Genomic DNA, 142,923 nt, shown 5'->3' with positions numbered 1-142,923 from the left:
GAGCCCAGACTGCAGTGAGCTGTCATCGCACCACTGCACTCCAACCTGGGCAACAGAGAAAGACTCTGAAAAGACTCAAGAAAAAATTAAAAATCACCTGGGAATCTTGATAAAATTAAAATTGATTCAGGCAGGGCATAATGGCTCACATCTGTAATCCCAACACTTTGGGATGCCAAGGCAGGTGGATCATCTGAGGTCAGGAATTCAATACCAGTCCAGTCAACATGGTAAAACCCCATCTCTACTAAAAACACAAAAATTAGCCAGCTGTGGTGGCATGCACCTGTAGTCCCAGCTACTCACGGGGCTGAGGCACTAGAGTCGCTTGAACCCAGGAGGCAGAGGTTGCGATGAGCCACAATCGCACCACTGCACTCCAGCCTGGGCGACAGTGAGACTGTCTCAAAATCTAACAAGCTCTCAGGTGCTGCAGATTCTGCTGTTCCTTGGACCGCCACCGAATGCAGTTATTCTATTCTGTTTCTGATCACTACAACTCCCCCTCCTTCTGTATTACCATCTCCATCCTTGATCTCAGTGATTAGCTAATGAAAAACACCTACTCCCAAAAGACTGCGGAACCTCCTTATTAGTCCTTTGTTTCTCTGCCACTTTCACTATTCTCTCCTCTCCCCTCCTTGGCCCCCTTAGCTGAGACCTCACCCTCCTTTCTAAGGCAGGCCACACAAAGCTACCTAACAGGAAGCTAGCAGGGCATTCAAAATGAATGGCTGTGGTATCTAAGGAAAACTAAGGAAACTATGTTAACCTTGGATGATATGTGGTAAAAAGGTCCAGTTCAAAATCCACATCACCATTGTGACTGTGAATGGCAAAAATGCTTCTGGAATAAACTGGAAACTAAGGATTATTTACTCCCATAATTTCTCCAAAGATAATGAGTGTGCCCTCTCCCCACCCCCACTCTCAGTTTAGGTCTCTAAGCAACACAGGTAATTATGATCTACTCACTTACTAAAACCACTCATTTCAACTGGGTTTAGTCCTGTCCTCCTCTACCTGCCCCACATTTTAGACAGTTTTTGTTTCTGCTCTTAGTGCTTAAGAGTACTACTGGCCGGGCACGGTGGCTCAAGCCGGTAATCCCAGCACTTTGGGAGGCCAAGGCGGGTGGATCATGAGGTCAGGAGTTCCAGACCAGCCTCACCAAGATGGTGAAACCCCATCTCTACTAAAAATACAAAAAATTAGCCGGGCGTGGTGGTGGGCGCCTGTAATCCCAGCTACTCCGGAGGCTGAGGCAGAGAACTGCTTGAACCTGGGAGGCAGGGGTTGCAGTGAGCTGAGATCACCACTGCACTCCAGCCTGGGCGATAGAGCAAGACTCAATCTCAAAAAAAAAAAAAAAAAAGTACTACCAAACAGAAGTGGCTGCACTGCCCAAGTATGTTACATAATCACCTTCCTATAGTTGTTCTGGATCCCTGGTTAAAAAGAAAGTCTGATTAGCTGGCCTTGGTGGCGGGCGCCTGTAATCCCAGCTACTCAGGAGCCTGAGGCAGGAGAATCACTTGAACCCAGGAGACAGAGGATGCAGTGAGCCAAGATCGCACCACTCAAAAAAAAAGAAAGTCTGAAATTTGAATTATATGTAACTGAGTGGGAATATGTGCAACACAGGATTATTTTTTTTACTCAAGAGCCCTACAGACACAACCCCCCTGCTCCATGGGTTGTCTTAAGGTAAACAATTTCTGTCACTCTACTGTAATAGTTGAAATCAGAACATTTTCAAGAATAGTCTGACCTAGGAATCTTAAAGCAACCCAGACAAAAAAATCCAAAACTTTCCAGTGCCTTAAAGTAAAAGAGGGTCAAATTAAGTTAATCAGGCCTGTGTTCGAAACCCAGTTCAGTCACTTACCGAAACTGTGTGATGTAGGTTCCTTAAGCCTCAGTTCCCTCACTTGTAAAATCTAGTAAGGTTACTGGACTATATCATAGGATGTCATTTATGATGATTAAATAAGACTGGCTGGGTGCGGTGGCGCATGCCTATAATCCCACCACTTTGGGAGGCTGACACAGGTGGACCACCTGAGGTCAGGAGTTCAAGATTAGCCTGGCCATAATAGCGAAACCCTGTCTCTATTAAAACTACAAAGAGTTAGCTGGGAGTAGTGGTACACACCTGTAGTCCCAGCTATTTGGGAGGCTGAGGCATAAGAATCGCTTAAACCCAGGAGGCAGAGGTTACAGTGAGCCAAGATCGTGCCACTGCACTCCAGACAGAGCAAGACTCTGTCTCAAAAAATAAATAAGACAAAATACTCCCCCAGCATATAGTATTATGTATGTATTAGCTCAATATGTATTAGCTTCTTCCCTTTTGCTTCCCCACCCCTTTTCATAGAGATCACAGTTAAGTCTATAATACACATTAGTACCAAATCATAGAAAGGAATTGTGATTAACCACTTACCTGGTAATGAGATATGGCTTTAGCCTGAGCAAGTTATTCTTCCTTTCCATGCCTATTTTCCTTAGGGGGAACAAGAGTGAACTAACTTAACATTTCCAATTCATTCATTCGATATTTACTGAAGCAGCTACTTTATACCAGACACTCTTCGAGGTGATAGGGGAATGAGTTAATACACAAATAAAAACCTCTACTCTTAAGAAGTTTGCATTCTAGTGCTCACTTTGGCAGCAAATATACTAAAATCGGAACAAGAGAGATTAGCGTGGCCCCTGCGCAAGGAGATGACACACAAATTCGTGATGTGTTTCACATTTTTAAAAAATAAGACTTGCTGTTTGATAGCACAAAAGGATAACTATAGTCAATAATAACTTTATTGTACATTTTAAAATAGAGTGTAATTAGATTGTTTGCAACACAAAGGATAAATGCTGGAGGAGATAGAGACCCCAATCTCCATGATGTGCTTATTTCACATTGCATGCCTGTATCAAAACATCTCATGTACCTCATAAATACATACACCTATTGTGTACCCACAAAAAAAATTTTTAATTGTCTTTAAGAAGTGTGCATTGTACGGCCAGGCACGGTGGCTCACGCCTGTAATCCAGGGAGGCCGAGGGGACAGATCACCTGAGGTCGGGAGTTTGAGACCAGGCTGACCAACAGGAAGAAACTCCATCTCAACTAAAAATACAAAATCAGCCAGGCATGGCAGTGCCTGCCTGTAATCCCAGCTACTTAGGAGGCGGAGGCAGGAGAATTACTTGAACCCAGGAGACAAAAGTTGTTGAGCCAAGCTGGCGCCATTGCACTCCAGCCTGGGCAACAAGAGCAAAACTCTGTCTCAAAAAAAAGGGGGGGGGGGGCTTTATTACATTCTGCACATTACAATTCTCCATCTCATAGCAACACTTTGGTCTTAAACTCTGAGAAGGACAGATTATATATTTAGTATACACAAAGCATTCAGTATCTTAGACTGTATCCTAGATAGTTGAAAAACTAGCCATATATTCAGATTAAAGTCAGAGATCTAAAAGGGACCCCAGAAGAACATCTGGTTCAGTTTCCTGGTTTTAGCAAATGAAGAATTAAGCCATCCATGAGAGTGTTCTATAATCTTCTTGAAATTCTTCAAGAACAAAAATGGCATATCATCCTAACAATCTAACGTTATTACCCTTAGGCTCACTGGAATTTCTCCTATAATTACCTAATACTATATTCTCTTTAGACACATGCAGTAAACATGTATAACAAATCTGTGTGCACAGCATTTATTCATCAAACATTTCTCCAGCACCTGTACACGCCAGGCACTATTCTCTGTGATGTGCATATCAGAAAAATATACAACCTGCAGAGGTAGCAGGGAGGAAAGAGGATTAACCACGTGAGAAGAGAAGGTCAGGAAATGCTTCCTAACAGTAACATTGAACTGTGCTTAACAAAGATAAACTGGAATATGTTGGCAGGTGAGGCTAAAAGAGAACTTCTAAGCAGAAGGAAAAGCGTGAGCAAAGAAAACCATAAAGATGTTCTCTAGCCTGACACGCTAAGGAAGCTGAGCACAGCTTTGTCCTGAAAAAGAGAAAAATGCAAGGAAACTAACAGTAGTAGGCATGGATTAGACCACCACAGACTTTTTGTTGTATGCTTGGACTTTATAGTACAGGCAACAGGAATCACTGAGGAGTCTTTTTTTTTTTTTTTTTTTTTTTTTTTAAAATAAAGATGGGGTTTCACCATGTTGGTCAGGCTGGTCTTGAAACCCCGACCCCAGGTAATCCGCCCGCCTCGGCCTGCAAAGTGCTTGGATTACAGGTGTGAGCCACCACACCGGGCCCATAACTGAGGAGTTTTAAGCAGGGAACAGATAAGATTTGTTTTGTACTTTTGAAGGTTTTTTTCTGGTAAGAATGTAAAACATTGATGGAGAAGAAAGAATGAAGTCAGACCAGGTGAAATCAATCACAGCAGTCCAAGTAAGAGAAAATAAGAGCTTGGACTCATGTATTAGCAGTAGAGCAGAATGGAGAGATGACAGATGGAGAGAGATACAGGAGATGGAATTAACAGGACTTGGTGAAAGACTGGCTGCCCAGGCAGGATGAGGGAAAGGGAGGATACACACATGAAGCCCAGGTTTCTGGCTTGGGCCACTGGATGGATGGGAAAAGCATTCACTAAAATTGGGAACATATGAGAAGAGGCAGGTCCAGGAGGAGGGAGGGGGACAACAGTGCCCCTTTTGGACATATCAAGTATTCGACATCTGTGGGACAACCACATGGAAAAAAACATTGTGAAAGGTGCTGGAAATTGCTGAAAACACTAATAAACACAACAATCAGCATCATTTGCAAAGTGGCTCAATTCATGAAGTATATCATATGCAACTCATCTGACACAATCTAAACCTTCAAAGAGATCACAATACTGCTGGGAAGCTCAGACAAACACACGAAAAGTAACAACAAACTAAGACATGTTATAAGGCAGTTTTTGGCTTAAGGAATTACAAAAATTACAATTATAACACTTGTTATATTTAAAGACCATAATGAAATCACCACTTACGTTTTCCAATCTCTAGAACTTTTATTTAATTTCCCATATCATCACAAGCCTATTTATTGAATATATATATTATACATCTTTTCAAGTCAGAAAAGAATCAAAAACAGAGGAGGAGAAAAAAGGATGCTGGAGTTTCGGCTCTGCTATCAGACAACATATACAGGCAAAAGCAAAGGGAAGCAACTAATGACAGCAACAAACACTATTTTCTGTGTTTATTAGCCCCTTATTAACACAGCACCTGTGCCACAGCTACACAAGATACTGTGTCTTATCCCTTCACAACCGCATATTCATGCCAAGACCTGGACTATTCTCTCCACTGCCTCACTGCTTTCCAGGTACTTCCCACAGGATAATCAGAGAGGAGACCTGAGAGATGGGAACCTAATGCTCCATCTATCTTTCTCTCCCACCCAGGGCAGGTAAAGAAAAATTCCAGCCCTTGGCTGTTCCTCATTCTTCCTAATAAAGGCAGTGTTATATGAATACTGTTATTACACTTAATAACAATAAGAACAAGAATGAAAACAATGAACCAGTCCTCTGAAAGGTATGAGGACCTCAAAATACCCCACCTACACTGGTCCCTGTTTTCCATTCAGGAAATCAACAAAGGCTGGGACAGGTCCTACATTCTTCCCCTCTAGAGGTGACTCAGGCCAGGCCAGTTAGCTTCTTTCCAACCCTACACTGACCCATGCTCAGGCTGCAGTTCGCTTTGGCTGCTGCTCTGTCTGTGATGTTTGTGAGCACACAAGTGTTTGCAGTAGGTCTGGAATAAATTTCAAGTTACAGAAATAATTGTACCAGAAGAGCCAAGCCTTCCAAGTACTCTCCCTGCTGGAAACTGGACCTCCCACCTTCAGTGACAGGTCACCACTGGAGAGCAAGGATCCTGTAAGGATTCTGCCCCAGATGTAGAGATAATATGGCAAAAAGGTCCTGCATGACTGGAAAGGATATCAGAGATAAATTATCCGGCACCAAAGGGCCACATGTGGCAGCTGTCTGCCGTCTTAGTTGGAGGTGAAAATGATGTTGTCTGTTAATCCTCTTCCTCACTGTCTACATGTCCTTTTAGGATATCTTCTACTGTGAAAATGATAGCTAAATGAGTAATCATCCATTATTTGTTCAACTGCTTACACATTCTTTATTGTCTTTTGTCATTTGTAATGTGTATCATATACTGTAAACCCCTAGAGGACAGAGGGTTTATGAACTCTCAGTGTTATATACCACACTACATTCAAAGAGGCTCTTAACAGAGACATTTTTGCTGATGATGATAACAATAGTAGAGGGAGTCTATAAACACAAAGCAGCATCCCCTAAAGTCAACCATTCATGGCAGTACATGAAGCCACGGCAAGGGACACACAAGTGCACACACACACACCTCTTGCAGGTTGAGAGAGAAATTGTACTGGACAAGCCAAACCAGGGAGTGAAACATGATCAAAGATTCTCCAAATTAGTGGAGATGTATCTTCCACTCCCCGTTGTGACTCATGCAAGTTTATCTGATATAGAGTCCAACTTCACAAAACAAGGAGCAGAAAACAAGACCCACTGTAGGGAACATGACAACAAACAACCAAAGACATAGAATGTGCCAATGGGGGAAGAACGATGTCAATTCTGAGCTGGCCCTAACACATTAGGAAATACCTTGTACACTGGAATAAAAGTGAAAAAAAAAACACAAGCCAAGTAGAGGACAAAGGCTAACTAATACTCCTTTTAGATATAAAGGTCAGATCAACTCTGAAGGACACTGTCACATCTGAAAGTTGGTGATTATATCGAACTTGTTAAAGTGAGGCAGGTAGGGCTCTGAGTCATAAGAACAAATCTATAATCTTCATTGCCTGCCTGACAAAATAAACAAGGAGGAGGCTACATTTTCCACCACAGCCCCTCTGTCCAGTCATGTAAAAACCCAGGTCTTCACAAGCCTAGTCCAAATAGAATTGGGTATACTAACTATGTAACCTTCACGGAAAGCAAAGCTCAAAAATGTTTCTAAGCTAAACTACCCTGGGGAGAGTATTAAAGCTAACTGTTAAGATTAATGCAGAAAACTAAGCCTAGAGTTCATTCTCAAACCAATGAATCCTCCACTGTCCATGTCAGATAATGAGATGGGGATTAAAGACCACAAATGAGAAAAGTCTCTCTCTCTGTCAAGAGTCAAGATGTCCTGTCCGAAAGTCAAATTATCTCAACAAGAACATAAGAATTAATTTCTGTGCTCGCTGTGGCAGTACATATACTAAAATTGGAACGATACAGAGATTAGCATGGCCCCTGCGCAAGGATGACACACAAATTCGTGAAGTGTTCCATTTTTTAATATCTATTTTTATAAATAAAGAAAATAAAAAATTTTTTTTTAATAATTAAAAAAAAAGAATTAATTTCTGCATAGCACTTTGCTAACTGATAGGCAGGAATGCAAAAGTTATATATATTCTTCTTCCCAGAGGAGTAGAAAGTTTCACTACGGGCCAAAACACAAGCCAGCCAGAGAAACACAAACAATTGATAATCAAATTGATGCTACATTTTTAGACAAACTACAAGGACTCCTTATTCTTCTGTCAAAACTATGCTGGAAAATTCTGATCCTGGATCAATCTACCTGTCTGGCTTAGAATCTATTACACCTAGGTTGTTGAGTGCTTCTAGGGTTACAGGGAAAACACACACACACACACACACACACACACACACACACCCACCCACACCCCTTCTCTCCTTCCTCCTGACTCTCAGGAAATAACTTCACCTCCTTCATAGACAGAATAAGAGCATCAGGAGAAATTACCTCAATTTCCTACACCTCTAACCAACAAACTAAAAGACACACCTTTTGACTCTAGATCCCATACTCCATCAATTTTTCTTTACCTTCTTTGAATTTTATTGTATCTTCCTTCTCTACTGGTTCTTTTCAAACAGCACTTAAAATAAACATGCTCAGGTGTCTCCTATGTTACAATAAACAAACAAAAGTCTACCCACCCTACATCTATCTTCCTTCTCTCTCTTCTTTCAAAGTCCAAGTTCCAAAAGTCACTGGCTCCTCTTCTGCACTTTCTATTCACCTCGCACAACTACACTGAAAATGTTCCAGTAGCAGTGATCTTTATATCGGACATCTATAGTCTTTGTCTTATTTGACCTCTGCATGATCTGCACTGTGTAACACACTCCTTCTTGAAACTCACTTCTCTCCTGTTCCTCCTACCTTTCTGGCCACTCTTTTTCTGTGGACAATTTCCTTCAGGAGATCTCTTTCTCTACTTCCGACAGCACTCTCCCATTGGAGTTCCCCAGAGTTTTTGCCTCAATATACACACACTCCTAAAGCCAGCTCCTTCTCCCCTCCTATGGCTGTGGTTTGATAAATTGGTGACTCTCTTACCCTCTCACCTATCACTCTCCTAAGTTCCATGTGCATTACAACCAACTACCTCCTGGACATCTCTACCCAGCATCCCTCAGAAGCCTTGACCGCAATGTCACCTAAATTAAACTCAGTATCTTCTCCTGTACCATCACTGCCACCACTTCACTGAAAACAACTTTATTCCTCTTATATTCTCTATTTTAGTTCATGACACGACTCACCCACACAAAAACCCAAGCCAGAAACCTGCAAGTCATCCTAGGTTCTTCCCTCTCCCCCTCACACACCACATTCAATTAGTCATCAAAACACATGGATGTTACCCCTTCATATTTCTTGATTTGCCTGCTTTGTTACATTACTACTTTCATAACCTTAGTTTCACTCCCTGCCCAAATTCTTGTGAATGCCTCCTAACTTGTCTGCCACTAGTCTTTACTCCCCACCCCCACCTTCCTTGGGACTGCTGCCAGAGGAAAAGTACTCCCTAAAATGTAAATCTAATCATAGTCTTCCTTGCCTACATTTCTTCAATGGCTCCCAAAAGCCTTTAGGATAAAAGTCCAAGCTCTCTACAATATGACATACAAAGCCAGTCAACGTTTTAGTCCTGCCCACTCTCCCTACCTCATCTCATCTCTCCTTCCTTCACATACTATGCGCCAACCTTACTAATGTCCAATATTACCCCTCTCAAGCTTGCTCATCCCCTTACTTCTGTTCATGCTGCCCAGAATGCTCTTTCCCCAAATTTTTTGCGCAGGGTCCCGCATCCTTTCGGTAATAGCTCAGGTTTCACTTTCATGCTCTGGCTATACTGGGTACCCCTCTTCACTACCACAGCACCAGCATTTATCTATATAATGGCACTTGCTACAATAGACAGTAACTGTTCAGTTTACCAATAGGTTTCCTCCATTAAATCATAAGATCAGAGAGATATAAGGACAATATCTTTGTCTTCTCAGCACATCACCTACTCCCTGGTTCATAGTAGACATGCAATAAATATTTATTAATTAAATGAATAAATGGATCCTCCAAACAAGCCTGCTGACACCCTGGGAGATTAGCAAATCAAGATATAACTGGCCTGCACATGGTGGCTCACGCCTGTAATCCTAGCACTTTGGAAGGCCAAGGCAAACAAATCATTTGAGCTCAGGAGTTCAAGACCAGCCTGGGCAATATGGCAAAACCCCATCTCTACAAAAAATACAAAAATTAGCCAGGTGTGGTGTTATGTGCCTATAGTCCCAGCTACCTGAAGGAGCAGGTTAGGAGAATCACTTGAGCCTGGGAGGTTGAAGGTGCAGTGAGCTGTGATCATGCCACTGCATTCTAACCTGGGTAATAAAGTGAGACCCTGTCTCAAAAATATACATAGATAGATAGATAGATAGATAGATAGATAGACAGATCTCTAAAGACTGCAGAAAGGATTTTTTTCTTATACAGGGATCTCACTATGTTGCCCAGGTTGGCCTCAAATTCCTAGGCTCAAGTGATCCTCCTGTCCCAGCCTCCTGAGTAGGAGTAGCTGGGATTACAGGCCTGAGCTACTTATACTCAGCTCTCAGAGGGGATTTAAGGGGATTTCTTATACAATTCTTGCCAGGTATTTATTCCTGGAAACATACAATTAAAGCTATCCAGAAAATGGGTAGAATAGGTGGCTGGGGGATTCAGCATTGCTAATTTAAATGAGAAGTAAAGGCTAAGAAACACAGCCCTATTTAAGAAGTTCAGAAAAAGTTAAAATCTTTTTTTTTTTTTTGAGACAGAGTCTCATAGTGTTGCCCAGGCTGGAGTGCAGTGGCCTGATCTCGGTTCACTGCAACTTCCGCCTCCCGGGTTCAAGCAATTCTCCTGACTCAGGCTCCCAAGTAGCTGGAACTATAGGTGTGCACCACCACACCCAGCTAATTTTTGTATTTTTTAGTAGAGACGTGGTTTCACAATATTGGCTAGGCTAGTCTTGAACTCCTGACCTTGTGATTCATGAGCCAGCATACTCAGCCAGAGTAAAGTCTTTAAAAGATTTTTGGGGCCGGGCACGGTGGCTCACACCTGTAATCCCAGCACTTTGGGAGGCAGAGGCAGGTGGATCACGAAGTCAAGAGATCGAGACCATCCTGGTCAACATGGTGAAACCCCGTCTCTACTAAAAATACAAAAAATTAGCTGGGCATGGTGGTGCGTGCCTGTAATCCCAGCTACTCGGGAGGCTGAGGCAGGAGAATTGCCTGAACCCAGGAGGCGGAGGTTGCGGTGAGCCGAGATTGCGCCATTGCACTCCAGCCTGAGTAACAAGAGCGAAACTCCATCTCAAAAAAAAAAAAAGATTTTTATTCAAGAAGTAAGAGGTAATTCCAGCATTTTGGGAAGCGAAGGCAGGCAGATCACTTGAGGCCAGGAGTTCAAGAGCTGTCAACATGGTAAACTCCTGTCTCTATTAAAAATACAAAAATTAGTCAGGCATGGTGGTACAAGCCGGTAGTCCCAGCTAATTGGATGGCTGAGGCACAAGAATTACTTGAACCAGGGAGACAGAGGAGACTGCAGTAAGCCAAGATTGCACCATTACACTCCAGCCTAGACCAAAGAGCAAGACTTTTTCGCAAAAAAAAAAAAAAGAGGACTTTGTTCTAGAAAAGTCCTGGGATAAGGAGTAATTCTTTTTCAAGGCAAATCTTCTAGAAAAGAATTAGCAATGTTAATATCTAAACTTAAGTCCCTGTACTTGCCCAAAATGTTCTCTCTTCTTTAACAGTCATCCCTAGAGCTGTGTGTAGTCCCAGTTTCTAAGAAGGCTGAAGGAGGAGGATCACTTGAGTCTAGGAGTTTGAGGCTACAATGAGCTATGATTACCCAACTATACTCCAGTCTGGGCAACAGAGCAAGACCCTATTTCAAAAAAAAAAAAAACAAAAGTCATCCTTTAATCTAACCTCATGACTCAATTACAATGCGGCTTCCCAGAAAATAGATTTCCACTGTCATCCATCATTTACATCACCTCTTCATTAATCCTGCCTATCATATAAAACTCATGTTCTTCCTACTGGCCTTCCAGGCCCTCATCTCCCTACCTCTAATCTCAATATCATTATTTCAGTGCTGCTAAGTGGCTCACCCATCTCCCCAGTACCACTTTCCCATCATAGTATCTGCTTATAGGTACAAGCAGAATATAGTGCACACAGTGAGCCTATTCATGGTTGTTGACTGACTAAAAAGCACAGAAAAAAAAATCACTTCCTACATGTCTCAATCCAACATGCTCCTGCATGTTGAAAACTATAAACTCCGGGGGCCGGGTGCGGTGGCTCAAGCCTGTAATCCTAGCACTTTGGGAGGCTGAGGCGGGTGGATCACGAGGTCAAGAGATCGAGACCATCCTGGTCAACAAGGTGAAACCCCATCTCTACTAAAAATATAAAAAAATTAGCTGGGCATGGTGGCGCGTGCCTGTAATCCCAGCTACTCAGGAGGCTGAGGCAGGAGAATTGCCTGAACCCAGGAGGCGGAGGTTGCAGTGAGCCAAGATAGCGCCATTGCACTCCAGATTGGGTAATAAGAGCGAAACTCCGTCTCAAAAAAAAGAACTATAAACTCCAAAAGACACTTCAAGCAAGCCCTTTCATCAACACAAAGAAATTGTGTTTATCATTTTGAATGAAAATCACTACAGAAATTTGCCATGTTAAGAGGGAATCTAACAGTACATCTGGCAAAGCTCCTGTCCAGAAGAAAGATGCTGATTGACCAATTAATTTGTCTTAGATGACTACTCAAATTATCTCTGACAACTGGAATATTCCTGATGGTTGACACATGGTCATACAGAAGAAAGCAATTTTGAACAGAGAAAAATAAAAGCTTGTGCCCAAAGCAAGCAAATTTATACTGTAACACAATTTTAAGTAGCCAAAGCAAGTGGAGGTTATCAGATCCCAGGCAAGCAAAAAAGGTCCCATCCTTCCTCACGCCATTCTCTCCCGGGCATCTACCTATTGGTCAGCTTGTCTTTCCAACCCCTGCCCCTCCACACCCCCCACCCAACAACCACGGAAAGCATATTATCTAAATTTCTGTATGTTTTCCTGTTATTTATTTATTTAGAGATGGAGTCTTGCTCTGTCACCCAGGCTGGAGTACAGCGGCACCATCTCAGCTCACTGCAACCTCTACCTCCCACATTCAAGTGATTCTCCTGCCTCCGCCTCCTGAGTAGCTGGGATTACAGGCATGTGCCACTACGCCCAGCTAATTCTTGTATTTTTAGTAGAGATGGGGTTTCACCATGTTGGTCAGATTGGCCTCGAACTCCTGATCCGCCCACCTTGGCCTCCCAAAGTGCTAGGATTACAGGCATGAGCTAACACACCCGGCCACTTTCCCGTATTTTTTACACTTTTCCACATTAATATGTGTTCATAATATGAAAAGAAAATTATTTAAAACTATAACTTGAAGTCCATGTCTCTAAAAACATATGTACTGATATGATCACCCCTTCAACCCTTCTCTCAAGAGGAATTCCCTGCCAGTTAGCCACTTACATAAGAAGTGTAAAAAGTCGCAACACTAAAAAAGCATAAAACTTCATTACAGAAACACAGTAGTCCCAGCTATTTGGAAGGCTGAGACAGGAGGATCACAAGTTCAGGTATTTGAGGCTACAGTGAGCTATGATCACGACATTGCACTCTAGCCTGGATGACAGACGGAAGATTAATATTAAAGTAATCAGAGAAAGCCACATGAAGCACACAGGTTTCATGTTTGGCTTTAATAAATATGAGATAAGCTGAGCACAGTGGCTCACACTTGTAATCCCATCACTTTGAAAGGATGAGGCAGGAGGATCACTTGAACCCAGGAATTGGAGACTACCCTGGGCAATATAGTGAGATCTCATCTCTGCAAAAAAAAAAATATTTCAACTTGAGCCCAGGAAGTCGAGGAAGCAGTGAACCATGATCACACCATTGTACTCCAGCCTGGGCAACAGGGCAACCCTGTCTCAAAAGAAATAAATAGAGAAATAAGAAATAAGATTTGAATGCCGGGCACGGTGGCTCACCTCTGTAATCCCAGCACTTTGGGAGGCCAAGGCAAGCAGATCATGAAGTCAGGAGTTTGATACTAGCCTGACCAGTATTATGAAACCCCATCTCTACTAAAAATACAAAAATTAGCCAGGCGTGGTGGCACGTGCCTGTAATCCCAGCTACCTGGGAGGCTGAGATAGGAGAATCACTTGAACCAGGAGGTGGAAGTTGTAGTGAGCTGAGACCGTGCCACTGCACTCCAACTTGAGCAACAGAGCAAGACTCCATCTCAAAAATAAATAAATACAAAAATTAGCTGGGCATGGTGGCACGTGCCTATAATTCCAGCTACTCAGGAGGCTGAGGCAGTAGAATTGCTTGAACCCAGAAGGTAGAGGTTGCAGTGAGCTGAGATCATCCCACTGCATTCCAGCCTGGGTGACAGAGCAAGACTCATCTCAAAAAGAAAAAAAGATTTGAATAATCAGGAAGGGAGAGGACATTCCAGGAAAACAGAATGTAAACAAAAGCACAGGACCCTGGGGGAAGGGTTGCTAAGACCAGCCCAGATGGAGAAGAGCGTTGTGTTAGGAAGTAACAGTTGGTACAATTGGGCATGAGGAGTAAGGGAAATCATGAAAGGCCCTTAGGCTGGGTGCGGTGGCTCACACCTGTAATCCCAGCACTTTGGGAGGCCGAGGTGGTCTGATCACCTGAGGTCAGAAGTTTGAGACCAGCCTGACGAACATGGAGAAACCCCATCTCTACTAAAAATACAAAATTAGCTAGGCGTGGTGGTGCACACCTGTAATCCCAGCTAACTGGGAGGCTGAGGCAGGAGATCACTTGAACCTGGGAGGCAGAGGTTGTGGTGAGCCAAGACAGTGACATTGTACTCTAGCCTGGGCAACAACAGCAAAACTCCATCTCAAACAAACAAACAAACAAACAAAGGCCCTGAAAGCTAGAGACAAAGAATCAGAGATTCATTCTAATTTACTTCAGGAGCTTCGAAGCTCTGGAAGAAAAAAAAAATTCATTAGATGTAACAAACTGGTTACTTTCAGAAAATACACACCTGAAATCCCAGAGTTTTGGGAGGCCAAGGCAAGAGGATGGCTTAAAGCCAAGAGTTCAAGACTAGTCTGGACAATGCAAGACCCTATCTCTATTAAAATATAAAATAATTATTTGGGCATGGTGGCATGCACCTTTAATCCTAGATACTCAGGAGGCTAGGGAGGATCACCAAAAGTTTAAGGTTACAGTGAGCTACACTCACTGTACACTATGTTACCAACTGTACTCTAGCATGGGTGACCCCATCTCAAAAAAACTGAAATAAACATTCTTAGGTACCACCACAAGGCATTCACCAGGCCAGAAAATTAGTAAATGCCACCAGTAGAAGCCAGACAAAGGAGGCTTCAACTCCAGTCAAAACCATGAGAGTAAAAGCAGCTTTAGCATTCTCAACCTAGTCACAACATGGCTCAATATATAATTATCAGAAGCTGAAAGGAGTAACCTTACTTAGAAAAAGGAGGAAAGACGTGTTTTCAAGAACACTGAGAAAATAAAACAGACTTCTTACAATCTATAATTGATCATTTGTGACTTTTGATCTTGGGATATTTTTGTTCTCAGATGTGCACTCTGAAGTATTCTTTCCACCACAATCTCTTAAACCTGGAATTGGCAATGAAAAAAATACCAGGAAAATAGGCTTCAGCTGGTGCATTTCCCTGGTTTGTATTACATTACTTGCCATCAAGCCGAAGACAAGGCAGTAGCTCCCATAAGCACTGTTAGCACATGGATACATTTTATTATTTCAACAGCATGAATGTGGCCAAAACTTGTGATTTCCCAGCAGACGGACTTGACTCACTTTCTGAATTAACACGGACTTGACTCACTTTCTGAATTAACAGTGTTCATGTCCAGAAGTAGCAATTACTCTTTTGTTCTGGCTAAAAGCTATCTACTCCAACTCTAGGACTCTGTTCTAAAAAGGAACTTAAAAACTGAGTGTAGGCCAGGCACGGTGGCTCAAGCCTGTAATCTCAGCACTTTGGGAAGCCAAGGAGGGATGATCACTTGAGGCCAGAAGTTTGAGACCAGCCTGGGCAACATAGTGACACCTTGTCTCTTCAAAATATTTTAAAATTACCCAGACATGGTGGCATGTGCCTGCAGTCCCAGCTACTTGGGAGGCACGAAGATCACTTCAGCCTGGGAGGTGGAGGCTGCAGTGAACCCTGATGTCACCACACTGCACTCTACCATGGGCAACAAAGCAAGACCCTGTCTCAAACAAAAAAAAAAGAAAAGAAAAGAAAGAAAGAAGAAAAAGAACAATATTCATTTTAAAAAAATTAAATAAACTGAGTCTACATGTTACCAAGAGGTTGCTTCAGTGTCACTTAAGTAAACAATTCCAAATCCTCTGCCCATATTTTCCAATCATTGTACTAACAAAAATTTCATCATTTTGTACTACATTATTTTTGTATGAAAATTTCAAAGTGGCTGATATACCATAAAACTTCTCCCATAATAAGGGGAAAAGAAATTCTCCATAGTTCAGAGATATGAAAACATATGTCACTTAAAGTGTGTCACTATACTTCAGAAACTAAAACCAACAACAATAATGATACTAACAATCAAAGGATTTTCATAATTATCTCACTTAACCCAAGTCATCTGCTGTGATTTTAAAACTTTCTTCCGGCCGGGCGTGGTGGCTCATGCCTGTAATCCCAGCACTTTGGGAGGCCGAGGCGGGTGGATCACGAGGTCGAGACCATCCTGGTCAACATGGTGAAACCCCGCCTCTACTAAAAATACAAATTAGCTGGGCATGGTGGCGTGTGCCTGTAATCCCAGCTACTCAGGAGGCTGAGGCAGGAGAATTGCTTGAACCCAGGAGGCGGAGGTTGCGGTGAGCACGCCATTGCACTCCAGCCTGGGTAACAACAGCGAAACTCCATCTCAAAAAAAAACAAAACTTTCTTCTGCGATACAATGTAAAACTTCACCCAGAAATCTGGAGCCTGGCTCTTAGACAGTAATTTTAAATCTTTATGCCTAAATTTACTCATCTGTGTAATACTATCCTTCAGGGTATTTTGTTTTGTTTAGTTTTGAGACAGTCTCACTTTGTCACCAGGCACCAGGCTGGAGTGCAGTGGCACAATCTCGGCTCACTACAACCTTCGCCTCCCGGGTTCAAGCAATTCTCCTGCCTCAGTCTCCCGAGCAGCTGGGACTACAGGCGCACACCACCACGCCAAGCTAATTTTTGTATTTTTAGTAGAGACGGGGTTTCACCATGTTGGCCAGGATGGTCTCGATCTCTTGACCTCGTGATCCACCCGCCTCGGCCTCCCAAAGTGCTGGGATTACAGGCTTGAGCCATCATGCCCGGCCTATCCTTCAGGATATTATAAAGCTTAAATAAGATATACATCAACGTTTTTCTAAATATTAAAGAATCCTTTAAATAGCCCAGACATGGAGGCTCACACCTGTAATCCCAGCATTTTGGGAGGTCAAGGCAGGCAGATCACAATGTCAGGAGTCTGAGACCAGCCTGGCCAACATGAAATCCCCATCTCTACTTAAAAAAATAAAAACTAAATTCAGCCGGGCATGATGGTGTGTGCCCATGATCCTAGCTACTCGGGAGGCTGAGGCAGGAGAATTGCTTAAACCCAGAAGGTAGAGGTTGCAGTGAGCCAAGATCGTGTCACTGCACTCCAGCCTGGATGAAAGAGCAAGACTCCATCTCAAAAAAAAAAAATAAATTTAAACAAACATTAAAAGACTAATATATGCCCAGAGCTCATTTATATTCTCATGAATTCCAAGAAGGTAGTATTATCATCCCTATTTTAACCGATGAGAAACCCAAAAGATCAGAGAAACCTTTTCCAAGGTCATACAGTAGAAGCTAACTGGCAAAAACTAGGACTGGAGCCCAAAACTAAAGAAATCCAAAGCATAGGCTTTCTACTATATCAATTAAGTAATACACAGACTCTTCACTCCTAACCCTTTGTGCTATAAGTTTTGTAAGTTATTTTCTGCACTAGAATAAATGAAAATTGGTCCCAACTAGCTTCATATAACCCACACCTAGTGAGAATTCTGAATGTGTAAGTACCAGATAGATGTTATGAATGTTGAAATGTGAATGTTCTCTTTTATTCCTAGTCCAGTCCAGCAACTAAATACCATTTAGTCCTTAAAAGCTTTGTGAAAACCAAAGTCTAATTTCATCTGAAGCAATCACCATCAACTGAATGTGCTCGTTTTTAACCCTCCTCTTTAAAAAACCTAAAACAATGCTCATATATGACCTGCTTCTTCAGTAGAGTTGGTCTCTATCCTAGGAGAGGAATAAAATCCTGGTTCTCCCACCTCCATGACTATTCCTTAATTTCCTCTGGTGTTCATAAGGACCCCAATCCACAGAGAAGAAAACTTTGTGACTTGCCAGTACCATCTGGAAGAAATATTCCTTGAACTGATTCACTTCTCTTTTGTTTCCTTAACAAAGTAACCCATCTGAGTAGCAACTCAACTTCATAAGCACTTCGATACTAGAAGAGGGTGCCACGGAGACCAATATAAATATTCCAGTCACTGGACAGGTGTTCTCTTATTATGAATTAATAAAATTGGCATACTAATTGTGGTTTCTTTATTTATTTGTTTGTTTGTTTGTTTGTTTGTTTGTTTTGAGACTGAGTTTTGCTCTTCTCACCCAGGCTGGAGTGCAATGGTGCCATCTTGGCTCACTGCAACCTCCACCTCCTGAGTTCAAGTGATTCTCCCACCTCAGCCTCCTGAGTAACTGGAATTACAAGCGTGTGCCACCATGCCCAGCCAATTTTTGTATTTTTAGTAGAGATGGGGTTTCACCATGTTGGCCAGGCTGGTCTCAGGTGATTCGCCCACCTCAGCCTCCCTAAGTGCTAGGATTACAGGAGTGAGCCACTGCACCCAACTGTTGTTCCACTTTTAAAATCTACATGACTCCCTCACTGCCCGTGGATTAAAGCCAAAAAAGAATCTTTACAAGCTAGACCCTGGATTATTTCCAATATCATGTGTTCCCACCAAAACTCCAGCCCTTTAGTGGCACCCAACTACCCTCATTCCTTAAAACCCTTCCATTCACTATCACACCTGCATACCTTTGCATATGCTAGGTAAACTTCCTCTGTCTTCTCTCCACTCCACCCTCTCTTCTATCTAGCTAAATCCTATTCATCCTTAAAAGCCTTCTCAAGTGTCACCTCCTTTGTCAAATCTCCCAGGTAAACCCAAACAGGGTTCACCCTTCCTCTTGCTTCCATAGTATGTCTGTTCTAGCACCTATCACAGTATCATAACTACTTGTTTGCATGTTTCTTTCCCTTACTAGATGTGAATAACCAAGGGCAGGAACCACATCTCATTCAGAATTCTGGCATCACCGGCATCTAACATAGTGTCACTTCCAAGAGAGATTTTAATGAGGGTCAGAGAATTGGGGGAATGAAGGATATACCCTGGTTCTCTTGGTTGCTGCCCACTCTGAAATGTTAGAATCCAGTTATTATCTAATGCCTCCTGTTTACTAGCCAGCTATCTGAAAGAACCTTTGGGACATTTAGGAAATAAGGGAGAGCATTTATTTCCATGCTGAATCATCTAATCCTGCCAAGACCATGCTCACTGCCACCACACAGAAAAAAAATGGTTGCCAAGCACAGTTCTGGAAAACCCATACTTGACTACCATTCCTAATACAACTGCACTACACACAGCTCTGCTTCCCTCACACTGCAAATGAATCACTGCCCTTCTCACCTTTGCCCTAGGGGCAGCTAGCTTATGCAGCTGAAAATTTTAGCTCTCCTTTTGCATATAAAAATCCTGCTTCGGGCCTGCCTGGTGACTCAGGCCTATAAACCCAGCACTTTCAGAGTTTGAGACCAGCCTGACCAACTTGGTGAAACTCCGTCTCTACAAAAAATACAAAATTTAGCCAGGCGTGGTGGCGAACACCTGTGATCCCAGCTACTCAGGAGGCTGAGGCAGGAGAATTGCTTGAACCCGGGAGGCAGAAGTTCCAGTGAGCCAAGATTTTGCCTCTGCACTCCAGCCTGGGCAACAGTGAGGAAAAAAAATCCTGCTTGTCTGTAGACTGAGATGACTACAAATTAACAGCAACAGAAAGAGATCCAAGTAATGTGGTGACAAGCCAATAAGGATCTACAACACCCCACCCATCATCAATATCTATTTTCCTATCTCTTTCCAAAACCAATACTTGGCATGATCCTCACAAACTACTTCCCCTGGTTACTCTATAGGTTCCAGCTCACTCCTTTGCTTAGACAAAACTATTCTCCTATTAAGGTAGTAAAGGGGTTTCTAAGTCTGGAAAATGCAGGAATTCCATACAGCAAAGGAACAAAGGCCCGGATGCTAAGCCACTCTAATTTCCCAGTGGGAATGGTGCAGCAGTGGTGGAGGGGGCAAGGGGAAAAGAGAGATTGTTCTGCACCAATCTCAAGAGCAGACTGCAAGACCACCTTTTCCAACTCAAGTTAATTTACTTTGGGCAACCATTTCTGACTCATTCCTCCCCTCAAGAAAGAGACCTGTGTCTGGGAAGGATTAAGTTCCTACACACCTGATCAAAGTCCTTCAGAGGAAAGCCAAACTGAGTGAGACAGTTAAAAAAAAAAACTGAACAACAAATAAAAGAAACCTGAACAAAAAGTCTCTCCTGGAACAAGCCCTACTGCCCCCCTTCTTTCCCAGTTTCATTTGCTAGGAGTCCAACTTCCTTTCTGCTGGAGGTCACCAGCACTATCATCCAGTGAGGTACTGAGATTTCTTCACCTGTTTTTGGACCTTAATTCTGCTGGTTTGAAGCTGTCACAGCTCAAGACGGTCCCAATGTATCTCCTCCCTCAGAAGAGAGCAGTGCTGCCCAAAAGCCTGCAAAGGAAACTTAATGGAACCATTCACTGAGCAGCATTTTTTCAATGAAGTTCAGCTGCACAATCTAACCTCTTTGTGCTCTGAAATGAACCACATTTCTTAAAAGAAAGACCACAGGGGGTTGACAGAAAACTTGCTGTAAGCAGGAAAAGCTGGACAGTTTACAGGAACTGATGCAGAGGGAACAAGTAGAAACCCTAGTAGGTTCTTTTTCGCATTTCAAGTCTATTTTTCTTCCTGCTGCATTCCCAGAGTTCTAACGCCACAAGAAAAAAAAAGGGGGGGTAGGGGGGCGTTTTACAGCTTCTTCATTAGTTTCCCTTCACTGGGTAGGTGTCGTAAACAAGCATGCTGGACTCAGTCATAGGGGCTGAAGTTTCCTCTCCTTCAGATGAAAAGCAACGAAGGGCCTAGCCACAAGGGCCAGAGCTAAATAAAACGGGGAAAAGTGCTGCCTGTGTCGTTTCTGGGAAAATCTCCCTGTCTGTGGAAAGCATAACTGCCACCCAAAGCAAAATCCCAGAACCGAATGTTAAAGATCGAAACAAGGGCTTCCCAAAGCCACGCATCCCTGGCTTCCACTCAGGGGCACCTACAGCAGTTAGGGAAATGCAGTCCACGGGCCCTCTGTCTGTCAAAACTTTCTCCCATTCACCCAAGGTGCAGATTAGCCATTAACTTGCAAAAGTGTCTCGCAAGAGAGCCTTCAGGGCTGAAATCCGAGCTCCAAGGCAAACCTTAAGTTGGAGGAAAAAAAAAAAAAAAGACCCCAGCCTCCAGCAGGCCCAGACCCCCGGGGAGATGGGGGTCGGGGAAGGCCTCGCCACCAAAAACTGCACACTCACCCACACCGCTGCCCACCCCACCGCGAAAACACCAAGGTGCTTCCCAACCTCGGCTTCCACGAGCCTCATCCGAGACTCAGGGAGACAAAAGGGGACGAGGGAGGGACTCTCCGCCGGTACGCAGAGGTCCGAGCCCCTCAGGGAGGAAACTCGCACCCAGAACAGAATGGGTGGCTTCTCCCGCGCCCAACTCCTCCTCCTCCCCAGCAACTCCCCACCGCGGCCGGTCTCCCGGCCAGCGCCTGGGCTCGCCTCCTTCCAGCTGGGGCCGGATAATTGGGTAAATCACGTAACTGGCGCTCCGAGCGCGCCGACTGCCTGGGGAGCGGGTTCCGAAGGCTTAGCTCAACTCTAAATAAACTGGCCCCGAGAAGCAGCAGCTCAGGGCCAAGCCCCGCGCAGTGGGTGCGACCCCGCCCGGCCGCCCCACCTGCAGCGGCCCACCCGACCTGCTCCGAAGGCCACGCCGCGCCGGCCCGCGGGCCTCAGCGCCGGCCAGTCCCCCGGCCCTACCTTTGTAGCGCTCCAGGACATCCTCGTACGCCTGCACGAACTCCTTCTCCTGGCTGCGGTTGGCCGGCTGCTGACCCGGCACGTAGCCGGCCATGGCCGCCCGCACCGCGCTCTCCTCGAGCCCCGGGGGCTGCCGGTTCCAGGCCCACGCGCTGAGGCGACGGCGGCGGCGGCGGCGGCCCCAGCCTTGGCCCTTTGTGCGTCTCGGAGGCGGCGACGGCGCCCTCGCTCTCCACCGTCAGCTGTCCGCCCGGCTCGCCCGGCCCGGCAGTCGCGCTCCGCTCCTCAGCCCGCACGCACCCGGTCAGCTCGCGCTCCGCCGATCCCGGCTCGCGTTTCCGCCTCCCCACCCCTCCGCTCCGCTCCTCCCTCAGCCCGCCCCGGCGCGGCCGCGGCGGCGGGCGACGGCGGGCGGCGGCTCCTCCTGTCAGGAGCGCCAGGCCCGGCCCGCTCCCCGCCCCCTCTCCCCGCCGACTCCGCGGCCCGGCGAGTCCTCGGCCCCGGGCTGCGGCCGGCTGGGCCCGGGCTGCCCACACGGGTCCCCCAGGGTCTGCCAACCCCCGCCCGGCCCGGACTGAGGCCCGAGCCGAGGGGCGCGAGAGGCCGGCCCACGAGGGAGTCCCGCTGGGTGGGAGGCTCCGCGCGTCAGGATGAAAGGCTGGGCCGGCCGAACGGCTGGGAGACCCGAGCCGGCTCCACAGAGCGGGCGGGAGCCCCAGTCAGGGCTGACCTACGCCGGGAGCGGGACAAAGGAGGGAGCCCCCTGGCTGGAGGGAAACCGAGCGGGGCCTGTGCGGCTGCTGGAGAAAGACCTGGAGAAACAGAAGGGAAGGCAGAGGGCGAAAGACCACACGATGCCTCAGATCCCGGGGCTAGACGCGGTCAGAACGAGGACAAGGGCAAGATCCAGACAGGGCTGCAGTGTGGGGCCGGAGGACACTGAGCCCACAAAGAATCCCGGGAACAAAGGGTTTTCCAGAAACAGAAGAAGCTGAACGAGAAGTGACCGGGCAGATCCAGCACTGTGAAGTAAACCAGGCCAAGGAGCCAGAGCCTGAGAAATGACAACCCAGGGAGGCCAGAAAACGGGATTCTGACTGCACCATGGGGGTGAATAAGAGGAGAGACGGGGGGACATAGATCTGTAAGGGATAAACCCTCCAGGATTATTAAACCGCGACAGCCATCTGAACAGAAAGACAGAGCTCAGAAGGGAGAAATGTGGGAACCTGAGACGGAACCAGGACTCTTAGGGAACAAAGGATGGACTCTGGAGCATAGCTGGTCAGGGAAGAAAAGGGGAAGCCAATTCTTTGTCATCAGGGGGAAAAAAAGAGTAAAGAAAGGAAACTAGAAAATATGGGTAGGGATTTATTGGGGGCCATTTTGAGGACAGAGCTCCCAACATCATCTGATCCAACATTCAGTTGTGTATCATTCAATCCCAATATTCATGGAGTGCACTGGAGCCACGAGCAGTGAATGAAAAACTGGTCAACGTAGGGGACACGTTTTGCCCACCACCCCCCCATTCAGCCATTATCCTCCCCTGTTAACTTGATTTTTCAGGAGGTCTGGAGAGGTGGTTGTGGGTAAGAAGTTACATTGGCTCATCTCACGATAAGGGCACATTAGCAAGTAAAAAAAGAATTCATGCAACACGGAGCAGCCAAAATTGGGATTTGAGCTTCTATTCCAGTTCCCATTCTCAAGAATTTGAAGGCGAGACTTCTTAACCCCAGGCTAGGAAAGGTGTCTTAGTACATTGTGAGTAGTGCCAAATATTTTGGTCAATGCTCAGCACATTCGTAACAAGAAAAAAAAATGATGCTTCTCAGTAATAGGTGCACACTGCTAGTTTCCACATCACACCCTGATCAGAAATCAGGTGAGCAAGTCATTAATCATATCTTTTCCCATCAAATTTTGCTGGCCTACCTAAGTTGTAGGCATGGAGATCATGCAGGGAAGGGCTTAAAGGAGGACAGGGAGGATCCTCAGACAAATGCTCATTTCCTTCCAGTTTAATCCTCTGTGCAAAACAAAACAAAACAAAAACAACTAGTTCTCACTTAGGTGTCAGCTACTAATGAGCTCAGTTTGCAAAAAGAAGGGGAATAAGTTTGAACTATATTTATTTTTCAGTAAAAGGCTTTTAGTGGGAAATGCAGGATGAGTTGCTGATTGATGGCACAAGCACATTTTTCGTAAACAGCAGAGAAGATAGAAATGCTAACTCTGAGGATCTTGACTGTGTCAGTGCTGAGTCATCTACATTTCCCATGTTATTTTATACCAGCAGGGCTAAGAGGGCCCAGACAAAAATCTCAAATAAAAACACCTCCACACAGACATCTCGCCCCCACACAAACATCTGCCTCCTCAGGTCCATTACAGTACATAGAAAAGTCCCTCCATTCCCTCCTGGGGCTGCTACACGCGCCACTTTGTGAGCAGGTTCCTCAAGATGAGTGGCTGATGCTTGCCAAAGGTGAAGAAAGAACAGGGACAAAAAGGGGAAGAGTCTGCTGTGAGAATCAGAGAAGACCTGGGGAGGGGGGAGTTGCGGGGAGAAGGCAAGAGTTGAGATTCCTATTAAGAAACACAGAAATCAAAGAAAAAAACCTGCTTTGGGTTGTGGCTAAAGGGGTTCTCTGAAACTCAAATTGCTTTCTTGACCAAATTTGCATTTAAATGCTCCCAGGAGATTTTGAAATAATGCATTCTTCTAATGAATGGAAAGTGGGGAAGTCCACATGTTTGGCTGATGTTCCTGTTTTATTACAGAGAAAATTTTACAAGGCTAGAGGAACAAAGCGGCTGCCGGGGGATGGGAAGAAGGAAGTTTATGAAGGGGAGGTTTTTCGCTTCTTTCAAGCAACAGTCTAAATTTATAGCCAGACCACACAGTCGCAAAAGCTCTGAGCCTTTCTCCTTTTGGTCTTTGATTTTCTTTTGCTCCTGATGGGTGAGACTGCTGCTGCATTTCTAAGAAGGCTGCAATGGGGGAAGCAGAAGAATGTACTCGGAAGGGCATCTAGTGGAGGAGAAGGGTAATACAAGGAAATTAAAGCCCTTTATCTTTGGTGTCCTCCCAACTAAAGCCTCATCAAATGCCCCCCTCCCTAAAGTCCTGCCAATTTCTATTTCTTTCAGCTCCTCAAATGTGTTATCTCGCCTCAGGGCCGTCCCACTTGCTTTCTTCCCAGACTATAACCTTCATAGGTCGTCTCCTTTGGCCTGGCTCACTCCTACCCATGCTCCTGCTGAAACTCCCCAGGGGGAAACCTTCCTTGACCCCCCCTCCTCCAATTAATAGGTCCTCCTCTACCCTTTGGTAACACTCATCGCACTTGAAGTTATGGTACAAGGTATTTTAGCCAAACTAAATCGTAAGCCCCGTGAGGGCTGGGGCTGTTTGTCATCTTACTGACCACAGGATCCTTAGCACCTAGCAAATGATCTGGCACATACAAGGGACTCATTAACTATTCTTTAATGCTGTTCTTGGTGGTTCTTCTTCACCTTTGACCTTTGGTTCATTCACCTGTAATCCCAACACTTTGGGAGGCCAAGGCAGGAGGATCGATTGGGCCCAGGAGTTCAAGACCAGCCTGGGCAACATGGCAAAATTTGGTCTCTAAAAATATACACATACATACACACACACACACACACACACATTTGTATAGTTGTTTAAATTTTTTTTTTTTAGACGGAGTCTTGCTGTGTTGCCCAGGCTGGAGAGCGATAGTGTGATCCCAGCTCACTGCAACCTCCCTCTCCCAGATTCAAGGAATTCTCCCTGCCTCAGCCTCTTGAGTAGCTGGGATTACAGGTGCCTGCCACCACACCCGGTTAATTTTTGTATTTTTAGCAGCGATGGGGTTTCACCATGTTGGCCAGGCTGGTCTTGAACTTCTGACCTCAGGTAATCTGCCCATCTCAGCCTCCCAAAGTGCTGGGATTACAGGCATGAGCCACTGCACCTGGCCTAAATTTTTTATTAAATGCATGAATGAGTGAACCAGATGATCCTAAAATATTGGCTGGCTGTGACTACTGACTAGCTGGAAGGCTAGAGTATTTAAGGAGAGAGAATGTTTGTCTCACAGCCTCCCTTATCTAAGGCTGGCATTACAAGTTTTCCATATTTAGATATCTATCTTCCTTTTCAGGCTGATCTATGACACCCTCCTGTGTACCTTCTTTCCCTATAATCAAATTCTGAGCCTTTTCCTAGAATGTCCCATCCCCCAACTCCACCTATTGAAATCTACCTTGAAAGTTCACCCCAAATGACATGAATTTTTTTTCTATTTATTTATTTAGAGACAGTGTCTCATTCTATCACCCAGGCTGGAGTGCAGTGGTGCAATCTCGGCTCACTGACACCTCTGCTTCTTAGGCTCAAGCAATCCTCCTGCTTCAGCACCCCCACCAGCCAACCCATCAGCAGTTGAGACTACAGGCACATGTCACCATGCCCAGCTAATTGTTGTACTGTTGGTAGAGATAGGATTTCCTCATGTTGCCCAAGCTGGTCTCAAACTCTTGGACTAAAGTAGTCTGCCTGCCTCAGCCTCCCAAAGTGCTGGGATTACAGTTGTGAGCCTCTGCACCAGGCTTTTAAAAAAATATTTTTTTGAGACAAGGTCTCATTATGTTGGTCTTGAACTATAGGTACATGTACTGTGGATGTCTGTATCACTGCCTCCTTAATCTCTTACTTCATAGGTTCTTGAGGGCAAAGACATCTATTTCATTTTTCTTTATCACTGGGCCTAACAGAATACTTTGCACATAGTAGATGTTCAATAAATATTTGCTGAAGGAATGGATGCCTCACTGAACTCATATGGGGGTCGGGGAGGGAGCCAGATCTGTGATTCAAGACAATTGAGAATCCAATTCAATGTCCACTCAGTGGTCAAGGGTTGAGGGCACTTCATGTGTAGGGAGGAAAGAGGGAAGTAAAAAATTATTTCTCTTTCTGCTCGTGCTCCTTCCTCGACCTCTAGAAAGTTTATTCCCAGCTCTTCTTCACTTTGGTTCATGCTGCATTATTTTTTGTGTTAATTGATGCTTTATAAAGAAATTATTAGGCCAGGTGTGGTGGCTCACACCTGTAATCCCAGCACCTTGAGAAGCTGAAGCAGGCCAATCATCTGAGGTCAGGAGTTCAAGACCAGCCTGGCCAATATGGTGAAACCCTGTCTCTACCAAAAATACAAAAAATTAGCCAGGGGTGGTGGTGGGTCCCTGTAATCCCAGCTACTTGGGAAGCTGAGGCAGGAGAATCGCTTGAACCCAGAAGGCGGAGGTTTCAGTGAGCCAAAATCCATTGCATTCCAGCCTGGGCAGCAAGAACAAAACTCCATCTCAAAAAAAAAAAAGAAAGAAAGAAAGAAAGAAAGAAAGAAAGAAATTCTTTGCTGGTAGTGAGTGTTTGCACACACACAAGTGCACATATTCTCTCTTGCAAGGGTAGCTGTCTGCTGTGTGTTTTATATTCCCCAATAGTAGCTGATGCCAGGCACTGAAGGGGCAGCCCCAAGTGTTATCCTTTGGCTAGTTCTTGGAAGAAAATTACCTAGTTCTAGTCTCAGAAGTGCAGCTCCACCAGCCTCTTGGGTACAGGCTTTAGCCAATCCCAGCCAAAATTCCCTTTCTGCCCAGCTCCTAGAAACAGTTTTTTTTTGAGACAGAGTTTCGCTGTTGTTACCCAGACTGGGGTGCAATGGCAGGATCTCGGCTCACCACAACCTCCGCCTCCTGGGTTCAAGCAATTCTCCTGCCTCAGCCTCCTGAGTAGCTGGGAATACAGGCGTGCACCACCATGCCCAGCTAATTTTTGTATTTTTAGTAGAGACGGGGTTTCACCTTGTTGACCAGGATGGTCTCGATCTCTTGACCTCGTGATCCACCCCCCCCTCGGCCTCCCAAAGTGCTGGGATTATAGGCGTGAGCCACCGTGCCCAGCCTAGAAACACTTTATAAGCTTTGCCTCAAGTTCCCAAATCTGCTCTGGGGTAAGAAGCCTTTGCCTGCTCTCATGCTGCCCTCTTCTGTTCAGAAAGTGCAACATCTAAATTTAAGTGGCCTGGAGGCCAGCCACCCAGGAAGACAGGATCCCTGCCACCAGCAGCCCATCACCATAGCAACCCTCAAAATGGTTACTCAGCCATCTGGGTTACCATAGCAACTGGCCAAGCCGCTCCACCTCAGCCTCTCCCTGGCTTGTCAGAGCCAATTCCAAAGAATCTCCAGTGCTTACTGGGGGTAATGAACGGAGGCTGGACCCCTGACAGGCAGCTATCCCAAAGGGGCGTGGAAGGCCTCACCACATAGGGTTCCCGAGGCACAGTGGAGATAATGGGTGTTAAGGCACTCTGTGAACCTTGAAGTGCGACACAGATGTAAGCTATTATTAAACTACCATTCCTTGTAATGGGAGAGGCAGCGGGTTGCCCTAGGCAGAGTTAGCACCATTCCAAGCTTGGCCCCTTACTGGCTGGGAGACCTTGAGCAAGTTACCAAACTCTCTGGGTTTCTACTTCCTTTGCTGTAGCACATCTGCCTCCTAAAGTTGTTTTGAGGATTAGGTCAAATACAACATGTAAGATGTTGAGCCCCAAGGCTGGCATTCAGAACCTAACAATAATTATAAAAGGTACTGGCCCCTCTGCTATCTCCCAGCTTCACTCTTGAAGGAATCAGGCTAATGTGAGCCCTGCTCAACCATACCCAATCTCCCTTCCTGCTCTGAGGCAGGACAGGGTCTTGCCCTGTGTGGGTTCTCTGAGGGACTACAGGCCGTCTATACTCTTTGGGGAACTGAGAGGTTCCCCAAACTGGGAGATGTGGCTTTTTTACCTATGAAACTTCCCTTCACTTGAAGCCGTAGCTCCCCATCCAACACCACCTCAGGGTAGAAACCTCTGAAGGGCACAGTGGTCCATGCCTGTAATCCCAACACTTTGAGAAGCCAAGGTGTGCAGATCATGAGGTCAGGAGATCGAGACCATCCTGGCCAACATGGTGAAACCCTGTCTCTAGTAAAATACAAAAAATTAGCCGGGCGTGGTGGTGCGCACCTGTAGTCCCAGCTACCTGGGAGGCTGAGGCAAGGGAATTGCTTGAACCCAGGAGCCAAGATCGTGCCACTGCACTCCAGCCAGGTGACAGAACAAGACTCTGTCTCAAAAAAAAAGAATCCCTCATGAAGACTCTGGGCAGTGGGTCAGGTGGCAGTGGTTCCAGTCTTCAGACATGGACTCTGAAACAGGTAAACTAATATATTTACTACTAGAGCAAAGGCAGTATAATATAATGATTAAAAAGTGAGGGGGTAAAGGAGCTTGAAGTTGCAGTGAGCTATAAGTGTTCCACTGCACTGCAGCCTGGGCAACAGAGCAAGACTGTCTCAAAAACAAAAAGTGGGGAAGGTAAAAGTATGTGATTACCAGAACTTTCTTATATATAACTGGGGAGGGAGACGTGGGGTTGCTATATATGGTTTTTTGTTTGTTTGTTTTTTGTCCACAGTTCCTGGCTCATAACTCCTGTAGTCCTTGTCATAGTTTTCTGCTATAATGTTGAGGCACTGTAAGCCTCAGAAGCAAAGCAAGTCTTAGAAAACAGAATCTTTCTGACCTTCTGCCCTCCTTTCACCTGTTTCTTTTTTCTCCCAAAGTAGGACTCAATCTTCCCTGCATTTTTTTTTCCCCGAGAGAGGGTCTCTCTGTGTCACCCAGGCTGGATGATGGTGATCACAACTGCAGTGGTGTAAACATGGCTCACTGTAGCCTCAATCTCCCTGGCTGAAATCATCCTCCTACCTCAGCCTTCTGAGTGGCTGGGACCACAGATATATGCCACTACACCTGGCTTATTTTTTATTTTCTGTAGGGACAAGGTCTCACTATGTTGCCCAGGCTGGTCTTGAAATCCCAGATTCAAGTGATCCTCCTGCCTTGGCCTCCCGCCTTGGCCTCCCAAAGTGTTGGGATTATAGGCATAAGCCATGGTAGCCAGGCTTTTTTTTTTTTTTTTTTTTTGAGACAGTGTCTCATTCTCTGCCTAGGCTGGAGTGTAGTGGTACAATCATAGCTCACTGCAGCCATGACCTCCTGGGCTCAAGGGATCCTCCCATCTCAGCCTCCCAACTATAGCTGGGACTATAGGCATGCACCATGACACCTGACTGAATTTTTTTTTTTTTTTTGTAGAGATGATGGTCTCACTATGTTGCCCAGGCTGGTCTTGAACTTCGGGCATCAGGCGAACCTCCTTCCTCGGCCTCCCAAAGTGGTAGGATTATACATGTGAGCCACCACTCTCAGTCTTCCCCCACATTTCTGATTGTAGTCATGAGACCCTATTTAAGGAGTCTTGCCCCATACCCTGAGGGAAAGAATGCTGCACAGAAAATCTAAGAAGAATTTGAACAGCCAGGCTTTGCTGGGTCTCCACACTGTGTTAGACCATACACTTTTTGCCCAATCACATTTCTACATGGTTGTCAATCATGCCTACCCAAGGAAGTCTCCATGAAAGGCCTAAGAGGACTGGGTTCAGGGAGCTTCCAGGATAACTGAACACGTGAAGATTCCTGAAGAGTGGCATACAAGGGAGGGCATGGAAGCTCCACATTCCTTCTTCCATGCCTCGCCCCTCACCCTCTGCATCTCTTTACCTGTATCCTTTGTGTGTTTTGTGGTTTTTGTTTTGTTTGTTTTTAGATCCGGTATCACTGTGTCACTGGACTACAGTGCACAGTGTTGGCTCACTGCAGCGTCAACCTCCCAGGCTCAAGCAATCCTCCCACCTCTGCGTCCTGAGTAGCTGTTACTACAGGGGTACATCACCACGCCTGGCTAATTTCATTTTATTTTTTGTGGAGACAGAGTCTCACTATATTGCCCAGGCTGGTCTCAAACTCCTGGTTTCAAGAGATCTTCCCACCTTGGCCTCTCAAAATGCTGGGATTACAGGTATGAGCCAACGCACCCAGCCAGGACCCCATTTATAGCCAGTCAGGCAGAAGCACAGGTAAAACAACCTGTGATTGGCATTGGAAATGGAGCTGGGGGGGAGGTGGGTGCGGTGGCTAAAGCCTGTAATCCCAACACTTTGGGAGGCCAAGGCGGGTGGACCACCTGAGATCAGGAGTTCGAGACCAGCCTGGCCAACATGGCAACATCCGTCTTTACTAAAAATACAAAAAATTGGCCGGGTGTGGTGGCTCACGCCTGTAATCCTAGCATTTTGAGAGGCCAAGGCAGGCAGATTGCCTGAGCTTAGAAGTTCAAGACCAGCCTCACCAACATGGAGAAACCCTGTCTCTACTAAAAATACAAAATTAGCTGGGGTGTGGTGGCACATGCCTGTAATCCCAGCTACTCGGGAGGCTGAGGCAGGAGAATTGCTTGAACCCAGGAGGCGGAGGTTGTCATGAGCTGAGATCGTGCTATTGCACTCCAGCTTGGGAAACAGGAGAGAAACTCCATCTGAAAAAAAGAAAAAGGCAGAGTAGGGGAATGTCTTGGGGACTGAACCCTCAAACTGTGGGATCTGATGCTATTTCTAGGTAATTAAACTGGAGGACACCCCACTGGTGTCCACTGAAGAACTGCTGCTTAACTTGCTGGCAGGGAGAAGTCCCCATGTATCTTGGGGTCACAGAAGTCTTCTGTGTTGATTGTTCAGTAAAAGAATAGAAAAAACAGGAACTGTGTTTGTTCCACTGACAAGAGTGTATGAATGAAATAAAGTTGGCCATGAATTGATCATTCTTGTTTCTGGATGACAGGGGTTCACTGTACTATTCTCGTTACTTTAATATGTTTGAAATATCCTGAAAAGTGCCTGGGCTTTGGAGTTAGGCAGACCCAAAACTCAGCACTTGAATAACTCCAACAGGTATATTATATATGTTGGGTGCCAGGGGACGCCATGAACATTAAGTAATGCTGAATCCCAGCTCCATTATATGCTCAATGTATAATCTCAAACACATTCCTTAATATTTCTGTTAAGAATAGCAACTAGTTTCCAGGGGTCTCTAAGGATTAAATGATGTATGTAAAATGCCTGGTACACATCTAGGACTCTACACAGCGGCTTTACTAGTTATTATTCACTGGAGGATCCCAGCTGGCACCAGCTCTCAGACACTCCTAAACTGAATCCAGAGTTCACTCCGCAAGCCACCCTCTAGATTCTTTAGTTCCTAATTCTCACCAGCTGTTCTCTCTTCATTTTCCTTCTTTCCTTCTTACTAAAGCCAAAGAAACAAGAATAGATGCAAACAACAGACATGTGCCCTGTCTCTTCAGGTTGTCCTGGCTAATTCCTATTTATTTCCCCAGTCCCAGAAGAAATGCTATCATTGCTCTGAGCCGGGGAGGCGCAGGAGTAGAAGTTCCTTCCCTTCCAGAATTTCCTCAAAACTCTTTGGACTTGCAATGTAGCTCAGCTCATGCTGCATTCTAACTGTCTTCATCGGCAGGAGCTAAGCTCTGAAGTGCAGTCTGAGCCTAGAACAAAGTAGCCCTGGGGATATCGGTTAAATTAGCAAGTGTGTAATCAGTGAATAAGCAAGGGGATAAATCAGCACATTCATGAATCTCTGAACAAGTGTATAAGTGAATGAATGATATACAACAAGTGTATGAGTGAGTGAATGATACACATTAGTATCATTCACTCACTCATACACTTGTTCATAGCTAATATGTATCAAGGACTGACTAAATAGCAGGTACCGGGCCAAACATCCTACTCCCACTACCTCATTTAATCTACCATGCAAGTCTCCGAGGTAGTGCTCTTGCTCCGCCATTTTAACTGTAAGAAACTGAGGCTCAATGAGGTTACTAACATCCCAGAGTCACCCAATTAGCAAGTAAGCAATGAAACTAGGACTCCAGCTGACTCCCAAAACCAGTCCTTTGCATGAATGAATGGAAGAGTGAGCACATGAGGAAATGTGTGAATGAGGGGGGAGACACCACTGAGGCCCCAGGTAGAATCCTCCCCTGACCACAAGGCAAAAGCCTGGTATCTTCTGGGTTAGGGCTGAAGCACAGTTCAGGACAGAAGCTTCAACCTGTAATCATCACCCTTCAAGTTATAGGGGCTTCAGTCCTTCCCTGTAGCAGCATCACAGGTCCAGGCAGAGATTCCAACAAGGAGCACCCATTCTGTTGCCACAAGAAAGCCAAGACAGAGAAAGAAGCTGGCAGGCTTCTAACTGACAGGTGGCAACAGGCAGTGGCAGGGCCAAATCATGGCAGGTCCGAGCCACAGCAACCAGAAAGAGGAGGCCAGCCAGGCTCCATATAACATTTTAGTGATGATGTATCTGTTCATAGACCTTTCCTCAAGGCGAGGACTGCGGAAATAAAGAACAAATGCAGCCCTAGTTCCTGCTGCAGTGTCAGCTACTCTGGTGGCATCTAACCCCTGAGCCCATGAGACTGAGAAATGATGGCCTTCCACGGTCCCCACAGTAACCAGAGTCTTTCCTCTGTATTCCTCCCTTCAGCCTAGGCTTCTCCCATAACAAACAGAAAGGCATGAGCCAAACTGCCATTCCATACCTTTCTCTATGACACCTAGGAAGTCATTAAAAAAGCATGATGGCATTAAGATGGGAATATACCTTGCAATTCAGCAGCCACCTTCCCTCACCAACTAGGGTCCCACAGGGGCCCTGCACCTCAGAGAAAGGACAGGTTGGCTGTCTTTTCTGCTGCCCACACAGCATTCTGCCCACGTGGTCATGTTCCAGCCCACAGCTAATGTGACCCAGATTTACTTTCAAAGAGCTGCAGCTGAGCTGGTGGTGTGTAGCTACAATTCATTCTGCCCCACTTTCAGGGCACCCTCCTCTGTTCATCTCTCCTACTACTGAAACCAAGCTCTAGGACAGGGCCAGAGACTCTGTGGATGCTGCCAGAAAGAAGTAGAGAAGCTGGGAAGGAGGAGGAGCCTCAGGGCAAGGAAGGTTGGTGGCTCAGGAGTAAGGATTCCCAGTGAGATTGTCTTTAAGTTTCCATTTCCCATCCCTGCATCCCCTTCTTTCCACTCACGGCTTGGCCAGAATAAGCCACATCTATCTGCTCCCTGACAAAGGCCTAAAGAACAAAAGAAAGGGACAGAAATAAGAGGCGTGGGCCCCTTCTTTGCTGGCCTCCTAAGCCTCCACTGCCTCATCTGGCTGCCAGGGAGGTTACAAGGAATGATACTGCTAAGTGCAATAACAGGCCATGTGAAGCTGTGTTTTTCCAGCACATTCTGATTCTCATTCAATGATCACCTGAAGCAAGTATCACCATCTCCCTTTTACAGACAAGGAAACTGAGGCTCCAAGAAGCAAGGTCATTTGCCTAAGTCTTGTGACTCCAGATTCAGTTGTCTCCACAGTACCTGGCACATAGCTGGAGCTTAATCCATTTTTTTTTTTTTGAGATGGAGTCTCGCTCTGTGGCTCAGGCTGGAGTGCAGTGGCATGATCTTGGTTCACTGCAACCTCCACCTCCCGGGTTCAAGCAATTCTGCCTCAGCCTCCTGAGTAGCTGGGACTACAGCCATACTCTACAGCTAATTTTTGTGTTTTTAGTAGAGACAGGGTTTCACCATGTTGGTCAAGCTGGACTCCTAACCTCATGATCCTCCCGCCTCAGCCTCCCAAAGGGCTGGGATTACAGGCATGAGTCACCACGCCCAGCCAATCCACTTTTTAATTGAATGAATGAATAAATAAATGTAGAAGCAGAGAGGTGCCTGTGGGATGTCTTCTTGAAGCTCCCAACCTGGAGAAGAGACACATGGGCCCCGAGGAGTGAGCTCCAGCTTCTAACCAGGTAGTGCTTTTATGGCTCTCTGCCCCTGGGCAAAAAGAGTAAGATGGGACTTGTGACTGCACAGAGCTCCAGAGCTGCTGAGGGAAATGAACCTGAGAACAATGAACGTGAATATAAAGCCAAATGAAACAAGGGCTATGCAGAGATACAATTGCCATCTGACTGGAAGGCCACAATGGAGCAGATGCTGGGAATGATTATTTCAGCAGCATTTGCTGAGAGACTCCCAAGAGTGAATCCCACAGATGCTTTCTACTGGCACATAGCTTATTCCTTTTTTTAGTTGATTGAATGAATGAGTGAATAAATGAACAAGCAGAGAGAAGTCCAAACCTTAGCTCTGAGTCACTGTGCTCCCCTTTTTCACAACACATATGGGGACAGAATTATTTTTTCCCTTTTAACTACTTAAAAAAAAATAGAGACAGGGTCTCACTATGTTGCCCTGGCTGGTCTTGAACTCCTTAGCTCTAGTGATCCTCCTGCCTTGGCCCCCCAAAATGCTGGAATTACAGGCGTGAGCCACTACACTTGGCCTTTTTTCCCTTCTATCCGCTCCACTAGACTGAGTTCCATGCAGAAGGGACCACATCTTTAGTCATCTTTGAACACCAATGCCAAGGACAGGGAGGGTCCTGATTATGTGATGTTAGATGAAGGAATACCTGATTGATGGGTAGAGGGTGAAATCTTCCTGCACCCAACCAGACCCTGGCCCAAACATGAGCCCTTCTTCAAGATATGGTAGTGCCATCTGCAGGAAACTTGTAGTAATAAATGTACATGTCTGCAGTGACAACAAATGTTATGTGAATGGCACCCCGAAGGGTTGTGCAGTGTACAGCCATGTGACAACCTGTCTTGCACCCTGTTCTCAAACTACTCTCACAGGTCCCAGGGGATACATCTTTTCTTCCTCTCATTGTTTCTATCCTTTGGGGTTGTACTCTTTACTAGAGTAACCTCCCCAGTGCCCCACTTTTTTGTTGCTTCTCATCAGTAAGTAAGGATATTTCTACTGATCTTTACTAAAGACAGAGAGCCAGAGGAGAAGAGGCAAAGATTCCAAGATCTTGGTCTCTCCCCTTTCCTGTTTCTATAGACCCGGATCCTGAGGCCTTTCCTGGAAGTGACCAAAAGGTCTCTCAGGTGAGTGTGGAGATTTAGATTGTCACCTGCAGAAGATTCAGACTGGCCTGGTTGCCATGTATTGCCCAAGGAAATAGAAAGAGCAATGTACAGCGCCGGGCATGGTGGCTCATGCCTGTAATCCCAGGATTTTGGGAGGCCGAGGTGGGCGGATCACCTGAGGTCAGGAGTTCGAGAGCAGCCTGGCCAACATAGTGAAACCCCATCTCTTCTAAAAATACACAGGCCAGGTGCGGTGGCTCAAGCCTGTAATCCCAGCACTTTGGGAGGCCGAGGCAGGTGGATCACAAGGTCAAGATATCAAGACCATACTGGTCAACATGGTGAAACCCTGTCTCTACTAAAAATACAAAAAAAAAAAAATTAGCTGGGCATGGTGGCACGTGCCTGTAATCCCAGCTACTCGGGAGGCTGAGGCAGGAGAATCACCTGAACCCAGGAGGCGGAGGTTGCGGTGAGCCGAGGTCGCGCCATTGCACTCCAGCCTGGGTAACAAGAGCGAAACTCCCTCTCAAAAATAAAAAAAATAAAAATACACCAATTAGCTGGGCGTGGCAGCACACCCCTGTAATCCCAGCTACTCGGGAGGCTGAGGCAGGACAATAGCTTGAACCCAGGAGGCGGAGATTACAGTATGTTGAGATTGCGCCACTGCACTCCAGCCTGGGTGGCAGAGTGAGACTCTGCCTCAAAAAAAGAAATTGCAATGTACTTGGAGTTAGAAGATCTGTGTTTACCAGTCCTTTGTAACTATAGGCCAGTCCCTTAAACTCTCTGAGCCTCAGATGCTAACATATGTCCTGCCTAACACAGAGTTCTTTTGAAATCTCTGTGTAAATCATAAAGATTTACAGAAACAAGACACTTTCATTAGTGACTTGTTACATTTGAATGTGGCTGGGCTTAGGGAGTTGAGAATAAGGCTGGCAAAGAAGAAGGAGAAACAAATGGGGGAAAGGATGAGAACAGGAAGACAGGAGGAAGAGAACCTGTCTGACTTTGTAGACTGAAATCAGCAGGTTTCTCAGCCCCAACATCCCTCTCTACTCTGACATGTGTGACCAGCAGGGTCACACATGCTTGAAGGGTTTCTCCCTCAAGCAGGGCGAGGCCCCAAGACCAGCTCAGGACACAGAGTAGGCCAGGGAAAGGGAAGCTCCGTATTTGGTGAGTGATTCAGACACCCCCACTTGGCTTCCTAAGCCAGATCCAGGGGGAGGAGAAAATTGCACAGGCCACAGCTGGCTTCCAGTGTAAGACTGACTTCATTTCCTCCCACAATTAAAATTCTGCTTCAGAGAGCTTCACAGCATCCAGGGTCTCCAAGACATGCCCCTCCTGTACCTCCTGTGAAGGAGTCCCTGCAGAGCTAAGGCTGCCTTTTTCTTTACTCTGGTGGAGCCCTCACAGCAGTCTAAAATCACAGGAAGATTTCAGCAAGACCCTGAAGTCGCAGTCCCGCCTCGTCTCTGCTGCCTCTCTCCTCTCCTGCTAAAGAAACACGCCCAACTGCAGTGCATGAGTTATTTTTAACCATGGCAGTCTCCCCATTTTCAGCCTTACTGGCCCAGCCCCCTCCTCAAAAGAGGCATTCAGCAGTGTCAGGATGCAAAGGAGATCAGCATCCATGCCAGAAACACAGCACCGCACAGCACCCACCATCCCCGTGCTCAGTTCACCCAGCAGGATCCTTAGGAGCCTTGCCTGCATAAAATTAAGCCTCCTTGAGTCCACTCCACTTCTATTCTAGTCTCCAAATCTGAAGCAGCAGGCAAATCATCCCGTGGGCCTCCTCAGAGAAGACTGGAAGGGGAAATCATCACAAAGCGATATGAGTATGCATAAGTGATGAAGGATGGAGGCAGAGGATATAAAGAAGGAAGAATGAGACAGCCCACTCTGTCTTCAGTAGAAAGAGGTTTTCGAGTCTTCAGGGCGCTGAGTCGTGGCCCTTCAAGACTGGAGACAAGTAGAGCCCTTCCTGCACCCTAGGGACAGCTCTGAAATTCTGTGCCTGGCTGATACTGCAGGCCCCGTGGTTTTGAGAAGGACTTCCTCCAAGGACTCCCCGCTGCCCATCAGAAAGAGCTCAAATTCTCCTTCCTGCCTTCCACGCCCTACTGCTGTCTCCTCACTTGGAGCTCACTCCCTCTAAAGTCTTTTCCTAATTACCTGAGCCCACATAAGCCTTTCTCTGTCTGACTTTCCATTACAGCTCAGTGCCCCTGTTTCTGGATCACAATCTGTCACATCACATAATAACGTCAAAACACTCATTTAGCATTCATTCAGTCCTTCAGTACTGGCTGGTCTCTAGCATGCACAAGGCCATGTGCAGCCCTCTGGGGCTCAAAATATAAGACATGTCCTAAATTGCTCACCGTTCTAAGGGAGTAATGGGCACCCTGTGGGTTAACTGCTACACTGTACAAGGGAACATGGAGGAGAGAAAAGTATGACTGTGAGAGCGGAGGAGGAAGATTTGGATACCACTGGGGGCATTAAGGACAGAGGAGGCGGCACTTAAAAGAGAAGGAGGGTTTACCAGCATCTTGCAGAGAAGAAAATTAAAGCATGTTAGTTTCATCCTGCAAGATGCATCCCTCTGGGGGGCAAGTTACAGTGTACCGTGGCAGGGTGATTGGGGGTAGATGTGACAGCAGGTGAAGCTTTAGAGGTAAGTAATTTTGTTGGATCTTTATGCTGAAGTCTCTATTCCACAGGCAATGAGGAGCCAAAGGTGGTTTTTAAGCAGTTGAGTAATAGAATTAGGTTTGTATTTTATTTTATTTATTTTTTATTGGATTTTTAATGAAGTGTTATACAGGCAACACTTCATCTCTTTTTTTTATTTTTATTTTTTGAGATGGAGTCTCACTCTGTCACCCAGGCTGGAGTGCAGTAGCACCATCTCAGCTCACTGCAACTTCCGCCTCCTGGGTTCAAGCAATTCTCCTGTTTCAGCTTCCTGAGTAGCTGGGATTACCAGCACCACCACCATGCCCAGCTAATTTTTATATTTTTAGTAGAGGCAGGGTTTTACCATATTGGTCAGGCTGGTCTCAAACTCCTGACCTCAGATGATCTGCCCACCTTGGCCTCCCAAAGTGCTGGGATTACAGGTGTAAGCCATCGCGCCTGGCCAACACTTCATTTCATAAAATAGAATATATGTTCTTTTTTTTCGTTTGTTTTTTAAGATGGAGTTTCCCTCTGTAGCCCAGGCTGGAGTACAGTGACACGATCCCAGCTCACTGCAACCTCCACCTCCCAGGTCCCAGTTCAAGGAATTCTCCTATCTCAGCCTCCCAAGTAGCTGGGATTACAGGCACAGGCCACCATGCCCAGCTAATTTTTGTAGTTTTTTTTAGTAGAGATGGAGTTTCACCATGTTGGCTAGTCTGGTCTTGAACTCCTGACCTCGTGATCCACCTGCCTCGGTCTTCCAAAGTGCTGGGCTTACAGGCGTGAGCCAGTGTGCCCGCTAAATATGTGCTCTTGAGGTTTGTGTTTTTTTTTTAAGAGATGGGGTCTCACTATGTTGCCCAGGCTGGAGTGCAGTGGCTATTCACAGGCACGATCCCACTACTGATCAGCATGGGAGTTTTAGTTTTGACCTGCTCCATTTGCAACCTGGGCCGGTTCACCCCTCCTTAGGCAACCTGGTGGTCCCCTGCTGCTGGGAGGTCACCATATTGATGCCGAACTTAGTGTGGACACCCTATCGGCATGGGCTCAAGTGATCCTCCCACCTCAGCCTCCCGAGTAACTGGGACTACAGGCATGCACCACTGTGCCCATGAGGTTGTATTTTAGAATAAAATACTCTATTAGTCATGTGGAGGATGGGGGCAAGACTAAGAGAGGAAGAGCTACTATACAGTGGAAGGAGCAGGTATATTATTTGAGAGACACAAAGAAAGTAGCAGTACAGGCCTTGGTGATGGCTTGAAAGCTAGTTATGTCATTGATTTAGCTGCAGGCACTGCTCTGTTTTCCTATCTGTACTCTAGCACCAACACCCTGCTGAGATGCTGAGCACACTTTAGGGAGGCAGCTGTGGATGCCTTCAGTTGAAGCATCTCCTTTATTGAACAAAACACTGTGGTAAGGGCTTTCCACACTTTAACCTTCAAGGCAGCCCTGCACAGCAGACATTCTTAAGACAAGGAAAGTGACACTGAGATAGAACAAGGGACTCGCCCAGAGTCACACAGTTGGTCAGTGGCAGGACCACAATCCAGAACTCTACCCTCTCTGATTCCAAAGCTTACACTCATAACTACTACATTTCACGGCTGCTTGTCAGACAGCCGGGCACATCCCACCACAGGAGACAGCCCCAGCCTTCAGACCATGTTAAAGGTCTGCATGTAGAACACTTCTGGAAGGTGATACAAGTAAAACTGTGCTCTCCAAGGATTTCATTATAAGGAAATAAATAACCCAACAGAAGTCAAATTATTCTTAACCATGTTCTCAGCAGCATTGTCTAACATAGCCAAAAAGTGAAAAAAGAGTAGGATTTAGAAAATCATAAAAAATATTAAACAGCCATTAGAAATAGTAACTATAAAGTCTAAGGTGCAATACGGAAAATCTTTTTAATATAAGAGTGACTAAAAAGAGTCAGATGCAGAATGGTACCTAAGCCATGAAGGCAACTACAGAGAAAATATAACTGAATGGGGACAAAGACAAGGAAGAAGGTACAGAAATGAAAACAGGTCTCATGTTAGCACAGGGGTGGCAAATTTTCCTCTTTTGAGGTTTTCATTAATGTTATTTCAACATCTTTCCAAGAGTAACAATAACAAATCCGATTCTGGCTGCTTTGCCAGAGAGCCCTGGTGAGGGCCCCTAGGCTCCCCATGTGCCGCTGCACCATGTCCCATTCCTCCCTCACACCCACAGCGTCCAACCTGCTGGGGTATCTCTCTTACCAGCAACTCTGACCACAGCACGCTCTGCAGGGTCCAGCACCGAATCCTGGCTTTTCCGCTTTTTCTGCTCATGCAGTGGCAGGTTCCAGGGCAAGGTGTCCCCTGGGGGACAAGGAGACAGGCTCCCTGACCGCTCGCTCCTGTAAGATCGCTCACTCCGACACGACCGCTCACTCCGACATGACCGCTCACTGAGCGTCTCTTCATCTGAGGAAGACATGGCCCAGGTGGGGGCTGCTGCAGGAGGGCCTGGGAGCCCAGGGAGAAGTGATCTGAAGGAGAAAGGGGTGAATGTGAGCAGACCAAAGAGGTCCCATAAGGAGTGCTGGGACTTGGGAAGCAGAGGTTCTAGTCCTGTCTATCTGAACCTCAGTTTCTTCACCTGGAAAATGGGATGAAGATGATACATGCCAAAACTAATTCACGAGGTTTGGGGGATATTGTTTGTGATGATGTCTATAAATCTTAAAACATCATGTAAAAGTTAGCTCCTATTCCTAGGAACTATTATTATTGTTATTTGGCACATCTGGAAGATTAAGCTCACAGATCCCACGACAGAACGCTGTGGGTTTAAATTCTACTCCATTTACTAGCTGTGTGACCCTGGAGAAGCTACTTGGTCTCTCCAAGCCTCAGCACCCTCATCTACAAAATGGGGATGATAATAATAGAACCTAGCCCTATGGGGTTGGATTCTGCATGTAAAGTGCTTAATAGTGCCTAGTGCCCAGTGAGCACTCAATATACAGTATCTATTATTACATTCCTGTTCTACTTACCTCCCAGGAATGCTATAAGGATAAACTGGGGCAACAGATGGGAAGTATTTTCAAAAAGCTAAAGCATGATCTCAGTAGCAGGCATGAAGCAAACCATGGGCTAGAATAGGCAGAAATTCCCTGGTTTCTCCCACTCTATCTCCAGCAGATATATTAGAAAATGTACTAGACTTGAAGTAAGACAGACCTGGGTATAAATTCTAGTTTGGCCACTTACAAATTGCTGTGCTCTTGGGTAAGTCACTTCACCTTTCTGAGACTCAGTTCCTTCATCTGCAAAATGGGGGTAATATTCCACCTCAGAGGATGTTTTAAGAACACTGTTAAATGCAAATGTAGTACTGGTTGATGCCATGCATGACACCCAGCAGGCATTAAATGTTCATTTGCTACTCTAGGGCTGTTGTGGGAATAAGTGGCACAGCATGAGGATGGGGTGGAGGGATGGGACAGAAAGTCCATTTTTTTCTGTCAGTTTAGCTAGTGGAGACAGTTAAGTGAAAATACAATTGCTCTAGGGCCAGCTGGGCTCCACCAGCCAGACTGGGCAGCCTTCCCTCAGCCAGGCCAAGCTCACTTCCCAGAACCATCTGCTACACATGGCCCACCACCCCAAGGGCTCCATCAGAGCACGGATGGTATGTGCCTTCAGCTACCAGCCTTCCTACAGGCCCCAAAGCCAACCTGGGTAGCCAGCTCTGACTTTGGCTCTAGGGTCCAGAGAGGGCAGGAGCTGTTGATTTTCCCTTATGGGGAATACCTGCACACAGGGCTGTGTAGAGACAGGGAGGTAGCCTACATGCCTGGACACATTGGGTCTGTGGCCACAGCTTCTCCAGGATTCTCGAATTAGCCTAGAGGCAGCAAACGGCAGAGACAGCCTCCTGGGTCATTGGCAGATCCCCACCATAGGCACAGAAGAAACATAAAAACAGTGCAGGAGGCCTGTAGGCAGTCTTAGGCAGCCGAGTCTCCCTGCCAGGGCACCCCTTGTGCCAGCAGCATGTGGGCCCTCTTCCCAGGGAACATCTAGAAGGGATCTAGCCACAGGAAACAGAAAGGAAAGGACCCTGGTCCTGGCACAGCTTTGCCCTTTATCCTAGCACTGACCCCTCCTCCCATTACCTTCTGGGCAGTTACTGAAGTGACAGCCTCAACCTCTGGGAAACTCAGGCCAAGCTTCCGCCCCTACCCTCAGCTCAGGGTTAGGAAAAATGCCCCTCCTCTCAGACCACCTGCTTCATGCCAGAACCGCCCATTCCTCTCCAAGACGCCCATTTCACTACAAAGGCCGGCTCTTCCAAGGCCTCCTATAGGAGAAAGCGTCCCTTCTGGGCTCTACCCCGTCAATCTCCGGCCCCTCACAAACACCTGTTTGACCTCGGGGCTCCCACCCCACCCTCGGTCACCCGGGTCACTCCATCAATCCCCGAGATTCACAGGAGCGCCTGCCCATGCCCCAGCCCACCCTGAAGGCTGCAGGCCGGTCGGCGACAAGCACCTCACAGGGTGCTCTCACCCGCTGCGACCCTCTCCACCTGGCTCCCACCTGCTTCCCCACGGTGGAGGAGGAGCGCGCCCGCGAGCCTGGAGCGGCGCGGGTGGGTCCGCGTGCCCGCCAAGCGTGGCTGACAAAGAGCGGGGACGCGCGACTGAGGACCGACAGGGCGCTGGGGCCAGCGGCCGAGCCCTGGGGCTGGGAAGCGACCCTCCTCGCCCGGCTCTGCCCGCCCCCGCAGGTCCGGGGCCCGGCCCCGACAGGGCTCCGTGCCCCGTTTTCCCGGGGAACACGCCTCCCTTCCGCCCTGGCAGCGCCCGCACAGGGGAAGCCCCAGCTCCGCGTCCTCGCCGCTCCCCGGAGCCTGCCGCGGGGGCTGCAGGTGCGAGCCCCGCACGGCCGCTGTCACCGCGCCTGTCAAGCCGCCTGTCAGCGGCCGCCGGCTGCCGGGGGCTGGGGCGCGGCCGCCTCGCGCGATCAATCACCGCACCCCAGCCGCCTCCGCGCACCCTGCTCAGTAGGCAGGGCACCTGCATCGAACCCTGCGCCCCGCGCCTTACCCTGGGAGCCGAAGGAGGAGGAAGACCGGCCCGCGGCGGCAGGGAAGGCGGCGGCGGCCGGGCGCGCCCTGGGCTGGAGCGCGGTTGAGGGGAGCGCGGCAGAGCCGAGGGGAGCGGTTCCCACAATGGCCGAGCTCGCGTCGCCGAGCCCCCCGCCCCCCGCGCCCTAGCGGCAGCGGCTGAAGCGGAGCCGGCGCAGCCGCCCAACCCGCTCCCCCACCCCCAGCGCCGACCCCGCCCCCCGCCCCCCGATGCGCGCTCCCCCCGCCCTGCACCCCACCCCGGCGCTTCCGCGCACCCCGCGCGCCCCTACCCATCCGCCGCCCGGCGCCCCCCTCCGCACTGACCCCGCGTCCTCCTGACGCCCGGGCCCTCTCGAACCCTCCCCTCTGCAATTCCTCCCTGGCGGCCTCCGGTGTCCCCCCTCAAGGCCAACCACACCCCCAAATTCCCCGCCCTCTGCTCCACGACCTCTCCGCCCGGGCCCCGCGGCTGCTCGCTGACCCCGGGCCAGCTCAGCCGGCCCGCCCTCTTGGAGCTCCTCACCGCCGGGTCCTAGTCTCTCTCTCAGGCTTCAGGACTGTCTGTCTGCCCAGACGCGGGTTCTTAAACAACCCTTTTCCATGGCCACCCCTCTTTCGCTTGTTTCCCTTAAACCCACATTCCGTCCCCGCCCTTGGCGCTCCTGCTTCAGCTCCCGGACAGCGTCCTGCAGATTCTGCGAGTCCTTATAGGTCCACCTACCCGCTGGGCTTCTGGAACTGAATGAAGGAGGGACCCAAAGAAGGCCTCATCTTCCCGGCAGTGTAAAGAGCAGAAGAGAACCAGGCCCCAACAAGGGAACTCAGTCTCTTCAGACAGTGCTAGCCCCAACTGGAGCCTTGGAAGATTTATCCACCGAGGAAGCATTTATTGAGCTCCTTCTGCACTCACGACCTAATGATGAACAGAACAAGAGGCAGGAGGGCCTTCTATCCTCTCCTAGGACAGATGAGTGTGTCCAGAGAGAGAGGGAATGTGTCTAAAGTTATTCCACTTAGTAACCTGCATAGCAACAGCTACCATTTGGTCATGTCTCCTGGTGACTCCAAAGGCTTTACCTGGATTATGCCAAATCCAGTCTGTTCATTTATTTATTTATTTATTTATTCATTCAACAAATATGTGCTGAACAGACACAGCGTGAGCAAGATGCATTTCATCCCCTGCCTGTTGACCATGGGCTCACAGTCCAGCAGGAAAGATGCATGCATCCCATGAGGCAGTATTATGATCTCTAATGTAGAGATGTAGAACTGAGATGATTTACTCAGTCAGCTAGGGAGACAGTGGATGGTCCCAGGACTGGAGCCGTCTTCAGATTCCACAATCTGTTCTTTTCACCATAATGGTTGGGGGAAAAAAAGGGGTTGAAGCAATTTACAAAGGCCCTTGAGCTAAGAAATTTGGCCTAAATCTAATGATGTAAGCAGCCAAGAAAGGTGTCAAAGTAACAGAATGAAAGTAACCCGAGGGCAGGCACCAGATGGGTGTGGATGGTTATGTTGGGAAACTGCTACAGTAGTCCCAGCCAGAGGTAATGAGGCTGTGAGCCCCAGCAGAGACAATGGAGATGGGAAGGGATGTTTTCTACCCACTGAAACTTGCTAAATTTCTGTGTTTGCCTGCGCTCTTTCATATTAAGGGAAAGCAACCATCATTTATTAAACTCCTACTAAGTGCTAGGCAATGCCCTGGGCATTTTGCATATATTATCTCATTAAGTCTTCCCCCAAACCCTGTGCAATAGTTAACTTAATTTTCTTCATTTTACCAATAAGGAAACAGAGACTTCAAGAGGTTAAATGATTTGCTGAAGCCCACAAAGCAAACTAGTGTTGGAGCTGGAGTTCTCATCCAGGTGTCTCCAAATCTCATGCTATAACCACTGTTTTCTACTGTCTGAAGCCAAGGCAAAGAATCTAGGTCCTATGACTCAGCCAAGGGTTCTTTTCCTCAGACCACAGGTACCTCTGGGACTTCCTAAGAAAGATCAGAAGATCACAGTTGTAACCTGCTTGAGTGCAGGTCCCTCTGTGGGATATCTTCTCCACAGAAACCTGCAAAGGCCTCAGCACCAGAGGATTCTGCACCCTGATTCTAAAGTTCCTGTGGGACAATGGAATACTATTCAGCCTTTAAAAAGAAGAAAATCCTGGTTGGGTTCAGTGGGTGGCTCACAACTATAATCCCAACACTTTGGGAGGTCAAGGTGGGAGAATTGCTTGAGGCCAGGAGTTTGAGACTTGCCTGGGCAACATAGGGAGACCCCCCAGCTCTACAAAAATAAAAAATAAACAAAAATAAATTAGCTGGAGCGGGGCACAGTGGCTCATGCCTATAATCCCAACACTTTGGGAGACCGAGGCAGGTGGACCATGAGGGCAGGAGTTCAAGACCAGCCTGGCCAATATGGTGAAATCCCAACTCTATTAAAAATACAAAAATTAGCAGGGCGTGGTGGCAGGCACCTGTAGTCCCAGCTGCTCCGAAGGCTGAGGCAGAAGATGGCTTGAACCCGGGAGGTGGAGGTTGCAGTCAGCCAAGTTAGTGCCACTGCACTCCAACCTGGGCGACAGAGCGAAACTCCATCTCAAAAAAATAAAAAACAAATTGGGCATAGTGGCTCCCACCTGTAGTCCTTTAACTACTCTGGAGGCTAAGGCAAGAGGATCACTTGAGCCCAGGAGTTTTTGAAGCTACAGTGAGTTGTGATCCAGCCACTGTACTCCAGCCTGGGCAAGAGCAAGACTGTCAAAAAAAAAAAGAGCGAGAAAGAAAAGGAAGAAAGAAAGAAAGAAAGAAAGAAAGAAAGAAAGAAAGAGAGAGAGAGAGAAAGAGAAAGAAAGAAAAAGAGAGAGAAAGAAAGCCAGTCATTTGTGGCAACATGGATTAACCTGGATGGAGGAAACTACATTAAGTGAAATAAGCCAGGCACAGAAAGATAAATACTGCATAATTTCACTCATATGTGGAACCTAAAAACACTGAACTCATAGAGGCAGAGAGTAGACCAGGTGTGGTGTCTCATGCCGGTAATCCCAACATTGTAGAATCCCGAGACAGGCAGATCACTTGAGGTCAGGAGTTCGAGACCAGCCTGACCAACATGGTGAAACCCTGCCTCCACTAAAAAAATACAAAAATGGCTGGGCGCAGTGACTAATGCCTGTAATCCCACTACTTTGGGAGGCTGAGATGGGTGGGTCACCTGAGGTCAGGAGTTCGAGACCAGCCTGGCCAACATGGTGAAACCCTGTCTCTACTAAAAATACAAAAATTAGCTGGGAGTGGTGGCAGGCACCTGTAATCCCAACTACTCAGAAAGCTGAGGCAGGGAGAATTGCTTGAACCCAGGAGGCGAAGGTTGCAGTGAGCCAAGATCATGCCACTGTACTCCAGCCTGGGCAAGAGAGCAAGACACCATATCCCCCCCCAAAAAAAGTATTAGCCACATATGGTGGCATGCACCTGTAATTCCAGCTGTTTAGGAGGCTGAGGCAGGAGAATCACTTGAATCCAGGAGGCGGAGATTGCAGTAAGCCAAGATCGTGCAGCTGCATTCCAGCTTGGGCGACAGAGCCAGACTCCATCTCAAATAAACAAACAAATAAATAAATTTTTAAAATAAAAATAAAAAAGATCCTGTGTGGTAGGCTAAAAGGTACTGAGACATGAAACTGAAGAATTGTTTTCAAGTTAGAAATGAGTGTCACGTCACAGTGGCTGATGCCTGTAATTCCATTGCTTTGAAGGCTGAGGTGGGAGGATCACTTGAGGCCTCCAGGGAGCTGGAGACCAGACTGGGCAACACAGTGAAACTATGTCTACAAATAAGAATAAGAAAAGGGGCCAGGCGCAGTGGCTCAAGCCTGTAATCCTAGCACTTTGGGAGGCCGAGGCGGGTGGATCACGAGGTCAGGAGATCGAGACCATCCTGGTCAACATGGTGAAACCCCCTCTCTACTAAAGATACAAAAAATTAGCTGGGTATGGTGGCGCGTGCCTGTAATCCCAGCTACTCAGGAGGCTGAGGCGGGAGAATTGCCTGAACCTAGGAGGCGGACGTTGCGGTGAGCCGAGATCGCGCCATTGCACTCCAGCCTGGGTAACAAGAGCGAAACTCCGTCTCAAAAAAAAAAAAAAAAAAGAATAAGAAAAGGAAGATGAGGCCAGGCGCGGTGGCTCAAGCCTGTAATCCCAGCACTTTGGGAGGCCGAGGCGGGTGGATCACGAGGTCAACAGATCGAGACCATCTTGGTCAACATGGTGAAACCCCGTCTCTACTAACATTACAAAAAATTAGCTGGGCACGGTGGTGCGTGCCTGTAATCCCAGCTGCTCGGGAGGCTGAGGCAGGAGAATTGACTGAATCCAGGAGGCGGAGATTGCGGTGAGCCGAGATCGCGCCATTGCACTCCAGCCTGGGTAGCAAGAGCGAAACTCCGTCTCAAAAAAAAAGAAAAGGAAGATGAAGAAAAAAGGAGAAAGAAGAGAAGTGAGTGCCACAGTTCTTCCCTGGTGAGAGGGGAAAATAAACACCAAGGGAAGCCAAGCTATGGGCACAGGAAGAGCGTGGGGGCCTGGGTATGAAATTGAACCTGCACAGGGCCAGAGCGTGTGGGCAGGGTCTCAGCAAGCAGGGCCCACTGGAAGGGCTGGGAGGGCACACGGAGGGCTCATCGAGGCTGTGCAGTCTCACCTGGGAAGCTGGCAGGCCCAGCTGCCCTGCTGAAGAGGCTGTCCTCTTCAACCTCAATGCCCTTCGCAAATCTGACCACAAGTCCTGTCCTAAATTATTCATGCTGTGAGCTGTGAGTGGAGCTTCTGGAAGCTTCTGGATGTAAAACTTAGGACATTTAGCTATCTTTCCCAGGGCTGTTTCTCCAGCTGCAACAGTGTGCTACCCTGGGACTGAACTGCTGGGGAGATTTGCCAAGCTTTTCACTGCTGGCAGCTGGCCAGTAACCTTGAGCTACTGGGCTTTGGTTCATTTCAGCAATCTTTTATTGAGGAATGCTATGTCCTGGTCAGAGTTCTGGGTTCTGTCGGGAACACAGAAGTGAATCCAATCAGGTCCTTGTCCTTGAGGATTCACAGGATGGTAGAAGTGGCAGGCACTTAAAAATTATTTCCTTCGCAACGTCCTCCAGGTCTGCTGAGTACTCCCCACCACTCTATCTCATTTCACCAACTGCAAGCCCCTGCTCATTCCCTCCAGAAGCAAATGCCTGGTAAGGTCCTTTTTGGGGCCTGAAGGGGCAATGTTTCACAAAAAGAACAATATTTAAGAGATTCTACTCATGAAAAAGAAAAAAAAAAAAAAAACAACATTTAGTTTTGTACTGATGGTTCAAAAATGAATCACACAGGCCAGGTATGGTGGCTCACACCTGTAATCCCAGCACTTTGGGAGACCAAGGCAGGAGGATCATGATGTCAGGAGTTCGAGACCAGCGTGACTAACATGGTGAAACCCCCGTCTCTACAAAAAATACAAAAATTAGCTGGGCATGGTGTCATGCGCCTATAATCCCAGCTACTTGGGAGGCTGAGGCAGAAGAATCGCTTGAAACCTGGAGGCAGAGGTTGCAGTTAGCCAAGATCTTGCCACTGCACCCCAGCCCGAGTGACAGAGCAAGACTTCATCTTGAAAAAGAAAATGAGTCAGACAGACATAGCCCCTGTCCTCAAGCTGCTCACAGTCTAGGTGAGGAGAAAGACAAGTAAAAGGGCAATTACTCTTCAGATTGATTTGTGCTGAGATGGGGGAAGTACATTCTTTGTATCTTGAGAGGGAGCAACGAAAAAGGACACTGCTGAGAAGCTTGAAGCCAGGTCATTTCACCAGGTCTCTCATCCTTGCCTAAATGGAAACTCTTTCAGTTCCCTGTTTTCCTGAAAAAGCTTTATTCTTCTGTGAGAGAAATATAAATTCTGGGGCCCCCAAATCAATAAGCTAAAGGGAAAAGTCAAGCTAGGAAATGTCTAGAACAAACCTTCTTCCCATTCTATTAAAGACACCCCTCTGGCTGGACGCGGTGGCTCACGCCTGTAATTCCAGCACTTTGCGAGGCCATGGCAGGTGGATCACGAGGTCGAGAGATCGAGACCATCCTGGTCAACATGGTGAAACCCCGTCTCTACTAAAAATACACACACAAAAAAAAATTAGCTGGGCATGGTGGCGCGTGCCTGTAATCCCAGCTACTCAGGAGGCTGAGGCAGGAGAATTGCCTGAACCCAGGAGGCGGAGGTTGCGGTGAGCCGAGATCGCGCCCTTGCACTCCAGCCTGGGTAACAAGAGCGGAACTCCGTCTCAGAAAAAGAAAAAAAAGACACCCCTCTGCCCACTGACATAGATATCTATCTGATTGCCTCCTTTGGAAAAGCTGATCAGAAACTCAAAAGAATGCAACTGTTCATCTCTCACCTACCTGGGACCTGAAAGCCCCCTCCCCACTGCCAGTCTTCCTGCCTGTGCTTCAGATTGTCCCGCTTTTCCAGACAAAACCGATGTACTTCTTACATATATTGACTGATGTCTCATGTCTCTCTAAAATGTAGAAAACTAAGGTGTGCCCCGGCCACCTGGGGCACATGTCGTTTCGGACTTCCTGAGGCTGTGCCATGAGCGCATCCTCAATCTTGGCAAAATTAACTTTCTAAAATAACGGAAACTTGCATGGTGGCTCACACTTGCAATCCCAGCACTCTGGGAGGCGAAGGTGGGTGATCACCTAAGGACAGGAGTTCGAGACCAGCCTGGCTAACATGGCAAAAGCCCTACTAAAAATACAAAAATAGCCTGGCATGGTGGTGCATGCCTGTAGTCCCAGCTACTCGGGAGGCTGAGGTGAGAGAATTGCTTGAACTCAGGGGGCAGAGGTTGCAGTGAGCTGAGATGCACCATTGCACTCCAACTCTGGAAACAAAGCAAGACTCCATCTCAAAAAATAAATAAAACAAAATATCTGAGATCTGTCTCAAATTTTCAGGGGTCATACTTCAATATTGGCTTTTCCCTCTGTGACTGCCCTCCATCTCAACCTGTTCCATATGTCCCTCTGGACTCAAGACAGGTCCAGCCAGACAGGTGTTGGGTTGAAGGTGAAATATGAGCCTAAATAGAGACTGAAGCTCTGTGTAGGTAGCACTGTCAAACAAAAGAAATAGCACAGAATCCACAAACTGAGAGGGACTTTGAAGATCTCCAAGCTCTGCCTAGACCATTCTTCCTCGACCTTTCCCTAGTTGATCCCTTCCATCCATATACACTGATTACGTCCAGATTTGTTTTTATTTTATTTTATTTTTAAATGGAGTCTCACTCTGTTATCCAGGCTGGAGTGTAGTGGTACAATGTCAGCTTACTGCAAACTCCGCCTCCCAGATTCAAGTGATTGTCCTGTCTTAACCTCGCTAGAAGCTGGCACTACAGGCGCCCACCACTACGCCTGGCTAATTTTTTTTTTTTTGAGATGGAATCTTGCTCTGTCACCAGGCTGAAGTTGCAGCTCACTGCAACCTCTGCCTCTTGGGTTTAAGCGATTCTCATGCCTCGGCATCTGCCACTACACCCAGCTAATTTTTGTATTTTTAGTAGAGACGGGGTTTCACCATGTTGGCCAGGATGGTATTGATCTCCTGACCTCGTGATCCGCCCACCTCGGCCTCCCAAAGTGCTAGTATTATAGGTGTGAGCCACCGCACCAGGCCATTTTTTTGTATTTTTAGTAGAGAAGGGGTTTCACCATATTGACCAAGCTGGTCACAAACTCCTGACCTCAGGTGATTAGCCCACTTGGCCTCCCAAAGTGCTGGGCTTACAGGCGTGAACCACTATGACATCCAGATTTGAATCCTGTCTGTACCTACAGCTCTCATCTCTCTTCTCCCAGCTCCAAACTCATATTAACTGCCTCCTTCTCCATCTGCTTGTCTAATATGCATCTCAAAATCTAAATGTTCCACACACTCTTGATACCTGGCTTCTAACACCCACAAAACTGTTTCTCTCCCAGTTTTTGCCATCTCAAAAAATGGGTTGACCATCTACCCAGTTGCTCAAGTCTGAGATTTAGAAATCATTCTTTTTTTTCTTTTCTTCTTCTTTCCTTCTCTCTCTCTCTCTCTCTTTCTTCTTTTCTTCTTTCTTCTTGACAGTTTTGCTCTTGTTGCCCAGGCTAGAGTGCAATGGCGCCATTTCGGCTCACTATAACCTCCGTCTCTCAGGTTCAAGTGATTCTCCTGTCTCAGTAGCTGGGATTACAGGTGCATGCCACCATGCCTGGCTAATTTTTGTATTTTTAGTAGAGACAGGGTTTCATCACATTGGTCAGGCTAGTCTCAAACTCCTGACTTCAGGTGATCTGCCCTCCTTGGCCTCCCAAAGTGCCGGGATTACAGGCATGAGCCACTGCGCCCAGCCAGAAGTCATTCTTGATTTTTCTTTCTCTCATTCCCCTCATCCCTATCGACCACTTCTGACAAACTACCTCCATAATATATCTTGAATTCATCCACTTCTTCTACCTTGCTGTCACCATCTTTGTCCAAGCACTGCCATCGCTCACCTGGACAATTGCACCAGCCTTCTGAATGGTCTCCTATTTCCACTTGAAATAGGAGTTTTCCCTCCCCCATTTCAATCCATACTGCAGCCAAGAGTGAATCTTTCAAAACATAAATCATGTCACCTACACAATTCCAATATTCATTTAGACTAAACTATACACTCTTCACAATGGACAGTAATGTTCAACATGAGCTAATCCATGCTCCAGGATCCCCTTGCTCACTGGATTCTAGCAAATCAGACCTTCTTTCTATTCCTCTAATAAGTGAATTTCTTTCCCACCTTGGGCTCTGCAAGGCTGTTCTGGCTGCTTTGAATTCCCTAAAATCTTTGCATGATTGGTGCCTTTTTCATTACCTAAAATTCATCTGAGAAGTTACCTTCTCAAAGAGGCCCTTTTTGACCACCCATCTAAAGTAGCCTCCTCCTTTAAGCCTTGTTTTATTTTTTTCATAACCTTAATCACTTTGTCATTATGTGGCTCATCTGTTTACCTGTTTATTTTCTGTCTAATGCAGTGATTAATCAATGCTAGGAAGAAGAAAACAGAAAGAAAAACATGACACTGGATGTTACTATTTTATTCTATTTTATTTTTTGAGACAGGGTCTCACTCTGTTGCCCAGGCTGGAATGCAGTGATGCAATCACCACACACTGCAGCCTCCACCTCCCAGTCCCAAATGATCCTCCCACCGCAGCCTCCCAAGAACTTGGGACCATGGACATGTGCCATGATGCCTGGCTAATTATTTTATTTTTGTAAAGATGAGGTCTCCCTATGTTGCCCAAGCTGGTCTTGAACTCCTGGGCTCAAGTGATGCTCTTGTCTTGGCCTCTCAAAGTACTGGGATTACAGGCATTAGCCACTGCCCCCAACCAAAGCTACTATTTTATTATTATTATTATTATTATTTTGAGATGGCATCTTGCTCTGTCACTCAGGTTGGAGTACAGTGGCATGATCTTGGCTCACTGCAACCTCCACCTCCCTGGTTCAAGTGATTCTCCTGCCTCAGCCTCCCAAGTAGCTCAGAGTACAGGCACCCACCACTGTGCCTGGCTAATTTTTGTATTTTTAGTAGAGACGGGATTTCTACACCATGCCTGGCCCAGAGCTACTATTTTAAATAAGATAGTGTGGCTGGGCGTGGTGGCTCACGCCTGTAATCCAAGCACTTTGGAGGCCAAGGTGGGCGGATCACCTGAGGTCGGGAGTTCAAGACCAGCCTGACCAACATGGTGCAACCCCCTCTTTAAAATAATAATAATAAGAAGAAGATAGTATGGTCTGAGAATGCCACACTGAGGAGGTGATATTTGAGCAGACACCTGAACGTAGGAAAAGCAGCAACCCTGAGAACATGTAGAATGCTGCTGTCCTGTAGAAATACAATATGAGTCACATGTGTAATTTTATTTTATTTTATTATTATTATTTTTTGAGATGGAATCTCGCTCTGTTGCCCAGGCTGTAGTGCAGTGATATGATCTCGGCTCACTGCAACTTCCGCCTCCCGGGTTCAAATGATTCTCCTGCCTCAGCCTCCTGAGTAACTGGGATTATGGGCACCTACAATTAACCACGCCCTCTTAATTTTTGTATTTTCAGTAGAGATGGGGTTTTACCATGTTGGTCATACTGGTCTCGAACTCCTGACCTCAAGTGATCTACCCACAACCTCCCAAAGTGCTGAGATTACAGGCATGAGCCATCGCGACCGGCCCACATGTGTAATTTTAAATTTCTTAGGGCCGGGCACGGTGGCTCACAGCACTTTAGGAGGCCGAGGCAGGCAGATCACGAGGTCAGGAGATTGAGACCAGCCTGGCTAACACAGTGAAACTCCGTCGCTACTAAAAATACAAAAATTTAGCCAGGCATGCCTGTATTCCCAGCTACTCTGGAGGCTGAGGCAGGAGAATCGCTTGAACCCAAGAGATGGAGGTGGTGGTGAGCTGAGATTGCGCCACTGAACTCCAGCCTGGGTGACAGAGCGACACTCCATCTCAAAAAAAAGAACTCTCAGCATATTCAGTCCTCACTGAATATGTGCAACCCTATGTGTCCAACATATCCAAAATATTATCATCTCAAAATGTAACCAATATTTTAAAATTTTAAGTTATTTTCTGTGAACAAAACTCTCAAAATCTGGTGTGCATTTTGGCCAGGTGCAGTGGCTCATACCTGTAATCCCAGCATTTTGGGAGTCCAAGGGGGTAGATTGCTTGAGGTCAGGAGTTCCAGACCAGCCTGGCCAACATGGCGAAACCTGGTCTCTACTACAAATACAAAAATTAGCCAGGTATGGTGGTGCACACCTATAATCCCAGCTACTTGGGAGGCTGAGGCATGAGAATGGCTGGAACCCAGAAGGCAGAGGTGGCAGTGAGCTGAGATCTTACCACGGCACTCCAGCCTGGACGCCTGGACAACAGATCAAGACTGTCTCAAAAAACAACAACCAAATCTGGTGTGTATTTCCCACTTCTGGCCCCCTCAATTCAGAGTAGCTAGTGTGGCTGGTAGCTTTGGTATTGAACAGGGAGGAAGAGTGTTTCAGGCAAAGAAAGTAGCAAGTGCCAAAGCGCCAAGGCAGGAGTGGAAAAAACAGGATTTGGTTTTGTGCATTTGAAGAGAACCAGTAGGACAGAAAGGAGCGAGGGTTAAGTGAGTAGAGTAGGAGAAGGACTGAGAGAGTTAGAAAAAGGTAGGAGCTAAATCCTGGGAGGCCTTGTACAAAGCAGTTGTGGAATTATTCTAACTGTAACTGGGAAACCACGAAAGGGTTCTGAGCAAGAGATATGCTAAGTCCCCTTGTGACATGAAATGCAGTGATGCTGGTTATCATTATAGTGTTTCTAATTAAAGGGAAGGCAGTTTTGGGGCCTCAGATCCTTCTTCCACTGCACAAGGAACCCCGCTTTCTCTCCGGTTTCCCACTTGTAGACCAGAGGCCCAGAGACAAAGAGGGCCTAAACCAGAAAGCGCAGCAGGTCTTTTTTATTTTTTTATTTTTTTTGAGACAGAGTCTTGCTCTGTTGCCCAGGCTGAAGTGCAGTGGCATGATTTTGGCTCACTGCAACCTCCACCTCCCGGGGGTTCAAGCAATTCTCATGCCTCAGCCTCATGAGTAGTTGAGATTACAGGCATCTGCCACCATGCCTGACTAATTTTTGTATTTTTAGTAGAGATGGGGTTTCACCATGTTGGCCAGGCTGGTCTCGAACTCCTGAGCTCAAATGATCTGTCTGCCTCGTCCTCCCAGAGGGCTGGGATTACAGGCATGAGCCACTGTGCCTGAACAAAACAATAAATAAATAAAATAACGTAAATTAGCGGGGCATGGCGGCATGCGCCTGGAATCCCAGCTACTCAGGAAGCTGAGGCAGGAGAATTGCTTGAACACAGGAGGCAGAGGTTGCAGTGAGCTAAAATCGCGACACTGCACCCTTGCCTAAGTGACAGAGTGAGACCCTATCCCAAAACAAACAAAAAATGCCGCAACAAATCTTCTAAATGCATTTTTTAACAAAGACTTCTTTTAGTTTTTTTTTTGTCTCTACATGCATTTGCTATTATTTCTTTAGGTTCTATTTCTAGAGGTTATCTTTGGCTACTTTAAATAGTAAATTTAATGCTAAGCAGGTTGTTCTGGAGTGAGAAAGGCTCCCATTTAAGTATTTTATAATACCTACTGTCTTCAGCATGCAAAACAATCTCTTCTTAAATTTGAAAGTTCTCCTTCATGTCATAAATAGTGATGTATTCCCCTGAACATATGGCATTACAACTCATCAGTGGCAAAGATGCTTGACTGACTGCTGAGTGCAGTGAACTGTAAGGACTGAGAGAGTTAGAACGACACATAAAAGTGCGGGCCCTCCAGCTCACAGTCTAACAGGGAAAGAAGAAAGGAACATAAACAATAATCCACATTATACAAAGAGAATTACCCCAGTCCAGACTTCTTACTCTGATGTCCTGGAGCACTTACTCTCTAGGATGGCAAGAATATGACCTAAGATTGGCTGGTTGTATGTGTTTACTCTTTGGATCACAAAATGAGGGAACAGCTCCAGATATGTTTGCAAGAGACAGTCTAAATTATCCCATTAGGCTGGTGACCAGAGTCTATCTCCTCTCCAAAAGCCCGCTGCATACCTTCATTTAGTAAACATTTACCTGCTTCTATTCCATGTCAGATGTTGGGGAGGTGATGGAATCCTTGCATTGCAGTGCTCAGTAATGTATATTAATTGATAAAGTATAAGGTAGCAAAAGGTAGAATATGCTAGTGTTTGCCTTAGGAAAACTCAGCTGAAAACTGATACATTTTGTTTGTTCCTCATACTTTTATTGTGTTTTTGATTTTAACTAAAAGCATTTTTTTTTTGAGACAGAGTCTTGCTCTGTCGCCCGGACTAAGTTGTAGTGATGCGATCTCAGTTCACAGCAACTTACACCTCCCGGGTTCAAGCGATTCTCCTGCCTCAGCCTCCCAAGAAGCTGGGATTCCATGCACCTGCCACCATGCCCAGCTAATTTTCATACACATTTTTGTTGTTGTTGCTTTGAGACGAAGTTTCACTTCTGTTGCCCAGGCTGAAGTACAATGGCATGATCTCGGCTCACTGCAACCTCCACTTCCTGGGTTCAAGTGATTCTCCTGCCTCAGCCTCCCAAGTAGCTGGGATTACAGGCATTCACCAGCATGCCTGGTTAATTTTTTTAATTTAGTAGAGATTGCCGGGCGCGGTGGCTCACGCCTGTAATCCTAGCACTTTGGGAGGCCGAGGTGAGTGGATCACCTGAGGTCAGGAGTTCAAGACCAGCCTGGCCATCACGGTGAAACCCCATCTTGTTAAAAAAAAAAAAAAAAAAAAAAATTGGCCGGGCTTGGTGGCTCACGCCTATAATCCTAGCACTTTGGGAGGCCAAGGCGGGTGGATCACGAGGTCAAGAGATCGAGACCATCCTGGTCAACAAGGTGAAACCCCGTCTCTACTAAAAATACAAATATTAGCTGGGCATGGTTGTGCACACCTGTAGTCCCAGCTACTCGGGAGGCTGAGGCAGGAGAATTGCTTGAACCCAGAAGGCAAAGGTTGCGGTGAGCCGAGATTGTGCCATTGCACTCCAGTCTGGGTAACAACAGTGAAACTCTGTCTCATTAAAAAAAAAAAAAATTTGGTAGAGATGGGGTTTTACCATGTTAGTCAGGCTGGTCTCAAACTCCTGACCTTAGGTGATCCACCCATCTTGGCCTCCCAAAGTGCTGGGATTACAGGGGTGTGCCACTGCGTCTGGCCTAAAATAATTTTTTTTACAGAGATATAATTTATACACAAGAACTTTTGGGGGCAATTAAGGGTCTAGTTAGATGAGTTTTGGGATTATATTCACCAATGAAACATAGAACATATTCATTTCCCCCAAAAGTTCCTTCATTGGCCAGGCGCAGTGCCTGATGCCTGTAATCCCAGCACTTTGGGAGTTCGAGGTGGGTGGATCACAAGGTCAGGAGTTCAAGACCAGCCTGGCCAACATGGTGAAACCTCGTCTCTACTAAAAATACAAAAAAATTAGCCAAGCATAGTAGTGAACACCTGTAATCTCAGCTACTCAGGAGGTTGAGGCATAAGAATTGCTTAAACTCAGGAGCTGAGGTTGCAGTGAGCCCAGATAGCACCACCATACTCCAGCCTGGATGACAGAGAGAGATTCTGTCTCCAAAAAAAAAAAAAAAAAAAAATCAGTTAGGTGTGGTGGCACATGCCTGTGGTCCCAGCAACTAGGGTGGCTGAGACAGGATAATTGATTGCTTGAGCAAAAAAAAGACACTTGTCATTGGATTTAGGGCCCACCCACATAATCTAGGATAATCTCATCTCAAGATCCTTAACGAGCACTGCAAAGGCCCTTATTTTTGAATATGTTCAGGAGTTAAGATATGTACATGTCTTTTGGGGACTCCCATTTTACTTTCTACATGTGATATGGATATACCACGGTTTATTTATTTATTTATTTTTAAGAGGTGGGATGCTGCTGCCTGGTGCTGCAGTGGCAGACCCCCCACAAGGAATTCTCAGGCTGCAGTGGGGGCACAGGCAGGTAGATAAGGGGGAGCAGCATCAGGGGTGGTTGGGAAGCCCAGCAACAAAAGGAGGAAAGTGGGAGGGAGTGGAAGCCAAAAGCCTACAACACCTGGTATTCCCATGCAGTCTCCCATCCAAGTACTAACCAGGCCAGACCCTGCTTAGCTTCTGAGATCAGACAAGATCAGGTGCATTCAGGGGGGTAGGGCTGTACCTGCTGACAGTGGCCCCAGGGGCTGCAGTGGCAGACCCCCTTGAGGAGGTACCAGGCTGCAGCAGGGGTGCAGGCGGCAGAAAAGCGGGAGCCAAGGCAGAGGGCGGTTGAAAAGCACACTTTGACCTCCCAAAGTGCTGGGATTACAGGCATGAGCCACTGTGCCCAATCAACAATCTCAATTAAAAAAAAGAAAAGAAAAGAAAAGAAAAAATTTGTCAATTTTATTGATTTTTTTTTCAAAGAACCAGTTTTCCATTTTGTTGGTATTCTCTACTGTTTTTCTATTTTCAATTATATGGATGTCTCCTCTCTATTTCCTTCTTTCTGTTTGTTTACGGTTTATTTTGTTCTTTTCTAATTTCCTGAGCTGGAAGCTTATATTATTGATTTGAGATTGTTTTCCCTCTTTTCTAATGTAAGCATTTAGTACTACAAATTTCCTTCTTAGTTGTGATTTAGCTATCTCTTACAAATTTCCATGTGTTGTATTTTCATTTTCATTCAAGTTAATGTATTTCTTATTTATCTTGAGGATGGCTCTTTGATTCACAGATTATTTAGAAATGCATTAGTTTTCAGGTGTTTGAAAATCTTTCTGGAGATTGCCTTTGTGTTATTAATTCTCAGTTTGAGTCCATTTTAGTCATACACTCTGTATGATTCAATTATTTTAAATTTGTTGAGATTTGTTTTATAACCCAGGATATGGTTGATCTTGATATATGTTTCATGGGTGCTTTAAAAAAATGTGTATTGGCCTGGTACCGTGGCTCATGCCTGTAATCCCAGCACTTTGGGAGGCCAAGGAGGGTGGATCACAAGGTCAGGCATTCGAGACCAGCCTGACCAACATGGTGAAATCCAGTTTCTACTAAAAATACAAAAATTAGCCAGCCACTGTGGCATGTGCCTGTAATCCCAGCTATTTAGGAGGTTGAGGCAGGATAATTGCTTGAACCCAGGAGACAGAAGTTGCAGTGAGGTGAGACAGCGCCACTGCACTCCAGCCTGGGGGACAGAGTGAGACTCCATCTCAAAAAAAAAAGAAAAAGAGGGACTCCATGCTTGGTTCCCCCTCCACAAACACTCCCTTCGTGGAAGCCATCTTTCTCTTTCTCATTTCCCCTCTAGAGTTCCCTTCCACGAACACTCCCTTCATGGAAGCCTGTCTTCCCCTACTAAACTCCATCTCTCTCTATTCCCTTCCACTCAGTGTGGAAGCTGCTTTCCTCTCCTGGATTCCATCTTTCTAGATTCTCTCACTCAGTGTGTGAATTAGCTGTTTCTTTCTCTCTCCTTCTCCTGTTTCTCTCTCTAAATTAAAAAAAAAGAATTTGTATTTTGTTGATGGTGTTCTATAAATGCTGATTATATCCTGTTGACTAATCATGGTGCTAAGTTCTATATCCTTGTTAACTTTCTGTCTTTTGTTTTGTTTTGTTTTTTCTGTTTTTGTTTTGTTTTGTTTTTTGTTTTTTGAGATGGAGTTTCGCTCTTGTTCCCCAGGGTGGAGTACCCCGTCTCCACTAAAAATACAAAAAAATTAGCTGGGGGTGGTGGTGGATGCCTGCATTAGCTACTTGGGAGGCTGAGGCAGGAAAATCACTTGAACCTGGGAGGCAGAGGTTGCAGTGAGCTGAGATGGAGCCACCGCACTCCAGCCCAGGTGACAGTGCAACGAGACTCCGTCTCAAAAAAAAACCCACAAAAAACAAAGAAAGAAACCTTCCTCTGTGTCCCTTTATTGTCCCCATTTATAATGTAATTGTCTTAAGTATTTCCTCTGTATATATGGACAGCCACTTAGACAAGTGTAATTTTTGCTTCAACTGTTGAACATAATTTAGAATACTCAAGAGGAAAAAGACAATCTATTGTATTGATCTATGTGTTTGCTCTTGTTTATCTTTTTTCCAGCCTGATGTTCCAAGATTCCTTTTGTTACCACTCCCTTTCTGTTTAGAGAATTGCCTTTAGTAATCCCTATAAAGTAAATCTGCCGGTGACAAATTCCCTTAGTTTTTCCCTCATCTAAGAATGTCATGATTTCCACCCCCATAGCCCTTCCCCCAAATTCCTGAAGGATTGTTTCACCAGGTATGGGATTCCAAGTTGATAGTTCTTTTCTTTCAGCATTTAAAAATGTGTTCTGGGGGTCCAAAGTGGCTCCTGCCAGATGTTGTGGCGCTTGCGAAGGCGAGGTAACCTGAGCAACCTTACAAGCTCACACTGATTGGCAAAAAAAAAAAAAAAAAATGTGTTCTGGCAGGGCACAGTGGCTCACACATGTATTCCCAGCACTTTGGGAGGCCAAGACAGGCAGATCACAAGGTCAGGAGTTCGAGACCAGCCTGGCCAACATGGTGAAACCCTGTCTCTACTAAAAATACAAAAATTAGCTGGGCATGGTGGTGGTGTCTGTAATCCCAGCTACTCGGGAAGCTGAGGCAGAAGAATCGCTTGAACCCGGGAGGTGGAGGTTTCAGTGAGCTGAGATCACATCTCTGTACTCCAGCCTGGGCAACAGAATGAGAGTTTGTCTCAAAAAAAGAAAGAAAAATATTGTTCCACTTCCTTCTGACCTCCATGGTGTCTGATGAGAAATCCAGCATCATTTGGATTCTCTATACCCCCCTATAGGGGATGTATCATTTCTCTCTGGCTACTTGAAAGAATTTGTGGCTGGGCGTGGTGGCTAACTCCTATAATCCCAGCACTTTGGGAGGCTGAGGTGGGCAGATCACTTGAGGTCAGGAATTCAAAACCAGCCTGGCCAACATAGTGAAATCCTGTCTCTACTAAAAATACAAAAAATTAGTCAGGCATGGTGGTAACACGTCTGTAGTTGTAGCTACTTGGAGGCTGAGGCAAGAGAATCTCTTGAACCCAGGAGGCGGAGGTTGCAGTGAGCTGAGATTGTGCCACTGCACTCCAGCCTGGGCAACACAGTGAGACTCCACCTCAAAAAAAAAAAATGTATGTGTTAAGAAGTTTCACTATGATGTGTTTTCTCATGGGCATATCCTGTTTGAGGTTTGCTCAGCTTTGTGAATCTGTCAGTTTATGTCATTTGCAAAATTTGGGCAAATTTCTGCTATTCATTCTTTGAATTTTCTTTCTCTTTCTGTGACTCCAATGACATAAATGTTAGATCTTATGTTATTGTCTCTGAGGCTCTGGTGTTTTTTTTTAAATTCATTTTTTTTCCCCTCATGTTCAGATTAGGTAATTTGTAGTTTTCTGTCTTCAAATGTATTCTTTTCTCTGTTCTCTACATTCTTTTGTTGAGCTTATTCATTGAGATTTAAATTTCAATTATTGTATTTTTTATTTCTTTTTTTTTTTTTTTGAGACGGAGTTTCGCTCTTGTTACCCAGGCTGGAGTGCAATGGCGCGATCTCGGCTCACCGCAACCTCCGCCTCCTGGGTTCAGGCAATTCTCCTGCCTCAGCCTCCTGAGTAGCTGGGATTACAGGCACCCGCCACCACGCCCAGCTAATTTTTTGTATTTTTAGTAGAGACGGGGTTTCACCATGTTGACTCGGATGGTCTCGATCTCTTGACCTCGTGATCCACCTGCCTCGGCCTCCCAAAGTGCTGGGATTACAGGCTTGAGCCACCACACCCGGCTGTATTTTTTATTTCTAAAACTTCCATTTGGTTCTTCTTTATATACTATCTCAATTTGTTGAGATTTTATATTTATTTGCTGAGACTTTCTGTTTTTTCATTTGTTCCAAGTGTGTTCATATTTGAACACGTTATACACACTGAAGCATTTTTACGATGGCTACTTCAAAATCTTTTTCAGATAATTCTAATACCTGTGTCATTTTGGTATTGGTGTCTATAGATTATCTTTCCTTATTCACATTTTTCTGGTTCTGGTTCAAATGACTTTTGATTAAGACCTGGACATTTTGCACATTATGTTATAAGACTCTGGATCTTATGTATTTGTTTTGAGATAGGGTCTCACTTTATCGCCCAGGCTGAAGTGCAGTGGAGTGATCATGGCTCACTGGAGCCTCAACCTCCTGGCCTCAAGCAATCCTCCCACCTCAGCCTCCCAAGTAGCTAGGACTACATACAGGCAGGCATCAGCATGCCCAGCTAATTTTTTTGTTTTTTGTTTTTTTGTAGTGGCAAAGTCTCCCTATGTTGCCCACGCTGGTCTTGAACTCCTGGACTTAAGCAGTCTTCCCACCTCAGCCTCCTAAAGTTTGGGGATTACAGGCATGAGCCACTGCACCCTGCCTCTGGATCTTACTTTATAGCTTGTGATTCAGCTGGCCTCCTCTAACACTGCTTTTGTGGGGAAAGTGCAGATGCTACCTCATTATTACCAGGAGGGTGTGGAAGTCCAGCTTTTCCACTTGGCCTCCATTGATACCCAGTGCGGCAAGGCCCCTTCTTACTGCGGGGCAGGGGTGGGAGTACAGGTTCTCTATTAGGCCTTCACTGATACCAAATCATCTGGGAGAAGGAGTGGGTCTCCACTGACATTGTTGGGGGCGATGGCCTTGGTTATGGAGGAAAGCCCTGAGTGGAAAACTAGGCCTCTTTTAAATCACCCTGGAGGGGAGGGGAAGGAGTACTTTATTACTGCCTAGCAAGGGTGGAGGTCTAGGCTTTCCACTTGGCCTTTGCTGATGGGGGTGAGGGTGGAGCTGGAGTAGAGGGGCTATTGTCTAAAGGCTGTTGCAGGTGCGGTGGTTTAGCCTGTAATCCCAGCACTCTGGGAGGCCGAGACAGGTGGGTCACCTGAAGCTAAGAGTTCCAGACCAGCCTGGCCAACGTGGTCAAACCCCATCTCTACTAAAAACACAAAAATTAGCCGGGAGTGGAGGCATGCACCTGTAATTCCAGGTACTCCGGAGGCTGAGGCAGGCTGGAGAATTGCTTGAACCCAGGAGGCAGGGGTTGCAGTGAGATGAGATCATGCCACTGCACTCCGGCCTGGGCAACAGAGTGAGACTCTGTCTCAAAAAAATCAAATCAAATAAAAAATAGAAATAACTTTTAAAAGATTATCTGTCTTTTGAGGATGTTTATTTTCTCATCCTTTGACTATAGAAAGCAGACTTGCAGGAAACCATGGCTCATGTTGATAATTTCAGCACTTTGGGAGGCTGAGACCAGAGGATTGCTTGAGTCCAGAAATTTGCGATCAGCCTGGGAAACAGTGAGAATTCCATCTCTACAAAAAAAATTTTTTTTGAGACAGACTCTTGCTCTGTCACCCAGGCTGGAGTGCAGTGGCGCAATCTCGGCTCTGCAACCTCTGCCTCCCGGGTTCAAGCAATTCTCCTGCCTCAGCCTCCTGAGTAGCTGGGATTACAAGCACATGCCACCACAGCTGGCTATTTTTTGTATTTTTAGTACAGACAGGGTTTTACCATGTTGGCCGGGCTGGTCTTGAACACCTGACCTCATGATCTGCCCTCCTCTGTCTCCCAAAGAGCTGAGATTACAGGCATGAGCCACCGTGTCCAGTCTCAGTTTTTGTTTTTGTTTTTTTTAATTAATCAGGCATGGTGGCACAGATCTATAGTCCCAGGAGCTTGAGCCTGGGAGGTCAAGGCTGCAGTGAGCCATGATTGCACCACTGCACTCTAGCTGGATGACAGAGCAAGACACTCTTTCAGAAAAAAAAAGACAAGCTTTTCTTGGGGCTTTTTTTTTTTTTTAAGTTGGGGTTTCACCATCATGGCCAGGCTGGTCTTGAACTCCTGACCTCAGGTGATCCACCCACCTTGGCTTCCCAAAGTCCTGGGATTACAGGCGAGAGCCACCATGCTCGGCCTCTTGGGGCTTTTATTTGTTTGCAGTCGTTGGCAGTTTGGGGTTGCTGGCTTCTCCAGTACCCATTCTGACACATTTGAGGCAAAAAGAAAACTCAGGGAGGTCACTTCTGGGTCATTCCTTTGGTCTGGAGGTCCCTAACCAATCTGCTTTCTTCTTGTTCAGAGTTTTCTTATGTTCATTTTGTATAATATAGAGTGTGTCTGTGGTTTTTAGCTGTACTTAGCAGAAGAACTGGGAAAAAGAGTATCTGCTCCATCTCTCAGAAGCAGAAGTTGCTCCACATATCTTAAAAAATTAAAGCCAGCATTTAAAAACTTCTCAAAATGGCCAGGCACTGTGGCTCACATTTGTAATCTCAACATTTTGGGAGGGCAAGGAGGGGAGCCTAGGGGTTGGAGACCATCCTGGACAACATGGTGAAACCCTGTCTCTACAAATAAATTGGCTACAAATAAAGTGGCACATGCCTGCAGTCTTAGCTACTTGGGAGACTGAGATGGGAGAATCACCTGAGCCCTAGGGAGTTGAGGCTGCACTCCACCCTGGGCAACAGAGTGAGACTCTGTCTCGTAAAATAATTTTTTTCTCAAAAGAAATTTAGATTTCTGGCTGGGCGTGGTGGCTCACACCTGTAATCCCAGCACTTTGGGAGGCCAAAGTGGGTGGATCACCTGAGGTTGGGAGTTCAAGATTGACCAGCCAGACCAACATAAAGAACCCTGTCTCTACTAAAAATACAAAATTAGCTAGGTGTGGTGGCCCATGCCTGTAATCTCAGCTACTCAGGAGGCCAAGGAAGGAGAATTGCTTGAACCAGGAGGTGGTGGTTGCAGAGACCGCACCACTGCGCTCCAGCCTGGGCAACAAGAGCAAAACTGTTTCAAAAAAAAAAATGTAGATTTCTGGTTGCTCATGAAACATTGGGAGATGAGTCATCCTGGGCCTGCACTTGGTTTTGGTAACAGGTGGCTGGAGCTGGGTGTCCACTGCCCAGTAGATGGATTGATGCCCAATGCCCCGTAGATGGATTGATTCCACTGCACTAGTTTACCGTAGGTCCTATCCCTTCATACTCACTTACAAAAAGGCCCGCATCACTCATCTTTGCATGACTGCAGTAGTCTGAACTTGCTATCTCTGTATCGAAGTTGTGCTTCATCTCCAGGAAGTGTTGGCCACAGCAAAGATTGGATGTGACACCAGAAAAAAAAGAGTCATTGGCAGGATCCTTTAAGGATTCTGCTACATCACTGCAGAAATGTTCTCTGTCTCCCAGCACAGAAACCCTGCCTTAGTACACACTGTTCTGAGCAGTTACAGTTTTTATTTAAAAAAAAAAGCTCCTCTCCCTTATCTTAGGAAACAGCTAGCTCATTTCTCCTCTTAATTAACCCCTAACAGTGACTCAGTTAAGCTACCAGCCCATTCTTATGGAAGCCCTGTGGGGTGAGCCAGCTGGCCCATGGAAACTTAATTTAGCAGAAGCCTGGGATTCTCAGTGGCTGTAAAGTGAAGCCCCACGGGGCGGTAGCTTTGTATGCTAACATGGCAAAGAATGCTGTGTTGCTAGCTCCAGCCAGATTGGTGATCTGAGCAATGTGGACGTTTCAATAGACCCCAGCGGAGTCCTAAAAATACAGTCGGCCTGGTCAGTTCTGCCATGTAAGCTTCTAAAACTGTCAGCACCAGTAGGGCAGCAGAACCACTCTCGTGGCAGAGGCTTTTCAACTTTTGGGTTCACTGACCGCTTTTGGGGACAGGAGGCCTCAGCAGCCTCCTAGCCTCTTTGATCCTGGGCACTCTGGCATCTTCCTGAGAGGGAAGCATCAAGGGGAAGCTGTCCATCTTCTCCTGCCTGAATCCTCACCACTCCTTGTCCCAGCTCTGTGTCCAGGAACAGTCACTGTTGCTTCTGACCAGAGCTGAGAAATGATGAGCTCTTCGCTGTATGCTGATAAAATGAAGCCCGACATTGCCAGCAGACAGGAGCATCCTGCAGGAACCTTGGCTTCTCCGAGGCACTCAGGCCTCTGGGGAACCAAACACAAAACAATTTGGTTTGTTATCAAAGACACCAGCGCAAAGAACGTTTGCAGATGTGTTTGGCCCGGAACATCATCCTTCTCCTTGCCCACAGTGCCATGTGCCTAGCCCTCCAATGCCACAGGGAAATAAGAGTGCTGGCGTCAAACTAGAAGGTAACCCAACTCAAAGAGGCCCTTCAAGGGGGCTTGGCCATAGATAAAAGGACAGGGCAGAAGGGTAGGCAGGAGGAGGAGAAAAAAGAAGCAGCAGTAGCTATGATTATCTTTGGTCTAGTATCTACTGTGCACAAAGTATTTTGTGTTAAATGGTGTGTGTGTGAATGTGTGTGTGTGTGTGTGTGTGTTCACTTACCAGGGAAATCCTGTGAGGTAAGAATGATCCCTACTTTGAGACCGGGCATGGTAGCTCACGCCTGTAATCCCAGCACTTTGGGAGACAGAGGCAGGTGGATCACCTGAGGTGGGGAGTTCAAGACCAGCCTGACCAACATGGAGAAACCCTGTCTCTACTAAAAATAATAATAATAAAAAGAATGATCCCTACTTTGCAATTAAATAAACTGCAACTTAGAGGCTGAGTGTGGTGGCTCATGCCTATAATTTCAGCATTTTGGGAGGCTGAGGTGGGTGAATCACCTGAGGTCAGGAGTTTGAGGCCAGCGTGGCCAACATTGTGAAACACCATCTCTTCTAAAAATACGAAAATTAGCTGGCAGTGGCGGTGGGCGCCCATGCTACTCGGGAGACTTAGGCATGAGAATCGCTTGAGGAGGAGGTTGAAGTGAGCCGAGATAGCGCCATTGCACTCCAGCCTGGGCAACAAGAGGGAGACTCTGTCTCAAAAAAAAAAAAAAAAACAGCTGGGCATGGTGACAGGAGCTTTTAATCCCAGCTACTCCAAAGGCTGAGGCAGAAGAATCACTTGAACCTGTGAGGTGGAGGTTTCAGTGAGCTGAGACTGTGCCATTGCACTCCAGCCTGGGTGACAAGACCAGAAGTCCATCTCACAAAAAAAGAAAAGAAAACTGCGGCTCAGAGAGGGTATGTGACTTGCTGAAGGTCACACAGCTAGAAAGAGAAAAGAGACAGCCAGGTTTTGAATCCAGACCTCTCTGCCTCTGTGCTGGATGCCCCCTCTGGTTCTGCTCTTCACCCTATCTTGTGCCCTGGGAGACTGATAAGACATCAGTCTAGTCGAGTTTGGTCAGTGGTGGGACTGAGTGGGTAGAACATCCAAGGGAGAGAGGAGCACAAAGCCTGGGCGTTGACTGCCCCAGCTCCCTCTTTACAGGGCTGCGGCAGGCAGGCTGCTTCCTGCAGACCCTCCTTGCCCAGCTCCCTGTGTCTCTGGCTTCCCATAGCTGTTCCCTCCCCTTGCCTCTTCAGGACCCAGAACACTGCACTCTCTTTTATGGCTTATCTACATCTTATCCACACCTTTGTAACTAGTCTGTTATCAAACTCTCTTCAAATCATACCAAATCCAATATACCGTCTCTTTCCCGCTGGGACCACCAAGGACAGCTCACGATGCTATAGATTTGATTTTCAGGCTCAATCGCATCATTTATTCAGAATCCTGCCCAGGACTTTGAAAACCACTGGGCAGCGTAATGATTGTTGTACTTGTCACCAACCACTTCATTCTGGCGGGAGCAGGGGAGCAGGGCTTGGTGCTATGGAGCGGCTCCTCCTGCCTGTTGTCATCAGATTCTCTGCTGTCCGGCTGGCAGGACACTTCTTTGCTCTGGTCTGGCTTTTGGAACTGATTCTGGGCTAGGGTTAGGATCGTAGGAGAACCTGTTCTACAAACCCCACTCTGGGCATGATCCAGACTGGGTTTTGGGATGCTCGGTGGTAATGAGGCAAGTGAGATGTCGACTGAACTTACGTTGTAACTTTGAGTTCCCCTTGTCCGTCTCATGTTGGAGGAGTTGCCTGGGCAGCAGGAGCTAGGCAGGCCACGGGGCCTATCCAATTAAGTAACCTTGGCCCCTTTCTGCTCAAATTGCTGTAGTTAGTTTGCAAGTGACAGGTGCCAATTCCAGGGACGGGAATGGCTACTGGAATTGAGAAGTCCTCCAGCTGTGCCGGGTGGGTGGAGTGGGGAGGGAGAGGACCCCATTTTGACTGACTCCAGGCAGGGACATCAGGGCTAGTCTCCCTAGGAGTGCAGGGACTTTACATCCTCTGCATTTTCATGACCACTATCCTGGGCTAGCTGTGAACTTCCTCACTACAAGCCAGCGATTGCTGGGCCAACATATGCTTCCTGAAAACACAGATCCAGGCTCAAAGGCCACGGAACAATCTTCCAAAAGCTCAGATCATGTCACCCCTTTGCTCCTAAACCTACAGGGGCTCCCCAGTACTGTCAGGAACTCCTGTGCTTGCTTTCACGGCTCATCTCATGCTCTCAATCAGGTCTCTCTCTTTGCTCCCTTTTGGTGTTTGGGCCTCAACTGCTTTTCTCCTCCTTCTCCTCCTTCGTCCTTCTCCTCCTCCTCCTCCTTTCTTCTTCCTTTTTCTTTCTCCTCCTTTGAACCTGGGAGGTGGAGATTTCAGGGAGCCAAGATTGTGTCATTGTACTCCAGCCTGGGCGACAGAGCAAGATTCCATCTCAAAAAGTAATAGTAATAGGCCAGGCGCGGTGGCTCACGCCTGTAATCCCAGCACTTTGGGAGGCCGAAGCGGGAAAATCACAAGGTCAGGAGATTGAGACCATCCTGGCTAACACAGTGAAACCCTGTCCCTACTAAAAATACAAAAATTATCCAAGTGTGGTGGCACGCACCTATAGTCTAGCTACTCAGGAGGCTGAGGCAGAAGAATCGTTTGAACCCGGGAGGCATAGGTTGCAGTGAGCCGAGATCAAGCCACCGCATTCCAGCCCGGGTGACAGTGAGACTCTGTTTCAAAGCAAAACAAAACAATAATAAAAGCTTCTTGTTTCTCCTCTTTCTTTCTTTCTCCCTCCCCTCCCCTTCCTTTCTCTCTCTCTCTCTTTTTTTTTTTTAAACAGTCTTGGTCTGTCACCCAGGCTGGAGGGCAGTGGCACAATCTTGGCTCACTGTAACCTCTGTCTCCCTGGTTCAAGTACTTCTCCTGCATCAGCCTCCCATGTAGCTGGGATTACAGGCATGTGCCACCATGCTCAGCTAATTTTTGTATTTTTAGTAGAGACGAGGTTTCACCGTGTTGGCCAGGCTGGTCTTGAACTCCTGACCTTGTGGTCTGCCCAACTTGGCCTCTCAATACTTCCTTCCTTCCCCTTCCCCTTCCTTCCTTCCTTCTCTCTCTTTCTTGATGGAGTCTCAATCTGTTCAAGCTGGAGTGCAGTGGTACGATCTTGGCTCACTGCAACCTTCTCCTCCCAGGTTCAAGTGATTCTCCTGCCTCAGCCTCTCAAGTAGCTGGGATTACAGATGCGCACCACCATGCCCAGCTAATTTTTGTATGTTTAGTAGAGATGGGGTTTCACCATGTTGGCCAGTCTTGTCTTGAACTCCTGACCTCGTGATCCATCTGCCTTGGCCTCTCAAAGTGCTGGGATACAGGTGCGAGTCACCGCACCCGGCCTCTCTCTCTCTCTCTCTTTCTCTTTCTCTCTCTCTCTTTCTTTCTCTCTCCCTCTCTCTACCTCCCATCCTCCCTTTCTTCCTTTCTCTTCTTTCTTCTTCCTTCTTCCTTTCCTCTTTTCTTCTTTTTCCTCCTCCTCCTTTTTTTCCTCCTCCTTCTTCCTCCTTTCTCCTCCTGACTCCTCCTTCTCCTTGTCTTTATCTTCTTCCTTCCTCTTCTTTCTTTTTCTTCTTTTCTCCTGGTGGAGGGTGTTGCACCAAAATCCAGAATGCTGATATGAGTAGTTCACAAGGAAGAAGTCTGGTTGCAGAGGATGTCAGGGATCTGCTAATAATTCTTTCTCCGCTTCTGTTTGAAAACTGCTGCTTGAACCAAATGGTTGTGATCGCCATTGCTCTCAAGACCTCCATGATTTTGCCCAGGCTATTTTCTCTGTCTGTGATGCCTGGCATCTCACCATGTCCAAAGCTTCTTTCTTCTGCTTCTTTTTTTCTTTTTGAGACAGGGTCTCGATCTGTTGCCCAGTCTGGAGTGCAGTGGTGTAGTCATGACTCACTACAGCTTCTCATGACCAAATGTTATCTGTCCTTTAGGGCACAACATGATGCAACAAAGCCTCCAGCCCATTTCTGTCCCCAGCCCACAACATTCACTCTCATGCCCAAACAGGCTTCTTTCCTTCTCTGGGCTTACACAGGACTTGTGCTTCCCTCATGGAACTGTGTCAGTACTTTCTACCACAAACTGATTATCAGTATCCAGATTTCATCTCTCAGCTCTGTAAGAGGTGGGACCATGACTCTATCCATCATCTTTCACTCTTCCACAAAGCTCAAATGTCTTGTCCTTGGTATCATGCCAGATTCTACACCTAGAATAAAAGTAATGTTAGGTAAATGAAAGTAGGTTAACCAAAATTGTCTCCATCCTTGTGGATAAGGAATTTCTATTTCCAGGGGAGGGTACATGAAGAAATGCTGGTCCAAGGATACAAAATTTCAGTTAGACTGGAGGAATATGTTCAAGAGAATATGTTCATGTTGTACAACATGGTGACTGTAATTAATAACAATGTATTGCATTTTGTTTTGTTTTGTTTTTTGAGAGTGCAGTTGCACGATCTCAGCTCACTGCAACCTCCACCTCCCGGGTTTAAGTGATTCTCCTGCCTCAGCCTCCCAAGTAGCTGGGACTACAGGCAAGCACTACCACAAGTGGCTAATTTTTGTATTTGTAGTAGCGATGAGTTTTTACCATGTTGGCCAGGATGGTCTTGAACTTCTGACCTCAAGTGATCCGTCTGCCTCGGCCTCCCAAAGTGCTGGCATGACAGGGGTGAGCCACCTAGCCAATGTATTGTATTCTTCAAAATTACTGGCCCGGCGTGAAGGCTCATGCCTGTATTTTCAGCACTTTAGGAGGCCGAGGGGGGTGTACCATCTCAGGTCAGGAGTTCGAGACCATCCTGGCCAACATGGTGAAACCCCATCTCCACTAAAAATATAAAAATGAGTCAGGCATGGGTGGCATGCACCTGTAATCCCAGCTACTCAGGAGGCTGAGGCAGGAAAACAGCTTGAACCCAGAAGTCAGAGGTTGCAGTGAGAAGAGATCACACCACTGCACTGCAGCCTGGGCATCAGAGTGAGACTTGGTCTCAAAAAAAAAAAAAAAAAAGAAAAAAAAAATGAAAAAAAAAACTTCAGGGCTGGGTGCAGTGCCTCATGCCTGTAATGTCAGCACTTTGGGAGGCCCAGGTGGGCGGATCATTTGAGGTCAGGTGTTTGAGACCAGCCTGGTCAACGTGGTAAAAACTTGACTCTACTAAAAATACAAAATTTAGCTGGGTATGTTGGTGCATGCCTGTAATCCAGCTACTTGGGAGGGTGAGGCAGGAGAATCGCTTGAATCAGGAGATGGAGGTTGCAGTGAGCCAAGACTGTGCCACTGTAGTCCAGCCTGGGCAACAGAGCAACACTCCATCTCAAAATAATAATAATAATAACATTATTTATTATCATTGCTATTATAAGCTGCTATAAACATTCATGTACAAGTCTTTATTTAAATATACATTTTCATTTATCTTGAGAAAATACCTAGGAATGAAGGTTCTTAGTTATGTGGTAAGTGTATGTTAAATTTTATAAGAAACAGGGCAATAGTTTTCAAAAGTGGCTATATCATGTTACATTCATACTGGCAGTGTAAGAGAGTTTCAGATGCTCTACATCTTCAGCAACATTTGGTGATGTCAGTTTTTCAAAAATTTTGGACATTCCAGTGGGTGTGAGATGGTAACTCAGCATGGTTGTAATTTGCATTTTCCAGATTACTAATAATATTCTTATGTGTTTATTGACCATTTTTATATCTTCTGTTAGGTAAATATCTGTTCAAGTATTTTGCCATTTTTAAAAAGTTGCATTGTGGGTCAGGCACAGTGGTTCACATGTGATCCCAGCACTTTGGGAGGCTGAGGCAGGCAGATCACAAGGTCAGGATTTCGAGACCAGCCTGGCCAACATGGTGAAACCCCGTCTCAACTAAAAATACGAAAAATTAGCCAGGTATGGTGGTGTGTGCAGCTACTCAGAAAGCTGAGGCAGAATTCTTGAACCCAGGAGGCGGAGTTTGCAGTGAGCCAAGATCGTACCACTGTACTCCAGCCTGGGCAATAGAGCGAGACTATCTCTCCAAAAAAAAAAAAAATAATAAAAATGTTGTACTGTGAGCCTTTTACAGATCTGTAGAAATATGAGTAATATATACCTGTGTAAACACACATAGCCACACTTTAGATATGACTTCTGTCACATATATATATGTTAAACATTTCTCTCAATTTTGGCTTGCCTATTCATTTCCTTCATTGTGACCTTTGATGAACAAAAGATTGGCTTTGTTTTGTTTTTGGTTTGGTTTTTGAGACAGAGTCTTACTCTCTCCCCCAGGCTGGAGTGCAGTGGCACAATCTCAGCACAGTGCAACCTCTGCCTCCTGGGTTCAAGTGACTCTTCTGCCTGACTCTGAGTAGCTGTGAGTACAGATGTGCACCACCCTGCCTGGCTAAATTTTTGTATTTTTAGTCGAGATGGGGTTTTGCCATGTTGACCAGGCTGGTCTTGAATGTCTGACCTCGAGGGATCCTCCTGCTTCGGCCTCCCAAAGTGCTGGGATTACAGGTGAGCCACCGCGCCCAGCCTCTTTTGGCTCCTTTCAAGCAGCCTGATTTTGAGATTTCCCATATTGGCTTTTTTTTGCCATCCCTCTTTGTATGCTCTGTTGCCCAGGCTGGAGTGCAGTGCTGGATCTTGGCTCACTGCAACCCCCGATCCCGGGTTCAAGTGATTCTCCTGCTTCAGCCTCCCTAGTAGCTGGGACTACAGGCATGCGCCACAATGCCTGGCTTATTTTTGTATTTTTAGTAGAGACAAGATTTCATCAAGTTAACCAGGCTGGTCTTGAACTCTTGACCTCAGGCAATCCACGTGCCTCAGCCTCCCACAGGGCGGGGATTACTGGTTCGAGCCACCGTGCCCAGTCTGTCCTTTAATTTATTGTTAAATCTAGCTAGTAAATTATTAAGATATTGCAGGTATTCCTCATTAAGATTTTCATTAGGGTTTTTTCCCATTTCTATTTCTCTTCCAAGATTGCCTGTCTGTTCACTCATTATGACTATTAAGTTTTTGAACTTTTTTTTTTTTGAGGCAGAGTCTCACCCTGTCACCCAGGCTGGAGGGTAATGGCGTGATCTCAGCTCACTGCAACCTTCACCTCCCAGGTTCAAGCAATTCTCCCGCCTCAGCCTCCTAAGTAGCTGGGACTACAGGTGTGTGCCACCACTCCTGGCTAATTTTTATATTTTTAGTAGAGATGGTGTTTCACTATGTTGGCCAGGCTGGTCTCCAACTCCTGACCTTGTGGTCTGTCCACCTTGGCCTCCCAGAGCACTAGGATTACAGGCATGAACCACTGTGCCTGGCCGTTTTTTTTTGTTCTGGTTTTGAGACAGAGTCTCACTGTTGCCCAGGCCAGGCTGGAAGTGCAATGGAGTGATTTTGGCTCACTGCAACCTCTACCTCCCCAGTTCAAATGATTCTTCTGCTTCAGCCTCCCAAGAAGCTGGGACTTGTCATGTGCCACCATGCCCAGCTAATTTTTTTTTTTTGAGACGGAGTCCCCCTCCCAGGTTCAAGTGATTCTTCTGCCTCCCAAGTAGCTGGGATTACAGGTGCATGCCACCATACCTAATTTTTGTATTTTTAGGAGAGGTGGGATTTCACCGTGTTGGCCAGGCTGGTCTCAACCTTCTGACCTCGTGATCCACCTGCCTTGGCCTCCCAAAGTGCTGGGATTACAGGCATGAGCTACCACACCCAGCCTGGGTGTTTCTTTTAATAACATGTTTCAGGCCAGGTGCAATGGCTCACACCTGTAATCCCAGCACTTTGGGAGGCTGAGGTGGGTGTATCACTTGAGGTCAGGGGTTTGAGACCAGCCTGGCCAACAAGGTGAAACCCCATCTCTACTAAAAATAGGAAAATTAGATGGGCTTGGTGGCACATGCCTGTAGTCCTAGCTACTTGGGAGGCAGAGATGAGGGAATCACTTGAACCTGGGAGACAGAGGTTGCAGTAAGCCAAGATTGTGCCATTGCACTCCAGCTTGGGCAACAGAGACTCCGTTTCAAAAAAATAAATAAATTTTAAAAAGAAAAAAGTTAACTAGTACTAACATGCCACTGTTATAGCAAATTAAAACAATGGCAATACTTCTTCAAAATTAAATTATCTCAACTTGGCATTTTTTTTCTTTTTTGAGATGGAGTCTTGCTTGGTCACCTGGGCTTCAGTGCAGGGGTGCAATCTTGGCTTACTGCAACCTCCACTTCCCAGGTTTAAGTAATTCTTCTGCTTCAGCCTCCCGAGTAGCTGGGATTACAGGCACATACCACCATGCCCAGCTAATTTTCTGTGTGTGTTTTTTTTTTTTTTAGTAGTGATGGGGTTTCACCATGTTGGTCAGGCTGGTCTTGAACTCCAGACCTCATGATCCACCAGCCTCAGCCTCCCAAAGTGCTGAGATTATAGGTGTGAGCCACTGTGCCCGGCCTGAACTTGGCATTTTCTCAGCCATAGACTTCACAGAACTTACCGTCAACACCCAACCCCTATCTCCACTGCCTCCCTCTCCCAGCTCAAGTCTATGTTCTACGAAAAACAAGACACATGCAGATGTGGTGGTGCACACATCTGTGGGTAGTCCCAGCTACTCACAAGGCTGAAGCAGAAGGACTGCCTGAGCCCAGGAGGTTGAGGCTGCAGTGAGGGGTGATGGCATCACTGCACTCAGCCTGAGTGAAAGAGTAAGACACTATCTCAAAAAAAAAAGAGAGAAAAATATGTAAGAAAAATAAACTAGAATGAAAACACTGTAACTTCTTAAATAACACATTTAAAGTATCTTGTACATAGTAAGTGTTAATGACCTGTTAGTTATTATTCCATAGCTGCTAATTTTTTTAGGAATCGCCTAAAAATTTCAACTGTTTTTAAAGTCAAATTTTAAAAATAGGTTGCAATCTCAGTATAGAAAGGCATGATCCAGCTGGGCGCAGTGGCTCACACCTGTAATCGCAACACTTTAGGAAGCTGATGCAGGTAGATCACCTGAGGTCAGGAGTTCAAGACCAGCCTGGGCAACATGATGAAACCCCGTCTCTACTAAAAATACAAAAATTAGCCAGGTGTGGTAGAGCGTGCCTGTAGTCCCAGCTACTTGGGAGGCTGAGGTGGCAGAATCACTTGAACCTGGAAGGCGGAGGTTGCAGTGAGCCGAGATCATGCCACTGCACTCCAGCATGGCTGACAGAGCAAGACGCTGTCTCAAAAAAAAAAAAAAAAAGAGGAAAGAAAGGAGGCATGATCCAAGAGAAAATAGAAGAAATAGGATGGAGCAATACTTTATTTTTCCACACTTTGACAAGGAGGTTTTCCATAAACAACCTTTCCAGTGGAGAACAGAGAACATGAAAATCAGCTTCCAGATATCAATAGCTGTGTCTGCTCAGGGCCGAGGCTCCCCCTTGCCCATGTGGTGAGGTGGAGGGGTGTACTTCCCTTCCTTCATCAGTTTTTCCCGTTGCCTCCAGATGGTATCCATACGTTTCATCTGTCAAAGGAAAGCAGCAATTAAACTGAGAAAGGAGATATAGGCCAGAAAGTGAGAACTGGAAAAACCTGAGATGAATTTTGGTTTCATTTTTAAACTACAGAAAACCTTTTATCTTACAGGGCCTCTGAAATGAAGCCCACATTTAAAAGATTAACTTGAAATCACTTCCCAAGCTTTTAAACAAATTTTTAGTATACATGACCTCTCTGAAAACAACTAAAATGTTATTAATATATATAGTAATACAGATATTTGCAAAACCTTTAAGAGGCATATTTATGTATACTAAGATCTTTTAAAATATTAAAAGTTTAATCTCAGCACTTTGGGAGGCTGAGGCAGGTGGATCACCTGAGGTCAGGAGTTTGAGATCAGCCTGGCCAACATGGTGAAACCCTGATTCTACTAAAAACACAAAAATTAGCTGGGCATGGTGGTACACATCTGTAATCCCAGCTACTCAGAAGGCTGAGGCAGGAGAATCCCTTGAACTTGAGAGGCAGAGATTGCAGTAAGCCAAGATTGCATCACTGCACTCAAGCCTGGGTGACAGAGCAAGATTTTGTCTCTAAATAAATAAATAAATAGAAGAGTTAAGACAACCTGAGCACTTACATATTCTAGACCTCTCTATGTGAAAGTGGTACTGCTGCTGGTAACTATGCAATGGATATGAATGAAGCAAAAACAGCCAACATTAGGTTTCTTTTTCCCATATGGAAGTAAAGGCCTGATTCTTACCCAGCCACTAGTCACCGCTAAGTCCTCAATTCTGTCTCTTCTCAGGGCATTGGTTGATTCCCAACAAACCAAAGTTATGTTACACAAGTGTGTCAAAGTCACAACAATGGACTGGTCCCCAGATTCTGTGACATAGAAAATTTACTAATCCTGATCGCATTATTCCTCTGCTCAAAACCCTCTGATGGCTTTCTATCTTACTGAGACAAAAAGATGAATCCTTATAATGTCTTACAAGGCCTACTCCTGCGACTTCTCTTAGTATTCCCCTAGCTCCCTCCAGTCAGCTCAGGGGCTGTTGCACTTGCTGTTTCCTCTGCATGAAACTTTCTTCCCTCATATCCATGTGGCTCACTCTTCTCTAACTACCCTATTTAAAGTAGCATCCATTAGCTCCGGCCCATAGCACTTTCTATCCTTCTCCTGTTTATTCTCACTGTATTTATTATCACCTTATTTTAACTTATTAATTTTCTGCCCTTCCTCCCACTATAACATAAGATCCACCAAGTCAGATTTCTTTTTTTGCTGTTTTGCTTACTGTATTCCTAGCACATAGACTAGTTCCTGACTTTTTTTAACAAATGACTAACTTCACAAAGACATGAAGAATTAGTATATTCAGTTAAACATCTCATTAACCTTAAAGAAGTAGCAATGATGTAACTTCAGTAAAAAAAAACAAACCCTGATATAAACATTAACCATTTTTAAAAAGCTACTTTCTTACCATTTATCTTAGAGTCTCCCAACACAAGTCTAGTCATGGGTGAACTATGATAACACTGTATGTCAAATCTTCCTCTGAGCTAAAAGCAGTTACTTTGGATAAAAGCACAGGTTTTGGAGCCAGCCTTGCCAGGATAAACCAGCCCCACGAATTACTAGCTATATAAATTCAGGCAATGTCCTTAACTTTTCCTTACCTTAAATTTTTGTATGTTTGTTTTTTGAGGCGGAGTTTTGCTCTTTTTGCCCAAGCTGGAGTGCAGTGGTGCAATCTTGGCTCACTGCAACCTCTGCCTCTTGGATTCAAGCAATTCTCCTGCCTCAGCCTCCTGAGTAGCTGGGATTACAGGCAGCACCTGCCACCATACCCAGCTAATTTTTTGTATTTTTAGTTGAGACAGGGTTTCACCATGTTAGTCAGGCTGGTCTTGAACTCCTGACCTCAGGTAATCCACCTGCCTTGGCCTCCCAAAGTTAAATTTTTAATTGTATAGTGGGGAAACTAACATTAACTAATCTCATAGAATTGTTGTGAGAAATAAATGCATCATAATATGCTAAGAACTTACAATAGAACTTGATTCTAATTCTCTAACTCACTAGCTTCTTCACTACAGGGAGGTAACTAGTCACTTAAGGTGACCCTGAAAATGGTAACATATCTATTCAAAAAAATCACAGCATTAGGAAGTGACCTTAGAGCTGCAATTCTTTTTTTTTTCTCTCTCTTGAGACAGTTTCGCTATTGTCACCCAGGCTGGAGTGCAGTGGCATGATTGCAGCTTGCTGCAACCTCCACCTCCCAGGTTCAAGCAATTCTCCTGCCTCAGCCTCCTGAGTAGCTGGGATTACAGGGGCAAGCCACCATGCCCAACTAATTTTTGTATTTTTAGGAGAGATGAGGTTTCACCATGTTGATCAAGCTGGTCTCAAAATCTTTTTTTTTTTTTCTGGGACAGTCTCATTCTGTTGCCAGGTGCCAGGCTGGAGTGCAGTGGCACAATCTCAGCTCACTGCAACCTCCGCCTCCTGGGTTCAAGCAATTCTCCTGCCTCAGCCTACCGAGTAGCTGGGACTACAGGCATGCACCACCACGCCCAGCTAATTTTTGCATTTTTTAGTAGAGACGGGGTTTCACCATGTTGTCCAGGACGGTCTCGATCTCTTGACCTCGTGATCCGCCAGCCTTGGCCTCCCAAAGTGCTGGGATTACAGGCTTGAGCCACCGCGGCCAGCCGGTCTCAAACTCTTGACCTTGTGATCCACTCATCTCGGCATGAGCCACCGCACCCAGCAAGACCAATTCTTTAATTGTTCCAGATAAGGAAATAAAGACTAAGAAGGAAAGTGATTTGCTCAAAGTCACAAAACTCGTGGTGGTTTGCTAGATGTGATGGCTCATTTCTGTAATCCCAGCACTTTGGGGAGCCAAGGCAAGAGGATCATTTGAGGCTAGGAGTTCAAGATCAGCATCTGCAACATAGCAAGATCTTGTCTCTACAAAAGTTTTTAAAAGCTCCACATGGTGGCATGCACTGGTAGTCCTAGCCAGCTACTTGGGAGGATGAGGCAGGGCGATGAGTTGAGACTAGGAGTTCCAGGGTGCAGTGAACTATAATCATGCCACTGCACTCTAGCCTGGGTGACAGAATAAGACACTGTCTCAAAAACAACACTAACAGGCTGGGTGTGGTGGCTCACACCTGTAATCCCAGCACTTTGGGAGGCCAATGTGGTATCACTTGAGCCCTGGAGTTTGAGACCAGAGTGGGCAACACAGGAGATCCCATTTCCATTTTATATAAATCAAATCAAAGTTAGGGCCAGGTGCAGTTTCTCACACCTGTAATCCCAGCATTTTGGGAAGCGAAGGCAGGCAGATCACCTACGTTCAGGAGTTGGAGATCAGCCTGGGCAACATGGTGAAACCCTGTCTCTACTAAAATACAAAAAAATTATCTGGGTGTGGTGGTGCGCTTCTGTAGTCCCAGCTACTTTAAAGGCTGAAGTGGAATCACCTGAGCCCAAGAGGTTGTGGCTACAGTGAGCTCCTGCCTGGGTGACAGGAGTGAGATGCTGTCTCAAAACATAAGTTAAACTTAACCAGCTGGGTGCAGCAGCTCATGCCTGTAATCCCAGCACTTTGGGAAGTCAAAGCGGGTGGATCACGAGGTAAGGAGTTCGAGACTAGCCTGGCCAACATGGTGAAACCCCATCTCTACTAAAAATAGAAGAATTAGCTGGGCATGGTGGCAGGCTAATTGCTTGAACCCGGGAGGCAGAGGCCATCTCAAAAATAAATAAATAAATAAATAAATAAAATAACCAGCCAACAACAAATGAGTGCTGGCAGAAAAACAGCATCAGAACCTGACTCTCCTAACTCCCAATCCAATGTTCTTTCCACTTTACTACAGTGCCTCTTGTTGGTATCAATTTATTCAAATCTTTTTTTTTTTTAAATGACACCGAGTCTCATTCTGTTGCCCAGGCTGGAATGCAGTGGCATGATCTCAGCTTACTGCAATGTCTGCCTCTCAGGTTCAGGCAATTCTCAAGTGAATCTCCTGACTCAGCCTCTCAAGTAGCTGAGATTACAGGCATTTGCCACTACGCCCAGCTAATTTTTGTAATTTTAAGTAGAGACAGGGTTTCACCATGTTGGTCAAGCTGGTCTTGAATTCCTGACCTCAGGTGATCCGCCCGCCTTGGCCTCCCAAAATGCTGGGATTACAGGCATGAACCACTGCACCTGGCCTCAAAATTAGGTGAAATCCTAATCTGAGCAACAAATAACTGAAGACCAGAAGAAGGTAACATGTGTTGTGAACCAAATGGCTGAAAGATGGCCAAATATGACCCATTGTCCGTCAATACTACTAAAATGTGGCCAGGAATGGTGGCTCATGCCTGTAATCCCAGCACTATGGGAGGCTGAGGCAAGCGGATCACAAGGTCAGGAGTTTAAGACCAGCCTGACCAACATGGTGAAACCCTATCTCTACTAAAAATACGAAAATTAGCTGGATGTGGTGGTGCGCACCTGTTATCCTAGTTACTTGAGAGTCTGAGTCAGGAGAATTGCTTGAATCTGGGAGGCGGAGGTTGCAGTGGGCTGAGACTGTGCCACTGTACTCCAGCCTGGGCGACTAGATTGACACTCTTTTGAAAAAAAAAAAAAAAAAAAAACCTGCCCGAGCTCGGTGGCTGACGCCTGTAATCCTAGCACTTTTGGGAGGCTGAGGTGGGTGGATCACCTGAGGTCAGGAGTTCGAGCCCAGCCTGGCCAACTTGGTGAAACCCCATCTCTATTAAAAAAAAAAAAAAAACAAAAACCTAAAATATTACTTACCTAATGATCAATATTCCTGCAGAGATTGATACAAAATTATTTCCTGACACTCCCTTATTCCAAGTGTGGCTTCACTTTATCCAAATGCTAACAGCAGATGTTGAGAGAAAAAACTGTAAAGCTTTGATCCAGGTCACTGTGCTATCATTTCTGTTTGTTATATCTAGAGCACATAAATAGGCAAAACAACAGCCCCCACCCAGAGATTTCTTTCCTAAGAAAGAGCAGGCCCCTATATATTCTGTAACTCATTTTTTTTTTTTTTTTTGACAGTCTCGCTCTGTTGCCCACGCTGGAGTGCAGTGGCATGATCTAGGCTCACTGCAACCTCTACCTCACGGGTTCAAGCAATTCTTCTGCCTCAGCTTCCCAAGTAGCTGAGAGTACAGGTGTATACCACCATGCCTGGCTAAATTTTGTATTTTTAGCAGAGACAGGGTTTTACCATATTGGCCAGGCTGGTCTCAAACTCCTGACTTCGTGATCCACCCACCTTGGCCTCCTAAAGTGCTGGGTGATAGGTGTCAGCCACTGCACCCAGCCAACTCATTCAACTTTTGAGGAGGTGGACACTATGCTGTTAACATCTCTTTTCCTCTGCATTGTCAGTCAGGCTCATGTACATCAATCTCATTAACACCTCCATCTTCTTCAGAGTAGAACGAATCCAGAGATGTTGAATGCAATAGATCTGCAGGGTTAATCCTCTTCTCCAATGAGGATTCAAAGGATTTGAAATACTTTTACCCAAAGATTTTCAAGGATCAACATCTAAAGCTAGTTGATATTCTTTGATTTACAGCCAACCAAAAAAAAAGGGAATACACACACATGCAATTTCTAACCTATGGCTAGAGCAGGGTAAAACACTAAGGATAATTTGGGAGAAGAGGAAGAATGCTGAGGAACAATGTGCCATCCTCATACGTGAGGGCATTTAACTTCCTCATCAAGGTACCAAAGTAGGAAAGGTTCAAGAGATTCTCCTGCCTCAGCCTGGTGAAAGGTATTTCACCAGAAAAGCTTTGCCAATTCACACTGGGCAAGGTACTGCCCAAGGACCCATTAAAAACGCTTCAGAATAGCCCTAAAGAAACAAGAAAGTAATTCAGCTTCCACCTCCATCACTTCCTTACTGTTTTTGTCCGAAGTATACACTCTATGAAATCATCATATTCTATCTTGCACTCTTTCTCTGCCCGGATAGTACCGATTCCATGTGCACATTCTATCCATTCTTTTTCAAAAGCATGGCATCGAGCAGGAAACTTGTAGGGCTGTTCAGCACTTTGGATTGTCCACCACCGATCTAGGTTAATGCCGAACCTTTTCTGCACGTCCAAGAAAGGCATGTCTGTAACTGAAAAATTAAAAAAATAAGTAAATAAAAGGCCACAAGAGGGCAATCAAGTGAGAAATTTCTTTCTTTTTTTTTTTGAGATGGAGTTTAGCTCTTGTTGCTCAGGCTGGGGTGCAATGGCACAATCTCGGCTCACAAGTAGCTGAGATTACAGGCATGCGCCACCATGCCCAGCTAATTTTGTATTTTTAGTAGAGATGGGATTTCTCCATGTTGGTCAGGCTGGTCTCGAACTCCCAACCTCAAGTGATCCACCTGCCTAGGCCTCCCAAAGTGCTGGATTACAGGTGTGAGCCAGCATTCCCGGCCAACTGAGAAATCTCTAAGAAAAAATTAGATAATCATGATAAGTAGCCCTCTAGAAAGCTGTCTGGATACTATTCTCCGGATTTCTTCTCACCAAATTTTTTCATAAAATAGGTTCTTCTAGTTTATGGCAGATAGCAGTTTTTGTGCTCTTTCAAAACTCAAGGAAAAGAGAACTATAACTAAAGAACAATGCATAAAAGTACTTTCTCGGCTGGGTGCGGTGGCTCACCCACCACGTGAGACAAAGTCCCGTTCTGTCACCCAGCTGGAGCACATGGCATGATCTTGGCTCACTGCAACCTCCATTTCCTGGGTTAGAGCAGTTCTTCTGGCCAGTCTCTCAAGTAGCTGTGACTACAGTTGTGCGCTACCACACCTGGCTAATTTTTGTGAGACGGGGTTTCACAATGTTGGCCAGGCTGGTCTTGAACTCCTGACCTCAGGTGATCCACTCACCTTGGCCTCCCAAAGTGCTAGGATTACAGGTGTGAGCCACTGTGCCTGGTCTAAAAAAAATTTTTTTTAATTAGCCACCTGTGGGCCGGGCACAGTGGCTCATGCCTGTTAAACCCAGCACTTTGGGAGGCTGAGAAGAATGGATTACAAAGTCAAGAGTTCAAGACCAGTCTGGCCAACATTGTGAAACCCCGTCTGTATGAAAAAGACAAAAATTAGCCGGGCGTGGTGGCTCACGCTGGTAGTCACAGCTACTTGGGAGGATGAGACAGGAGAATTGCTCAAACCCAGGAGGTGGAGATTGCAGTGAGCTAAGATTTTGCCATTGCATGCCTGGGCAACAAAAGTGAAACTCTGTCAAAAAAAAAAAGGGAGGGAGGGAGGGGTTAATTAGGCCATGCAGGTGGCTCAGGCCTGTAATCCAGCACTTTGGGAAGCTGAGGCAGGCAGATCACGAGGTCAGGAGTTTGAGACCAGCCTGACCAAAATGGTTAAATCCCATCTCTACTAAAAATACAAAAATTAGCTGGGCATGGTGGCCCAGGTCTGTAGACCCAGCTACTTGGGATGCTGAGGCAGGAGCATCATTTGAATCCCGGAGGCAGAGGCTGTAGTGAGCTGAGATGGCGCCACTGCACTCCAGCCTGCGCAACGCAGGGAGACTGAGTCTCAAAAAAAAAAAAAAAAAAATGGGTTAATTAAAACTTACTCTGTAGAACATGAAAGACATTTGGAAAAAAAAATTTACATGCAAATATAAAATAATGTTAAATGTAAAAAAAAAAAACTAACAAAAAACTCTGCCTGCCTAAGATGACTGGAAGGATGCGCGCGCACACACACTCACAAATGTCAATATAAATGTGTATTCACGGTAGATTTAAAGGTGAATTTAACTTCTAAAGTTCCTTCCCATCCCTCAGTCATCATTTACTGAGTAGTTACATTCCAGGTACCCAGATGCGGGGGGCGGGGAGGAAAGCAGCTCCAACGTTAGCACCAGAGGCACACACTCGGATTGGGAATCCACTGCAAGGGACACGAGTGGGTAAGAGCTCGAAGGAAGAAGCATCAACTAGGCCCCAGAGACCAGAAAATGCCTTTAAGATGGCTTGCTAGTTCGCCAAATGACGATCAGTGAGCAGAGTGTTCCAACTGGACAACAGCCCGAGTTACCTACAGCCGGAGGTGGGACAATGGAGCCCAGTGTGCGTGACTGGAAAAAGAATGATATGAGCTCAGGAGGTTGGCGGGGCCGATATCACGCAGAGTCTGCAAAGCTGGGGTAAGGAGCGCAGATGTTAGGCTAAGAAACAGAAAGCCAAAGCATTTGTAGAGCAAAAACCTAAACTAATCTGGAAAGCGGAGAGAACTGCAATCTCCGGGTTTCGGTGCCATTGGCTGTGGGGGTGAAGCGAACCGGAAGAGCAGGGCACAGTTCGGGCTTGGGAGAAGGGGACACACAGCAAGCAAAGAGGAAATTTGTTAACGAGATCTCGGAAGGAAGGCCCTTAAGTTAAACTGCCCCGCGGACGTAACCAGCCCCTACCTATCCAATGCTCGTGCCCTTGTCTCTTCTCTGGCCTCCGCTTCAGGACGACGAGCTTGCGACGCGGACGCCTGCCGTAAAGGGTGCCCGCCGTAAAGGATGCCCGTAGCGTGACGTTTGTAGCGCGACGTCAGAAGCCGACCTTCCCTCAGCGGTCTTCCCAGGAAACCAGAGAAACCAAGCCTATTGGCCTGGTACAATGGCTTACTCCTGCAGTCCCAGCAACTTGGGAGGCTGAGGCAGGAAGATAGCTTCAGCCCAGGAGTTCGAGACCAGCCTGGGCAACATGGCGAAACTCCCATCTCTACAAAAAATAAAAAATTAGCTGGGCATAGTGGCTCATGCCCGTGGTCCCAGCTACTCAAGAGGCTGAGGTGGGAGGATCCCTTGAGCCCAGGAGATCGAGGCTGTAGTGAGCCATGATAACGCCATTGCATTGCATTCCAGCCCTGGCAACAGAGAGCAAGACCTTATCTCAGGGTAAAGAGCGAGAGTGAGAGCAAGACAGGGAGAGAGAGAGAGAGAGAGAGAGAGAGAAGAGAGAGAAGAGGTAGAAAGAAAAGAAACCAAACCCATCAATCATAGAGAAATAGAGAAGACCTAGCCATTAGTGAGTTCTTGCTCCTTTCTTGCACTGCGGCTAGCATGCTCATGACAACACTGACTGGTGAGAGACTTGACCAAAACCACAGGGGAGAAAACACTAGTTTTCTCTGCCTACCCCACTAGTGGGTAATCACATGGACTATAAACCCAAACCACCACATGGGGTCAAATGTAGGCCCCTACCAATTTCGTGTAATCCTGAGAAGGTTTCTTAACTTCACTGCACCTCAGTCTCCTCATCTGTTAGGATAATTATAGTACTCACAATGGAGGGTTGCTATGGGGATTAACTGATTTATGTATAGAGCACTGAGACAGTGGCTGGCACATGGGAAAAATTCCAAGGCAGTCGCAGTTCCTTGATGTCTCAGTTTTCAGTTTGTGTGTATCAACTGTTACCATGCCTGTCATTTCTTCCAGAAACTCCAGTGACTCTCTTTGACTACATCAGAGACTCTGTAAAGTGCTGTGGGTATGTCTTCAGGGGGTGGGTAGGGGGTGGACCACAAGGTGTGCATGAGATATTATACATTGGAGGTATGGGAGGAAAATACTAGTATATATATATATGGATAATTTTTATTATTTTTGATACAGGGGCTCACTCCCATTGCCCTGCTAGAGTGCAGTGGTGCGATCACAGCTCAATGTAGCCTCAACCTCCCCAGCTGGTGATCCTCCTACCTCAGCCTCCCGAATAGGTGGGACCACACATGCATGCCACCACCCACCTGGCAGTCTTTATGATTATTATTTTATTTGAGATAAGGTATCACTCCATCACCCAGGCTGAAGTGTGGTAGTGCTATCATAGATCACTGCAGCCTCAAACTCCTAGGCTCAAACAATTCTCCTGCCTCAGCCTCCCAAGTAGCTGGGACTACAGACTTGCCACCAGGCCCAGCTAATTCTTTTTTTTTTTTTTTTTTCTGAGACAGAGTTTCACTCTTGTTACCCAGGCTAGAGTGCAATGGTACAATCTTGGCTCACTGCAACCTCTGCCTCCCAGGTTCAAGTGATTCTCCTAGCTCAGCCTCCCAAGTAGCTGGGATTATAGGCACATGCCAACATGCCCAGCTAATTTTTGTATTTTTAGTAGAGACAGGGTTTTGTCTTGTTGGCCAGGCTGGTCTCGAACTCCTGACCTCATTATCTTCCCGCCTCAGCCTCCCAAAGTGCTGGGATTACAGGCGTGAGCCACCGCACCTGGCTGCCCAGCTAATTCTTCAAAAAAATTTTTTTTTGTAGAGTTGGAGATCTCTCTCTGTTTCCCAGGCTGGTCTCCAACTCCTGGACTCAAGTGATCCTCCTGCCTGGGCCTCCCAAAGTGCTGAGATTACAGGCATAAGTCACCATGCCCAGCCCTTTTATACATTTCTTTTTTTAACTCTGAGAGAGAGTTCAGGGCAGGCTGCTTGTAAGGATGTGACAAATTCTTTTATACATTATTAACCTAAGAAAAAATAGGGTGCCCTTTAAATATTTTTTTTAAGATTGAAAAAAAAGTCAGAAGGAGCCAAATCAGCACTGTAAGGTGGATGACTAATGATTTCCCATCAAAACTCTTGCAAAATTGCTCTTGTTTGATGAGAGGAATGAGCAGGAACATTGTCAGAGTGGAGAATGACTCTCTGATGAAGCTTTCTCAGGCATTTTCTGCTAAATTTTTTGCTGGCTTTCTCAAAACACTCTCATAATAAGCAGATGTTATTGTTCTTTGGCCCTCCAGAAAGTCAATAACCAAAATGCCTTGAACATTGAAAATAACAAATGATGTGACCTTTGCTCTTGACTGATCCAGTTTTGATTTGACTGGATCACATCCACTTCTTGGTAGCCATTGCTTTGATTGTGCATTGTCTTCAGGATTGTTCTGGTAAAGCCATGTTTCACCTCCTGCTACAATTCTTCAAAGAAATACTTCAGGATCTTTATCCAACTTGTTTAAAATTCCCATTGAAAACTCTGTAGCTAATCTGAGCATGATGGTTTGGCACCTACCAAGTAGAATATTTGCTTAACTTTAATTTTTTTTTTTGAGACGGAGTCTCACTCTGTCGCCCAGGCTAGAATGCAGTGGTGCAATCTTGGCTCACTGCAACTTCCGTCTCCTGTGTTCGAGCAGTTCTCTGCCTCAGCCTCCCAAGTAGCTGAGATTACAGGCATCCGCCACCACACCCAGCTAATTGTTATTTTTATTTTTTATTTTTTAAGATGGAGTATCGCTCTTGTTACCCAGGCTGGAGTGCAATGGCGCAATCTCGGCTCACTGCAACCTCTGCCTCCTGGGTTCAGGCAATTCTCCTGCCTCAGCCTCCCAAGTAGCTGGGATTACAGTCACATGCCACCATGCCCAGCTAATTTTTTGTATCTTTAGTAGAGAAGGGGTTTCACCATGTTGACCTGGATGGTCTCGATATCTTGACCTCGTGATCCACCCGCCTTAATTTTTATATTTTTAGTAGAGACAAGGTTTCACCATCTTGGCCAGGCTGGGCTTGAACTCCTGACCTTGTGATCCACCTGCCTTGGCCTCCCAAAGTGCTGGGATTACAGGTGTGAGCCACCGCACCTGGAGCTCAACTTTAATTTTTCAGTCAGAATTATGTAAACAGAACCAACTGAGAGGTCTGTGGTGTTGGTTATTATTTCTGCTGTTGTCAATTCACTTCAGTTAGGACACAAAATATTTTTCTCATAAATTGATGTGGATGGTCTGCTATTGTGGGTTTCATCTTCAACATCATCTCATCCTTCTTTATTTTATTTCTTTGTTTTGTTTTGTTTTGAGACAGAGTCTTAGTCTGTTGCCAGGCTGGAGTGCAGTGGCATGATCTCGGCTCACTACAACCTCCATCTCCTGCCTCAGTGTCCTGAGAAGCTAGGATTACAGGCACATGCCACCATGCCTGGCTAATTTTTGTATTTTTAGTAGAGATGGAGTTTCACTATATTGGCCAGGATGGTCTTGACCTCCTGACCTTGTGATCTGCCCGCCTTGGCCTCCCAAAGTGCTGGGATTAGAGGTGTGAGCCACCATGCCCTGCCAATTTTATTTTGTTTTTGAGATGGAGTCTTGCTCTGTTGCCCAGGCTGGTGTGCAATGGTGCGGTCTTAGCTCACCACAACCTCCACCTCCCAGATTTAAGTGGTTCTCCTGCCTCAGCCTTCCCAAGTAGCTGGGATTACAGGCACCCACCAAAACGCCCAGCTAAGTTTTGTATTTTTAGTAGAGACGGGGTTTCACCATGTAGGCCAGCCTGTTCTTGAACTCCTGGCCTCGTGATCTGCCTACCTCAGCCTTCCAAAGTGCTGAGATTAGAAGTGTGAGCCACCATGCCTAGTCCCCTTTGTTTCTTTCTTTTTTTTTAATTTTTATTTTTATCATTATTTTATTAGAGACGGGGTTTCACCATGTTGGCCAGGATGGTCTCGATCTCTTGACCTTGTTATCCAACCACCTCGGCCTCCCAAAGTGTTGGGATTACAAGCATGAGCCACTGTGCCCGGCCCTCTTTCTTTTCTTTTCTTTTTTTTTGACAGGGTCTCGCTCTGTCACCCAGTAGCTCAATCATGGCTCACTACAGCCTCAACCTCTTGGGCTCAAGTGATCCTCCTGCCTTAGCCTCTTGAGTAGCTGAGACTACAAGCAACACACCACTAAGCCCAGCTAATTTTTTTTTTAAATTTTATTTTGTATAGACAAGGTCTCCACTATGTTGCTGGGCAACAAGAATGAAACTCCATCTCAAAAAAAAAAAAAAAAAAAAGAGAAAGAAAGGGAAGGGAAGGGGAAGGGGAAGGGGGAAGGAAGAAAAGAAACAAGAAGGAGAGAGGGAAGAAAGGAAGGAAAGGAGGAAGGGAGGGAGGGAGGGAAGAAGACTATGCAGGATTAGTATGAAGATGGGCAACTCCAGTGCCACTAAGGGCTCACTATCAGGAAATGACAGCAACATCAGGATAAATGGCAATGGATAGCCTCTGTTTGAGGGCTGGGAGTAGTGGGAAATGTGACAATTTGTGTTCTGTCTAAAGCCAGCAGCATCTACTCAGCTCCATTTTATTGTTATTATAAGAGAATCAGAACCCCAACTGTCAAATCTGAAGATTTTTCAAGAGAAACTAGAAATCTGTTGTTATTGTTTAAATGTGAACCCTCCCACTTTAAAATGTGAGGTGACTTATTTTTTTTTTTTAGTGCTGGCCAAAAAAAACCCAGATTAGAAGTTCCTTTGAGCTGCCAGATTCCAACCCTTAGATTTCAGTAAAATGGAGGCAGGCAAAGGAATGTAAACTCTGATGGCTTTTTGCACACAGTCTTGCTCCTTTCTTATTCACTCCCCTGTTGCTGCTGGATACTTTTCTAAAATCTGATCATTCAAAAACACTTCCAACAACAATAATGACGCAACCTATCAAAACCTCGGGGATACAGCAAAGGCGTAGCTAAGAGGAAAGTTCATAGCCCTAAACGCCTACATCAAAAGACAGAAAGAGCACAAACTACAGATATTCTAAGGTCACACCTCAAGGAACTAGAGAAACAAGAACAAATCAAACCCAAATCTAGCAGGAGAAAGGAAATAACCAAGATCCCAGCAGAACTAAATGCAATTGAAACAAAAACAAACAAACAAAATACAAAAGATAAATGAAACAAAAAGCTGGTTCTTTGAAAATGTAAATAAAATTGATAAACCAATAAAAGCAAGATTAAACAAGAAAAGAAGAGAGAAAATCCAAACAATCTTGCTAAGAAATGAAACAGGAGGTATTGCAACTGACACCACTGAAATACAAAGGATCAAGGCAACTATGAACACTTTTATGCACATAAACTAGAAAACCTAGAAGAGATAAATAACTTCCTGAAAAATACAACCCTCCTAGCTTAAATTGGGAAGAACTAGATATCCCGAACAGAACAATAACAAGCAGCAAGATTTAAATGGTAATTTAAAAATTACCAACAAAAAAAAATCTAGGACCTGATGTTTTCACATCAGAATTCTACCAGACGTACAAAGAAGAATTGGTACCAATCCTTTCGACACTATTCCACAAGGCAGAGCAAGAAGGAATCGTCCCTAATTCATTATATGAAGCCAACATCACCCTAATGCCAAAACCAGGAAAGGACATAACAAAAAAATAAAACTACAGGCCAGGCGTGGTGGCTCATCCCAGCACTTTAGGAGGTTGAGACAGGCAGATCACCTGAGGTTGGGAGTTTGAGACCAGCCCGACCAATGTGGTGAAATCCCATCTTTACTAAAAATACAAAATTAGCTGGGCATGGTGGTGCATGCCTGTAATCCCAGCTACTCAGGAGGCTGAGGCAGGAGAATTGCTTGAACCTTGGAGGCGGAGGCTTTGGTGAGCCGAGATCTTACCATTGAACTCCAGCCTGGGCAGCAAGAGCGAAATTCCATCTCAAATTAAAAAAAAGGAAAGAAAACTACAGACCAAAATCCTTGGTGAACACAGACGCTAAAATCCTTAACAAAATACTAGCTAGCTGAATCTAACAACATATCAAAAAAATCATCCACCATATCAAGTGGGTTTCATGCCAGGGATGCAGGGATGGTTTAACATACGCAATCAATAAATGTGATATACCACATAAACAAAAATTAAAAACAAAAATCACATGTTCATCTCAATAGATGCACAAAAAGCATTTGCCAAAATTCAGCATCTCTTTATGATTAAAACTCTCAACAAAATTGGCATACAAGGGACATACCTCAATGTAATAAAAGCCATCTATGGCAAACCCACAGCCAACATAATGCTGAATGGGGAAAAGCTGAAGGCATTCCCTCTGAGAATGGGGACAATACAACAATGCCCACTCTCACCACTCCTCTTCAACATAGTACTGGAAGTCCTAGACAGAGCAATCAGACAAGAGAAAGAACTAAAGCGCATCTAAACTGGTAAAGAGGAAGTCAAACTGTCAGTTTGCTGATGATATGATTGTTTGCCTTGAAAACTCTAAAGACTCCACCAGAAAGCTCCTTGAACTGATAAAAGAATTCAGCAAAGTTTCTGGATACAAGATTAATGTACACAAAATCAGCTCTTCTATACACCAGCAGTGACCAAGCAGAGAATCAAACCAAGAACTTAACACTGCCGGGCCATGGTGGCTCACACCTGTAATCCCAGCACTTTGGTGGTGGGTGGATCACCTGAGGTCAGGAGTTCAAGACCAGCCTGGCCAACTTGGTGAAGCCCAGTCTCTACTAAAAATACAAAAATTTGCTGGGCGTGGTGGCAGGCACCTGTAATCCCAGCTACTCAGGAGGCTGAGGGAGGAGAATCACTTCAACCTGGGAGGCAGAGGTTGCAGTGAGCTGAGATCGTGCCATTGCACTCCAGCCTGGGCAATGGAGGGAGACTCTGTCTCAAAAAAATAATAAGAAGAAGAAGAAGAAGGAAAAAAAGAACTCAATCTCTTTTACAATAGCTGGAAAAACAACAACAACAACAACAACAACTTAGGAATATACCTAACCAAAGAGGCAAAATACCTCTACCAGGAAAACTACAAAACACTGCTGAAACAAGTCATAGACAACACAAACAAATGGAAACACATCCCATGCTAATGGATGGGTAGAACCAATATTGTGAAAATGACCATACTGCCAAAAGCAATCTACAGATTCAACACAATCCCCATCAAAATGCCATCATCATTCTTCACAAAATTAGAAAAAACAATTCTAGAGGCCAGGCGCGGTGGCTCAAGCCTGTAATCCCAGCACTTTGGGAGGCCGAGGCGGGTGGATCACGAGGTCAAGAGATCGAGACCATTCTGGTTAACACGTTGAAACCCCGTCTCTACTCAAAATACAAAAAATTAGCTGGGCATGGTGGTGCGTGCCTGTAATCCCACCTACTCAGGAGGCTAAGGCAGGAGAATTGCCTGAACCCAGGAGGCGGAGGTTGTGGTGAGCTGAGATCGCGCCATTGCACTCCAGCCTGGGTAACAAGAGTAAAACTCTGTCTCAAAAAAAAAAAAAACAATTCTAAAATTTATATGGAACCAAAAAAGAGCCTGCATAGCCAAAGCAAGACTAAGCAAAAAAAACAAATCTGGAGGCATCACATTACTTTATTTCAAACCATAAGACCATAGTCACCAAAACAGCATGGTACTGGTATAAAAATAGGCACATAGTCTGGGCAAGGTGGCTCACACCTGTAATCCTAGCACTCTGGGAGGCTGAGGCGGGTGGGTTACCTGAGGTCAGGAGTTCAAGACCAGCATGACCAACAGGGTAAAACCCAGTCTCTACTAAACATACAAAAATTAGCCCAGTGTGGTGGTGCATGCCTGTAATCCCAGCTACTTGGGAGGCTGAGGAAGGAGAATCGCCTGAATCTGGGAGGTGAAGGTTGCAGTGAGTCGAGATCGTGCCACTGCACTCCAGCCGGCGTGATGGCGAGACTCCATCTAAAAAAAAATAATAATAAAAAAATCAACTCAAGATAGATTAAGGGCTTAAATCTAAGACCTGAAACTATAAACATTCTAGAAGATAACATTGGAAAAGTCCTTTCTGACATTGGCTTAGGCAAGGATTTCATGACCAAGAACCCAAAACAAATGCAATAAAAACAAAGATAAATAGTTGGGATTTAATTAAACTAAAGAGATTTTGCATGGCAAAAGGAACAGCCAGCAGAGTAAACAGACAACCCACAGAGTCAGAGAAAATCTTCACAATTTATACATCTGACAAAGGACTAATATCCAGAATCTACAATGAACTCAAATGATCAGTAAGAAAAAAACAATCCCATCAAAAAGTGGGCTAAGGACATGAATAGACAATTCTGAAAAGAAGATATACAAATAGCCAACATACATATGAAAAAATCCTCAGCATCACTAATGATCAGGGAAATGCAAATCAAAACCACAATGCAGCCCGGTTGTGGTGGCTCATACCTGTAATCCCAGCACTTTGGGAGGCTGAGGTCGGTGGATCACAAGGTCAGGAGTTCGAGACCATCCTGGTCAACATGCTGAAACTCAGTCTCTACTAAAAATACAAAAAGTTAACTGGGCATGGTGGCGTGCTGTGATAACCTGCTTTTTGTTAGCTTGAACTGACTCTCTCTTTCTTAGCTAAGAGCTGTTCAGGCTTCATGTTAGCTTCTTGATCCAAACAGACTCCATCTTAGCTTCTTCATTTTAGTTATTCTCCTCCCCATCCATTAAGTATGTAACTGTAGTATATAGCTGGGGCAGGATGACACCGGCTCATCCAGGAGTGCATTTGCTGATAAGAGGCTGAGTCAAGTGGTACCAGCAGAGCCTGGGAATGCAGGTGCTGTCAAGTACCCAGAGCCCCCATATCTATAAGTTGTATGTCTTTTTTCTTTTTTTTGAGATGGAGTTTCGCTCTTGTTACCCAGGCTGAAGTGCAATGGCGCAATCTCGGCTCACCGCAACCTCCGCCTCCTGGGTTCAGGCAATTCTCCCGCCTCAGCCTCCTGAGTAGCTGGGATTACAGGCACGCACCACCATGCCCAGCTAATTTTTTGTATCTTTAGTAGAGACGGGGTTTCACCATGTTGACCAGAATGGTCTCAATATCTTGACCTCGTGATCCACCCGCCTGGCCTCCCAAAGTGCTGGGATTACAGGCTTGAGCCACCGCGCCAGGCCTGTATGTCTTTTTATGACAGCTTTAGCCCTTGAACCTGATACTGTTTTATTTCTCATGTACTAGTTTATCTTTTAACTTTTTGCTTACTCTGCTTCTGTGAAAAACTTGCTTCAGCTAGGTTCTCCCCTCCCTTTCAAACTAGGGTATAAGAAACCCCCGAACTCCTTCTTCGGGGCCAAGAGAATTTTGGGCATTAGCCACCTCTCAGTCGCCGGCTAAAATAAAGGACTCATAATTCAATCTCTCGCTCAGGTGTAACAGCGCTAACTCCCTGTAGTCCCAGATACTCGGGAGGCTGAGGCAGGAGACTTGCTTGAACCTGGCAGGCAGAGGTTGCAGTGAGCCAAGATTGAGCCACTGCACTCCAGGCTGGGCAACAGAGTGGCCTCTGTCTCAAAAAAACAAAAAAAAGAAGGACAAGCACGGTAGCTCACGCCTGTAATCCCAGCACTTTGGGAGGCCGAGGCAGGTGGATCACGAGGTCAAGAGGTTGTGACCATCCTGGTCAACATGGTGAAACCGCATCTCTACTAAAAATACAAAAAATTAGCTGGGCATGGTGGCGCGTGCCTGTAATCCCAGCTACTCGGGAGGCTGAGGGAGGAGAATTGCCTGAACCCAGGAGGCGGAGGTTGCGGTGAGCCGAGATCGTGCCATTGCACTCCAGCCTGGGTAACAAGAGCAAAACTCCGTCTCAAAAAAAAAAAAAAAAGAAAAGAAAAAAAAAACTAAAACCGAAATGCGATGCCACCTTACTCCTACGAGAATAATAATGGCTATAACAAAAAAGTAAAAAAAAAAAACAGTGGGCACAGTGGCTCATGCCTATTCATGCCTGTAATCCCAGCACTTTTGGAGGCCAAGGCAGGCAGATCACCTGAGGCCAGGAGTTTGAGACCAGCCTGGCCAACATGGTGAAAGCTTGTCTTTACTAAAAATACAAAAAATAGCTGTGCGTGGTGGCAGGCACCTGTAATCTCAGCTACTTGGGAAGCTGAGGCATGAGTATGGCTTGAACCTGGGAGGTGGAGGTTGCAGTGAGCCAAGATCATACTACTGTGCTCCAGCCTGGGGGATAGTGCAAGACTCTTGTCTCCAAAATAATAATAATAATAATCATAATAATAAAATAAAAAAACCCAGTAGATGTCAGCATGGCTGCGGTGATCACGGAACACTTCTACACTGTTGGTGGGAATGTAAATTAGTATAGCCACTATGAAAAGCAGTGTGGAGATTCCTTAAAGAACGAAAAATAGAACTATCATTTGATCCAGCAATCCTACTACAGGGTATCTATCCAGAGAAAAAGAAATCATTATACAAAAAAGATACTTGCACATGCATGTTTACAGCAGCATAATTCACAACTGCAAAATTGTGGAACCAACCCAAACGCCCATCAAACCAATGAGTAGATAAACGGTGGGCCAGGCACGGTGGCTCACGCCTATAATCCCAGCACTTTGGGAGGCCAAGGCAGGCAGACCACAAGGTCAAGAGATCAAGACCATCCTGGCCAACATAGTGAAACCCCATCTCTATTAAAATACAAAAATTAGCTGGGCCTGGTGGCCCGCACCTCTAGTCCCAGCTACTTGGGAGGCCGAGGCAGGAGAATTGCTCAAAGCTGGGAGGCAGAGGTTGCAGTGAATGGAGATTGCGCCACTGCACTCCAGCCTGGTGCCTGGCAAAAGAGCGAGACTCTGTCTCAAAAAAAAAAAAGAAATGGTGGTATATATATATATGATGGAATACTACTCATCCATAAAAATGAATGAATTAATGGCATTTGCAGTGATCTGGTGAGATTGGAGACTATTATTCTAAGTGAAGTAATTCAGGAATGGAAAACCAAATATCGTATGTTCTCACTGATATGTAGGAACTGAGCTATGAGGACACAAAGGCATAAGAATGATACAATGGACTTTGGGGACTTGGAGGAAAGGGCAGGAGGGGGGTGAGGGATAAAAGACTACAAGTAGGGTACAGTGTATACTACTTGGGTGATGAGTGCATCAAAATCTCACAAATCACCACTAAAGAACTTACTCATGTAACCAAATCCCAGCTGTACCCCAGTAATTTATTAAAATAACAATAACACTTCCAAGACCCCAGAGCTCTTGGGAGGAAGAAAACAGTCATAATGCTGTAGCCAGTGATCTTCTGCTACAGAAAGATGAATGAAACACAAAGGAGGGAGCCATTCATTCTGCCCCGTCTGTGTGTGAGGTGTCAACGCTTCTAGAAAAGGTAAAAATTCTTGGGTTTGGCATTAAGATCGTTCACCCATTTCTAAATCCTCAGATCCCATTCTTGACTGCCCCCACTCAAACTCTTGTTCTCAGCCATCCACGATAGCTCTCATGTTCCAAGCTTGTAGGAGCAGTTTCTTCTGCCTGGAACAATCCCACCCATTCACTGCCACCTTCCCACTGTCTCCCTGGTGAATGCCTAATCCATCCAGATCTAGTTTATCATGTCGTTTTCTGGTGAAAACTTCCTGAATTCCTCAGGCATTTACTAGGCCTTTTTGAGATCCTGCCAACCTGTAAACGGCTATTATATTGTTAAATTATGATGCCCTGTTAAATGATGCCCTGGCCTCCACTGGGCCCTGCATACAGTCTTGCTGTATGCATGAGGGGCGTGCAAGGAAGGATGTAGGTGTCAGCCTTCCTTGGCCACAAAGGCTGGGAAACTACAACTCCCAGAGCACCCCCTGCCAGAACTGAGTCTGCGTGTTGCCACTGGTGGCTGCCTGCATTTTGATGCTCTCTCTGTCACAAGCGAGGTAATGTTGCCGTCCCTTTCCCCCTTCCCCACCTTTACCTTTTCTTTGCCTGGATCTGCATACCCATTGCTTCTTGGGTGTTTTCATACTGAAATCAAAGGCGACCTTCCAGCATAGAGAGGCAAGCCCAGGCTATTGCTGTTTTCCGTTTCATGGATCCTGAGGCCCCGACATCCAGTGGAACAAGTCTAGGTATTCTTCCCAACATAGCCTTGCTCCCAGCATAACAAAGCAGGGCTAGAAGTCCTAATGCAAGACCCTCAGTCCCAGCCCTCTGAACAAGCCTCAGCTGCTGCATGCAGGGTGTGTGCAAGGTCGCAGCCAGAGCTGTCTAAAGGTCCCCTGGGGCTGTATTCACAGGATTTCTGTCCTTGACCTGTAAGGTTTCCTCATGTTTACACACCTCTTAATCATAATTTGAGAAAAGCTCTCACAGTACCCTTCTACAGATAGGCTGTCTATAATTTAGTACATTGGGAATTTAATTTTGGTCTGTATCCTGGTACCACTGTCACAGAGATTTGAATAAGCAGGGTAGCACACTTGGGGAAGACGGTATTTGCAAAGTCTCCCTACTCCTAACCTGGTAATTTGGCTGTAGAACAGACACAATAGAGCAGAGAAGCAAAGTAATGTGAAAAACAAATGGGTCCTAAGGGCTAGAATATAATGGAAACCAGAGTGATCATCTAAGTGACATCTAACAATGTGCCATTTGAGGGTGGAGGAAATATCAAGTTGAACAGGTGAAACAATCAGGAATCACTGAAGCAAAATGAATTGGGGAGAGACTGTGCCAGGCTCATGGTGGGAGGGGTAACTTGATTTTGGTAAGCACCCCATCCCTAGAACTACTAACTCCTCTCATTTTGATTTATAGAGCTGCCTCTTAACTTTAATCAGGCTTCCTAAGTAGTACGATTACATGAAGAAAATAAACTGGTAAGGCCAAAGGGCCAGTCTACCTGATATATATTCTCATAATAAATTAACACACTGGAGTCTGGTTTTATAGAATATAGCTTTATTAGTGAGTCAGCATTCCTGAACACAGATGAGGGTAATTACACTACCTGCAGGGAACCTGCCAGGGCAGCTGAATAACCTTCCCCAGGAAACACCCTGCCCTTTCTCTGTCCAGACTCGAACACATACCAAAGCAGGAGTCTTCTGCCCAGTAGACTGTGAACTTCTCTAGGATGAGGACTGCTGAATCAATAATTTTGGCTGCAGAGAAATGTTGAGAAATATTAAGTTTATGAATATTGTTGAATGCTGAGTGTATGATAGAATATATTGTTTGCTAGGAAGAACGATGGCAGGGAAAACCTAGCTGCCCCCACCTCCGCAAGTAGTAAACTACTTGGGGCATTCCAAAGTGGTAGGACAATGTATGCATATCGTACGCTGGTTAAAACAATTTGTTGAGCTATCTGACCCTGCCCCCTTGGCTCCCTCATGGAGAATACCTTTTAGCTTGTTCATAATCAGTGGTAAGCAAGCAACAGCTGCCTGCTTGCTGTATTTTTGTGTTATGAGAAAATACATAACACCTGTTTGTTAAAAATAATCACCTGTCCAGAGAGAATAAATAAATGGATCAGACTCTGCTCAGGGCCTTCAGCCTGGAATGCTGTTAGCCCCTGAGGCTCTCAGTTCAAAAGGCTGCTGGCCCCCTGGATAGACCCACTTTGTTGTTCTATCTGGGTGTTTCTCATTTCCTTCAGTGCTGCCTGGGTGGGGGTCTCTCCAGCTGAGTTGGTACTCAGTAGAGAGACAGCCTACAGAAGGCTTAAAATTATTTGATCTGGGAGTTAACAAGAAAGAGTTTCGGGTAGAATACTGAAGACTGGGGAACAGGAAGAGTAGCCACATAATTCATTAAGTCATTCACTATTTAAGAGATAAGAATAGAGATAATAGGTCAAAGCCAGGTGAAGTGGCTCATGCCTATAATCCCAACATTTTGGGAGGCTGAGGTGGTGGATCACTTGAGGTCAGGAGTTCCAGACCAGCCTGGCTAACATGGTGAAGCCCTGTCTCTACTAAAAATTAGCTGGGTGTGGAGGCAGGTGCCTGTAACCCCAGCTACTTGGGAAGCTGAGGCAGGAGAATCGCTTGAACCTGGGAGGTGGAGGTTGCAGTGAGCTGAGTTGGTGCCACTGCACTCCATGCTGGGCAACAAGAGTAAAACTCCATCTCAAAAAAAAAAGAAAAAGTAAAAAATAATAGGTTGAGTCAATGCTGGGGACAGAGTCTGAGAGGAAATTTTTCTTTTTTTTCCTCATCAACTCTCTAACCCTATGTCATCATTCTTTCTTTGCTTTTAAAGAGACAGGGTCTTGCTCTCCTTGGCTGGACTGTAGTGGTGCAATCATAGTTTACTGTAACCTTGAACTCCTGGACTCAAGCAATTGAGAGGAAAATTTTAAAATAGTGTATGCAAGAGCTAATTAATGCCTTTAAATAGGTAGGTTTAAGAGGATCTATGTCACCTTATTCCCCTCCTCTACTGTCAAAGGAACCAGAAGCAGCTGTGGAACTGGGCTGGAATAGATAAAGTGGGGGGCAAAGACAAGCCAATCCAAAAGAAAAAGGATCTTTGAAGGAATGTCTAAAGGGACAGGGAAGATGAGACCAGATTCTTCAAGAGCCATGTTCCTTTTAGGTGAAGCTACAGCCATGGCTAATCATCCTTCTCAATAAACATATGGGCCTTCATTACCTCTGACTGGACCAAAAAAGAGACTTTTAGTGGCTGTGTCTTAGTCTGGTATTTGCCCTTCTGTCTTGCACCTAGCCCTGAATTCGTTTTCCCCAAGCTCTTCAGATTTCCACAGGATAAGGGCCAAACTCCTAGTAGCCAAAGCCCTCTATTAGATAGCCCCTACTACTACTCAGCTCCAAACTCTTCCCAGGATCCACAATAGTTTTCTACTCTGGTTACACAAGAATGTCCTCTCTGTATACCACCATGGTTTCCCACTACTCAGTCTTTGCTTACTTCAAGCCCCAATCCCTACTTTCACCTACCTGAGCCCATTCATTCTTTGAACCTTGTTTTCACCCTACCTCCTCCAGTGAAGCTTTCCCTGATCAGAACCGCTATTTCCTCAGTCTACCACCTGTACCATTCAAACAACACTTACCAACTTTTACCTTGCCTGCTTCTATCTCTTGCTAGACTGAGTCCGTTCTCAGCAGATTCAACTATTTATGTTAAACTCTAAACTGGGTACTAGGGATATAAGACAGTTGGGCTAGGGCCATTTTCAGAACTTGTCAGACTTTAAAAACTCAAATATCATTCTCCACAAATAAAGAACACAGAAGACACCAGTAACACTTGCTGAATGATTAACACTCAAAGCTAACATAAACATATCTTTTCCTACTTATGTTTAAGTAACAAGAAGGTATATTGGGTATCGAGCCAGGTTAACAGCCTTTAATCAAAGCCCTGATGAGACAAGAAATAGGTACTTTCACTCCTAGAAATGGAGCATTAAAACATCTGGATCCACCTGGAACACATGTTCTCAGGACCTCCTGAGGGCTGTGCCACAGGCTATTGTCACCCTAAATTTGAAAAAAGAAAATCTGGGAGATCACACCTATAATCTCAGCACTTTGGGAGCCCAAGCGTGGGGGGCTCGCTTGAGCTGCAATGAGCTATGATTGTACCACTGCACTCCAACATGGGCAACAGAGTGAGACCATCTCTAAAAAACAAAGAGAGAAACCTACTGGCAAAGCCAACTAAAAAGCAGTTAAAATGGCCCGGCATGGTGGCTCACCTGAGGTCAGGAGTTCGAGAACAGCCTGGCCAACATGGTGAAACCCGTCTCTACTAAAAATACAAAAATTATCTGGGCGTGTTGCCTGTAATCCCAGCTACTCAGGAGGCTGAGGCAGGAGAATTGCCTGAACCCAGGAGGCGGAGGTTGCGGTGAGCCAAGATCGCGCCATTGCACTCCAGCCTGGGTAACAAGAGCGAAACTCCGTCTCCAAAAAAAAAAAGAACAGTATTTTATAAACTACCTTTAAAGTCCTGCTACTTCTGTTAAGTAAAATTCTCATACCCATTTTTGTACCTAAAATGCTAAAATTAAAAATGCGTGCAATAAAATTGGTCATTTCAAATCTTTTTCCCTCCCCCAATTGTATGCTTCCTGTCCCCATCCTTGAGAATCATTGCGGTCAGGTGGCTCAAGCCTGTAATCCCAGCACTTTGGGAGGCCGAGGCGGGTGGATCAGGAGGTCAAGAGATTGAGACCATCCTGGTCAACATGGTGAAACCCCATCTCTACTAAAAATACAAAAAAATTAGCTGGGCATGGTGGCGTGTGCCTGTAATCCCAGCTACTCAGGAGGCTGAGGCAGGAGAATTGTCTGAACCCAGGAGGTGGAGGTTGCGGTGAGCCGAGATCACGCCATTGCACTCCAGCCTGGGTAACAAAAAAAAAAAAAAAAAGAGAGAATCATTGCTCTAAACAGTTTTCAGTAGCTTTTTCTGTAACATACTTTGGCAATCAGTCAGTTTTTATTTGTAAGCAAAAAGGATTTTTTCATCACACCTCAACTTAAGGTATAATATCCTTAAGAACGACAAATTAGGGCAAGTGTTCACCAACTTGTGATGCAACAAGGATTATAAATGAGTAAGTCTGCCTTGTTTGTGTGTTCTTTTTCAAATGTTTCTTCATGCTCTAGTGCAAAGGCACTATTTTTGTGTAAAAGGACACAGTATTTTCAGCTCTGTGGCCCATACTTTTAGCACCTATGCAAGTCTGGGGTTGCAATTTGAAAGCTGCCACAGATAAATGAATAGGTGTAGCAATGTTTCCACAAAACTTTCCAAAAACAGGCCAGTTTTTGTATGACCCCATTATAGAGTAACATACAAAATATACATAGTGAAAAAAACAAAACAAAACCATACATAGTGAATACAGATTCACAGAAAGGCATTACCAAATTCATTTGTCATTCATCTTTTATTTATTTAATCAAACACTTAAAGATACAAATTCTAATAAGCAAAAGTAAGATCTTTATATTAACAAGGGGCTATCCATATTGGAAAACTGAGAATCACTACCTGGGACACAAAAGTATGGGTCTCCAGAGCTGATGACTACTATAAAGAAACCTGCTGTAACATTTTAAAGTGCATAGTCTAAGCCCAAGCTGTGCTAAATACTTTACATGGATTATTTCTTGCATTTGAAAACAAAATCCAGTATGTACCTATTATTAACCTCAATTTTACAGGTAAGGAAGCCATAGTTCAGAGTTTAGTAACCTGGCAAGGCTGACATAAACAAATTAGTGGCAGAGAAGAAACTAAACTACAGAGCTACAAACACCCAAAGTCAGTCCTTTAACAACTATACTAGCCAACTAATCCTCCACAGTAAGCAGATTAGAAGATTCACCAGGTCTGGAAGGTTGGCTTAAATTCTTGTACTCCCTGATGGTCTTCCCCGTTGGAAGATCTTAACAATTATCACTGCTTTAGGAGCTCTGATGTTCCTTTCCCTCTTCTGACTCAAGAATGGACACTTAACTCCTTTTTTTCCCTTAAGCTTAAGACTGTCAAGAGGATAATAACTGGAATTAAAATAGAGAAAAAACTAGCTCACCAGACATGGCTGTTCTGAAAACTCTGGTCCTCAGAGGCTTATGTTTTTGTAGGGTGACTTCTTCCTTGGTCTTTAATTTATATGGGACAAAGAGTGCCCTTAAATTCAAGCTCTGGAAATCAATGTCTAGGGAAAAATTCCCTCATTTGACAGTCTAAGACCTACCTTCCAGGTCCCCATTTTCTCTCATAATTGTCTTTTCTCTAGATTATAAACACTAGACAAACATGTGTAGTCTCTTTAGAGGGGATCCCAAAACCCAGCCGTGGTGGTTTGGTCTTACCTTGTGACCCCAGAGGGCAACCTTACATGATAGCCCAACAATGGATATAGTGAGAGGGTGGGGTGAGCAGTGTCATTTTCCTTAGAGAAATCTACTCTATTTCTCAGCCAGGAGCAACTTAGTTGGAATAGGGGCTGACACTTTAAATAGCAAGTGAGCACATAACTCTGATCTATTACAAGACTTCAGTTGGGCAGCATTCCCCATTACTGGTTCAGCCTCCATGGCTTCTGATGGCTCCCACAGCTGCCCTTTCCTTATTTTGGTGTGACTAGCCCACTGCAGTGCCATTCCCATTACAGCCAATGCTATGTTCCTCTTTTAGGAACAAGTGACTACCATGAAAAGAGATAACAAATTGCCCTTCAAATACGAAGTAAAATCATTCTTTCATTATTTTAAAAAATCACTGTTGGGCTTTTTTTTAAAGGTCCATAAATTTTCAATGTAATGTTGAACTGGGGAAATGGTTATAGCAGCTCTCATGTAAGTTTTCTGAATTAGTGAACATTATCACAGTATTAAGTATTAAGAAGGCAAGGTAAACAAATAGCTTAAGTATTTTATTTGTTTGCAACTAAGCTTGTTAACACTATATAATGAAAATGTACAAAGAATAATGTTGCAGTTTTTGGTTAGATTTAAGTCAAAGACATTCATTAATAAGGATCTTTGAATGTGAATATTCCAGAAATTTCTCTAAGCCATCTGATCAGAACAACTGTCTCTGAATATTACCTTACTTTGGAAGGTATTGGCATACATTTGAATTAAACTCAGAATTTTTCAAAATAAGCCCTAATTAAAAAAACTATTCTATATTCAAAGTAAAACAATATTAATAGAACTTTCCTTTCCAGAAACAATAAAGGAAACAAGGCATTTTGTAAAATGTGGTCCTGAACAAGTCACAGTAAAAAATAAATGTATACTTAACTTCCACCTCCTCAAAACAGAGGCTATTTTCTGTTCCTCGGCCTTGGAAACAAGGTGAAGAACAGCCTATATGCGACTTCGGGCAGGGGGTTGCCAAAACAAAGCTGAAGCAGTTGACCATGGACACCTCAAAATAATTTGGGAGAACCTGACCAAAGGATTCTATATTTTTTTTTTTTTGAGACGGAGTCTCTGTCGCCCAGGCTGGAGTGCAGTGGCGCGATCGATCTCAGCTCACTGTAACCCCTGCCTCCTGGATTCAAGTGATTCTCCTGCCTCAGCCTCCCAAGTAGCTGGGATTACAGGCGCTTGCCACTACACCTGGCTAATTTTTTTGGATTTTTAATAGAGATGGGGTTTTACCATATTGGCCAGGGTGGTCTTGAACTCCTGACCTCAAGTGATCCACCTACCTCGGCCTCCCAAAGTGCTGGGATTACAGGCGTTAGCCAACACACCCAGCCCCAATTCTACTTTTAATAACTAACACAAAGGTGAAGTGGCTCCTCCCAAGTAGCAGTGCTGCTGGGGCCTGGCCCAGGCCTAGCCCTGAGCTCACCTCTTATGCTCCCAAGCAAACCCTGATGCTCCTGCTCCAGGGGACACCTTTTCCCTTTAGAGGTTCAGTGTCCAGGGAGCTCTATGATTGTGTGAATGAGGTGAGCACTGACTCCATGTGAGTATTTTAAGGCTTGGAGTCAAAGTATTTTCCTAACACGCCTAGGCAGAGTCCATGTGTCAATGGCCCGTCTCCAGTTTGTTCAAATTTCTCACCACACATCTGTAGATCTAGGACTGTAGACCTTTGCTATATCATCATAATCATATCTAATGTCCATCCTAACTTATGATTCATATTCTGTGCCTGGAAACAGTCCCTGTATTTAACAATAATACCTACACATAAAAACAATCCACTGTTACAACTTATATGGTCACAAAACATTAATGATCTTCTGTAGACCAAGCAAATGTTTTTTTACCATAATTGTCGTGCATCAAATTCACAGCCAGAATCCCCAAGATCAAAAAAAGTTTTTGCACAATACAAATAATAACTTAAAATACACATACACACATATACACACACTCTCACACACACTTCTTACAGAACTGTGCTTGGGGAAACTCCATTTGCTGAGTGCCACTGAAGGCATATTTTGCTAAACTGCTGCTCCAGGTATTTTTGTTTGGAACATCTATCACAGTAGGGCACAGCTGTTTATTGGATGAGCAGAAAAGAAAGATATGCTTGTGGCAACCAGAAAGTTTTATGGTCTTTCAAGTTGTATAAAATGGACCCGCAGAAACATTTAAGTGTTCTCAGGATGCAAAGTTGGAGCTGAAATGTGATATCAAACCAGTTGCAAAAAGTGTACAGCAGCCATCTTTTGAGGTCAAACCTGGTACCCAGATATGTGACAAAGCTTCAGGACACATCTGTAAATTAGGAATAAAAAACAAGGGTTAAGAATACTAAAAAATGTAGTGTCATGCTTTAAAAATTTTCACTAATAGTAAATGTGATAAATAGCATGAACAATGAGTCACCACTTAAAAGACACTAAAGATCAAGAATTTAAGAAATCTGACTCAAATTCAATTAGATATACAGCTGTTTATATTTTATGTTTTGAATATCTGGTAGCTGCAAGATATTTAGAATAAGAAGTCTTGTGGCTGGGTGAGGTGGCTCATGCCTATAATCCCAGCACTTTGGGAGGCCAGGGTGGGTAATCATGAGGTCAGGAGTTCGAGACTAGCCTGGCCAACATGGTGAAACCCTGTCTCTACTAAAAATACAAAGAATTAGCTGGGCATAGTGGTGGGCACCTGTAATCCCACCCACTCGGGAGGCTGAGGCAGGAGAATCACGTGAACCCAGGATGTTGAGGTTGCAGTGAGTGCCACTGCACTCCAGCCTGGGCAACAGAGTGAGACTTCGTCTCAAAAAAAAACCCCAAAAAAACACAAACAAACAAACAAAAACACACACCGCCACCTCTCCCCACAAAAAAACAAAAAGAAATACTGACCACACTTGATAAACTAACTTAAGGAATCAATTTTCATAAATTAACAACTGAAACTATCTTTCTGGTAACAATTGGTGCTTGAGTCAGATTACCTAGATTTTAATCCTGGCTGAACCACTAGCTATATAAGCTTGGACAAATTAACTTCTTTAAGTGCTATCTTTACGCATAAAATGGGGCTAACAGTAGTACTCCCTCATAGAGTCACTGTGAGGATAAGCTTTGGTGTGGATTTAAGAGACTTAGCACAGAGGCAGGCACATTTTACTTCACAGAGGCTTTTTACTCTCAGGAGAGATTCAGTGAAGAAATTCTGCTCTTGAAACTTGGAAAATTCAAAGAAAATGTGGCAATACTTACAGCTTGTTGGCCTTGTCCCATACCGTCGCATAATCTGATCATGTGTGAATTTCACAAAAGATTCATATTGTTCTGTGAGAAGACAGTACATACTTATCCTCAGCAACTCTCCCTCAATTTTTCAAGAATCAAGTGTCAGGATCACAAATAGCTTCCCAGTTTGAATTCTCCACCTTCTCAGGCCCTCCTTATAAAGGAGATCTGATCCTTCCTCTTAGAACCCAGAGCCAAATCCCTGGCTTCTAGAATTGGTCACTGATGGTGTATAACAGTATTTTCCTGATAACCTCTCCCCCTGACATAACTCCATCCCCTACTAATAGCCTCCCAAGACAGAGAGGTATGCTTACTACCACAGCCAGCAAATTTCAGCCCTTCTCCTATGGGACATGAATCTTAGAAACTCTTTCCTTGCTATAAATTTCAACACTCACTGAGTGAAAACCATGAGTGGAAGAAGTGTGGGATGGTCAGAAATCTAAGAGAAAATCTATACCATACAACTGTAAACAGTTCTACAGAAGTACCACCTTGTAACGGGAAACTGAGTAGAAAAAGCGGCAGCCTGACATCTGTGAACAGAGAAGTGACTCAGAACCAGCTGACTGAAATAGTATTAAGGTGGAAGTGGGAGAGGGAATGATATATTAGAGATGCTTCTTATAATATGTATTATATTAAAGGATCAAAGTAGTTCTACTATAGAGGAACCCATTTAACTTTGCTTAACTCAACAGCTCCCAATATAAAGCAGACCTATTAACATTTCAAGGAACCAAGTTTTGTGGGTCACCAGATTAGGAAACAGTGCTGTTACAGGAAAAAGTTGTGCTTCTTCACTCTCCCTCATGATTACACAGCAGCAACGCATGAAAGCTGCCTATATATCTCCTAATTACTCACACTGTCATCCTAAGCAACAGATCTTGACCTATATCCCACAGGGTTCAGCTGAGGACTTTAATCAGAAAAGGAGTATGATAAGGTTGGTACTTGCGATACAGTACTGTGGTTTAACGTGAAACATTATCCACTTTCACTAAACAGGTACTATTTTTTATTCCTGATTCAGATCTCTTCCTTTCACAGAAGGCTTTAATTGTTGCCATCACTGATCACTACTTTTGTAAAACAAAGCCTGCCCTAGCCTTGCTTTTATTCTATTGTTCCTCTCAAATCATAGGATGTCCGACTCTCCACATTCATAACTATGACTTCCACTAGGAAATTTGAATATGTTGACAATGCTGCACTCTTCCATAACACCTGTTGGGAGTTTCGTATAGTATCACAACCACCTGTTTACCAGCCAGCTAGCCCAAATGGCCTACTCAATGCCTTTACTGATATGGAAAATTCTTGCAGAGGCTTGATTTCTTTCTTTTCAGAAATGCAAATGAAAAATCCTTCCCACTGGGGAAGGTGTAACATTCCAGTAATCCCAGCACTTTGGGAAGCTGAGGTGGGGGATTTCTTGAGGCCCTGAGCTACAGACCAGCCTGGGCCCATAGCAAAACCTTGCCTCTATTTTAAAAACAAAGTCCTTGGAACTTGAAGCCAATAAAAACAAAAACAAAAACAAACAACAACAACAAAAAACAAAGTCCTTCCATATAGTGTATACATGATGTGTTTACAATCACCAAAGTAACTTCAATACCCAAAACTCAATAAACCCCCTTGCATGAAGTCCTATTCTCTAAGTTATTTAACTGGCATTAATTCTTAACTGAACCCTGTTAATGACAATGGCATATTCACTGCCTCGGCCTACCTGCTAGTTTGGTATTGAGGATTTGCTCATATTCCTCCCGAATCTTATCTTCATAGTCTTTTAAGAGACGCTCACATATTATTCCAACTTGTCGGAGGGTAAAGGTGGGCTGGTCCTTCTTCATCCATGAGGAACCTGGCCAAAAGAAACATCGAGTTGAGGCTGGGTGTGGTGGCTCACACTTGCAATTCCAGCACTTTGGGAGGCCGAGCTGGGTGGATTATCTGGGGTCAGGAGTTTGAAACCAGCCTGACCAACATGGTGAAACCCCATCTCTACTAAAAATACAAAATTAGCCAGGCATGGTGGCACACCATCTCAAAAAAAAGGAAATCAATATTTTGTTTTCTGAGATGGAGACTCACTCTGCCACCTAGGCTGGAGTGGAGTGGTGTGATCTTGGCTCACTACAACCTCAACCTCTCAAGTAGCTGGGATTACAGGTGAGCACCAACATGCCTAATTTTTTTGTATTTGTAGTAGAGACCAGCTTTTGACATGTTGGCCAGGCTGGTCTCAAACTCTTGACCTCAGGTGATCCGCCCATCTCAGTCTTCCAAAGTACTAGGATTACAGGCATGAGCCACCTAAATTGGCCAAAAAAAATTTTGTTTGTTTTTTTGAGATGGAATTTCACTCTTGTTGCCCAGGCTGGAGTGCAATGGCTCAATCTTGAATCACCACAACCTCTGCCTCCTGGGTTCCAGCAATCCTCCAGCCTCAGCCTCCTGAGTAGCTGGGATTATAGACATGTGCCACCATGCCCAGCTAACTGTATTTTTAGTAGAGACAGCGTTTTTCCATGTTGGTCAGGTTGGTCTCCAACTCCCGACCTCAAGTGATCCACCAAAGTGCTGCGATTACAGGCGTGGGCCACCAAGCCCGGCCCTCGTCCAGCCAAAATTTTATCTAACTTTAATCATTTAAAATTAAATAGCCCACATGTGGCTATCTAATATGCACTGGCTACCATATTACACATTGCAGTTATACAGGAAGATATTCTTGTATTGGGTGGATGGAAGCACATCAAATCAATCTGAGGTTTCTTCCAATTTCATAATTTTAGAATTAAAAAAAATATCTGTAAGTAGTAATATATCCACTTTAGCAACTGTATTACATTAGATGAGACCAATTCTGGATTCATTGTTTTAAGTATCATTTACAAATTCTTAAGTGGATTTTGCAGATTAAATCGGGCTTACCTGGAGAGCTAGGTGCTGTGAGTGCTGAGGAGTGAGGTTGACTTTCTGAGGCACAAGCTTCACTCTGATTAAGAACAACTTCTAAATGTCTCCACCTCTGGTAACGACTATATTCTTGTTTTATGTTCTGAAAAATTTGCTCTAATAAAAAAGAAACAATCTTGAGCTTTTACTTTATTTCTCATTTCTTCAAACTTTCTTCAGAAGTCGGAATAGATAAAGATCTTTTGACTAGACTTTAGATACTCCCTTTGGCATGTAGGTCTCAATCTCTCCTTCCCCCCATATAAATAAGCAAAATGTTTATACTGTACAAAGCACTCCCCTGTGGCTTCAAAGACAGTATGTTCTATTGCCACTATTTCAACAATGCATAAAAGAACAGCTACTTTGGAATAACCAGCCCAGATTCCCTTTACTTGTTCTCCTGTGGCAATGAACAAAAGATACGCAGTTTGCTGGATGGTTAACCAGTACAATTTACAGTTAAAAAAAAAAAAAAAAATCTGGCCGGGCGCGGTGGCTCACGCCTGTAATCCTAGCACTTTGGGAGGCCGAGGTGGGTGGATCATCTGAGGTCAGGAGTTCAAGACCAGCCTGGCCATCATGGTGAAACCCCATCTTAAAAAAAAAAAAAAAAAAAAAAAAAATCCTCCATTTACCTAATAGGGGCTATTTTTTATCTCCTTTAAATTTTACAATTCCACAAGCTAGGGTATTAAGGGCTGAGTCTCACACTGCCCAAGGCCTTCTAACAAGGAAGCTCTTGTCCCATATGGGACTTTAAAAAAGCACCTCTGGAGCCGGAAGTGGTGGCAAGTGCCAGTAATCCCAGCTACTCTAGAGGCTGAGGTGGAGGATCCCTTAATCCCAGGAGTCTAGCCTAAGCAACACAGCAAAATCCTGTCTCCAAAAAAACCCCCAGGGAAGCTTGGGTAATTTATCTTAAACAAACAAACAAAAACTCTGGGAAAGAGGGCATCAGAAACCATTACTATATTCACAGTGTGGACATCGACCAGAGAAAGAACTGAGATTTAATGCCTAGAAAATAATTTTCAGGGTTTAGAAAGGAATTTTCTGATCCTAAGAGGCAACTCTGTGTGGGGGAAGATTGAGTCAAGGTAATCACAAACCAAATTTGCTAACACTATTAAAGGGAGCCCAGGAAACACAAATTACTATACAAATTACACCTAGAAACAACAAAGAATCTGAAAGGATGTGGTTTTCAAGTTCTTTGTTTTTACCTCCTTATTTAAAAAAAGAGAAAACTGTATTCATCTCCCCCAACTCAAATTATTCAAGTGTATACTTTGCTATAACCATATATTTTCTTAACAGTGGGAGGCATTTATAGTGCCACTTTGATTCTTACTAGCTATGTGACTATAACCTTGAGAAGTCATTCAGGATCTTTACTTTTTCAATATAAACATCAAATACCTACCTGTGGTAAAAATCAAAATCAAAGATAACAATAAAGTCGTAACAAGTGACAGTACAGTCCAGGAACTGACATGAATTCAAGTGGTTCCACACATAAACTCCCTAACTTTCAGCCTAAATACTGGAACAATTGGAGTGCAATGGCACAATCTTGGCTCACTGTAACCCCTGCCTCCCAGGTTCAAGCAATTCCCCTGCCTCAGCCTCCCAAGTAGCTGGGATTACAGGCACCCACCACCATACCCAGCTAATTTTTTGTATTTTTAGTAGAGACAGGGTTTCGCCATGTTGGCTAGGCTGATCTTGAACTCCTGACCTCAGGTGATCCGCCTGCCTCAGCCTCCCAAAGTGCTGGGACTACAGGCATGAGCCACCGAGCCCAGCCTCACTTCATTTTAAAATGCCTTATTCCTCAAGCCAGAGTCAATACAAGGACAAGAACTGCAAAGACATGAAACGAGAAAGAACAAGTATGAGGACAATGCTCAAGAGAACAGAAGGTCTTTGATAAACCTCTGACTCCTGTATGGCAATGTGAACAAATGGAGGCTGAGGCAGGAGAATCACTTGAACCCGGGAGGCGGAGGTTGCAATGAGCAGAGATTGCGCCACCGCACTCCAGCCTGGCTGACAGAGTGAGGCTCCATCTCGAAAAGAAATAAAAAAGAAAGAAAGAAAATTCAAATTTCTTTTTAACAGTGGATAATTTTAATCCTTGCCCTTCATTATTTGAGGTTATGCTTCCAGATTATTTCAGGCTTAAGCTTATCCTACAAATTCTATGGTGTTCGTAGCTGCTACAAGCAAAAATGCAAACTCTCAAACATGGCATTCAATACTTTGCAAGATCTGGCCCCAATTTATTTTCCTGGTTGCATCTGGATTCCACTACAATCCAGTTACATTACATTATTCTTTCCTTAAATTGTGGGTTTTATGGACTTTGCTCTCTTGTTTCCCTGTGCTCGAAATGAGACTATGGCTCTAACTTTATCAAGACTCAGCTACCCGGGTGCAGTGGCTCATGCCTGTATTCCCAGTACTTTGGGAAATATAGGCAGGTGGATCACTTGCTGTCAGGAGTTCGAGACCGGTCTGACCAATATGATGAGACCCCCGTCTCTACTAAAAATACAAAAATTAGCTGGCCATGGTGGCATATGCCTGTAATCCCAGCTACTTGGGAAGCTGAGACAGGAGAATCACTTGAACCTGGAAGGCAGAGGTTGCAGTGAGCTGAGATTACTCCACTACACTCCAGCCTGGGCAACAAAAGTGAAATTCCATCTATTAAAAAAATAATTAGCCGAGCATGGTAGTGCATGCCTGTAATCCCAGTTAGTGGGTAGGCTGAAGCAGAAGAATTGCTTGAACTTGGGAGATGGAGGTTACAGTGAGCCGAGATCGCACCACTACACTCCAGCCTGGCAACAGACTGTCTCAAAAAGAAAAAAGCCAGACTCAGCTAAAATGCTACCTCAAACCAGAAGTTACTCCCAGACTCTGAAGTCATAATCAGTTAACTGCTTTGCACAGTATGTTTACAAATATTTCCTGTGATTATCAACACCCTTCTTCTGTGCCCGGATGCCTGGTATCCACCTAGCACTCAATAAAGATTTAAGCAATAAATGGCTTAGTTTTACAGGATCTTTTCACAAAAAGTACCATCCAGAATGAGCATCCCTCATCTGAAATGCTTGAGGCAGAAGTTTTGGATTGTGGAATAGTTGCAGTATACTTAGCAACTGAATGTCCCTTACCCTAAATCAGAAATGCTCCAATGAATAAGTATTTCCTTTGAGTGTCATATTACCACTCAATTTTTGGAGCAGTTCAGACTTTGCAGCATTTCAGATTTCAGAAAAATTGCCCAGCTAATTTTTTAGAATTCTTTTGTGTAAACAAGGTCTCACTATGTTGCCCAAACTTGTCTCAAACTCCTGGGCTCAAGTGATCCTCCTGCCTCAGCCTCCCAAAGTGCTGGGATGGCTGGTGTGAGCCACCATGCCTGGCTCACCATTCTTTTTTTTTTTGAGATGGAGTTTGGCTTTTGTTGCCCACGCTGGCGTACGATGACTTGATCTTGGCTCACTGCAACCTCCAGCTCCCAGGTTAAAGTATAAAGTAATTCTCCTGCTTCAGCCTCCCTAGTTGCTGGGATTACAGGTGTCCACCATGACACTCAGTTAATTTTTGTATTTTCAGTAGAGACTGGTTTTCAACATGTTGGCCAGGATGGTCTTGACCTCTTGACCTCAAGTGATCCATCTGTCTTGGCCTCCCAAAGTGCTGGGATTATAGGCATGAGCCACCAAAAATCACTTATTAAGCAGCTGTAATGTGAACTGCAACCGAATTAGCCTAGAGAGTACTGAAGAAATAAAACATTTACATTAAACCCATCACTTTACACTATTCAAAATACTTTTTATAACTATCTCGAGGGTTCCTCAACAAGATAAGGGCAAGTATTAACTCCAATTTGCAGAAGTGAGATCCAAAAAAATTGAGACTATCTTTTGCAGGAGCCAGGGAAGAACAAAACATCATTGGAAGCGGCCATTTATGGCCCTTGCTTTTGAGGGTTCTTTAAAAAAACGACTTTTGCAAACATTATCTCATTGTGTACATAAGGTTATACAACACTGAGTGGCCAGGGAATTTAAAGTAGAATACGGGTTTTTATGGGCAGGTTCCTTAGGTAACGAATAAGAGACTTGAAGAAATTACTCTATTAGGATTAGCAAATAGAAGGGAAAAACATCATGATAAAGGCACAGGGCGTTGGGTCTGGGGTAAAGAGCAAAGGCACAGTTCAAAAAAATGTGTAAGAGACTGACTAGGTTAAGATACGGTCACAGTTGATAACGCCTTTGAATTCTAGGATAAAAAGGTGAACTCGAGTTAAGGATATAAAGTCTGGGAGAGCTCTGGCTGGCTGCAGGAATCTTGGTGTGAGGATGAAGGCCAGAAATTTGCATTGTGGATCAATATGCAGAAGAAGGAGGAAATGAAACCTGAAGGCACTGCTAACTGAAAAAGGGTGAAAAAAAAAATGATTTTACGGTGAGCCCAAGGTTTTGCTTAAGCTTGAGGAATAGAAAAACACACAAAGAAATGACTTGCCCAAATCCATTTGAGATGCCCCCATTTCCGGAGGTCCTTTAAAATCGCAGAATATTAATGCTGAGGCACCCACCCTCCCCTCTACTCCTGCGCTATGATGAGGTGTCTACTGTAACGCCAGTCCTTCCTTTTCCTTGGCCAAACTGGAATTCCTTATTGAAGGAGAGTCCCTCTGTTAAGGACAGTTACATTCTTAGTTCTGTAGAACCTACGGACGTCGTAGAATTCTCAAATTCTAGCCAATGACCTACCGATTTCAAGCCATATATGGTACAAGGCAACAGCAATATGATAAAAGAAGGTGGTCAGTCCTTTAGAAATGATCAGGTTGAAATCTGATTCCGCGACTCTCGACTCTCGCGGCGGCCTCTCTAGTCCCTAAAGACTTCTGGAAATCAAGTCTCCCTTCAAGCTACCGTAGGGCGCTGAACAGCACGCACTCCAGCCCCTTCCCGGTAACCAGCCACCACCCCCCCACCGCCCTCCAGGCCAGGTTCGTGAGTAGAATCCCATTTTCCATGGCCCACTGGATCTGCAGGGTGGGTCGGTGCAGGCCCGGGCAGGGGAGGCAGGAGGGGCTTCAGCGACAGGGAAGGCCCTGAGCCGCCAGGGGTATTCCCATTTTCCTCTTGGTGTCCACCCCTCCAGCTCTCCTTCTCCAGGAAAACCGAAAACCAACCCTGTGGCCCCACTACCCCTCCCGGATGTCTCCCATCCCCGGAAGCAACCAGGCCCAGCGGCATCCCAGTTCCCTTTTCTCAAGGCAAAGAAGGGTCGGTGGGTAAACTGGCTTGGTATTCCCAACCCGTCCGCCCCCGCACCCCCAAAAAATGCCTGGGCCTGGCTTCCTGCCAAACCCGCAGCAGCGCAGGTTACCCGGAGTTGGAAGGCGCCGCTCGCTGCCGGGCGGGGCGGGCTGCTGCAGACTCGGCGGTGGGGTCTGCGTCTGAAACGGCGGCGGCGGCGGCTCGGCGTCCGGGGGCCTGAGGCCCGGAGTGGGGCCTGGCAGAGGGGCGCAGCGCCGCCGCTTCGGGGAGCCGGGGCTCAGCAGCGCTGTCTCGAACTCCATGGGCCGCTTCAGCGTCGCCCCACACGCCATCCCGCTGAGGGGCCAGGGACTGGGAGCGGACGCGGCGGTAAGTGCGGCCCAAGATCCGGCTCCTCAGCGGGGCTTGCCAGCCAAGCCGGCTCCAATGGCGCCTCCAGCACCCGGCAGCAACGCTGGCCCCGCCTTCTGTGACGTCACGGGCGCTCGCCACCGCCCGGCAGAGGGGGGCAGCCCGGAAGAGGGCGGCTCTGCGAGGCTGGTCAGCGCCGGCCGGGCCCGCGGCGCCCCCTGCTGAGGAAATGGAACGGTCTGGGCGGAGAGCGTGGTCACCAAGCAACACCAGGAAGGCCTCCACCCCCACCCCCGCCCCTCCCAGGGTCCCAGCCCTCCTCCTCGCTCCGGGGTGTCGCGCCGGGGTGCCCCCTAAGGTTTTCGCACCTGCGCTGCGCAGGCGTGGGGGAGGGGAAGCTTGAAGGGGCCTGATGAGGGTCCATGGGGGTCTGGTGATTCCAAGAACCTCTTTCTAGGCCGCTCTTGTCCGCATGATAAAAGAAGGTGATTGTTAAAGGTCATCAAGGGCATTTCGCTGAGCCCTGGGAAGTCTGCACTTACATCAAGTATCAGAGGATGGGCTTTAGGAAGTCCATGAACCCCGTGAAATTATTTGCAGATTTGTGGGGTAGGAGCGAGGGTGGGGGTGTTTGCAGGAGTATTTTTGAGATAGCTGACCCATACTTTAAGCAGCTCCTCAAAGGGATCTGTTACTTTAAAAAGTTGAGAACACACACACACACACACACACACACACAGAGCACCCACTGGCTTAAACCGTCTTAAGAATGGCTTCAGACTGTTAAGAACTTCAACTGATAGCTGATTTGCCATCCTTCCCATCTGACTTGGCAGCTCAGGTTCTTCATCGTCTTTCTGAACTCTTGACAACAATACCAGCCGGAAAGTGCTTTTGATATTCTGGAAAAATAAATAGGTAATAGGAGGGTTCTGTTTTCTGAAACTCTACGTGCCTGTATTTTTCTGGGGAGCAGTTCCGATGTTTTCAACAGATCGTCAAAGGGGTCTGTGATCCAAAAAAGGTTAAAGCTTTTCTGTAACTTTTCATATCTTATTATATATTGAATAATGACCATGACTCCTGGGATCTGTCTTCAACGTATCTCCAGGATTTTTTAGAACAGTCCGAATGTCAGATATTCATTTCTATTAGCGCATATGCTAATATGTGCTACAATAGACCAATGTGCTACAATATTTGGGTTGGAGAATATGAGCATACTACCTCAGTCTCCATTCATTGTTCTTTTTTCTATTGCTTTTCTCTGGGTCCTCTTCAGTTACTACAAACTTTTTTTTCCCCCGGCTCCTTGTGGAACAGGGCTATCCCATAAGCAGTGTACCTGGAGTAACCGCTACAAATTCTTTAAATATCATAACATAGGGCATGTATTTTTGCATTTGTCTTTGTAAAATTGCAGAAATAATTCTAAAATCAGCATACCAAATGTTAATTTTATCTCCTCTCTTGTCCATAAGAGCATAAAGGGGGTTTACAATAGGCTAGAAAATTAGAAATAGAATATTAGGACTAGAGAAAAAGATCACAATTATCCTGGGGTTAAACATGACTGTCACTGAATTTGAAATGTAGTTCTCGTCCGAGCATGGTGGCTGATGCCTGTAATTCCAACACTTTGGAGGCTGAGGCAGGTGGATCATTTGAAGCTAGGAGTTTGAGACCAGCCTGAACAACATGGTGAAACCCTGTCTCTACTAAAAATGCAAAAACTAGCTGGGTGTGGTGGTGCACACCTGTAATCACAGCTACGGGTAGGTTTAGAGGGGAGAATCACTTGGACTCCCCACCTTGAGGTCGTGCCACTGTACTCCAACTTGGGAGACAGAGTGAGACCCTGTCTCAAAAAAAAAAAAAAATAGAAAGAGAAAGGAAGGAAGGAATGTAGGTAGTTCTCAGCTTCCTGGATGCTAGGGAAAAAATGAAAACACAGTCCATGTTGAATAGATTTTGTCATCTGAAAGGAATGAGTTAATCAGAAGAGACATCATAGATTTTTTTTTTTGTCTTGTATAACAAACTCTAAAGGTAGTTTCTAATTAGGAAACAGTGAATGATTTAATAAAGCAATTAGGAAGATTTTAACAACAAATGCAAAAGGGAAATTCATATGCATACTTTCTGTTATGGCTAATGAAAGCCAAGGATATAAAAAGCAACCTTATAATGTTTTTTGTTTGTTTGTTTGTTTTAAGACAGAGTTTTGCTCTGTCACCCAGGCTGAAGTGCAGTGGGGTGATCTCAGCTCACTGCAACCTCTGCCTCCAGGGTTCAAGCGATTCTCCTGCCTCAGCCTTCCTAGTAGCTGGAATTACAGGTGTGTGCCACCATGCCCGTCTAATCTTTGTATTTTCAGTAGAGACAGGGTTTCTAGAAATCCTGATCTTGAACTCCCTGTTGCAAATGATCTGCCCGCCTTGGCCTCCCAAAGTGCTGGGATTGCAGGTATGAACCACTGTGTCTGGCCTAGTGATGGTTATTTTTGAAGGGGCTTGTCTAATGTGGGCCAAGTAAATTGCCTTCTTATGGTGTAAACAGGTTCTAAGTTAGAGCTTAGACGATTTGAAAAGTATGCCCCTTGGGTAGTCATTCTAAATAACACTTTTTTTTTTAAATTTTAGAGACAGGGTCTTACTCTGTCATCCAGGCTGCAGTGTAGGTGCAACCATAACTCACTGCAGCCCTGAAAACTCCTGGGCTTAACCTCCCAAGTAGTTAGGACTCTGCAGTACCACACCTGGCTAATTTTTCATCTTTAAGTTAAATTTGCTAAATTTGTTGTAGAGAGAGAGGTCTCACTATATTACCCATGCTGGGCTCCACCTCCTGGCCTCCTGGGATTACAGGCACGAACCGCTGCACCCAAGACTTCCATAAGCTAGGGTTTTACTAAGCTTTGATAGTCACTGTCTTCTCTGTGATCCTTTAAAACTTTTGACTATGCCTTGTAATATTAGTGTTTTAAAAGAGGAAGTTGGCCAGCTATGGTGGCTTACACCTGTAATCCCAGAACTTTGTGGGGGCCAAGGTGGATGGATCACCTGAGGTCAGGAGTTTGAGACCAGCCTGGCCAACATGGTGAAAGCCTGTCTCTACTAAAAATACAAAAATTAGCCTGGCCTGTGGCACACACCTGTAGTCCTAGCTACTCAGGAGGCTGAGGCAGGAGAATCTCTTGAACCTAGGAGGCAGAGGTTGCAGTGAACTGAGATCACACCGCTGCACTCCAGCCTGGGCAACAGAGCAAGACTCCATCTAAAAAATAAATAAATAAATAAAAGAGGAAGTTATAATTTGTTTATCTGACTATGCCTCAAAACTATAAATTCCTTGAGAATAATAGCCAGGCCTCCTTCATCTGTGTTTTTCCACCCCCAATACAGTGTTTAAATGCATTAGGTGCAGAATATATACTGATCAAAAGAAGAAATGGGGCCAGGCATGATGGCTCACACCTGTAATCCTAGCACTTTGGGAGGTCAAGGCAGGTGAATCACTTGAGGTCAGAAGTTTAAGACCAGCCTGGCCAACATGGTGAAACCCCGTCTCTACTAAAAATACAAAAATTAGTGGGCCTGGTCGCATATGCCTCTAATCCCAGCTACTCATGAGGCTGAGGCATGAGACTTGCTGGAACCCAGGATGCAGAGGTTGCAGTGAGCTGAGATCATACCACTGCTCAGATGGGTGACAAGCAAGGCTCCGTCTCAAAAATAAAATAAAATAAAATAAAAGGCAATTATCTCAAGGTTGGAGGTTGGTCTCTCTCTCTCTCTCTCTCTCTCTCTCTGAAAGCTGAGAGGCCACATTGCTGAGTGTGGGTGGATTCAAATGATTGAGAAACCAAACGAGTAGATGGTATATCCTATTATATGCTGCCGATGACAGAGGCCTAACCATAAAGATGTCCTTCATGGAGCTCTGAAATAGTCACTCAGTTTAGTATCTCCTTGTGAGATCACCACAGTCCATGTTTGTTTTGCTTTGCATATCCAGGCCCTTGACCAGTTATACACAAGCTCACACATACACACACATTGTTGAGTATCTTTTGCTTGCCAGGCATTGGACTATATTAGTATTGTGGTTGAGGATACTATGGTATGAAAAGAGGGGCCCCTGCCTCCCTTCCTAGGGGCCTCGGCTGTTAGAGATGACAGATGTTAATCAAATAATCACAACAACAAATATGTAACTGCAAATGATGATGAGTACTATGAAGGAAAGGACAGGATGTGATTAAAGTCAGGAGTCCTACCCTGTCTTGGAGGGCAATGAAAACTTCCTTGAAGAAAGGACATTTGAGCTAAGAGCTGATGAATCAGTTGGAGTTGATTAAGCAACGAAAGGGCAGAGACAGCAGAGGGGACAGCACATATGAAGGCCTGTGATAGAAGAGACCATAGTGTGAGGAATCAAAATACGTCTCCGTGGCCGTGGTCCAGAGGACAAATTTGGAGAGTCAGGGAGAAAAAACTAGTGAGGAAGGCAGAAGAAGGAGTTTAAATATGATCAGAAATTACATTTGAAGTTCCTGGCTGCTTCCTTGAAAACAGTTTGGAGGAGAACAGGGATGAATGAAAGAAATCAATAAAGAGATTACTGTATCCATCCAGATGCACCCCTCGCTGTATTAGTTTTGTAATATTACAGGAACCTCCCACTTCCAGGCACACACAAATTCTTTCATATCCTCACTGAGGAGAGGCGGGTTTTTTTATACTAGTTTACCTTGCGAAAGCTCAGCAAGAAACCTGAGGCTCTGCCTATTTACTGGTGCCAGGGGTATTGGGACTGAAGGAAAGAAAGACACCCTCTTCCAAAATCTTCCAGGATTCTTTGTCCAAAGTTTCCAAGGGAATTGTCTATATTTATGTTCTCCTTTTTTGTACCTCCCACTCACCACGCTGACCTACGTCTACCTGACCTGTGCCCTTCCCATTCCACTAAAACAAGTAAGGTCACCAGTACTCTCCACGCCCACACTATGAGGAAAGTAGACGGAAATGAACAAAGTTTAGGTGATTAAATCAACAGATCTTGGTGAGGATTAGGTATGGAGGTGAGGGAGATGGACTAGGCTACCGGCTTTCCCAGCACCATATTCTGAGAAAGTTTTAATTGGAAGATGATTAGACTGTGGAGGAAAGTAAGTTTTGTTTTGGAGATGTTGTATTAGAGGTTCCTTTAAAGCCTCACTTGGGATTCTCAGGTGGCAGTATTTGTATAAATATGCGGGTCTGGAATTCAAGAGAGATCTGTATTGGAGAAAAAAATTCAGATGAGCCATTGGTGGAAAAATAGTTACTGAAGTTGTGGGGGCAGCTGGGATTGTCTAAGATGGAAGTTCTTAGCCTTTCCTTGTGTGCCATACACCCCTTCTCTGAATGTTTTTAAGTGCATAAAATAAAATAAAATACATATGATTGCAGAGGAACAGAGCTATAATAAAATATGTATGTTTGTATATTCACATATATTTTGTTTACATAATTATGTTTATGTATTAATATATGTTATATATAATAAATTTCAGATAGTACATTCATATCCATTGGAGGTCAGGATTGGTGGCTCACACCTGTAATCCCAAGCACTTTGGGAGGCCGAGGCAGGCAAATCACCTGAGGTCAGGAGTTCGAGATCAGCCTGGCCAACATGGTGAAACCCCATCTCTACTAAAAATACAAAAATTAGCCGAGTGTAGTGTCATACACCTGTGATCCCAGCTACTCCAGAGGTTGAGACAGGAGAATTGCTTGAACCCGGGAGGCGGAGGCTGCAGTTAGCTGACATTGAGCCACTGCACTCCAGCCTGGGTTACAGAGCAAGACTCTGTCTCAAAAAAAAAAAAAAAAAAATCCATTGGATGTCTATTATATACTGATAGACTATGGAAATACATATATTTCTCATTGGATATTGATAGACTCTTTGGAGATATATAATAAAATGGCTAAAACAAATAATTGAAATGGAAGAGACGGCTGTGCACGGGGGCTCATGCCTGTAATCCCAGCACTTTGGGAGGCTGAGGCAGGTGGATCACCTGAGGTCCGTGTTCGAGACCAGCCTAGTCAACATGGTGCTACCCCGTCTTTACTTAAAATACAAAAATTAGCCAGAAGTGGAGAATCAGCTATGGAGAGACTAAAGCAGGAGAATTGCTTGAATCCAGGAGGTGAAGGTTGCAATGAGCTGAGATCACATCACTGCACTCCAGCCTGGAAAAAAAAGAAAAAAGGAAAAAAGCAAGGAAAAGGATACAGTGGCATCAGCAAGGTAAAATAAATAATCAACATAATAAAAATTGGCAGAACTAAAGTGTTATCAATTGGTGCTAAATGTAAATAAACAGAATTATGCCACTAAAAGAGACAGTCAGATTGAATTAAAAACAAACCCAGCTGGACACAGTGGCACACACTTGTAATCCCAGCACTTTGGGAGGCAGAAGCAGGCGGATCACTAGGTCAGGCATTCAAGTCCAGCCTGGCCAACATAGTAAAACCCTGTCTCTACTAAAAATACAAAAATTAGCTGGGCAACGTGGCAGGCACCTGTAATCCCAGCTACTCTGGAGGTTAAGGCAGGAGAATGGCTTGAACCGGGGAGGTGGAGGTTGCAGTGAGCTGAGATTGCACCACTGCCCTCCAACCTGGGTGACAGAGCTAGACTCCCTCTCAAAACAAACAAACAAACGACCCAACTATGTACTATATGCAAGAAACAAAACACAGTGATAAAAAGAAAAAAACAATGAAGTTGGCAAGGCATACCTTGGAAATGCAAATGAGGGAAAAGGAGGAGAGGCAGTGTGAATATCAGGAGAAACCTAAAGTAAAAGTACTAAATGGGATGATATGTAATAACGAAAGACCTAATATAAAGTTATAATAATCATAATCCAAGCATCATGACAGCTAAATATGTAAAACAAAAACCATTTGGCTGGGCAAGGTGGCTCACACCTGTAATCGCAGCACTTTGAAAGGCTGAGGCTGGTGCATCACTTGAGGTCAGGAGTTCAAGACCAGCCTGGCCAACAGAAACCCTGTTACTGTGAGCTGAAATGGCGCCGCTTCAATCCAGCCTGGGTGACAGAGTGAGACTCTGTCTCAAAAAAAAAAAAAAAAAAAAACCCAAAACAACAATAACAACAACAAACTATTAGAAAGGCAAGGAGGAAAAAAAAAAAAAAAAAAAAAAAAATATATATATATATATATATATATATATATATATATATATATATTATGGCATGAAGGGCAGAAAACAAAAAGAAAGACAGAAAAACAAAGAAAGCAAGGCAAGGAGAACTTGATAGAATTACAATAATACTGTGATTAAACAGATTTAATACTGATTAATAGGCAAAAAAAGAGGAATTGAGGAGCTGAATAAACAAAGTTGATTTAATAATCGTTTATGAGGCAGGGCGTGGTGGCTTACCACCTGGCTTGAATCCGGGAGACAAGTTTCAGTGAGCCGAGATCATGCCATGCTTGCATTCCAGCCTGGGCAACAAGAGCAGAACTCTGTCTAAAAAAAAAAAAAGTTCAAGGCCAGCCTGGGTATCACAGTGAGACTCTGTCTCAAAAAAAGATTTTAATTTTATTATTATTATTATTTTTTTAGAGAGTCTTGCTCTGTCACCCAGGCTGGAGTGCAGTGGTGCGATCTTGGCTCACTGCAACTCTGTCTCCCAGGTTCAAGTGATTCTTCTGCCTTAGCCTCCGGAGTAGCTGGGACTACAGGTATGTGCCACCACGATAGACTAATTTTTTGTATTTTTAGTATAGATTAGGTTTCAGCATGTTAGCCAGGATGGACTTGATCTCCTGACCTCATGATCTACCTGCTTCGGCCTCCCAAAGTGCTAAGATTACAGGCGTGAGCCACCGCGCCTGATTTTTAACTTTTTTATCTTAAACAATTTTTTGTAGAGACAAGGTTTCCCTCTCTCGCCCAGGCTGAAGTGCTGTGGTGCAATCTTGGCTCACCGCAGCCTTAAACTGCAGAGCTCAAGGTTTTCTCCCACCCCAGCCTTCTGAGTAGCTGAGACTACAGGCAAGTGTCACCATGCCTGGCTAATTTTTTTTCTCACACCTGTAATCCCGACACTTTGGGAGGCAAAGGTGGGTGGATCACTTGAGCCCAGGAGTTCATGACCAGCCTGGGCAACATGGCAAAACATCATCTCTACAAAAAAATACAAAAGTCAGCCAGGTGTGGCGGTATGCACCTATAGTCCCAGCTGCTTGGGAGGCTGAGGTAGGAGGATCGCTGGAGCCCAGGAGTCAGGTTGCAATAAGCCAAGGTCTCGACGCTGTACTTTCTCAAAAAAAAAAAAAAATTGTAGAGACAGAATCTGGCTATGTTGCTCAGGATGGTCTCCATCTCCTGGCCTCAGCAATCTTTTTGCCTTAGTACCCCTCAAAGTGTTGGGATTACAAGTGTTAGCCACCCTGCCTGGTAAAAAAGTTATTTTTTAAATTTTTTAGATTTTTTTTTTTTTTTTGAGACAGAGTTTTGATCTTGTTGCCCAGGCTGGAGTGCAATGTCTCGATCTCAGCACACTGCAACCTCTGCTTCCCAGGTTCAAGAGATTCTCCTGCCTCAGCCTCCCAAGTAGCTGGGATTACTGGCATGTGCCACCACGCCCAGCTAGTTTTGTATTTTTAGTAGAGACAAAGTGGTGGGATTACAGGCATGAGCGACTGCGCCTGGCCTTGGCTTTGAGTTTTTATATTCAAATAATCCTGCATCAGCTTCCTAAATAGCTGGGACTACAGGAAGTTCCATCATACCAAGCCCTAGGTATTTTATATTATTGAGAATGATTTCTTTTTTCTTTAAGACAGGGTATGTTGCCCAGGCTGGTGTGAAACTCCTGGGCTCAAGCAATCCTCCTGCCTTGACCTCTGAAAAGTGTTGGGATTATAGGTGTGAGCCACTGCACCACACCTCTCTTATTTCTTTCTTCTTTTTTTTTTTTTTCTGAGATAGAGTTTCACTCTGTCACCCAGGCTAGAGTGCAATGGCAGGATCTTGGCTCACTGCAACCTTCACCTCCTGGGTTCAAGCAATTCTCCTGCCTCAGCCTCCTGAGCAGCTGGGATTACATGCAGGTGCCATCACACTTGGCTAATTTGGTATTTTTGGTAGAGATGGGGTTTCTCCATGTTAGTAAGGCTGTTCTTGAACTCCAGACCTCAGGTGATCCACACACCTTGGCCTCCTAAAGTACTGGGATTACAGGCATGAGCCACCACGCCCTGCCATGTTTGTTTGTTTTTTTGAGATGGAGTCTCGCTCTGTCAATGGTGTGAAGCTCTGTCAATGGTTTCGAAGCTGGAGTGCAATGGTGTGATCTTGGCTCATTGCAGTCTTCTCCTCCCAGGTTCAAGTGAGTCTCGTGCCTCGGCCTCCTGAATAGCTGGGATGACAGGCTTGCACCATGGTGCCTGGCTAATTTTTTTTCTTTTTTGAGTTGGAGTCTTGCTCAGCTGCCTAGGCTGGAGTGCAACGGCAAATTCTCGGCTCACTGCAACCTCCACCTTTCAGGTTCAAGAGATTCTCCAGCCTCAGCCTCCCGAGTGGCTGGGATTATGGGTGCACACCACCATGTCTGACTAATTTTTTTGTATTTTTGGTAGAGCTGGGGTTTCACCATGTTGGCTAGGTTGATCTCAAACTCCTGACCTCAAGTGATCTACCCATCCTGGTCTCCCAAAGTGCTGGAATTACAGGCATGAGCCACGATACCCGGCTAGGCAGGCAGTTTTAAGAAATCATGAAAATGATCTTAAATCCATAAGGAAGAATTTATACCCTAGAATAAACTAGGAAAGTATGAACATGGAGTACAGTGAAGGAGAACTACTTGCTTAACCAGATACCAGGACATTCATAAACCTACTTTAATCAAATTAGTATGATAATGGCATAGGAATAGAATAGTGGAGAAGAATAGAAAATCTAAGCCAGGCGTGGTGTCTCACACCTGTAATCCCAGAACTTTGAGAGGCTGAGACAGTGGATCACTAGGTGAGGAGTTTGAGACCAGCCTGGCCAGCATAGTGAAACCCCATCTCTACTAAAAATAGAAAAATTAGCCAGGCATGGTAGCTCGTGCTTGTAATCCTAGCTACTTGGGAGGCTGAGGCAGGAGAATTGCTTGACCCAGGGAGGTGGAGGTTGCAGTGAGCTGGGATCGCGCCACTGCACTCCAACCTGGGAAACAGAACCAGACTCCATCTCAAAAAAAAATGTACAAGAATAGAAAATCTAGAGTCCAGGTGTGGTGGCTCACACCTATAATCCCCGCACTTTGGGAGGCCTAGGCAGGCAGATCACTTGAGGTCAGGAGTTTGAGATGAGCCTAACCAACAAGGTGAAACCCTGTCTTTACTAAAAATACAAAAATTAGTTGGCTGGGAGGGGTGGCTTATGCCTGTAATCCAAGCACTTTGGAGGCCAAGGCAGGTGGATCACCTGAGGTCGGGAGTTCAAGACCAGCCTAACCAACATGGTGAAACCATGTTATATGGGTGTGGTGGTACATCTTTAATGCCAGCTACTCAGGAGGCTGAGGCAAAGAGAATCCCTTGAATCTGGGAGGCAGAGGTTTCAGTGAGTCAAGGTCATGCCACTGCATTCCAGGCTGGGCAACAGAAGGAGACACTGTTTCAAAAAAAAAAAAAAAGAAAAGAAAAGAAAAAAAAAATCTAGAACTGGTATGGAAGAGAATTCAGCTATATGACAGTAGTGTTGTTATAGCCAGGGAAAAAATTGGTTCATTTGGGAAATGAGGCTATTGAACTGGTTCTCCATATGGAAGAAAAATAATTGTGAAAGAAGATAATTTGACCCCTATCTGATACCATTTCAAAAAATGGTTTAGGCCAGGCATGGTGGCTCATGCCTGTAATCCCAGCACTTTGGGAGTCCAAGATGGGCAGATCACCTGAGGTCAGGAGTTCGAGACCAGCCTGGCCAACAGGGTGAAACCCCCGTCTCTAATAAAAATACAAGAATTAGCTGGGTGTGGTGGTGCACGCCTATAGTTCCAGCTATTTGGGAGACCAAGGCCTCAGAATGGCTTGAACCCAGGAGGTAGGGGTTGCAGTGAGCCAAGATTGCGCCACTGCACTCTAGCCTGGGCAAAAAAAAAAGGAAAAAGAAAAAAGAAAAAAAAGATGGTTTAAACATTTACATTTAAATGAAAACATACAATTAAAGAACAAAGATCTTAGAATGAAATAGAAGAGACCTCATGTACAATTAAAGTATAAAGTAGACCTTCTTAACCATAGCAGCAAAACCAGCTATTATAAAAGAAAGAACTTGAGTTAAACCTTGAGCAACACAGGTTTCAACTGTAGGGATCAACTTATATGAGATTTTAAAAAATAAACATATTGAAAAAGTTTTTAGAAATTTGTGACAATTTGAAAAAACTCACAGATGAACAAGCTTAGAATAGCAAAAAAAAGAGGAAAATGTTGAGTATGTCATGAATGTGTAAAATATGTGTAGAAACTAGCCTACTTTATCATTTACTCTCATAAAATACACAAAAATCTATTATAAAAAGTTAAAAGTGGCCAGGCACGGTGGCTTACACCTGTAATCCCAGCACTTTGGGAGGTCAAGGCAGGCAGATCACCTGAGGTCAGGAGTTTGAGACCAGCCTGACCAACATGGAGAAACCCTATCTCTACTAAAAATACAAAATTAGCTGGGCATGGTGGCGCATGCCTGTAATCCTGGCTACTCAGGAGGCTGAGGGAGGAGAATTGCTTGAACTTGGGAGATGGAGGTTTCAGTGAGTTGAGATTGAGCCATTGCACTCCAGCCTGGGCAATAAGAGCGAAACTCAGTCTCAAAAAGAAAGAAAAAGTTAAAATTTATCAAAACTTACACATACAAATGAAAGGGGAAAAGTTCCCTTGTCCCCCTTGCAGGGCGTGCCATGGAGGTGTGGCTGGGTTCTTCAGTGCCCCACTGTTCAAACCTCTAGGAGAGCAAACAGACGGGTAGGCTTTGGGGCTCCTACCCCACATCAGTGTCTAGAGGTGAATGTTTACAGCTGAAGCCCCAGTGGGCATGTGTTACAGGGTGCTCTTTTAGTTTTGCTGTTTATAGGCAGCTTGTGTTAGTCAGCTCAATTAGACCCTCTACCTTGTTGCAAGGACAGAGGGCTTTCTGTATCCCAGGGTTTCTTGCCTTGGTGTACCAGAAGAATCAGATCACACATGGGCTTGGCGAATGAGTGCAAGGTTTTACTAAGTGGAATTAGCTCTCAGCAGATGGCAGAGCCAGAGAGAGATTGGTTTTCCCCTGGAGTTGAGCCATTTGACAGCCTGGCTGTCCTCAGACTGCCCCAGCCAAACTCCACAGTGTTCCACCGGTCAGTTGGAATGTGAGTGCCAGTGTGTTCCTCTCCAAGTCCAGATGCCTGTATGTTCCTCCACCAATGTGCTTCTCTCGATGTCCAGCCCCTTCTGTGCCTCCTTCTGTGCCTTGCTAGGGTCTCAGGTTGAACTGGTCTGTCACCCAGTCTGGAGTGCCGTGGAGTGATCTCAGCCCACTGCAACCTCCGCCTCCCAGGTTCAAGTGACTCTCTTGCCTCAGCCTCCCAAGTAGCTGGGATTATAGACACCTGCCACAATGCTTGGCTAATTTTTGTACTTTTAGTAGACATGGGGTTTCACCATGTTGGCCAGGATGGTCTGGATCTCTTGACCTCATGATCCCGCCACCTCAGCCTCCCAAAGTTCTGGGATTACAGGCATCAGCCATGGTGCTTTGCTGGGTCTCAGGTTTTTATAGGCACAGGATGGGGGTGTGATGGGCCAGAGTGGTCTTGGGAAGTGCAAGAGTTTCACTCTTTTTGCCCAGGCTATAGTGCAATGCTACGATCTTAGCTCACTGCAACCTCCACTCCTGGTTCAAGCGATTCTCCTGCTTCAGCCTCCTGAATAGCTGGGATCATACAGATGCCTACTACCATGCTCAGCTAATTTTTTGTATTTTTAGTAGAGACAGGGTTTCATTACATTGGCCAGGCTGGTCTCAAACCCCTGACCTGGGGTGGTCTACCTGCCTTGGCCTCCCAAAGTGTTGGAATTACAGGCATGAGCCACTGCTCCCAGCTGAAATACCTTTTTAAAAAAGGTGGGCAGATTTACTTTATTTAAAATTTTTTTATAGAGACAAGGTCTCCCTGTGTTGTCTAGGCTGGTCTTGAACTCCTGGGCTCAAGCTATCCCTCCACCTCAGCCTTCCACTGGGATTACAGGCATGAGCCACTGTGCCTGACTGATTAAAAAAACTTTTTTTTTGAAACAGAATTTCACCTTGTTGCCAGGCTGGAGTGCACGATCTCCACTCACCGCAACCTCTGCCTCCTGTGTTCAAGTGATTCTCCTGCCTCAGCCTCCCAAGTAGCTGGGATTACAGGTGTGCTCCACCACGCCCGGCTAATTTTGTAGTTTTAGTAGAGATGGGGTCTCTCCATGTTGATCAGGCTGGTCTCGAACTCCCAATCTCAGATGATCCACCTGCCTCGGCCTCCCAAAGTGCTGGGATTACAAGCATGAGCTATCAAATTTTTTTTAATCTTTGAAATACCTTTTCATCTTGTATTGAAATTGCAGCTTTCAGGCCAGCCACGGTGGCTCACGCCTGTAATCCCAGCACTTTGGGAGACTGAGACAAGCAGATTACTTGAGGTCAGGAGTTCAAGACTAGCCTGACCAACATGGTGAAACTCTATACTAAATAAAAAAGAAAAAAATTAGCCGGGTCTGGTGGGGCATGCCTGTAATATCAGTTACTTGGGAGGCTGAGGCAGGAGAATCACTTGAACCTGGGAGGCGGAGGTTGCAGTGAGCCAAGATTGCATCATTGAACTCCAGTCTAGGCAACAAGAGCAAAACTCAAAAAAACTCCAAAAAAAAAAAAAAGAAAGAAAGAAAATACAGCTTTTCATGTGGGTGCAGGATTTCTATATTAAAGGCCTACTGGCTAGGCACAGTGGCTCATGCCTATAATCCTAACACTTTAGGAGGACTAGGCAGGAGGATTACTTGAGGCCAGAGTTCAAGACCAGCCTGAGCAACATAGCAAGACCCTGTCTCTAGAGTTAAAACAATATACAAAATTGAAAGAGAAAAAGAAAGGCATACCTATAGACAAATATGATTTGAGAAAAAGGAAAGTTATTATATGACAATTTAAAGCAAAAAGAAGGTTAAGGATCTACCACTGGAGAATTTAATGCCAACCAAAGATGGTTTAACATTTTTAGAAAGAGGTTTGGCTTAAAAAACGGCTAGGTGTGGTGGCTCATGCCTGTAATCCCAGCACTTTGGGAGGCCAAGGTGGGCAAATCACCTGAGGTTAGGAGTTGAGACCAGTCAAGCCAACACGGTGAAACGCCCTCTCTACTGGAAATACAAAAAATAAGCCAGGTGTGCTGGCAGGTGCCTGTAATTCCAGCTGCTCAGGAGGCTGAGGAAGAAGAATTGCTTGAACCTGGGAGTTGGAGGTTGCAGTGAGCCAAGATAGCACCATGTCACTCTAGCCTGGCCGACAGAGGAAGATTCCATCTAAAAAAAAAAAAAAAGTCAAGATAATGAGAAGTAACCTCTGCCAACCAAGAGGCAGCAGATGAGTTTCCAGATGCTCCTCTGGAGCTTCCAGATACTTGGCCAATGATTTTATTGGCCAGGTACAGTGGCTCATGTCTGTAATCCCAGCACTTTGGGAGGTCAAGGTGGGTGGATCACTTGAGCCCAGGAGTTTGAGAGCAACACAGTGAGACCCTGTATCTAAAGAAAAAAATGAAAAAAATTAACCAAGTGTGGAGGCACACATGTGTAGTCCTAGTCCCAGCTACTCAAGAGGCTGAAGCAGGAGGATATCATGAGCCCAGGAATTTGAGGCTGCAGTGAGCTATGATTGAACCACTATACTCCAGCCTGGGTGACAGCAAGACTCTGTCTCTCTCACAAAGAAAAAAAAAATCACTGAACAGAAAAGGCATCTGCCTAAACACAGTTTGAATACAGATGAAAGTGCCATATTCTGGGGGAAAAAAATGCTACAAAGTACATTTATTAGAAAGTAAGAGAAGTGAGCAGCAGGATTTCAGGCAGGAAGAGAGAGGCTAACTCTACTGATTTGTGCAAACACTGCTGGGTTTATGATCAGGACTGCCCTTATCTATAAAGGTGCCAATCCCCAAACCTTGAAGGGAAAAAGTAAACACCAGCTACTGGTCTTTTGGTTATAAAACAAAAACCCTTTTCCTAGATTGATTCCATTGATGCTTTGTCCCTGAAGTCAGGAAGTAATTTGCCAGTAAGGGACTGCCTTTTAAAATTCTTTTCATATTGGACAGTGCGCCTGGCCACCCAGAACACCATGAGTTCAACATCGAAGCGAACCAGATGGTCTGTTTGCCCTCAAGCATACTGTCTGTAATTCAGCTTTTAGATCAGGGGTTCATAAGGATCCTGAAGGCTCATTACATGCAGTACACTATGGAAAGTATCGTCAGTGCTGTCGAAGAGAACATGGGTAGAGAGAACATCATGAAAGTCTGGAAGGATTCCACCACTGAAGAGACCATTGTTATTACAGAAAAAAACCGTGAAAGCCATCAAGACACGAACAATGAATTCCTGCTGGAACAAAACTGTGTCAAGACGTTGTATATGACTTTACAGGAATTATAACAGAAGCAGTCAAATAAATAATGAAAGAACTTGTGCATATGGCAAAAAAAAAAAGGTGAAAGGTAAAGGATTTCAAGATACAGATCTTGGAGAAATTCAAAAGCTAATAGATACTGTACCAGAGGAATGAAGAGAAGCCTTGATGGAGATGAGTGCTTCTGAACCAGTGCTAGACAATGAGGAAGAAGTCGTGGAAGAAGTAATCCCAGAAAACAAGCTGACATTGACAGTCTGGAAGAAGGGAGACTGCCTTTGGCTTCTGGGTTTTTTATTTTTTCATTTTTTAATTTTTAGAAACAGGGTCTTACTCTGTCACCATCCAGGCTGGGGTACATGGCACAATCAGAGCTTACTGGAGCCTCAAACTGCTTGCCGCAAGGGATTCTCAGTCCTTCTGAATAGCTAGGACTGCAGGCTACAGGTGCATGCCATCATGCCCAGCTAATTTTTTTTTTTTTTTTTTGGTAGAGACAGAGTCTCACTATGTTGCCCAGGCTGGTCTTGATCTCTTAGCCTCAAGTGATCTTCTTGCCTCAGCCTCCCAAAGTGCTGGGATTACAGGCATGAACCACCATAGTTGGCCCTGCCTTTGACTTCTTTTACAACATGGACTCTTCCATGATATGGTCACTGAAATGAAAGCAAATGGTGGAAAAAGGATTGATACTATATAGAAACAGTGTCAGAGAAATGAAAAGCCAAAAGTCAGACAGACAGATATTAAAATTTAAAATTTATTTCTAGAAAGTTTAAATTACTGTGCCTGCATCTCCTGCCTCCCCTTCCACATCCTCCATCTCTTTTCCCTCTGCTGCCTTTGAACAGCAATACCAACTCCTCTTCCTTCTCCTCTTCAGCCTACTCAACATGAAAATGTTTATAATGATCCACTTCCACTTAATGTACAGTAAGTATAGTTTTTCCTCCTTATTACTTACTTTTTTTTTTAAGGCAGAGTTTTGCTTTTGCCCAGGCTGGAGTACAATGGTGCGATTTTGGCTCACTGCAACCTCTGCTTCCCAAGTTCAAGCAATTCTCCTGTCCTTTTAAAAGATGGAAATAGGCCGGGTGTGGTGGCTCGTGCCTGTAACCCAAGCACTTTGGGAGGCTGAGGTGGGCAGATCATCTGAGGTCAGAAGTTTGAGATCAGCCTGACCAGGATGGTGAAACCCCGTCTTTACTAAAAAGACAAAAAATTAGCTGGGTGTGGTGGCACATGCCTGTAATCCTAGCTACCTGGGAGGCCGAGGTAGGAGAATTGCTTGAACCTGGGAGGTGGTGGTTGCAGTGAACTGAGATTGTGCTGCTGCACTCCAGCCTTGGTGACAGAGCAAGACTGTGTCTCAAAAAAAAAAAAAAAAAAAAAAATTAAATAGAGGCAGGGTCTCGCTATGTTGCCCAGGCTGGTCTCAAACTCCTGGACTCAAGTGATCCTCCCACCTCGGCCTCCCAAAGAGCTGGGCAGGCTTACAGGTGTGAACCACTGCGCCTGGCTGTAATTTTCTTTTTCTTTTTTTTTTTTGAGACGGAGTCTTGCTCTGTCACCCAGGCTGGAGTGCAGTGGTGCGATCTTGGCTCACTGCAACCTCTGCCTCCTGGGTTCAAGTGATTTTCCTGCCTCAGCCTCCCGAGTAGCTGGGACTACAGGCATGCACCACCATGACCAGCTAATTTTTTATATTTGTTTAGTAGAGATGGGGTTTCACCATGTTAGCCAGATGGTCTCTATCTTTTGACCTTGTGATCTGCCCTCCACGGCCTCCCAAAGTATTGGGATTACAGGCGTGAGCCACCATGCCCGGCCCCGGATTTTCTTAATAAAGTTTTCTTTTCTCCAGCTTACTTTATTGTAAGAATACAGCATATAATACATATAGCATACAAAATATGTATTAATCAACATTTAAATTATTATTAGGGCTTCCATCATCTGTAGGCTATTAGTAGTGAAGGCTTTGGACAGTCAGAAGTTATATGTGGATTTTCAACTGCACGGGGATTGACACTCCTAATGTTTGCATTGTTTAAGCACCAACTGTATTTGATGAAATAAAACCTTTAAATAAGTTTGTAAACAAACAACATATCTGAGGTAAAAATGCAATAGAGGCCAAGCATGGTGGCTCATGCCTGTAATCCCAACACTTTGGGAGGCCAGGTGGATCACAGGTCAGGAGATCGAGACCATCCTGGCCAACATGGTGAAACCCCATCTCTACTAAAAATACAAAAATTAGCTGGGCGTGGTGGCAAGTGCCTGTAATCCCAGCTACTAGGGAGGCTGAGGCATGAGAATCTCTTGAACCCAGGAGGCAGAAGTTGCGATGAGCCAAGGTCACACCACTGCACTCTAGCCTGGAGATGGAGACTCCGCCTGTCTCAAACAAACAAACAAAAGTTATCAAGAGAACAGAGTGTTAACATTTATCATAGAAGGAATTCCTACAAACTGACAAGAAGGGGACTGAATGCAAGTTAAAGTAACAATGAAACATCGCTTTTACTTATCAGCCTGTGAAAGTTTAAAAGTTTGGATAACATTTATTGCTGGTGGAATTGCTGAAAAAGATATCTTTTTTTCTGTTGTTAATCAACGAGAGCTTGTTATGTTGCTCAGGTTGGCCTTGAACTCATAGCCTCGCCTCCTCAAGCACCAGGACAACTGGCCGGAGCCACCGCGGCTCCCAAAGATATCTTATTATATATTGCTGTAAACTGTTACAGCCTTTTGGGAGTACATTCCAGCATGAGCTATCAAAAATAAAAATGTATCCTTTCATCTACAAATCCCACTTCAGGGCAGGTATCCTATAAGAGAGAAGCACTGGAATATATTTATAAGCATGTTTATTAGCTATCATTTGCAGTAGCTAAATACTGAGATTAAAGAGAATGTTCATTATTCAAGTAGTGATTTCATGAATTATGGTACATTTAATGCAGCTATTTAAAAGAATGGGTCTGGCTATGTGCAGTGGCTCATGCCTATAATCCCAGCACTTTGGGAAGCCGAGGCAGGTGGATCACAGTGTCAGGAGTTCGAGACCAGCCTGGCCAAGATGGTGAAGCCCTGTCTCTAATAAAAATACAAAAACTAGCCAGGCATGGTGGCGGGTACCTGTAATCCCAGCTACTTAGGAGGCTGAGGCACGGAAATCACTTGAACCCGGGAAGTGGACATTGCAGTGAGCTGAGATCATGCCACTGCACTCTAGCCTGGGTGACAGAGCAAGACTTGGTCTCAAAAAAAAAAATAAAATAAAATAAAAAGAATGGATCAGATTAGAGTTACGCAGATTTGCAAGGTAGGACTTAAAAGAGGAAACTAAGGAATGGGGAGCTTATGTAATTCATCCAAGACTATACAGTAGTAAGGAATGGGGCCAGGATTCAAAAAGTCCAAGTTTGGAATCCATGAACTTAGCCAATATACTGTGTTACTTTTGAGGGGGAGTGAAAAGAAAGTTGGCAGAGAATGACAAATTAAAAGGAGAAGGAGAGATGTATAGCTGAATGCCATGAGTGTCAAAAGATCACAGAGCAAAGGCAGAATAATGAGGTAGTAGCAACTATTCCCCCTGCCCGCCACCTTTTCCTGACGAATCACAATTGTATCCACTAAGAAAGGACAAGACAGCAGAGACCTCCCTTCCTAGCTCTCAACATGCTATGGGCATAGTGGCTTTTCTTAGGCCACCAGAGGTCACTCCATCTTCCTCCAATACAGGTAACAGAATCTGAGTGTTGACAACAGGTACCACCGTGCCTTGGACCTTCTTGCCATCACCCCGGAGCTGTTGCTCAGCCTCCTGTCCGCTGGTGTGGATCTGACCACTGCCGCTGCTGCTGGCTGCCACTGGTGCTGCCACTGACAGTCCTAGAGATCAGAGGCAGGGAGGCCTCTATTCTCTCTGCCAAATAGGAGAATGATACAGTTGAAACACAGACACGGGATCCCGCAGATGCAGGTTCAAATCTCAGCTCTGTTATGGCTGACATTGTGTAGCTCTCATCTAGTCACAACCTCTCTGAGCCTCAGTTTGCTCACCTGTAAAATGAACCTGCATCACGGGTTAATTGGAGGAATTAACCAAGATACTGTCTTTCAAATGCTTTGCATAACTCTTCTTATGAATAAAGTCAGAATGTTTCCCCCAGTGCTGGTGCTTATATTAAGTTAGTTTTCCTTTCCTTTTTTTGCGGTGGGCGGGGGAATGGAGTCTCACTCACTCTGTCACCCAGGCTGGAGTGCAATGGCATGATCTTTACTCACTGCAACCTCTGCCTCATGGGTTCAAGCGAGTCTCGTGCCCCAGCTTCCCAAATAACTGGGATTACAGGCACATGCCACCATGCCTGGCTAATTTTTATATTTTTAGTAGAAATGGGGTTTCTCCATGTTGGCCAGGCTGGTCTTGAACTCCTCACCTCAGGTGATCAACCTGCCTTGGCCTCCCAAAATACCGGGATTACAGGCGTGAGCCACTGCACCTGGTCTGATCCCCATTTTTTACTCTAACAAAAAAAGAAGTTGGGCAAGGAGCCAACTGTTATAGTTGCATAGCCTCGAAAACCATTTTGAAAAATTGTGTACCCCCTTGCACATTTTTAGGTTGACATTTAAATATTTCAACCTCAGCTGGGCGTGGTGGCGCATGCCTGTAATCCCAGCACTTTGGAGGCTAAGGTGGGCGTATCACCTGAGGTTAGGAGTTCAAGACCAGCCTGACTGACATGGTGAAACCCCATCTTAAAAAAAAAAAAAGAGAGTGAGGACAGCTGATTTGTTGTAACAGGTGGGAAAACCAATGTGTTGATACAGAACAGGGAGTCTGATAGATATGATGGTGTAAAGAAACAGCAGTTCCTTCTTCTTGTTTCTGTTTTCTCAGCGAACTCAGAAGCCAGCAGGTAGAGATCTCCTGTGTACATCACTCTGTTTTCTTTGAGGACTGCAAGTGCCCTTTTTAGCTAAAAGCTCAAGAGGAGAACAAGAAAATAGCACTCGCTGGATGTGTTCCTCAAGCCCAGCCTCGCCAGGACTACCTTAAAGGACTGAGTATCATTGGGGTTCAATAGATAGATCGTGTGGTAGAAGTTGTGGAGGAAACAATTAAAGGTGTCTCAATGCTGGTACCTACTGCAAAACTAAACATGCCAGAGGAAATTCGGCCAGTTACCCGATTGATGAGCTAGTAGATAGAGCCAAACAATCTTTTCAAGCCTACATCATTGACCATTTTTGCCTTCTCAGTGTGTGTTTTATTTTTGAGGAGAGTTCTGCATGTGAATTTAAGATTTACCAGGTAACTTCTGGGTGTCAGCTCGTTGTTCCCACAGACCGTTGTGAAACCTTCCTCCTCACTTCCTCCCTTCTGCTGAGATTCAGGTTTTAAAAATTCCTAGGATTAATGGGGGCTGATTTTGCTGGGTTTGACACGGTTGCATTTTAGATACGTAGAAAAACATGTCGAGTGGTGACCAGGATTTGGTTGGGGCTAGAATGAATTTACAAGCTAGTGTTTTCTAGGATATTTGTATCGATTTTTCTCTAGCCGCTAATCAGTCAGTTTCAGTTGTGTAAGTGATGGAGCAAACCTTTTTAAGTGTGCAGGGTGAGTGGTGTGGAAACAACACCTTTCACCGCTGTCTCTAGAATCAAAATGTAGAGATGATGGATGAGCTGTTTTTATAGCTATCGTGTGCTTTTCTAGATCTCATTTGTGTGTTACTACTTTTTGGCTTCCTCATAAATCTGAAAAGCCCCGGCAAGATAAGTGGCATAAACGAGTTATGGAAAGGTAAAATAAATTAGGATGAAATATTAGAATAGGAAGAAAATTCCTCGATGCCTAGTGATTTTGATATTAATGTTGTAATTTAAAAAAAATGGGTTCTGTATTTCAAGACTTGCAAAGATACTGTCGATTAATTATGAAATGCCACCATAGTACATTGCTTCCTGCTTTTTTAGATAGGAAAGAATATGAGCAATATTTGATTTTCTATTGTATAAGCTTAAAATTGTTCAGGTGTACACTTTACATCAAGTCCCATTTGACTGTAATGTTGATTAGTATACATTGATTTCAACCCAAGATTAAAAGGGGGCCAATAATTGCATTCTGTTGATTTATATGGCAGTTAAATTAAATGTCTATTTAATTTCTTTATCTTTTCATATGTGCTGTATCCAATTGAGAAATGCGTGTTATCTGTAGGATTAATAATGCAATTTACATGTTTGTTATAACAATTGTCAACTTCCAAAAAGGATTTTAGGCTTACCTTAAATGATTGTATGTAAAAGACCATGGAAATAAGAGCCATGTCAAATGCTGTATTGTGTTTTGAAAGAGGGAAGATAATTTTACAACTGGTGAATCCTGGCTTTTCAGAAGAATAGGGAAATGGAGTGATTTCTGTAATCTGATAGGAGTATGTAAAAGAAAGCATATAGCTTACCAAGAGAAGTCTACGTTAGTGTTTCTAGGCACTAAACACTAAGAATTATTGTCATGCATTTTTTCCTAAGAGACACTGAATGATATAGTAGAAATGTTGTTGACTAATGATGGATAGAGATTGAAGATATATTCTCTACCTGAGTTTTTCTTTTGTTCATTCTTGTAAAACCCAAAAATGTAATATTAAAATGTAACCTTTAAAGACATTTTTTGGGAGAACTAAATAAATATATAATACACATAACTTGATAGTGAAAAAAAAAAAAAAAAGAAAGAAAAATTTCAACCTTAAGATTAAATATTACAAAGAATAGAAGTTCCAGCATATTGTAAACATCAACATTTTCAAGTAAGTGACTATTAGATAACTCTTTTGAATTCAGTAATTGGAACCTAAACACTATATGGTGGTCTAGAATGAGCGCTCTGACCAAGGACACCATATCCGAAAGTGCTTGAGAGGCTGGGTGTGGTGGCTTACACCTGGAATCCCAGCACTTTGGGAGGCCGAGGTGGCTGGGTCGCTTGGGTCCAGGAGTTCAAGACCAGCCTGGGCAACATGGCTCCACCATGAGCCCAGGAGCTAGAGCCCAGGTTGCAGTGAGTCGTGATTATGCAACTATACTCCAGCCTGGGTGGCAGAGTGAGATCTCATCTCAAAAAACAAAACAAAAGAAAGTGCTTGACCAAACTAAACATATCTTTTTTTTTTTTTTTTTTGAGACGGAATTTTTCGCTTTTGTTACCCAGGCTGGAGTGCAATGGTGCGATCTCGGCTCACCACAACCTCTGCCCCCTGGGTTCAGGCAATTCTCCTGCTTCAGCCTCCTGAGTAGCTGGGATTACAGGCATGCGCCACCATGCCCAGCTAATTTTTTGTATTTTTAGTAGAGACGCGGTTTCACTATGTTGACCAGGATGGTCTCGATCTCTTGACCTCGTGATCCACCTGCCTCGGCCTCCCAAAGTACAGGCGTGAGCCACCGCACCCGGCCCTAAACATATCTTTTTTAAGGTACGTGACTGTGAATGAAATAGCAGTAGAGACACAGAAAGAAAAGGTAGTAAGCAGAAGCCATGAGGTAGTTGCCTCAGACGAAAGAAGAGATCAAGAGGAATTTAGAAGAATAGAGAGAGAAGCCACCAGTAGATGCAAAAGGAAGAAGTAGAGGCAAGGACAGAGATGAACTGTGTCAGGACACTGAAGGAGTGGTTTTGGCAGGGAGCAATGGACAAGCACCTGTGGGTGGGGGTGGGGAATGATGATGGGTAGCAATTGCTATTCAGACACTACAGCTGTTACTCTATCCTGATTGGCAAGGAACCAGCATTGAGTGCCCAGAGATAGTAGTCACATTGCTTCTTCCTCAATGCCTCTGTGGTCACATTGCCTTTTCCTACTCTATCTGTATCAAATCTCCCTCTGCTTCCCTCTTACAAGGATACTGTAATTGTATTTAGGCCCCACTTGGGTAATTCAGGATAAACTCTCCATCTCAAGATCCTTAACTTAATTACAGCTTTTGCCATAGAAGGTAATATTCTTATACCACTGGTATACTACAGTAAAATTCTGGCACTAGCCACTTGAAGTTAGCACAGAACCCACAAATTATAGGTCATGGTCCCCAGTAAGACTGCCCTCATTTCAGATGCTAGCCACACATTAGGCATCCCTAGGCCACCCACATTTCTGACCAACTGGCTACAAATTTGAGGGTTCCCATACCCACTCAGATTTGATAATTCACTAGAATGACTAGAATAACTCAGGAAAGTGATATACTTACAAACACAGTTTTATTATAAAGGATACAAGTCAGGACCAGCCAAATGAGGAGACAGGGTATAAGGTCTGGGAGAGTTTCAAGTGCAGAGCTTTGAGAAGTGCCTTCTCCCTGTGGAATCAGGGCATATCAGCCTCGTGACACATCGATGCGTTTGCCAGGCAGGAAACTCCACCAAGCCTTATTGTCCAGAGGTGTTTTTTTTTTGAGACCGAATCTCACTCTGTCACCAGGATGGAGTGCAGTTGTATGATTTTGGCTCACTGCAACCTCTGCCTGGTGGGTTCAAGCAATTCACCTGCCTCAGCTTCCCGAGGGACTACAGGCGCATGCCACCATGCCTGGCTAATTTTTTTTTTTTTTTTTTGTATTTTAGTAGAGATGGGGTTTTACCATGTTGGCCAGGATGATCTTGATCTCCTGATCTCATTATCCGCCCACCTCAGCCTCCCAAAGTGCTGGAATTACAGTCATGAGCAACTGCACCTGTCCTGTCCAGAGTTTTTATTGGCGCTTCATTATGTAAGATGAATGATTGAATCATTGGCCATTGGCTTGCTATCAATCATTGGTTGAACTCAATGTCTTATACCCCCCTCCTTCCACGGAAGTCAGGGGTGTGAAGTGGCATCTCCTTGTGATTTTAATTTGCATTTCTCTAATAACTAATGACTAATGATGTTGAACACCTTTTCATGTGCTTATTTGCCATTGGCATACTTTCTTTGTACAAATGTCCATTCAAATTCTTTTTTTTTTTAAATTGAGACGGGGTTTCACCATGTTGGTCAGACTGGTCTCGAACTCCTGACCTCAGGTAACCCACCCGCCTCAGCCTCCCAAAGTGCTGGGATTATAGGCATGAGCCACTGCTCCTGGCCTGTTTGTTTTTTAAGAGATAGAGTCTCACTGTGTTACCCAGGCTGCAGTATGGCAGCATGATCAAAGACCATTGTAGCTTTCAACTCCTGGGCTCAAGGGATCCTCCTGTCTCAGCTTCCCAACAAGCTAAGACTACAAGCACATGTCACCATGTGTGGCTAATTTTTAAATTGTTTGTAGAGATGAGGTCTTGCTATGCTGCCCAGGCTGGTCTCAAACTCCTGGACTCAAGCAACCCTCCCACCTTGGCCTCCCAAAGCCTTTGCCCAATTTTAAATTGAGCTACATGTCTTTTTATTATTGAGTTGTAAAAGCACTTTACATATTCTGAACAAGTCCCTTCTCAGATACATGATTTTACTTTTGAGATATCCCCAACTTATTTACTTTTTCTTTTCTTTCTTTTTTTTCCTTTTTGAGACAGAGTCTCTCTGTGTTGCCCAGGCTGGAGTGCAATGGTACGATCTCAGCTCACTGCAACCTCTGCCTCCCAGGTTCAAGCAATTCTTCTGCATCTACCTCCCAAGTAGCTGGGATTACAGGCATGTGCCACCACAGCCGGCTAATTTTTTGTATTTTTAGTAGAGATGGGGTTTCACCATGTTGGCCAGCCTGGTCTCAAACTCCCGACCTTAGGTGATCCACCTGCCTCGGCCTCCCAAATTGCTGGGATTATAGGCCTGAGCCATCACACCAGGCCTCATTTTTCTGTTTTTTAATTTTCCACCCTGCCGTCCCACCACTGTCCCCCGCCCCGCCACCCCCCCCTTTTTTTTTTAGGCAGAGTCTTGCTCTGTTACACAGGCTGGAGTGCAGTGACTTGATCTCGGCTCACTGCAAGCTCCACTTCCTGGCTTCAAGCGATTCGCCTGCCTCAGCCTCCCGAGGAGCTGGGACTCCAGGCACGTGTCACCACACCCAGCTAATTTTTGTATTTTTAGTAGAGACGGGGTTTCATCGTGTTATCCAGAATAGTCTTGATCTTCTGACCTTGTGATCTGTCTGCCTTGGCCTCCCAAAGTGCTGGGGTTACAGGCATGAGCCACCATGCCCAGCCTCTTCTAGGAGTTTTATAGTTTTAGTTCTTACATTTAGGTCTATTATCCATTTTGAGCTAATTTTCACCTGTAGTGTAAGGTAGGATAGACGGAGTCTCATTTTGTCGCCTAGGCTTGAGGCTTGAGTGCAGTGGCATGATCCCGGCTCACTGCAACCTCTGTCTCCCAGGTTGAAGAGATTCTTGTGCCTCAGCCTGCCAAGTAACTGGGACTACAGGCATGTGCCACCATGCCCAACTGACTTTTTTTTTTTTCTTTCATTTTAGTAGAGACAGAGTTTCACCATGTTGGCCAGGCTGGTCTCGAACTACTGACGTTAGGTGATCCGCCCACCTTGGCCTCCCAGAATGCTGGGATTACAGCAATAAGCCACCATGCCCGGCTTGGAGGTCAGATTGCATTCTTTTGTGTATGGATATCCAGTTGTCCCTGTACCATTTGTTGAAATTAATATATGTCTGAATCTGGTGTTCTGCAGTGCCAAATTGCTGGGTACAGGCAGAAGGGCTTTCTGCCACATTTCACAGTTGTTCTGAATTTTAAAATTTGCTTTGAACTGGAAAATCTAAACTGGAATTTTTGGTTTCTTACTGTAAGTGATATAATCAGTTAACTCTTTCTGGAATTTTTCAGTGCTGTGAAATTGTTCTAATCAAGTCTATGAAGTCTTTCTTACTTTCAGGGTACAGCAATCCAAAAGTCGAACAATAGTAGTTAATTAACTGCTGCAAGCAGCAGACCACTAGAATCCCAATAGAATGCCAACCGGGGTTGTTGATTACAACATTAGAAGCCAAAAGTGGGATAACTAAGGCAGAAAAGGAATTTATCAGAAGGAGATTATGTAACTAATCGAAAGGGAAAACAGGAAGGGCAGTCTTGGGAAATGAATAGAAAGCAATTTGGCCAAAAGAAGCTAGGTAGTCTTTTTTTTTTTTTTTGAGACGAAGTCTAACTCTGTTGCTCAGGCTGGAGTGCAGTGGCACGATCTTGGCTCACTGCAACCTCCTCCTCCCAGGTTCAGGCAGTTCTCCTGCCTCAGCCTCCTGAGTAGCTGGGATTACAGGCATGTGCCACCACGCCCAGCTAATTTTTGTCTTTTTAGTAGAGACGAGGTTTCACCATGTTGGTCAGGCTGGTCTCGAACTCCTGACCTTGTGATCTACCCGCCTCGGCCTCCCAAAGTGCTAGGATTACAGGCGTGAGCCACCATGCCTGGCCATAAGAAGCTAGATAGTCTTGATCATACCTTGCCACAAGAAAAGTCAGATCATGACACCTCCAGTAGACACTCGTTGCTGTCAAACTCTTGATATCACTGTTACAGTCCTTAATAATCTCACACTGAGTACAATAAGACTCCAGTGTCCCAGGATTGAGCAACTTATTGGCCAAGCCCTGTTCATTGGCTCCTGGACTAGAAGAAAGCGGGTGGAAGGAAAATGCATTCTCTCTTCAACTTTAGTAATGCAAACAGGGCTTCCACATCCTATTGAGATCCATAAAATAGGACCTTCCCCAAAGAAAGAAGAGGGCTCAGACATGACATGGCCAAAAAACAAGGTGTGTTATGGAAATGTATAATAAAAACAATAGCCAGGATTTATTGAGGGCTATCTATATACAAGTTTTATATGTGTTAATTCACTTCATGCTCACAATAGCCCTATGTGAAAGTCTAAGTGAAACCAGCCTGGCCAGCATGGTAGGCTGGTCTCATCCTAAGTGAAAGTCTAAATAATGGACCCCAAAGAGATCTACCTCCTAATCCTTGAAACCTGTGATTATTACCTTATACAGCAAAAGGATGAATCCTATGTATTATAAAGAATTTGACTGACCTTTCTTCCTATAATGTGAATTATATGTCAACAAGCTGTTAGAAAAGCTTATTTATACATAGTGAAATTGCTTTGGAGGATAAATCTGACTTCATCATGAAGGTGGATCTGTGACCACCAGCAGTTTCAGATTCACATCATCACTTTTTTTTCTTTTTTGAGACAGAGTTTCTCTTTGTCACCCAGGCTGGAGTGCAGTTGTGTGATCTTGGCTCACTGCAACCTCTACCTCCTGGATTCAAGTAATGCTCCTGCCTCAGCCTCCTGAGTAGTCGGGAGTACAGGCGAGTGCCACCCTGCCTGGCTAAATTTTTGTATTTTTAGTAGAGATGGGGTTTCACCACGTTGGCCAGGCTGG

At 45.2% G+C, this 142,923-nt stretch overlaps 3 protein-coding genes, 2 long non-coding RNA genes, 2 other non-coding genes and 1 pseudogene across 9 annotated transcripts; 4 read left to right on the top strand and 4 right to left on the bottom strand.

Annotated features, from left to right (window-relative positions):
* Positions 1-2,661: 2,661 nt before the first annotated feature.
* Positions 2,662-2,765, top strand: LOC118143402 (U6 spliceosomal RNA). Its single transcript, XR_004727623.1, has one exon. It is a non-coding gene; the product is annotated as a U6 spliceosomal RNA (small nuclear RNA).
* A 4,524-nt stretch (positions 2,766-7,289) lies between these two features.
* Positions 7,290-7,393, top strand: LOC118143353 (U6 spliceosomal RNA). Its single transcript, XR_004727580.1, has one exon. It is a non-coding gene; the product is annotated as a U6 spliceosomal RNA (small nuclear RNA).
* A 17,239-nt stretch (positions 7,394-24,632) lies between these two features.
* On the bottom strand, positions 24,633-43,575 carry LOC128932633 (microtubule-actin cross-linking factor 1-like). The gene is made up of 3 exons (XM_054259185.2): positions 43,172-43,575; positions 40,841-41,112; positions 24,633-24,913 (listed from the first exon to the last, which is right to left on the bottom strand). Exons 2-3 carry the CDS (start codon positions 41,058-41,060, stop codon positions 24,768-24,770), a joined length of 366 nt encoding a protein of 121 aa, XP_054115160.2. The 5' UTR covers positions 41,061-41,112; positions 43,172-43,575; the 3' UTR covers positions 24,633-24,767.
* Positions 43,576-58,498: 14,923 nt separating this feature from the next.
* On the bottom strand, positions 58,499-58,617 carry LOC118143278 (5S ribosomal RNA; annotated as a pseudogene).
* Positions 58,618-75,993: 17,376 nt separating this feature from the next.
* Positions 75,994-84,808, bottom strand: NDUFS5 (NADH:ubiquinone oxidoreductase subunit S5). The gene is made up of 3 exons (XM_002750638.7): positions 84,727-84,808; positions 82,189-82,412; positions 75,994-76,227 (listed from the first exon to the last, which is right to left on the bottom strand). The coding sequence occupies exons 2-3, from the start codon at positions 82,402-82,404 to the stop codon at positions 76,123-76,125; spliced, it is 321 nt and encodes a 106-aa protein (XP_002750684.1). The 5' UTR covers positions 82,405-82,412; positions 84,727-84,808; the 3' UTR covers positions 75,994-76,122.
* A 50-nt stretch (positions 84,809-84,858) lies between these two features.
* LOC118142905 (uncharacterized) lies at positions 84,859-104,655 on the top strand. Its single transcript, XR_004726785.3, has 3 exons — positions 84,859-85,804; positions 96,204-96,281; positions 99,344-104,655. It is a non-coding gene; the product is annotated as an uncharacterized LOC118142905 (long non-coding RNA).
* AKIRIN1 (akirin 1) lies at positions 101,805-114,856 on the bottom strand. 3 transcript variants are annotated; one of them, XM_002750635.7, is made up of 5 exons: positions 114,519-114,856; positions 109,065-109,205; positions 107,857-107,991; positions 106,083-106,154; positions 101,805-105,126 (listed from the first exon to the last, which is right to left on the bottom strand). In XM_002750635.7, the coding sequence occupies exons 1-5, from the start codon at positions 114,739-114,741 to the stop codon at positions 105,116-105,118; spliced, it is 582 nt and encodes a 193-aa protein (XP_002750681.2). In that variant the 5' UTR covers positions 114,742-114,856; the 3' UTR covers positions 101,805-105,115. The 3 variants fall into 3 exon arrangements, with proteins under 3 accessions (XP_002750681.2, XP_078187429.1, XP_078187430.1); XM_078331303.1 differs by lacking the exon at positions 106,083-106,154 and having other exon boundaries at positions 103,299-105,126; XM_078331304.1 differs by lacking the exon at positions 109,065-109,205 and having other exon boundaries at positions 103,299-105,126.
* A 208-nt stretch (positions 114,857-115,064) lies between these two features.
* Positions 115,065-140,385, top strand: LOC144576976 (uncharacterized). Its single transcript, XR_013519938.1, has 3 exons — positions 115,065-115,245; positions 115,597-115,678; positions 135,423-140,385. It is a non-coding gene; the product is annotated as an uncharacterized LOC144576976 (long non-coding RNA).
* The last annotated feature ends 2,538 nt before the right edge of the window (positions 140,386-142,923 follow it).

This window comes from Callithrix jacchus, chromosome 7 (genome assembly GCF_049354715.1).
Source record: "Callithrix jacchus isolate 240 chromosome 7, calJac240_pri, whole genome shotgun sequence".
NCBI lineage: Eukaryota > Metazoa > Chordata > Mammalia > Primates > Cebidae > Callithrix > Callithrix jacchus.
Note: the sequence above shows the minus strand (reverse complement) of the source record. Positions and strands in the feature narration are given on the sequence as shown.

Coding starts and splice junctions, on each gene's coding strand:
- LOC128932633 (XM_054259185.2), bottom strand. CDS start 41,060: ATGTCTTCCTCAGATGAAGAGACGCTCAGTGAGCGGTCATGTCGGAGT. Junction 24,914..40,840: donor TGCTGTGGTCAGAGTTGCTG/GTAAGAGAGATA, acceptor CTCCTCCACTAG/ATGCCCTTCCGAGTACATTC.
- NDUFS5 (XM_002750638.7), bottom strand. CDS start 82,404: ATGCCTTTCTTGGACGTGCAGAAAAGGTTCGGCATTAACCTAGATCGG. Junction 76,228..82,188: donor GTATACTTCGGACAAAAACA/GTAAGGAAGTGA, acceptor TTCCTTTGACAG/ATGAAACGTATGGATACCAT.
- AKIRIN1 (XM_002750635.7), bottom strand. CDS start 114,741: ATGGCGTGTGGGGCGACGCTGAAGCGGCCCATGGAGTTCGAGACAGCG. Junction 109,206..114,518: donor GCGGCGCCTTCCAACTCCGG/GTAACCTGCGCT, acceptor CTTTTTTATTAG/AGCAAATTTTTCAGAACATA. Junction 107,992..109,064: donor CACAGCACCTAGCTCTCCAG/GTAAGCCCGATT, acceptor TCTTTTGGCCAG/GTTCCTCATGGATGAAGAAG.